Source organism: Pteronotus mesoamericanus, unplaced genomic scaffold (assembly GCF_021234165.1).
Source record: "Pteronotus mesoamericanus isolate MK-2021 breed Mesoamerican mustached bat unplaced genomic scaffold, CSHL_Meso_final scaffold_408, whole genome shotgun sequence".
NCBI lineage: Eukaryota > Metazoa > Chordata > Mammalia > Chiroptera > Mormoopidae > Pteronotus > Pteronotus mesoamericanus.
Window position 1 is genome coordinate 7,021,544 of NW_026555315.1, and position 103,308 is coordinate 7,124,851.

Genomic DNA, 103,308 nt, shown 5'->3' on the forward strand with positions numbered 1-103,308 from the left:
TTATATGTGATAATGAGTGCCGAGAAAAGTATGAGATAGAGGTGAGCATTAAAACAAGCCTAGAGTTCTGAGTACAGAGTCCTGTGCAACATGCCTGTGCCCCTGCCCAGCACCATCTGCCCCAGTTTGTAGCACCCTGCTTGCAGCTCAGATGTCACCTCTTGTAGTGTCACCTGATTGTTGCTGAATTTAAAGTAGCCTCACCAGTTTCTCTTTATCACTTCATTCTCAATCACATCCTCTTTCCAGCACCTGGCCATACCTGAAATCATGCCATTTGTTTACTTGTGTATTGTTTGTTGTCCCCCAGCATCCTCAATGAAGGACCTTTCCTGTCATGCTCACCTCACTATTTCCAGCACTTAGACCAGAGCTGCTTCAAACTAGGCACATGATAAATATTTGATGAATAAAGGAATGAATATGCTGAAGAATGCACTCCAGGAAGCTGGTCTAGCATATTGGCCACCGACCACAGGGGAGTCCTATGGCCAGCAAGGTTTCTCTTGTTCCCTTGTTACCAAACAGGCACCGGCCTGGAGCGAGCCTGCCTCAGGCCGGCCTGTAGTATGTGGGTTCTTGAGTTCGTGTAGGAAAGATGTCACAACACGAGTCCAGGTCATTTTGATAGTATGTTTATTAAAGCTGGGGACAGTGAAACAGGGAGGACTTAGGCCCTGGTTGGTCTGGCTCAGTGGACTGAGTGCTGGCTTGTGGACCAAAGGGTCGCTGGTTTGATTCCCAGTCAGGGCACATGCCTGGGTTGCGGGCCCAGTCCTCAGTGGCGGGCACACGAGAGGCAACCACACATTGATGTTTCTCTCCCTCTCTTTCTCCCTCCCTTCCCCTCTCTCTAAAAATAAATAAATAAAATCTTAAAACAAAAAAAGTTCAAAGGAAGGACTTAGGGTGGAAGAAGGAACAGAAGAGAGTCTAGGCGGGCTGCTTTGGCTCTCTAGAAAAGTTATAGGAAAGGAGTGAGCTAAGGCAGGGCTTCTGTTAGCTCACCTGGGAGTCAGAAAAAAAGGTGGCCTTGGGGACAGCATCACAGGATAAGCCGGGTCAAGCTGCTGCTGCCCACTGCTGCCCTGGCTGCAAGCCTCCCTGAGACTGTTAGCGTTTATGAAGAAATAAAAAGTTCATGCGTGAGAAGGGGCATGGGCATGCTCTAGGGTGAGACTGGGCTCTGTCTTTCTTCTGAGGGCTTTCATCTTCTCTTCTGTGAGTGAGAATCTTAGGGAAGGGTTTTAGCAGAATATTCATTGGCTTCCCAGGTGCATTTGAAGACATGTATGCATCAAAATGAGTGCATTGGGGGGTTTAGGAATATTCTTTGGTTTGCTATGATGTTTTACTTTTATCTTAAATCTGTCTGGCTTTTAGCGGGTTTTTTGTTATTTGTTCTTTTGACTCCATCTGTCCTTGGGTTTAGTTCGCACAAATGACATTAATTGGGTCTCTGTCCTGTGTTTCCCAGACCAGGGAGATGTAAGCTCTGTGTTCTTCCGTTAGGGAGGAGTGGCTAACCATTCACTCTCAGGTGTCCTTCATTAGGAGAGATAAGCTCTTGTGATTCACCAGCTGGCTGTAAGTTACTCAAACTGTTTGGCCTTATTTAATTTCTGGTCTCAGTTTCCCCATTCCACTTGCCCAGGAATTTTCCTAGCTTCTTACTATTCTGCCTCACTCTGAATTGCATTTGCATGACTTTGGGCGTTATGAATACCATAGGCTCCTTTCCTCCCATTCCTTAATTGTGTCCCAATTCACACACTTAAGTTCTTGTCTTTCCTTTGGGTGAGCAGGGATGGACAGATCACGTTTGAATCTTGTTAGCTATGTGACCGTGAACAATTTATTTGACCTCTCTGAGCCTGCTGCATCTGCTCAATGAAGATAATTATTCTACCGGTTATTTGGATTATTTTCAAATTAAATAAAACAATACCCACAAACTGTATGTAAATATGAAGTGTTTAATAAATGCCACTATTACTAGTTTAAGAGAGGCAGTGACGAGATGGGAGGGACACAGGGGTCTGGTTCCAGCTCTTCACTTAGTATCTGTGTGACCTTGGCCAAGTGACCCCACCAGCCTGAGACTCCCTGTTATCTTCCACAAAATGGTTGTGTTAACAGCGGCAGCTATTTCGCAGTATTGTTGGGATTACCAGAGAAAGTTCGAGATGAATTTACGAGGTGTTGTTAACTTTCCCTGCTGGAGCACAGGGAGGGGACTACAGGAGGAGCCCAGGAACAGCCCCCTCAGGTAGCAGGTCGCTACCAGGGGCCTTCTGTCCTTCGCATTGTGCCCTGGACTCCCCAGGAGACAGAGGTGGGTTCACAAGGCCCAAACAGAGACAGCTCTTGGTTTCCCTATCCAAACTGCCTCTCTCCGTAATGATTTCACAGATAAGTAAATTATCTCCCCACCCCTGCCCATGTTCAAAAAAAGCTACCCTTTGTGCCTTCCAAGATGTGCAGGCTCCAGCTGATGAGGGTCAGAATACGTTCCCTCCAAATATGGCACCGTGACATATGGCATATTTCAAGCTGAAGGAATTTTAAAAATGGCATGTGCAGGAAGGACTGTTTGACCTTCCCGTGAAGGAGGTCATAAAACCTTCTTGTGAGGGTGCCTTCCCTAGGTCAGGAAGAAAGGAGCATCTTTATCTCTGAAAACTAAGGAACACAGAAAGGAACACTGAACGAAAAGGTCTTGCCAACTTTCCCTGGTTTACTATCCTTAGCTCACATTCTTTGTCCTGCCATCTCTTTCCACGACTTCCCACTCTATATCCAACCTAGCATAAAACTACTCAGGTTTAATCATTTCTTCAGACCTTCATTGCCTTATGAAGGCTCCCATATCACTTAAAACTTATATTAAGTAAATGTGTATGCTTTTCTCTTGTTAATCTGTTTTTCGTTACAGGGGCCCCAGGCAAGAATGTAAAAGGGTAGAAGAAAAAGATATTTTCCATCTCCTGCACAGCCACCATCCATACCTACTGACCCGACCCTTTTGCAGGCTGAAGATTCAGAGTCAGCCCCGCTCTTGCCATTTGGCCTCCTAGAGTCTGACCTTGGGTGAGGGCGAAGGGTGGGGACGTCTGGGAAACAAAAAATGGCAATTCTGTATTCTGTCCCCAGTTCTTATCACCGCCAATTCTTGTGATTTGGAGCCAACCATTTTCAACATTTTTAGCTCGTTCTTCTTTATTTTTATCATACTTATTTCCAGGTATCTCTTATTTCTAAATGATATTGAATGTGTTCCTATTAATTTTTTTAAAATGTAGACATTATCTATTGAATTCCTATTATGAAAGAAGATTTAGGTCTCTCAAATTATCCTCCATTTCCCACATCCTCACAATACACTTTTATCAAATATTTCTACTAGATCAATATTTGGTCTTTATGATATTGTGATTATAAATATTATTCATAGTTAAACCATGTTATATGTAGGATTACTATAATTGTGTTTTTTGTAGTTTTCCTTCATGAAGTTAATGATTTTTTTCTTTTGCTTAGTTTTCTATATCCTTGTCACTAACTCCTCCCCTGCACCCCTCCCCCGCCCCGCTCCCACATTTTAGGGAAGTGGAAATCTCTTTCAAACCAACTAGATATTCCATCAGATTCCTTTTTGGCTTGCCAACAGCCTTCCTGGGGCCTCTGTCCTCCCGTGTCCTTCTGTTCTCATCTGGACCAGATTATTTTAGGCCTGCTGCACAGTTGTTGTCCTGCAATGTCTCTACCACAGTCACCCTGGGAATTCTCTCTGTCTTTTTGTCAGGTTGTAGCTCTGCTTTCTGGATCTCAAGTCTCCCTTTTTCTTGTCTCACTCCTTTGTTTTGCTGTAGAACATCCTCTAGTGGCTTCCAGAGAACGAGTTCACGGGAAATAATTTTTTTGAGTGCCTGCAGGTCAAAGATATCATTTTCCTCTTTCACAGTTGATGAATGACTGACTGGATATAGATTTCTAGCTTGGAAACCATTCTGTCTTAGAATTTTCAGGGCATTACTTTTCATTCCCTCCCCTCTGGTGTTTTGGAGAAGTCCAACCTCGTTCCAATTCCCTGTTCTTTATTCGTGACCTATTTTTCCTCTTTAGAAGCCTTCAGGACCTTCTCTTTGACTCACGTGTCCTGAAATTTCACAATGCTGTACCTGGCAGCAAGTTATTTTTAATTCATTGTGCTGGGCCCTCTCAATTTGGAAACTCAGGCCCTTAGTAGTAGAAAATATTTCACATTATTTCTTCAACATGCTCTTCCTTCCATTTTTCCCATTCTTTCTGGAAATCCTGCTATTCAGATATTGGATTGATCCTCACATTTTCTTTTTTCTAGTTTATTTTGGTTTTTATATTTATATATTTTTTTAAAAAATTATTTATTTATTTTTAGAGAGAGGAATGGAGGTAGAGAGGGAGAGAAACTTCAATGTGTGGTTGCCTCTTATGCACCCCGTACTGGGAACCTGGCCTGCAACCCAGGCATGTGCCCTGACTAGGAATCGAACTAGTGATCCTTTGGTTCGAAGGCCGGCATTCAGTCCACTGAGCTGCACCACTGAGGGTGGCATTTTCTTATTTGTTATTTCTGCTTTTCTCTTTCGGCCATTCAACAAATTTTTATTTAGTGCCCACTAGGTGCCATTCATTCTAGGTGCTGGGGATATAGAAGGGAATGAAACAGAGAAAAATCCCTACTCTCATGGAGTTTTTTTATTACAGTGTGGAAAGTAATAAGTACTATAAAAGATAAAATTAGGGAAAGAAGCTAGGGAGTTCAGAATGCAGGACTCTGTAATTTTAAGTAGGGTGATCAGGGAAGCTCTTACTTAAAAACTGACGTTTGACACAGGGGGGTAGATAGGGATGTCAGACTTCACGCAGTATTCCTTTTGATACAGCTCTTACTTTTGAATCACATAAATGTTGTAAATATTCAAAAAAGAAAAGTTTTGTTTAATTATAAAAAAAAGAAAAGAAACTATTCACATAATTCAGAAGGCCACAGCTATCAGCAAATGGCGATTGGCAGCTTCATCACAACAATGTGCCCACTGACGCATCATGTTATATGCAAGTTTTTTGGTGAAACATCAAATCACCCAGGTGACTCAGCCCTCTGATAGCCCAGATTTGGCCCCATGTCACTTCTGGCTTTTCCAAAAACAAATCACCTTTGAAAGGGAAGAGACTTCAGACTCTCAATGAGATACAGGAGAATACGATGGGGCAGCTGATGGCAATTGGGAGAACTGTGTGCGGTCCCAAGGTGCCTATTTTGAAGGAGACTGAGGCTTCATTGTCCCATATATAATGTTTTTCATATCTTCTTCAATAAAGATGTTTTCCATTTTTGAAAAACAAAACACAAAACCTGACGTTTGAATAAAGACCAGAAGATGAAGGGGCAACAATCTCGATGAGGCAGGAGATAGTCAGGAAGGAGGAAACTCCAGGGGTGCCCCAGGGCTAAGATAAAGAACATGGATTAAAGGGCCAAGACCCTGTTCTAAGACTGGTAGTTCCTGCATCAGGAAAAGCATTGAATCCTAGTGAATCAGGAGTGCACCTGTGCAGAAGATGCTACCTGATACCTGCTTCATTATAATATTATTATAATAAATTAGCATTGCGGGACCCCTTCCCGGTAGCCAATCGAGGAAATCATGGGAGACCCACCCTAAAAGAATAAAAGCCCTCTAGCCCCGGAGGTCAAGGCTGTTAGGCTGTTAGGCTCTGCTCCGCTCTGCTCCTCTGCTCTGCTCAGAGTTGGCCTGCTTTGTGTTCTGTGTGACTTAATAAATCTGCTTTCTCTTGCTTTTTGCTATAAACCCTGTGTTCGGTTCAATTTTTGGTCTGCGATCACCAAGAACCTGGTTACCTGTGCCCACCTGTGGCATCGATATCTAGGAAAGAATGATACACAGAAAGAATGGATATACATAAGCCTCTAAGTGGGGCAGGCTGATACAGGAATAGGCCCATAAGACAAAAGTAAAGCCAGGAGGTCACTGTGTCCAAAGAGGTGGGAAGCAGGGGGCAGAGAGGAAAATGAGGTCTGAAAAAAAAAAGGAAATAAAATGAGGTCTGAAAGGTGAGAGCATGGTAGGTGGACGTTACACCATGAATGACAGGGAGAGCCACTAAAGGCTTAGAGCAGAGGATGTGATCTGATTGACCTTTTTTTACATGATCACCGTAGCTCCTTTTAGAGTGTAGGGGATCGTGGTGGAAGCAGAACACGTAGTAGCTACTGCAATGATTGAGGAGAAAGTGATGGTGCTTAGACCACATTTTTACTGTTTCCTGGGAGATTTCCACAACTTTATTTTCTAATTTTTCTATTGAATTTTTCATTTCTGCTTGAGAAATGTTAAGTTTCAAAAGTTACTTCCTAATGTCTGAATAGTCTTTTTTTTTTTTTCTTTTTTTTTTTTGGCATCCCATGCCCCCTGATGTGGCTCTTTGTTTCCTCATGTGGTCTTATAGCTTCATGAATACTGATTATACTTTTTTTGATGGTTTCTTTTGCTGCTTCCATTATCTCTGGTTCCTCTGAATTCCTTTTTCTGTTTGTTTTGTTTTGGGGTGGGGGTATCTTTATCTTTCTGGTTACAGGTTTCCTCCAAATGTCTGGTAATCTTCAGCTAGCCATTCCTTCATTATAAACAGCTGAGTGGAAGCTCTGTGTAGATGGGGCTTCCTGAATGACAAACCCTTCTGTGGGCTATTTGGGCAGGAACATGGCCTTTATGTTGGGGAGACCCTACCCTTCACTTTAATTTTTTGGTGCATGTTCTCCCCCTCCCCCCGCAACCCATTTCCCAGACAGCAATCCTAGGGTCTCACTTGAGAAGCCTCACTCTTCGACCATAAAGTTGGTTGTTACCAAACCTTCATTTTCAGCATGGTATCTCCTTCCTTAGCTGTGCCAGATGTGTTAGTCTCTCTGGTTTAGCCTTTCCGAAGGAGAGCCCTCCAGTTTGCTGGGAAAGGGAATTAGAGTCTAATTGCTCTCTAAACTGCCTTGTAACCAGTCCTCCTGTTTTCAGCTCCATCTACACGCTCACCCGATAATTCCAGTTCCTGAGCCTTTCTAGTACACCTCAGCATTATTCAACTTGTTTCCTGTCTTCCCACTCCAGGATTTCACGTTCTCCATTCTACTAAAGCAATTTCCATTTATCTATGTTCTCCAGTTTCCAGAACGTTGATGTCTCTTGTCTGCTATTGTCCCTTCTTCAGGTCTCTTTGTCTATGGGAATTTATGCCCTTATTCTTTGTCATTTTAGTGATGCTGATAGAGGGAGAATGGATAATTGTGTCACATGTAGCCACATCATTCACTCTCCCACATTTACCTTCAAGTCTCCTTACAATGTATAAATTCTGTATTGTGCTTCTCTTTAGGTAGGGAGCTTAGGGAGCTCTTTCTACCACTTAGAACTGTATTCTGCCTGGACTTGGGGCTGGGTGAGGCAGGGGGTAACAAAACAGAACATACACACCCTTCCTCCAAAAAATTACATTGCATTTGACTCTCTCAGGGTAGGTGAGAGCCATTTTTCCATTGTGATTTCTGTCAACTACTCTTTTTGAAAGCAGGGAAGTCCTGCTACCCCTCCTGTGTTTTATGTATTTTGGCTAAGGGAACAAGAGGGCGGGGTGGGGTCCTCAGGAAGGTCATAAAATGGAAAAATTTTGATTCATAACCCATACAAAATTAGTGCTAGGCATTGGCAGTAGAGATTACCGAGTTCAATTTTCTTATTTCATAAGAAGGAAACTGAAGCCCAGACAGTTTTGAATCATTTGGGTCAACTTTGGTCTCTAGAGAAGTAACTTCTCTCGAATGACCGCTTGAAAATGCCAACTTTTTAGCAGTCATTGAGTCTTTGATTTTAATGTTTCCTTTCCCCCAAGGCATGGGCCCCTTGCTGTCCCTCTCATCACTGCATTCATTTTACTTTATGTAGCAGTCGTGTAATTATTTTATTATTTATCTGATATTCCTCATTGGACTATAAACTCTTTGAAAGAAGTTATCTTTCCTGTCTCGTTCACCGTTTAATGCTCAGTGAGAACCGAGATTCGAAACTAAGCAGTCATGCTCCAAAATTCGCTCTTTCGGCACTACATTATGCTGCTAATTTGATGAAGAAAGCAGAGCAGAGACTTCTGCGAATACCGGGAAGCAGGAGGATAATAAAATATATACCCAGGGAAGTGATCAGGTGGAAAACATCCGGACCCGGGCGCAGGGTGCCCACTAGGACTTTTCTCTCCGGAAGCGCTTGCAGCGCTCCCGCGCGAGTGCGCAGGCGCGGGAGCCGGGGTCGCCCTGAGCGCTGCGCGGAGCTGGCCGTCAGGGGGAAGGTTCCGCCTCCGGGGCTGAAAGGCGCGTGCGCCTCCGGGGCTGCGGTCGGGACGCGCCTTCTGGCTTCTTCCCTGCCCCGCCTGCGCGCGCTGGGTGGGCGTGGGAGGAGGCGGGGAACAGGGGAGGGGAGCGAGGAAGCGGGTGTCGCGGGAGGGAAGGAGCGAACCGGGGAGCCTCGTTCTGAGAGGAGTGAAGGCGGCAAAATGGCGGACCGCTTCTCCCGCTTCAACGAGGACCGAGACTTTCAGGTAAACACGGGCCTCGCCGAGGATCCGAGGAAGGCGCTGGCCGAGCCAAAGCCTCCTCCTCCTCCTCTGTTCCGGCTCTCTTTCCGTCCAGGTTCTGCTCCGGCTTACGAACCGGCTCGCTCTTCTCCGCCTCCGATTCCTCCAGGGGCCTCCCGGCTTGAGGCGAGGCCGCCTCTCTTCTCACCCCGTATTCTCTTACGTCTTAAACTCAGGCCGCCAGGTTTGCGGCTTCGGCTGCTTCGGGTTTCGGAACCCCGGCCTGGCCGCCGGTGGGGCTGTGCTCCCCTGGGTCCGCCCGGCCTGTGGAGGCGCAGGGCTGGCTCCCCGGGGAAAAGAGGGTTGGGTCGGGAAGGTTGGGGCGAGTGTTGCTGGACCCGGGCCTCCGAGCCCCTGAGTTTGCTTGCAAGACTCTTTCTGGGCGGAGGGGGCGGCCCTCCCTCTTACCTCCCTGTAATAAATTCCTTTCATTGTCTATTTTTCCAATTCTTCACCCGGAAAAGAATGCTTTAGTTATTAGACGCCGCCTTGGTTAGTCAAACATGGGAATTTCTCGGGGCCTGAAGGTTTTGTTGTTGTTATTAGGCCGTTAATTGGGCTTGAAAAAGAGTAAGTTGCGGGACTGTCTTCGATGTGAGCTTCGCCCCCAATTTTTATCTCGAGAGAAGATTCTTAAGCAGCAGAATGATAATGGACTTTCCAAGCGTGTGATAACGAGTGGCAAAAGCTTGATTTTTTTCTCTTCAGTTGCAAATGAAAAACGCCTTTGTAACTGCAAGCATTATTGAGGGAAAAATCAAGGCAAATCAGAATGCCTCGTCTTTCGGCTGTTCAAAATACCTTCCTGTTGAGCATTGTTTCCGCAGAAATCTCGGCAGTTAAAAGGGATTGAGTGGAGATTGGCTATTTCTAGGATAAAATACACCCTCAGAGCCTCAAAGAAAGCGCCGCATTACTACCGCATATCCTGGCAACGGCAATTTGGGTCAGGGGATGGACCTCAGAACTCCGGTTGCCATCCTGCTGCAGAGCTTCCTCAAAGTAATACGGGAGCGCTCCAGGCAGGTTTCCGAGGGCGGTTGGAAGGTTTGAATTCTCCGAGACGCCTGGGATGGTAAATAAACAGGCTAAACCGACGCTGAGCCGGCAAGTGCACAGGACACTTAGGAGAAGTTTGGCAGCAGGAAGGGATCCTGGGGGCCGTTGGAAAGCCTTGCGATCGGGCGCCTGCCGGGCAGCGAGCCGCAGCACAATACCGGCCCTCGAGGTGTTCAGGCTGTGATGCAGGTCCGGGGGAGTTCGAAGCAGTCGATTCGTATTAGCAGTTTGCCCCCTGAAAACAGTTGTCCTCTAGCGAGCACCGTAAAACATGAGTAGGCTGCAAGATGTATGGGGTTTATTAGTAATTTTTAAAGAGGCATGTTGAAAACAGGATAACTGAAACCCTCAACCGCTTTCAGAGGAGAGAATTTCAAGGTGACCTAGTAAAATTGAAAATAGATAACACGAGCAATTAAGTTTTAAGGGAAAAGGGTTGTCAACCACAGAATCTCAGCAGGCTTAAACGAACAAAAACAGGACTTGGCAGGGTCTTGAAAGAAGATTTTGAAAACTGGGTAGCGGAGTGTGAATGCTGTCACCTGAAAAAATTGAGAAAGCCTCTACCTCTACAAGTGAGACGACTTTCTTTTCTGATGCTATTGTTGGGCTCACGTAAAACCTGTTTTCAGTTGTTTGGTAGTCCTTTGAAGATACTATATACTTAAGTTTATTTTCTCCTTTTATGTTAGAATAACCAATTACTGCTGAATTGAGTCAGCCAGGGAAATGTGTGTGTTTTTTTGTTTGTTTTTTTTAAAAGATAATTCTTGTGTTATGGATGAGTAAGTAGGGAACTGGGAATGAAACCTTTAGACAATTATGAGATGTTAAAACCTTTGTAAATTATTGTGCTAACATTTCTAAAGAAGCATTCATAAAAAAATAAAGTAGTGTTTTTCTGGATGTTTTACTAAAGGGAAAAGTGTAGGTTGATTTTCATTAATGATGTCCTTCGATTTAAGTTATTGGAGAGAAAATGTAATAGGACGCTATTACATATAATATATCAAACATTTTTCAAGGTCAGGTTATGCAAAATGAAATGTGGCCTCCTTTTAAGATTTTAAGTGATAAACAAGGTGAAGTCACTCAGTACACTTGAAAACAAATCCAGAGGAGGTTTCCAAAACACAGTACGTAGATCCTGTTGCTTTAAACAGATCTTAGAGTATTGGAAATTTTTCCATGCATGTTCTCTGATAAGTTCTAGATGGCTATCATTTTCTTCATCAATTTACCATCAAGTGTAAATTTTGGAGACGATATCAAGTTGTCACTTGACCATAGTATGGAGTCAAAAGTGGGTTCACTCTTAGACTTTGTGAATACCTTAGAAAGTTTCAAAGGTGTTTTGTACAGTGTAGTAAGGAGCATAACTGTGGTGTGCCACTTGCACTTATGAATATAAAGAATAATCATTATCAGGGATATATTTTTCAGCTTTTTAAAAAGTTAATCAGATGACATTGGTTAATAAACTTATATAGGTTTTAAAAGTTTTTGGTAACTTTATTATAATAATAAACAGATACTATTCTGCAGGCTTTATGTATATTATCTCAATCTCCACAGTAACTCTATGAGATAGGTACTATTACTCACGTTTTCTCATGAGGGAGCTGAGGCACAGAAAGTTTAATAACTTGACGGAGTGAATACACAAAGCTGGAAAATGGCGGACCATGGATTCAGTCAGACTTTGGCTTTTAAACTCTTGAACCTGTGCTCAGGACCATGATCTCTACTGGCAATTATATATTTTATATAACTGAGTGAGTCATCAACCATGGACCTATAAATTTATAGGTCACAAAGAATAAATAAGCTTTTAGAGTGGTGGTACAATTAGTTTTTACTCTGTTCTGTTTTGTTGAGATCCCTTTCTTGTTGGTCTCTCAGGGGCTTCTGGGGAGGCTTTGACAGTGATAAGTTACACTGTTACAGAGGATATATTGTTAACTGTTGTTATAGTTCAGACATTCTTTTGTGTAGCCTTTTAAAGTGGTATTTTTATCTTTGGAAATCTCTGTGATCTAAGCTGATGTATTTATTTTTTTATATATTTTGAGAGTTTTAACTACTCTAAGAATCTGTCCTCAGTTTCTGAATGAGACATAACTTCTGCTTACATTTACCAGATTAAGGTATATTTATTCACAGATTGAAATGTTAACACAAAGTAATGGAAAATACATACTAAAATTTAAGTTACAGATGTATTCAGCACTTTGGATAATAGATTCACTAAAGAAAGTTTTATTTGTACAGTGATGTACAACTATAAGGTATTAAATACACAGCTTAGCATTTAGTGATTGCGCAGCTATTAATGGTGATGCAGCTGAAATACTGCTGAGGAAATGTTCTTCAGTTTGTGTACCTGCAGCAGACTGGTGATACAAAGGAGCCTCTCATTCCATCTTGTTCTGGATGCATTCTGCATTAGATTCCTAATGAAAAGGAGCTATGATAATAGTGATAAAGTAATGAGAGAAACAAATTATTATCAATAAAGGTCATAATGAAAATATAAAAATTACCCAAGAACTTCCTGTAATCTATATAAGTATACATAATGGTAAATAGCAATAAGCAAGTCATGTATTACTTTTATATAAGATGTTTGTAGGATTCCTCCTTGTGTTTCCTGTATGGTACCAGGACATGACCTTCAGATAAATCTTATTTGAGACCCTTAAATGAGGTGGTTTACAGTTTAAAAATACTTAGGTCACAGAAGCATATTATTATATTTTCTGTGTGGTGCTATGTAATAGAGTTGGCATTCTAATGCAGACGTGCTATAGATGACACACGGGCAAGTGTTCTACTCTCTTCTGGGTCTTCAATCGTCTAGCAGAGAGAGATGCCGCTAACAGTGAAAATCAGTGTCAGCTTTGCTTGGGATAGTGAAACTTAGGCAAAATCATTGCTCTTCTCTTTCACATACATACTAGGGAAGGTGGAAAGTATTGGATCCAAGGGTGTACACATTTCAAAATACTGAAGATGAATCGTGAAGATGATTAATAAATTCAAAATTATTGGTTACTATGATCTCGGGGAATCAAGAGTAACCAAATAAGGTCAGCATAAGGGAAGGCTCCCTGGTGGTTATTTGAAGTGTAAGGTTATATGTTTAAGGTAAAAGGTACTTAAAAATATGGGATATATCAAGGAATAACATCAGAAAGACCTTAACAAATTGCCTTGGAGGGAGAATGGGAATGACAGTAACTGTGTTCATAGGGCTTTATGTGATGGTATGCTTATTTGTTTTCAAAGTAGGCTTGGGAGATTCGGAAGAAACAGATCCAAACAAACATACTTACTATTAGGCTGATTACTACAGGGCTGTTCTAGTGCCATCAACATTGTAGGAAAATAGATGTCCTGTTATATTCTTTCCTTGTAATCTATGCACGTACTGCAGAGAGATTCTTTTATCACATTTTCTTAGGTCTTTAGGATAAGCTACATAACCAGAACTAAAATTTGTGACTTACATTTAAAAAACAACACATACCTAATTATCTATCCTGATTGTGCACCTTCATAGCCGAGATACATTTTCATGTAATTTCTTTTTGGATACATGATAAAATACATAAATAAAAGAACAGTTTTCTTGATGTAGTCAAAATTACCATTTTCTGAAAAGGAAAGCAGAAGTGCATGAGATCTTGAATTATGGATTTAAAATCCATGTAGAGGTTTCATCTTTGTTCTTGTGATTTAATAAGTTTTTAATATTTTATTAATGAAAATGGATTCCAGCTTGAGGTAGACATCCAATTCTTGAATTCTGTTAAAATTCTTTCCCTGAAACAACTTGGTACTTTTGCTTGTTTGTATGTCTGGCATTAATTCTCTTTTCATATTAGCATTGCCTTTTAGTATTAAGTGAAAGCTGACTCATGGTAATTACCAAAGGAATTACAAATGACCACCACAAATACTGAAAGAAGTCATTGATTTGATATTGCAGTGAATACCAGAAGATGTTGTAATGATTTTCCAGTTTTAAAAGTGAATTGTCCATTTAACTGGGGAAGACTAATCAAATGTGCTTAATGCATATTTTATTAGTCAATGCAAAAATTTAAAAATGCTCAAGCTGAAAGACAAAATACTGTATTGTCATGCTTATACTAAATGATTTCTTTGGGATTTAACAAATACATTTAGTATTTTGTACCTAATTTGGGATCGTATTGAAAAATAGCTAAAGGTGCTTTGACATTTTATATAGGTTAGTCACACATAATATTTTAGTAAGTGCTGTTGATAGTAAGAAATTAAAATTAGGTCCAAACATGAGTTTCCTGTTATTTGCCTTAATTCTTATTTTTACTGACAATGTTGAGGTCAGATAAATCTTGCATTGTGTGTCACTCAAGCAACCAGGAATTATCTTTGCAATACATTTGGTCTCATCTCATGAGGTATCAATTATTTATTGTCATCCTTGCTTCTCTCTGGCAATTACGTTGATTTCAAAGAGGAATTTCAGTTTATCTCTGTGTTTTATAGAAGCAAAATATAAAAGAGCTCTACAGATTTAAAGTTGAAATAGAGCCCTGGCCAGTGTGGCTCAGTTGATTGGAGCGTCATCCTGTAGACCAAAAGGCAGTGGGTTCAGTCCCTGCTCAGGGCACACACACACGGGTGTGTGAACTGGAGCCAGCCAATCTCAATCTGTCTGTCTCTCTCCCTCCCTTCCTTCCCTCTTCCGCATTCTATCCCTCCTTCCCTCTCCCTCTCTCTGTACCTTCTCTCTGTTGGAGCAATGAAAAAGATGTCCTCAAGTGAGGATAAAAAAATAAAAATAAAGTTGAAATAGAAAAAAGTCATTGATCATGTTTTGTGGCTGACATTTTAAATGACTTAGGAAAGTCAGTACTTGGATTTCAAGTACTATCTGTGCACTGTTGGTGAGGGAAAAGAAGCTTAATTTTTCACTCTTTTGGTAGACAGTACTGATCAAAAACCGAGAAATGAATTTCATACCCTAGGTCTTGACACCAGAAGAAGCTAAGGTTGATGCTTGTGGGTTATATGCTGTAATGTCAGTAATTTTCCTTGTGGCTATGAGTAATATGAAGAATCTTAAACGATAAAGCAAAAGTGATTGAAAATTTAACTGGTTTAATACTACTTTAGGGTATCATCTGCACAAGAGATACCAAGGGATATATCTACCTTGAGACTATTTTCTAGAATATAAACTAATTTTTAAAAGGTTAATTAAAACTGTTTTAATAGCTGTACTAAGAAGTATGTGTGAATATGTTTGTGGGAGAAGTTGGTTAAGAAGTGTTTTTCAAGGAGTTTTTGTTCTAGATGGAGAGGTAACAAAAAATAACACTAATATTTAGTTTATCACTCATAAGGCCAGCATGATTATCAGATGACTAGTGTAGTCAGTAAATGCAAAACTAAGGAAAGGAGACAACCCTTAAAGTGGGGTGATTAGGCACGCCTTTTTGAAGAAATTAGCAATTAAGCTGATTTCGAAAGATGATGGGAGTGCATCCTTGCAAATAAAAAGAATGGGAGGCATTCAGTTGGAGAAAATAGGCAGGGCAAAAATATATAAGTGGAACAAGCAGAATTGGCTTTTTTAGGACAATGAATAAACTGTAGGTCATAGGGGAAAAGTGAAAGCTAGGGCTACAAAAGTTTTATTTTAATGCTTTAAGCAGGAATGAACTAGCTATTTAAGGTGTTTAAACAGGGATAGGCTTTAAAGCAGTTTTCCTTCAGGGAAGATTAATTCAGATACAGTTGTGTTAGATGTGTTATACATACAAATAAAGCTGTGATAACCAGTCTCCATTAACCAGAGTGGGGACAAGGGAGTAGAAGATATAGACAAGGGAGTGATTATGTGATTTTAAGCTTGGCAGGAAGATAAGTGAGGACATTTGGGGTTGAGAGGTAGCGAGTGGAGTGAAAAGTTGGTTCAGTGGATTGTAGGTTCCATTGGGTTTTGAGAATTGGAAGTATTCGAGGAAACAAACTAGAAAGATAGAAGGTTGTGGTTGGAGAACACAATGTTTGAGATAGAGATTATGAAAAGCTTAAGAATGTTGGTAATGATCATGAGAATGAAATGGCTACGGTATACTGGGCCACAGGATGGTTAAAGAAAAGGAAGTTATGGAACTGAGGCACCAGGATACTGTAAAATCATTTAACCTGAATATTAGAATGGCAATATTGTATAGTTGTGTGCTGTTATGGTTTAATATGAGTCCTTATATATGTTCTTATCTAATTCTTCCACTAATTCAGTGAGGTAAATAGAAGAGGTAGTAACTCTTATTTTATAGATGAGGAAACTGAATCCCAGTAAATTATTTTGCCTATTATAGAGCTGGGTTTTGAACTTTAGTCTTCTAATTTCTTTTGTAGTGTTCTTTCTGCCCTGGTATATATACATTGACTTCTTTTCTAGGAGATGAGTGCTGGTATTACCTATAGCATGTAAAGCATTGTTTCTCTTTAATATCTGGCAGTATTTTTAACCAGTTAACTGGTAGGACATAGTCGGTAATGCTTATCATTAAATATTACATATTTTTTCCCCAGAAACATCTCAGTTTAATCAACTGTTTATGGCTACTTACTAGCTTTTTTACTGTATCTAGGTCTACCAGACAATTCAATTCCATTTCCCAACCATTTGTTGAGTGCCCATTTGTTAGCATTGCATCATAAAAAGATAAGAAAAGAGGATAAAATCAGTCTATTTTGTTACTTTGTAAAAAAAAGTAGCCAGGAGAGGAGAATGGTACTTCCTGGAGACTCTCAAATTAGGGGACTATAAATTTATCCTTGATTAATATCAACATCAAAAGTTGATTGCTGTGATATCTAGTGATGATATTGTCAGCTACTTTTTGTTCAGTATGTATTACATGCCAAGACCCATTCCAAGGCTTTTTGGAGATGTTTAATTGAAGTAACCATCCAAACCAACTGGTGGTCTCTCTCATTTTATACATAAGAAAATAGGGTTAGAGGATGAGGCCACACAGTTAGTGAACTCAGATTTGAACTTTGATCTCTCCTAAAATGTGACTTTTCTTGTGGTTCCTGATGGTCTCAAGATACAAACTCACTAACTTGGCTTATAAGAGACTCTTAAGCATCTAATGCCCTTTTAACAAGTCTGTCTCTTTTCCCCTTGTCCTGTCATCCTGCAGTTTCTCTTATCTGGATCAGTTAGTATCTAATTATTCTTGTTTTCACATAGATTCTTACCTGTCTGGAATTCCTACTACTCATTCTAGAAGACTCAATTGGAAGTTATTGCTGACATCTTCCCTAAGCAGAGTTAGTTGCTTCATTTTCTGTGCTCCCATGGCACTTCGGCCATATCTCAGTAATAGCACTTTACTAGCCAACAATACAGAATGCTTACTCTATTAGGAATTATGTCATGCACTATTATCTCATGTAATCCCACAGTAAGGTAGGTTCCATTATACCCATTTTACAAATAAAAAACTTAATCCTGTTCACATAGCTAGTTGAAAAGATAGTTTTCAAGTAGTTTGGACCGGTCTCAGCCTTTAACCACTGTGCTCTTTTACCTCTCCTACCATGTATACTTTCATATAATTTATCTCATCTAACTGGACTTAAAACTCCTTGAATGAGAGTGAGCCTGCCTGCCTTCCTTCTTTCCTTCTTTCCTTCCTGCCTGCCTTCCTTCTTTACTCCCTCCCTTCCTCCCTTCCTTCCTTCCTTCCTTCCTTCCTTCCTTCCTCAGCACTGAGTCAGGGTGTGGCATCCAGAAATTGCTGAGATATTTGAATTAATGGTTAAGTAAAGGCAAGTATGTAGGCTTAGGAGAGGCTGAGAAGAATGTCCAGACTGGAGGATCAGCTTCCTGCTGTGCTGTGGGTTATCTAGGTTGAGCTATTTCTGTGATATCCTATAAAGCCAATTGAGGAATATTCAAGTATGGAGGTTGTGTTATAGATAGTTATAATCTCATTATGTTATGTATTGTGCATAATTACAGCAGTCATCTTTTAGTTGTGAATGTCCTTTTGTGTGATACAGGTATACATATATACACTTGTTTTTATGTGGACTTATACAGAAGTTTTGCTAAACATCTGCATAGAGATCTATCATACCAGCCAGTGGTATAAGAAATAATATACATTACAGTGGGTCCCAGAGGAATCCTTAACTATTGTCTCCCTGTCATTTTGAATGCCTCAAGAATTGTTTGCTGTATTTGCATATATTTCTGAAAAGTTTATTTTTCCTGTGGGGTTTTTAAAAATTACTAATTTTTCAGTGTGATGCTTTTTTTTTGAAAACCAGTCCTTCTAGTCAAATTATCTAGAAAAATTGATGTGTCAAACAGGTGTACGTGTATTTTTAGACAGGTGTGCACTATACTCATGGCCATGATCCAATGTGTTTTCAAGTTCTTACTTGCTGAGATTGCTAGCCAATTATTTTTCCTACCAATTCACATATAATAATTAAATGTAATAACTGAACTTATTCTGCTGGGTTATTGACTGGCCTCAACAGTGCTTTAAAAAAGTAATTTGCCCTGGCTGGTATGGCTCTGTGGGTTGAGCACCAGCCTGCAAATTGAAAGGTCATCAGTTCAATACCCAGTCAGGGCACATACCTGGGTTGCAGGCCAGGTTCCTGGTTGGAGGCATGGGAGAGGCAACCAACTGGTATTTCTTTCCCTCTCTCCCTCCTTTCTCCTCTCTCTAAAAAATAAATAAAATCTTTAAAATAGTAATTCATTATTTTGTACCTCTTTAAACCTCACAACCTATGCAATAATACTGTACTGTAGTGTAATCATCTAGATTTTACAGCTGGGGAAATGGCTAGGCCTAGAGAGAAGTTTGGTTATTTGCCCAAGGTTATACAGCTGACAGATGATAATGATGATTTCTGGCGTCTGGCTTCAGAGGTCTTTGGTTTTTATAATAATATACTGGAAGTTGTTGTAACTAAGACTGTATGATTGTGAAAACAATAGTGAAGAATTGGGGTTTTTGAGGAATTGACACAACGGTGTTCTTGTCCACTTTTTAAATTGAAATAAATTTTAACTATTCAAATAAAATGACACCAATAATCTCCCAAACTGTCCATTTCTTCTTGGACAGGTTTTTCCTCCAGAGACATTTTTATTAATTGTTTAGAATAATGGTACAATTAGTTTATTTGGAATGAGTAAGGGAGAGGGGGACAGAGATGAAGTCTGTCATTGATTTGGTGATAGGGAAGGACTGGTTTTGTTCATAGATGGAAGCTATCCAGTATAGATCTGCTATACATACCTGCAGTTTTTGGAGGGAGGGGTCCATGGCAGGTGATATCAGCATCGTATGTTTTGAATTTAGAAAGTCCAAATTATAAGCAAGTATGTTACTTGAGTTGTGATGTAGGACTTGATTAATAGATCCACTTAGTAACATTAGACCATCTGTCATCCCTAAAGAAATAATGGTAAATACAGTACAAAAGATAAATATTGGTTGGAGAGATTTGGGGTAGAGAGAGACAGGAACATCTACAACATGCGGTTTAATAGAGCCAGGTGCGAAAAGATAGGGCTAAATTTTAGGAATGCTTTAACATGGAATCTGAATTTTTACTAAGCTGACCATATGTTCCAGTTTATAGTTTTTGTCCTGGCATAGTTACTATTAACACTCCCTTTTACTCTCAAAGTGCCCTGGTTTGTATGATTTATTTATATGATCATCCTAGCTCTAACGGGAGTTGAAAGATGTAAATGAGGTTTTGAAAGAAGGGTAAAGCAGAAAAAAATACTTTTCAAATCCCTTTTGAGGCCTTTAGATAATCAGATGCAGTACCAACTATTTTTGGAAGGAATGATCTCCTTAGGTCTAAGTTCATCAGAATGACTTGAAAAAATTTGGGAGGAGGAGAGAGAGGCAAGAAATAAAATATTTATTACTTACTACCACCACTGCTTCTATACTTTGTGCCCTAGGAGCTTGAAATCACATTTTATATTTATTCCTTCCTTCCTTCCTCTTTTTATTTCTTTTTTTCTTCTTCTACTACAGCATTCAAAAGGGACACATGGATTCAGAGTGAGAAGTAACCCACTTAACCTTCCCAAAAACAACCTCTATTTATAATTCCATGTTTATTCTCTCAGAGATACATAATCAAGCATTCTTTACCTTTCCAAAGGGTAGCATGCAAACACATTTTTTAGCACTTTGATTTTTCTCTTAATGAGTGGAGATTATCCCATAACTAAAAAGTTTTTTTGTTTTTATTTTAAATTAATTTTAGATTTATAGTATAGTTTCAAAAATAGTATAGAGAGTTTTGGTATACCACTCACCTAACTTCCCCTACTACACTATCTATACAATTATCAAAACTAGGAAATAAAGTTTAGTACAATAATATTAACTAAGCCATAGATCTTATTGGAATATTACCGCTTTTTCTTCTAATGCCCTTTTTCTGTTCCAGGATCCCATCTAGGATTCCACATTGGTTGCATTTAGTTATTCTTTGTCTCTAATATGTAATAGTTTCTCTGTCTGTCCGTGTCTTTTGTGATAACCAATGATGTTTGATTCTTTTGGTTATGGAGACGGAGTTTCATGTATCTTCTTTGACCACCTTAATGGCCAACAAATACAGTCCTTAACTTCTCATTCTTTGAGGAACTCTCTGATCTTTAAGGCAGTTTCCTTTAAATTTCCATTGTCTTTGATCTTCTCTGTGAATTTCCCCCTTTGTTTTCTGTATACCCCGCCCCCCAATCCTAATAAACAGTTTTAAAAAACAAATCTTAGGTCAGTCTACATGCTGCACAGAGTGAATGATAGATCAGAGAGTGAACCCTGTGATTTGTAAAGCCAGCCTGTGCCTTTCCACCCACACCTCTCGCCCCCCACCTAGCTAAGGCCCAGCTCACTTCCACTGTGAAGCCTTGCCTGCCACTTCTAGTCTGTGCTCCCCCCAGGTCTTCACTTACACCTCTGTGATAGCACTTATATTGTAATTATTTGTTTACTTGTTTCTTCCTCCATGAGGCATGTTCCTTAAGTCTAGGCAGTCTTTCTTCACCTAAATGTCCTGTGCCAGCAAAGTTCCTAGTAGATGGCAGAAAATTAGTATTATGTGTTAGGTTAGATTAACATGTCCTTCTATGTAAATAAAAAAAAAGAAGAGGCTGGTTCACACAAGATTTTTTTTTTTTGAAGTTAACCACTGTAAAGACTACTTATACACCCTTGCTCTTGCCCCTTAATTTTTTAGTCTTTTTAAAGATGACTTGCACTTTTCACAAATTATGCCTTTTAAGGGTGTTTTTGCACCCTGACTGGTGTGCCTCAGTGGATTGAGTGCCGGCCTGCAAACCAAAGGGTCGCCGTTTCGATTCCCAGTCTAGAGCACATGCCTGGGTTGTGGGCCAGGTCCCTGGTGGGGGACGTGCGAGAGGCAACCACATATTGATGTTTCCCTGTCTTTCTCCCTCTTTTTCCATCTGTCTAAATAAAATCTTTTTTTAAAAAGCTTTAAAAAATAGAAGGAAAACTATGTATTTTTTAATCAATACCGTTTAAAATAAATTTCTGATGAAAGGAAAAATTATTCCTATAAGCAATAACATGGATGAATTTCACATGTATTATGCTAAATGAAAGAAGCTGTACTCAAAAAGTTATTGTATGGTTCCATTTATGGCATTCTGGAAAAGGTAAAACTAGAGAAAACTGATCAATGTTTGCCAGGGACTATACGAGGTCTGTCCAGAAGGTGTCCAGCCATGTAATGTGAAAAATAGAGACATTTATTGACGAAGATACAAGAAACTGTACATAGGACAGTGATACCTCAGTCCCCGTCAAAGTAGGCACCTGGGGGGGACCTCACACAGTTTTCCAAGGCACCATTAGCTGTCCCATATTTTCCTGAATCTTACCAAAGGTCTGAAATCTCTTCCCTTTCAAAGGGGATTTTAGATTTGGGAAAAGCCAGAAGTCACAGGACACCAAATCTGAGCTGTAGGGGGTGCTGAGTCACCCGGGTGATTTAATCTTTTGCCAAAAAACTCGGCCCAAGATGTGATGCATGAGCGGGTGCGTTGTCACGAAGCTGCCAATCACCAGTTGCCCAGAGCTGCGGCCTTCTGAATCATCCAAATAGTTTCTGCAGAGGAATGTTCAGGCTTAAAGCAAAATTTGATGCAGATCTGTTGCTCTACTCACCCAATCATTTTGAATGCTATTGGCCACACAGTACACATGTTCACTCAACGGTGTCTACTGCCTCCACTGACTAGTATGGTTAAGTCGTCATTGGTCACGCATGTGCATTCCAGTCCACTCTCCTTGGCTGCCCGGTTACATTGATGTCATGCAAACTGTTCTTATATTAACAATGGCTGTACTTTTTCCAGACAGATCTCATATATTGACTGTGGTGGTGGCTACCCTATGATATATTTTGTTAAAACTGGAAGAACTGTATACCAGCATGGGTGAATTTCACTTTATCTTAATATTTTATTTATTTTTTAAATGAAAAAGGGAGGGGGAAAGTCCTAATTAGGTTGGTTGTGTTACTAGACTCCTAATAAATCTCCCTTTAAAATATTTTTTAAGTATTAAAAAAGTTTAAGTCCTTTCTGTAAATACAATATGGTGGTTATGTGAATCTATGTATGTGTTAAAATTTATGGATCTGCATATCAAAATAAAATTAAAAACATGCATAAACAGCTCTAGAATACATAAGAAACTGGTGCTAGAGGTTAAATCATCTTAGCTGGTGATAAATTTTGGGACAATTCTTTTTTGATTTCAAGCATGGTTGTCCTAAATTAAATACTTTAAATGCTTAGTTACTTTTAAAATAGTACCCAGTTGTTGGTAGGATGAGATTCTTTTATCATTAAATCATATAGACCCCTGTCAGGGCACATGCCTCCGTTGAGGGCCACGTCTTGTGAGAGGCAACCAGTCGATGTTTCTCTCGCACATTGATTCTCTTCCTCTCTTTCTCCCTTCCTTCCCCTCTCTCTAAAAATAAAAAATAAAATCTTTTAAAAAATCATATAGAGCTGTGGAGTGAAAAAAAGAATTATGAGATTTGGCTGAACATTGGTGTTCTATAATTGTGAGGTTTCAGTTAATGTAATATTGAATGTTTATCATGTAGGAATTTAGAAGTATTTCATAGTTAACACCTTTTAAGTAACTTAATTTTTTAAATGTTGCAATAGAAGTTAAAATGACAAGAGGCAGATGTTATTTTTTAAAAGATCACTTAACAGAATATTGAAGATTAAGACAGATTTTCAGGATTGATAACTATTTTTTTTAGTATTTGTTGATGATTGCTTTTCCTCAGTATTGGAAGACCTGCTCTTAACTGCTGTTTTACTTAGGAGTTGCTTTTTTTGTCTTTGAAAAATCCATTCCTGTCTTGTAATTCCTTTCTTCTTTTGGAAGGATTTACTGCACAATTTTATTTTTATTTTTAGTATTTTTATAGTGGTAAAATACACATAACATTTATCATTTTAACTATTTTAAAGTGAACAGTTCAGTGGCAGTAACTACACTGACAGTGTTTCAGGACCATTATCATTAGCATTATCTAGTTCTAGAACTTTTTCTTCACTACCACACAATTTTAGCACCTAATTATTCTCTAATGTTCAGCCACTATATTAAACCTTGGGGGTTGTAAGAGGTATACAAGACTCAGTTCTTGTCCTAAAGGATTAGGATTTCATAGTCTGATGAGAGAAGCAAGTAAACATGTTTTATGATACAGTGTGGCAAATTATGTTAGAGCTCTCTATGGTTAAAATTTATTTATTCAACTAAAAATTTACCTTGGAAAAATAGGTATCTTTTTGTTAGGTTAACATTGAAACTGTCATACCACTACACACACTGAGTTAGTTTAGGCTAGACTGAAGTCTAGCCTTGATTCATGTCAATTCAGGACTCAAATCCTCACGCCCTTTACTTTGTAGCAAGTAGGTAACCAGAAAATTGATTTTCTGATTTAAAGCCAGATTACTAATTCTTCCTTTTAGTGGAGCAGGGAGATCAGGGGGAAAAAAAAAACCACAGTTAGAACTTCTGGTTGTCTGCACCTATTTTCAATTGAAGTGTTTTTGATTTAGTCTATTTGCAATGATAGCTTGCCTGACTGTGGTCAAATATAGCACTGTACAGGCATGTTTATCTCTCTTGGTAAATTATTTGAGTAATAGCTGCATTGGGAGTACTGTGTCAAGAGATTGTGTATTTGAATTCCTTGAATCTTGGGAGTTAAGTCTTGATGATTTAAAATGGAATGTTTTAGCCGTTTCAGTTAAAAGCAATGTTACCAACATTGAACAGTATTAGGAATTTTATTTGCATTCTTCTATTACTATGACATATTATTCTTTAGTACAAGATTGTTTATGAAAAGTAAAACATAATATGGCCCTTTGGTTTTAAGATTCTGTAGTCTTCCTAATATAGTTACTCTAAGAAAGCTGATATCCCTAATGGTTGGTAGTGTTTTAGTTAGTAATTTCAATGCTTGTCTTAAGAAGAGGTCGCATTAATCGCATTACTAGACTCCTAATAAATTGTTTAGATCTTTTAGAAGTCTGAATGTGTGGTCCAGTTTTGGTTGTTTGTTAAAAGAGTGAAAAGTTAAAAATAGCGCCGCATTTGATTGCTTTTGAAATAATAACTGTAGTCTTATTTTTTCAGGGTAATCACTTTGATCAATATGAAGAAGGACATTTGGAAATTGAACAAGCATCACTTGACAAGCCTATTGAATCGGTAAGATGATCACTGCTTAATTTTGGGTCATAGCTAGCTAGTTAGGTAGTGTTCGTGTGACACTTGATGTGAATGAAGTTAAACTTATAACTTATAGTACAGTCTAGAGCTATTTTCTTGCATGCCTGACAGTAATCAAATAGAGTTTGGGGTATAATCTGATATTTAATATGTTGGGATATCAGCCTGAAAAATCTAGAAATAATTTAGAATTTTGATTAAAAATATCATTTTGGCCCATTCTGTTACATATAGCAGGTTAAAAGTTTAGTGTTTTTCTAAATTGAATAAAGGAGTAAAATGTATTTTGATCCTTTAAAACCTTCACTTTTCCTGGGCAACACATTCATATATTGTTCCATTAGGAATAGTTAAGGACTAACACATTTTATTTACCAGACTCTTGTGAAACATTGTAAATTTGGTTTCTGTAGCTTAAGAGATGTCTGGGTTCTGTCAAAAGTTGATTCTTTCTTTCTGTCTCTTTACACAGATTAGTTTGGGATATTGATGCAAAGCAATACAAAAAGGAGATTTATTTTTATGACTCAAATTTTTTTAAAATCTTCATTTTTGAACATTGTTTTCCTTTTGAGAAGCCCTTTATTTTCTAATTACACAGTCCATTGTTAAAATGTCTAAACTTGTCAGTATTGTCAGTACTTAATATTTGTGCTTAAGTGTACATATTTAATATAAGGGTTTTAGTGAGTTATTTGAGCTTGAGGGAAAAATGATCAAAGAGGGAGTCTCAGTCTTTTCAACAGTCAAGATACCCCTTTTCTCCCTTTAAGAAACACTGGGTCCTTCCCCTCCCTCAGGAAAATAAGGCGATTTAGAGAGCACAGATATTTTTATTTTAGCTTTTATTTTCACAACTGTAATATAGTAAAGGATCAACATATATTTATGTTCCTAATTAGGTTGGTGTTGTGTGTTTGTGTGTGTGTGTTTAGATGTTTACAGAAATTTACACAACTTGGGGTGTTCGACATTTTTCTTCCACAGCAGTTGGCCCATATTAGCTAAGCAGCCATGATCTGGTTTGTATTGCACGGTCTGCCTTTTTTTTTTAATTTCTTCTCTAGGGTTTCTTTCTCCCCCACTTCCCCTTCTTATTTCTGTTCTTCTGGTCCAGTGAACACTGCATATAGTATCTTCTGTCTTAACGTGCTGGCATGATGCTAGACTTAGGCATGGCAGTAATTGATGACGCATGTGATAATGCTGCAGAGGGAGAATTCACATCTGATGTTATACTCAAAGCCCAGTCTTGTTTTGACTTAAGGATAAACGCCAAGCCCATTTTGCTCAGTTAAAAAAACCACTGAAGTTTTTGCCTTGTTCTGTATCATCTTGAGAATTACTGCAAGGCAGAATTTTACAGTGAAATCTGTAGGCTAACTAGCTCAGTATCTTGTACTTGAAAAATCATTTCATTTTTCTATTTTAATTTAAATTTTTGGGGGGTCAAAGTTTAAGAACAGAACTTTCAGAAGCAAGGTCCAAGTACCATATTCTACACTGTACATGGTTGGTTAATACTCTTACACAGGCTAGAATTCTGTGGTACTCTGACTTAACAGTTATAGGAAATTTAATTAGACTAAGTTTGCAACATAGTATTTATTACCACTATACTCAACAAAGATTTTTAAAAAGCACTAAATTAAATGATGTCTAATATTTTACACCACCTTTTAGTGCTAATTTTAAGGGTGGGTTTTTTGTTTGTTTTTTTTTGGAACATTCATTCCTTTGGCATGTGAGGCTAATGCACTTTTTCCTCTCACATTGTCCAGGATTTTTTCCAGCACATGTCATAGGGAGAACACTATCAGAAAACAGTCTGACTGAATAATCATTTTTGAGTAATGTCTGTGAGTAGCAGTGGAATTGCTATATGTCTCATTTACTGAGTAGTATTGCCTTCCCCACTTAAAATATCAAATGATACAGAATTCAGACTGTATATTTAATTTTTAAATAAATAAGCATATATTCAGAGAGATATATGAATAAATTATACTTCTAATATAAGTTTACTCCTGAAATAATATAAATATACGTATTATTTGTGCTGTGGTAGTTTAGGTAGGAGGAGCTTCATAGCCTACATTATGTTAAATAGAGGTGTTAGATAGATAAGATATGAGGGATATTCTGTTATCATATTTGGGGGTAAATTTAGTTTTTAAAGACACTCTTAAAATGATTGGCTTTAAAGTAGGTAATGTGGTATCCCTACTCCGTCCCCACCCCCCCCAAAAAAAGTGTCCTATAACCTAAGGAATACCTACCAAGTAGGTGTATATTAGTTTTATGGCTGGCTGGCTATACTGAGCTGTCTTGTTCTAAGGGGGGAAATAGTTGCTTTAAACACTCAGAGTCTCTGCTGAATTAAAATCTTTCTCTGCAGCAATATCTATGAGAGGTGCTGACTGTTTTGCTACAGCATGCAACTCAAAAGTGGCTGGAAATATGCAGCTTTGGGAGTCTACAGATCATTGCAGGAGCTAAAGGTCTAGTCATTTTTTTTTTATTTAACAAAGGTAATCTGCAGCAGCTGGTAACCGTGGAAGTCTCTGCACAGGTTTGTGCCAAGAATTTGCCTGTTTGAAGGGTTATTGTGAGTATAGGATTAAGGTCTTTTTGTTTTGTAATAGGGTAAATTTGTTGCAAACCAGCACAATGGGAAATGAGATATAAGATGCAATAATGCCTTATGCTTTTAGTAAACTTCTGAAGCTCCATTTGTTAGTGAGATGATACAGGTATTTTAATTTCAATCAGGAAATGTTGAAAGCACTTAAAAATCTCACATTTGTAAAGTATTTCATCATCTTTGTTACACAGTTGTATTTTCACCAACGGTATATCTTTCAGTAAAATTTCTGGTCAAGAATAAAATACTGTTCTCTGAAAATTGTGAAAATCAATAGATAATTTGATGATATGAATTAAAGAACAGGTGGAGAGTGTTAACATTTTACCCTTATTACAAAAAGCTTTATAGAACTTGAATTTAAAGTTATTGCTTTATGAGATTTTTAGGTCCCAGCTATAATAATTATGACCTTCCCATACTTAAAGATAAAATACTTAGAAAACAAAACTTAATCTAAAGGCATAGCTCGCCCAGTCCAGGATTCCACCATAGTTCTAAGAATTGATTGGTGTGATTCAGGATATATGGTTCTGTATGACCTTTACCACAGAAAGAAGACAAGAAATCAGATGGGAAAGTGATTATAAGTTATACATGAAGCAGAATGCTTGCATCATAGACTTAAACTGTATTTTCATTGTTGTAGTAGGGAGTAAAACTACCTATCAACAAATAGTTGATCTTTGTGTTCTACCTGACTGATTAAAATCCTGTATTTATAGTTGTCAGGTTGACAAAGCAGGTTTTAAAAATTAATGTAAGTTTTCAAACTCCAGTTGCTAATATTCACTAGGGATTTAGAAGCCTATGTGTAATTGGGTTTTGTCCTGTTACATATCTGTTTAGATCTGTGGACTCCACTAGTTCCAAACTGTAACTCTGTAAGACTGCTGATTTGACATTTAGCAGTGACCATATGTGGACTGCACTATAAATAATGTGCTTCTTGGAGCTGAATGGTGTAGCATTACTATATGGTTTTCTCTCTAGTCTTCATTGTGTCATCTGTAGTGAGCTATAGATTTTTTTGTTTTGGGAATTTTTACAACTTGTTTGCATGGGTTCACCTTAGTAGCATTTGGTTTTTGCTTATAGAGTCTTTTAATACACAATCAGCAAAGCTTACAATCCACTCAAGAGACTTAATCATTTTTGTCACTGTTGAATATAGACTAAATGATGTAAATTGAATGTGGCTGTCAACTAAAAATTTAATGTGGAATTAATATTATTTCAGTCATTGCCATAACTGTAGTACAGTTCCTCTTGAGACATGATTGCTATTCTAAAACTTTGAGTGAGCCCCATATGGAGTAAAGTAAATTTTTATCTGTTTTTGATAAACTCGCATTGTACAGATTGGTGGTGCTATTGCCAGAAGGATTGTTGTTGCTCTGAATAGTACACGGCTTTATGGAGCAGAGCAAAATCTCCCAGGAAAGTTTTCTGCCTGATATTTAATGAATAGAAATGTTGAGAGATGACTGAAAGAATTAACAATGGTTTTTAATTTTTTTCATTTAAAAATTTTTCACTTTAAAATACTGGTAGCTGTTTAGAATACACTTTTGAAAAAAAATCTTACTTAAAAATTATATTTTCATACATATGTTAGAGGAGAACAAAGGATAAAAATGTAACATTTTAATTTTACATTTAACTTCTGAACTGGGTGGGGGGAACATTTTAAAAACTAACTAAGGTAATCTAGGAAAAAATAGTTTGGGTTTTCAGCTCAGCTTCATAGTTTAACCAAAATTGAGAAGAACTTCATGCTTAACCAAAGAAAATGCCACCCTGCCACCATTTTGGAGTTTTGAGCATAGACAGTAAGTAACAGGTTTTGGAAACCAGCTTTTTGCCTACCACCCTTGGGCAAAATTCAGTTGCTTTATTTATTATTTTACAATTAGTATTTTCCTGTAGTTCTTCCATGTGCATTTAAATTAGGCTCTCATGCCCCTTGGTTAGTCATAAACCAGGCTGTGATTAAAAAGGGAAAAAAAATTTTTTTTGTTCTACAAGATTATAATTAAACACCAAATTTTATATTCTATTTAAAAATTAAAAACTGAAGCCCTTGACTCGTGTGGCTCAGTTGGTTGGGCGTTGTCCCGCAGAGCAAGGGGTTGCTCTTTAAATTCCTGGTCAGGGCACGTCTGGGTTGCAAATTTGGTCTCCATCTCTCTAAAAATAAATAAATAGAATCTTTTAAAGAATAAAAAATAAAAAACAAAGAAAATTTAGTCAACTCTTACAGTGACTGAAATAGTAGTTGGTACTATTTTAGAAGTGAAGTTAATGCTCATTGCTTTTGTTATGTCTAGATTACGTGTTTGGGCTATAAATAACCTTAATGAGAATAATTGGCAAAATCACAACTCTAAACAGAGAGTAGATTAATTATTTTCACAGATTGGCAGTTGAATCCCTTGTTCTTTCACAGTGGAAGTTCAGTGAACACTTTGGTCATTTCAGAGGTAGACAAGTATGCTTTGTTCTACTTTGTGTAAGGTATTTTGGTGTGCCTTCCTTGTGTTATCCATCATCCTTAAACCTATTGGATTTCTGACAAGTGTTTGTAAAGCTTCTTTTCTTTTTTAGTAGGAAAAGGAACCATATTGAACACTAGCCCTTTCCGCAGAATCACAGCACTGCCTTTTTTCTTCCAAAAGCAGGTAGTCTGGAATGATAGGAAGGGTCCAGATTTTCCCTAGTAGTCATTTACTTCATCCAGGAGGTTGGAGAATAAGAGGCTCTGGGATGTATGTCTGTTGTTTCTGTTGCCTTTGTTATAATCACAAGGACATAGAGTGGCATGTGAATAATTTTAATGTAGTTCCTGACAATCCAATCCATACTTTTCCCTTGGAAAAGTAAATTTAATTAAAGAACAGTTTTCACCTAAAGTTTAGAAGAGAAAGGCCACTACCATTTTGTATCCATAGCTTTTTTAAGAAGGTGACAGCCATCTTGAGTGGTTTTGTAAAAGTGGTGCTAATGTGTATAACTCTAAATTTTTCTTTTTTCTCCCTTTCCCTTTAACATTTGCTTTTCCTTTCACTGTTGTCAGTCACAACACGCTGCTCTTGAACCTCTCAGCTGGTCTTGACTCGTGAATTTACTTATGCTTTCACTCTTTAGTAAATACATTAATTGCAAGCAGTGAATTGAAAACAAGACAAAAAAAAAAAAAAAAACGACCATTAGTGAATGGACAGTTTCTTACTTTGTGTTACATTTAACTGTTCTTTTGACAGCCCAGTTTTTAAAGCCAGGTTCGTATGGAAATGCTTTCACTCCACTTGCACTGCTTTTGGAAATAGCATACTGCTTCATCTGTCTGTTTATTTTAGTGCATTCATAATATAACACAGTCAGCATAATGTCTCATCTCCACTTAGCCAAAGATTGAGTTTTCTTAAATAAAAAAGGGGGCAGCAATTTTTGTCAGCATGGTTTAATACCTTAAATCCCTGTGCCAAGTACAGTTATAATATTAGTCTATTAAAAGATTAAACAATAATTTAATCAACCGCATCTTAGAGTCATTCTGCTTTCTTTGTCTTTTCTGTAGTTATTCAGTTGTAGGAGTTATAATATAAAATAAGGATTTTATATACAGGTAAGTTTATTTTCATAGTAGTATAATAAAGGCCTCTTTACCTTTTCATTTTCTGATGACATTGCTTGTATTAAGACTTTTATTTTTTATTTATTTTTTATAATGGGGTTATTTATAAATATTTAAGTACTCAGTACTGGTTAAGAGGATGCTTTTCCTGAAAATTCATTTGGGAGGAGAGAAGGGAGGAAAGAAGGGAGGAAGGGGCAGCAGAGTTAGATTAAGTATTTGTGATGTATAATAACATGGAAGTCATCACCTGGGATTACATATAATCATAGCATTTTTAAATTCAGTTCCTAGCAAAAAAATTTCTGGTGACCTTTTTTGTACCATAATGATTTTGTGTGTGCATGTGTGTATGGATGTCTGTATATATATACTCACGTGCACACATATATGTTTAAAACAGTATAGTATCTTTTGTTTTAGAAACAAGTTTTTCATTATCTTTTGCTTCATTTTTGTTTTTGAAAAAGTCTCCTGATCTCTTTTTCCCCCATCAATGAAGTAATCAGCTACTCAGCCCAGTTTTCCAGTTTGTATGCTATCATAAACTTGTAGAAGAAAATTGTCCTTCTAAAAAAACAAAACAAAAACAGAACATTGAGTAAGGGTTAATCTTCCACTTCTTTCTGTCAGAGAGGGTAACAACAGTAAAATAATTTTTTTTTCTTTCCTCTATAACTCCAAAGAGCATTTTATCATTGGTATGGAGTTAAATAAAAGATAAAAGCAGTTTCTATGAAATGTTTGATTTTTATACAGAGTTTTATGGTTTTGTTAGCTTTATAAATTGATTTTAAGAAATAGGAAATTATTTCCAAATGGTGATACCAGATTAGCACTATAAAATACATTTTAATACATATAGAACACTTTGTGTTTATAATTTTCAAATGCCTTTGGATAAGTAGCATCATTTTATGTGATACAGTTAATGGTTATTTTAGCTTTGTCTCTACTGCACAGTATTTGTTAAAAAAAAAAAAAGCAAAGAATTAGACAAAGGTATGCAGAGGTTTCTAAGATTGTGACTTCTGACACAAAAGCTGACATTTAATTGTTGTTTCTGGTGTCTTTTCATACAGTTTACATTGAAATATCATTTCCAATGTGCTCCTAGGAAGATGAGACATTATGTATATTGGTTTTTTCCTCCCTACATGCACTAATGGTTCTTTACTGTTAACTTATTGCTAGGCCTGTTTCATTCTAACATTTTAGCATTTTTGTTAGATTACATGTTGAAATGCATCACTCAGTCTGTGCTTGAGCTCATTTTATTTTTCTGTTAAATCAATTTAATTTCTTGTTTTACTAACCTCACTGTTTTTTCAGTTTAATATTGGCTGCATGCTAGTTAAATATTTATATTTTATATATATTTAAAAACCAATCAAGTCTAGCCTGGATTTTGCTCTGATTGTGTTTTCATTTCTAGTGGTGGGGCAGTCTTACACTTACAACTTACTTTGTATCATGAAAGCCTGACACATAAACAAAATAACTAAACACAATGTAGATTTTCTTTTTTAAAAAAATATCTTATAAGTGGTGCTGTCTAGGTGGTGGATATGATTGTATAAGTACCTTGATTTTTATGCTTTTTTAATGTTAGTTTAAAACTTCATAAATGTATTCTTCCCTCTTTTCCCCTTGCCCTTTTTCTCCTTTTAAAAATGTTATGTACAAAAGTTGCCCAGCACACCATCAGAAAGGACCCTTACTCTCTATATTCTTTCCATATAAAATACTAGCCAGCATTTCTTTTTACATTAATGTCCCGTTATTGGATACATTTACCCTATTAGCACCTTTTTGCATGCATATATGTAGACTTCTCTCTTGCTCATCACCTGTTTAAATATCACTAGGAAGGGAAGAATATATTATTGGAATATTTTTGGTTTGTCTCTCTGTTCTGTCTGTCAGGATAATATTGGACATCGCTTACTCCAGAAACATGGGTGGAAGCTGGGCCAGGGATTGGGAAAATCTCTTCAGGGTAAGTTTTTTAAATGTGCAAAAAGAAAGAAAGAAAGAAAACAATGTTTCTGATGCAGATCTTGTGCCTGAATATATTTGTCTCCTTTTTAAAAAAGTGTTTGGGTTTTTTTTCCATCTTCCTTCCCCTCTCCTAGAATAGTCTATTTTTCCTATACCTGTATTTTAAGTTACTATTAAGCTAATAATTTGTAAGATTAAGCTTCTATGTCATGAATACTTTCTGTTCAAACATACTGTCTATGGCTCAACCTGTTTTAAAACTTTTTTTGTCGAGTTGATGGGTGGATGGAATAAAAGAAATACATAGTAGCAGGGTATGCCTTGGGTGGAATAAAATAAATACATAGTAGCAGGGCATGCTTTGTATCATTTAGTGATGTTGCATTGTGGCTTCAGCATTATAAAGAGACTCATTCAACAGCAGAGTTTAATTTTTGTGCTAGTGCCCCAACCCAACCCCACCCCTGCCCCCATGCACACGTGTTCTCCCTGAAACTGGTTATTGCTTTAGCGCTTTTTCTCTGCAATCAGAGAAAAATTAACACATTTTATATGAAACAAAATGGAAGCAGAGGTTTCCTATGGCTCTCTAATACAGAAAGGCCATTTCTCAGGTTCAGATCAGGCTATGGAAAATGTATGGCGTAAAGTTTCCATTGCATTTATTTTTTTCTTTTAACTATATTAATCATCTGAATAAAAATAAAATACTAATATTTCTGCTTCCAAGTTCTTGCTGGTTGGAAACTAGCCAACTTTTTTCACTTTTTTTCTCCCTCATATTCAAAAGCTACTGTTTATTCTTTGCAGATGTGAACACTACCTCAGAAATGATGGGAATCATTGTAAAATACTTCTACATCTGGTTCTGAAGGGTCTCCTTGTGTAAAGGAATCTTTGGAGAGAGGCGTGTTACTGTTGACTATTTGTATTTTGGAAATGGATTTTCATAATTTGAATGGGAAGTCTTAACTCAAGTGTGTGTTAAGGGGCTCAGAGGAATGATAACTAAGGAAGACTTCACAGTGTAGTCTTAAGGAGGGAAGAATAATAGGTATTACCAAGTACAAGGTAATTATATTTGGCAGAGAGTCAGCATGGCTGGGTGGATCAGAGAATGCCCATAGGGCAGTGGATTTTATACATTTATTTTTTAGCAGAAGAACCTTCCAAAACATTTTTTAAATGCTGAACTTTAATATATAAAAAGGAGGGGGGAACCATAGTTATTTTGGTTGAAGTAGAGTTCTGCGTCTTCAGGAGTAGTTTGGAAACCATAACTAGAAGCAGTTATGGGAAGTTGGTTTGAATAGGCACAACTCTAATACTCAACTGAGTACTTACTGTGTATTAAACACTTACCAAATATCTCATTTAATTCTTACAACAAATACGTGAGATAATTACTGTTCCCATTTTGCAGAAGAAACAGGTTTAGAGAAGTTTAGTAAGTTGCCCAAGAATAAACAGTAAACAACAGTATCAGAATGCAGATTTTAAGATGGTGGCATAGGCACACATGGCTCACCCCTTTGCACAACCACATCAGAATTACAGCTAAAATATAGAACAATCATCACTCAGAAATGTCAGAAGTCAAGAAGAAACCATAGACACTGGTAGGAGGGGCACAGACGTGGAACAGGCTGGTCTCTCACCCACATGTGGTGGATAAAAATTCTGGAGATATATCTTGGGATCAAGGAGTCCCTGCCCCACACCAGGCTCCCCAGCCAAGGGTTCCAGTGCCAGGAAGACAACTTCTGGCTGCAAAATCCAGCGATGATTAAGTCAGTGGAAGAAACTGCTGGAGCCCCAAGCAGTTCCTTTTAAAAAATCCACACATGGACTCACCTACTGAGACTCACTCCCTCTGAGCTCCAGTGTCAGGGTAGCAATTTAAAGGGCACTAGTGGCATACTAGGAGAATCTGAAGTATTTGACACCAAGGCAAGCAGAAGTCATTGTCCCTTTTCTGAGCCATCCCCCTGCCCAGGCACAGAGCCAGCAGGCTGGTGTCATATTTGAGACTTCATCAACCTGAACGACACTGTTTGATCCATCTTGTAGATCCCCAGAGACTTCACCCCACCCAAGCTTCTTTTCCATATGAATAACTGGTCTTGCTTCACAGCTTCCTAAATCCTCTCAAACAAGCAACAGCTGGCCTCAGTGAGCTCCAGACTGGCACTAGCACTAGCCAGATTAGTTTCACAGCTTGGCTTTGCCTGGGAATCTCTAAGCCCAGCACAAGCAGCAGCCTTCTCAAATTGCTTTATAGCTCAGGAAGGGCAGCCCGGGCAAAACACGTGGGGGCTGCTGACCTTGGCCAGCACAACCTGGGAAACCCCAGGACCAGCGCACCCAGTGGACAGCTACAGACCACTTCATAGCACTGCTACCCTGCTCCTGCACAGCTTATCCTCCCCAGAGGGTGGAGGTTGGTGCTAAGCGGTCACAGCCGATCCTTGAAGCTGACTAGCCTGGGGAAATCTTTTCCATTGATCTGCCAACAGCAACCAAGACAACTACAAGAGGAGGATATACTCAGCACCACACATAAAGGGCACACCTTGAATACCCAGCTTGGGTGACGGAGGCTATGCCCCTGCACCCACCATACAGGACACCTATTACATTAGGGCACACTACCAAAACGGAGTCAGAGCAGCTTTACTACCTAATACATAGAAGTAAACACAGGGAGGAGATAAAGAAACATGGCCCAAATAAAACAACAGAACAGAACTCCAGAAAAAGCTAAAGGAAATGGAGGTAAACAATCTATCAGATACAGAGTTCAAAACACTGATTATAAGGATGCTCAAGGAGCTTATTACTGAGGACCTCAGCAGCATAAAAAAAATTCAGTCAGAAACTAAGGATTCACTAACTGAAATAAAGAACAATTCACAGGGGAACAGTAGTAGAGTGGATGAAGCTGAGAATCAAATCAATGACTTGGAACATAAGGAAGCAAAAAACAGCCAATCAGAACAGCAAGAAGAAAAAAGAATTCAGAAAAATGAGATGGTGTAAGGTGCCTCTGGGACAACTTCAAGCATACCAACATTCACATCGTGGCGGTGCTGGAAGGAGAAGAGAAAGAGCAAGAAATTGGAAGTCTATTTGAAAAAAATAATGAAAGAAAACTTCCCTAATTTGGTGAGGGAAATAGACATGCAAGTCCAGGAAGCACAGAGTCCCAATCAAGTTGGACCCAAAGAGGCCCATACCAAGACACATCATAATTAAAATGCCAAAGGTTAGAGATAGAGAATCTTAAAAGCAGCAAGAGAAAAGCAGAGAGTTACCTACAAAGGAGTTCCCATATGACTGACTGTCAGCTGATTTCTCAAAAGAAACTTCAGGCAAGAAGGGACTGGCAAGTAATCAAAGTGATGAAAAACAAGGACCTACAACCTTGATTACTCTGTCCAGCAAAGCTATTTGAAATGGAAGGGCAGATAAAGTGCTTCCCAGACAAGGTAAAGCTAAAGAAATTCATCATCACCGAGCCCTTCTTATATGAAGTGTTAAAGGGCTTATTTAAGAAAAAGAAGATCAAAGTTATGAACTATGACAACAAACAAAACTATCAACAACTGAATCAAACTAGGCAAACAACTAGAACAGGAACCAAATTATAGGTATGGGTATCATTTGGAGGGTTATCAGCTAGGAGGAGAAAGGGTGAGAAAAGGGGAAATGTTGTAGGGATTAAGAAACATAATCCCTACAAAATAGTACTTTGAGGGCAACTGAAGGTAGGAACAAAATAGCTGGGGGGATGTTAAGAATAGTATAGGAAATGAGAAGCCAAACTTAACATGCATGACCCATGGACATGAACTAAGGTACTGGAGGCATTGCTGGAAGGAAGGGGCACTGGTGGAGGAGGGCAAAAGGGGAAAAAGTTGGGACAACTCTAACAGCATAATCAGTAAAATATACTTCTAAAAAAACCCTCAGATTTTGGTCTTTCTGACTCCCAAAACCCATGCTGTTAACTACCACACAATGTGGAAGGCTTTAATGCTCCTCCAATTTGGAATTTCATTTTTTGTAGGCCAAGGGCAGTTTTTGATCAGAGGATAGTAATAGACTTTAATTTTTAATTTTTCATTTATTGATTTTAGAGAAAGGGAGAGATAGACATTGATTTGTTGTTCCAGTTACTTATGCATTTATTGGTTGATTCTTGTATGTGCCCTGACCAGGGAGCAAACCCACAACCTTGGTGTATAGGGGCGATGCTCTAACCAGCCGAGCTACCCAGCTAGGGCCGGAGAGGTATAGACTTTATAGCAAGAGATATTAAAGATGATTTTATCAAAATTTATTTTACAGATGAAGAAGTTTAGGTTTAAGTTTCCAAAATATACTAGTGACAGTGCTGAAACCAATCCCAAATTCTCTGATTTGTGATCTGTTCTTTTGAGTAAACAAACCAGGACATTTGCGACAGAAGTTAGATAACTAGTCTGGTTAAAATATGTCTGAAAATGAAGATGGAAAACCATTTAGGAAGTTGTTGGAGTATGAGTTGAAGGCCTAGAATAGAGTGATAGCAATGGAAATGGAAAGGAAGGTGTAAATATAAAGGATAATAACACAAATCAACTATGAAGCATAGTATACAAGGGGGAACCCCCAAAAATAATTGATAAAAAGTTGTGTATTCTTACATGTTAAAACTTCGGTTGCCTTCAAAGTACTCTCTGTTTGGTGCAATATGCCTATCAGACGTTTTTTCCACTGCTCAAAACAGTTTTTGAACTGGTCAATTTTGATGCCTTTTAGTGCCTGTGTCGTTTTTTGTTTCACCTCTTCCACATTGGTGAAATGTTTCCCTTTGAGGACTTTTATCTCATCTGGGGAAACAAAAAAAGACACTCGGGGTGAAATCGGATAAATAGGAAGGGAGGGGCACAGGGGTCATGCCACTTCTTGGTCAGAAACTGCTGAAGACTCAGCGCAGTGTGAGCAGGTGTGCTGGTAAATCACCCAATATGAAACAGGCAAATGCATTGGAAGAGTCTTCCAAAGAATTCACTGAAGCCTAATGCAGCCTCTCACAACAACCCCAGCAGGTATACTGATACAGATGGGATCCTAGAGCACGAACCTATTGGGGGAAGCCTGTACTACAAGCAGCCCACTCTCCACAAGATAATTATGGTTTTTGGGGGGGGGGTCCCCTTTGTACAGTCAATGCATCTAACTAGGAAGCCCTTGTTTTCCTTGTTTAGCATTAATCCTTTGTAATAAGTTATTGTTTACTGAGTGTTTGCACATGGATTATCTAATTTAAGTCCTCTTTGTGGTGGGTATCATTCCCATTTTACAGATGAGGAAATTGACATTCTGAGCAATACTCTAGTACTTAAAATAAATAAGCGGTAGAATAATGGTGCCAAAACCTACGCTATAATTAATAATTTTATAATGGATGTAAACTCTGTCTTCTAGAGAAGGATGTGATGGTGGTGAGAAATGCAGGTAATACAGAATTGAAATATACAGTAGTTATTTTGGCCCAAAAGATTGGAGATAACTTTGAATGTGATATTTTTACCTTAGGACACTTGAAGTGATCATATATATTTGTGATTGATACAGGTTTATATATATTTACTAGAAACTTGAGACTAGGTTGAGTGGAAAGAACCTTGGCCTCATTTTTAGGGTTGGTTGGTAATTGGTCTCTGGAGAAAAAGAAGATACTGTAATTCCCTCCCTTATTTTTTTCTTATGCTGTAGGTTTTTCTCTTATGGCATTTTTAATTTTCTGCCTTGTATAATTTGTGTTCATGTGTCTCTCAACGTTCATTAGACTATAAACTCTTAAATGATAATAATTGCTATTCATTTACTTGCATCTCTGTTGTTGCTTTTCATGTTTTTTTAAATTCTGCATACATTTACTGAATCCTTAGAATGTGCCAGATCTGTATTAAGTCTTAAGAGTTCGAGGACACTCTGAATGGCGTGGCTCAGTTGGTTAGGTGTCATACAGCAAAGTGAAAGGTCACTGGTTCGACTCCTGGTCAGGGTACATGCCTGGGTTGCAGGTTTGGTTCCCAGTTGGGGCACATGTGAGAGGCTACCAATTGATGTTTCTCTCCCTCTTTTTCCCTCCCTTCCCGAGTCTCTAAAGAATAAATAAATATTTCTTTAAAAAGAGTTCAAGGACGTATGTATATAGCCTCTGCCCTCCAGAGGCTCATGTCTAATAGGGAGACAAATGTAACGAATAAATATAATGTAGTATAATGATACCATAATTGTGAAGTTAAAAGTACAGTGGAGAGCTTCATAGAGCATTGAACACATAGAATTTCAATGTATTTCTTGAGTAATTTAAGGAGCGAAAAAATCTCAGACTGTTACAATAAGGAAGCAAGCAACTACATCACAACTTTGTTAGTAGATGTATAGAATCTCCTCATTTTTCCATATAGAAACACTTGTATTTTAAAGTAGGGCCAAATGTAAACATGAAAAGAACACAAAGTAAAAAATGTGTCTTATAAGAAATCTTTTTTTTAAGCTAAAGAAAATTTTCATTAAAATGGCTAACAAAATGTGAAAAACAAGTTATACATTTAGAAAAGAGAACAAGAGGATGGGGCATGAAGCAGGATGTTTTAGTCTTTAAAACCCTTTGCTTTTTAAGGTGAAAGATTTATACGATCTGAAGAGAAACCAGAGTATAACCTTTGCTTTTTAAGTTATATTTCTACAAATTCCATTCAGTAGTGACACAAAGGAGATGTTTAATAAAATATATTTCAAATTAATATTAATAAATATTAACCTACTCTTTTGGGGATATAAAAAGATTTGATTACCATTGAATTTGTTTTCCCAGTGACATAAGAACTCATTGCAAACAATATAAAAAATACAATGAAGAGTAGTTTGTATAGCATAAACCATAGATTTTGTAATAGTCCAAAAGGGAGGTAAGGTAATCAGAACTGAAACAGAAATAAGTTGGTAGAATTTGTCCCTGTGGTTTGTATAGTTGTCAGTGTTGGGTTGAACTGAATGGAGATGATTGCTCAGAAGAAAGTCTGAAGACTGGAATCTTTCCCTGCTATTTGAAACATCTTTTTCCTATTCATAGATGCCTGGGATCATTGTTAATGTTACTCTCTTCAGGCACACAGGAAGTAGAATTTTGGGATATTTCTTAGGGGCTAGCCAATCTGTTTGAATCCCAGAATTTTTCATTGTAAGCATCAGAGACTTTAAAATACGTCTAGAACCTGCAGAAAGACAGCAAATTTAAGAGAATTAGGTTTTATCCATAGTTTATCTTCATCACCATGGTAACAGATATAGAATAAGCACTCAGTAACCCAAATTCATTATTAATTTAAAGTACAAGAGGAATTTGAAGCCCATCTTTTATTTTCTTTTTAGTTGTGGTGAAAAACAATGTAAAATTTCCATCTTAATAATTACTTTTAAGTGTACATTTCACTAGTGTTAAATTCGCATTGTTGTAGCCATCTGTTTTGAATGGTTAGTACAGTGCCTTCACCTTTCAAAATGAATGGATCCCTTATTCTGTTGCAACTTTAAGGGCCAAATTTAACTGTCTTATAAATGGTTCTTTGTATTTTAGTGTCATATTCAACAGTGTACAGACTCTTTGCTGGTTTCTTTTACGTAACTTTCTGTGATAACCACATGATTTGACCTAGAATACAGCCACATTTACAGCATATTGAGATAACTCCTGACAGATTTTTTTAATTGTATTGAGCCTTTGTTATAAATAACCACTGAGCCCTGGCTGGTGTGGCTCAGTGGACTGAGTGCCGGCCTGTGAACCAAAAGGTCATCAGTTCAACTCCCAGTCAGGGCATATGCCTGGGTTGCAGGCCAGGGGTGTGCAAGGGCCAGCCAACTCATGTTTCCCTTGCACATTGATGTTTCTCTGCCTCCCTACCCCTCACCCTGAAAATAAAAAAATAAATAAATAACCACTGAAGAAAGCCCTGTTGCTCTAGTGAAAATGATAATGTCTCCTTAGTCACCACATAGAATTTCTAGGCTGATGACTTTGTAAGTTCTTTGTGTTTACTAGTTTACTGCTAACTTTTACGTCTTTATTTGGTTTTAGGGCTCTGACACCTTTTAACATTTAAACCAGATCTCTTCAGGATATTTTTATTAACATTTAAAATTATTTTGACCCATGCAAGGTTTTTACAAAGAATGCCAGTTCTTGGAGCTGCAGTGCGGATACCTTGTCACTAGATAGATTGGGAAATAGGGCATGCTCACTCAGGAACAAAATTATCTGTGGCTGGATAGAAAATTGTGCTTTGTAAGGTGGGTTTTTGTACCTGAATTTCCCTTATTATTCAGCTTTTCTTCTCCCTTAGTGTTTATTAAAATATTTCAAAAGTTAGCCCTGGCTGGTGTGGCTCAGTGGATTGAGTACCAGCCTGTGAACCAGGGGGTCACCGGTTGATTCCCAGTCAGGGCACATGCCTAGGTTGCAGGCCAGGTCCCCAGTTGGGGGCCACATGAGAGGTAACCACACACTGATGTTTCTCTCCCTCCCTCCTTTTCCCCCCTCTCTAAAACTAAATAAAATCTTTTTTTAAAAATAAGAATGGGGTCTTATATTGTTTTTTATCTCATCCTGTCTGTAAGGTTCAGTCAGTAAGATGACCAACAAATATTTATTGAGCTGATAATACATTTTAGCTGTATCAGCTGTAAATAAATATCATAAGCCATGAACAGAATAGATAAGACATCATTCCTGCCCTTCAGGATTACTTTCTAATCCCCGAGTCTTGCTTTTTTAACTACTATAGAACTTTGAAGTTTCTTGAGGCTAGAGACCATGTTTTATACTCATATGTGTTCCTTCCATGCTTAAAATTATGTAATCAATCTGAATATTTATTTGTGTATTTAAAATTTTATTTACTGATTTTTAGAGAGAGGGGAAGGGAGGGAGAGAAGGAGAGAAACATTAATGTGAGAGAGAAACATTGATTGGTTTTCTTGTATGCTCCCTGGCTGGCTGGGGCCTTGAATCTACAAATCAGGCATGTGCCCTAACTGGGCATGGAACCAGCGACCTTTTGCTTTGCAGGACGATGCCCAGCCGAGCCACGCTGGTCAGAGCCAAGCTGAATATTTAATTGACAAGTTGCTTTAAGTTCCCTGAGAGTAGGGAATCTCACTTATTTTTGTATAAAGTACTTGGTGTGTGGGGTATGATGGCATTGTGAGCAGTGTTTGGAAACAAAACCTGCCTACCAAATGCCTGCAGAGAAAATCGAGTGGAGCTCAGAAGGAAGGAGCAAAGAACATAGACTTTGGAATAGGAGTTGCAAATCCGATACCTGTTGGGGGCAGGTGGTAATATACGCAGTTGAAGCTCACTGAGTATGAGACAGTGGGAAGGAGTGTGAGCTAGCTCCAGCTCATTGCTGCCCTGTAAGAAGATGCATATAGCCTCACATGTTGTCAAAGCTTCTCAACTTTAAAAAAGGAACCAGAAATCAGATTTTTTTCTTTTTTCTTTTTTTGGTAAAAATTTATAATTGATAACTATTGGCTCAAAGTTTAAGGTATTCTGGGATAAACAAAACAGAACAAAACATGTATTTGATCCATAGGTTATCACTTTGTAATCTCATTAGAAATGTGATCTGGGTTTAAATTTGAGCTCTGCAGCTAGTAAGCAGTGTGACCTTGCTATACCCTCAGGTATACCCATATTTTTAAAAAGATCTAGGGCTTGTTTTGGGAATTAAACATGATTTGGGGGGGGTGCTATCTGTATACTCCCCTACTTTCCTCTCCAATATGTAGAGTGGGAGATGATGCCACTTAATAAATTGAGAAACTTAAGTGTTTATTCATAATCAAACCCCTAAGGATAGGAGCTGTGTTTATAGCACAGGTTTTTCGACCTCTGCTCCAATGTTTTTTTCTATTAGTGAAGCGGCAGAATCACCTTGGGTGCTTGTTAAAAATGTAGATTTGCCCTGGCTAGTGTGGCTCAGTGGATTGAGTGCCGGCCCATGAACCAAAAGGTCACCAGTTTGACTCCCAGTCAGGGTACATGCCTGGGTTGCAGGCCAGGTCCCCAGTTGGGGGGACTCGAGAGGCAACCACACATTGATGTTTCTCTCTCTCTCTCTACCTCCGTTTCCTTCTCTCTAAAAATAAATAAATAAAACCTTTTTGTAAAAAAAATGTAGATTCTCAGCCAGCACAACTCAGCAGGTCTAGAGTGGGATTCAGGAAATTAACATTTTAAGCAAGCTTCCCACATAATTTGCTTCGACTATATGAATAAAACAGGCTCTAAAAAAATTACCTTTATTATAGCAAGTAGGAGTGACAGTGGTTCTTTTATTCATCCAAAATGTATTAGCAATTTTTGGTCTGAATTAGTTTAATACTTTTTTTTTATAGTCTTATCCTTAGCTGGATTTACATTTTTCCTACCTTGTTACATATGGACTTTTTGCCCTAGGTTAATTTGCATGATTAAAATGAAACTGGTTTATACAGAAACTATTTCTTAGGCATGAGAGTAGAGTGTTCAATAAACTTTAAAAAACGAGCAATATAGAGTATATGGTGTTACCGATCTCTTTTTATAAGTAAAGTAGTCTAACCGGGTGGAAATAATTGAAAATATAAAAACTTACTAACTGATATTTGATAAATTGGAAGTAAGAGGAGACAAGTGCTTTCAAAGCTGTTTGGAATCATGGAGTATAGAAGTGAAAAAGAAAATTTCTAGGGATGACTAAGATCTCTGGGCTCTTAGCAGAGACTTGAAAGGAAATAAGGGGATTTTCGAGATTTCAGTCTACTTGACTTTCTGAATTTACTGTGATTTTCCACATGGACCAATACAAAGTTGACATACCACACTTAATACTTCCTATTTATGTGCATAAGTGCTATGGTCCTCCTCCCAGTGATGGTAATAGTAAAATAGCAAGCATTTTGACAATGTTTATTTTGTTTTGCTTAGGTTTATTTTTTTTCTTAGATGACGTGTACTATATATTTAATTTGGAGAAGTTCTTAATAAAATTATGCCTTTTTAAGTTCATTCTCTTGGCTTGGATTTAATATTTGTGAAACATTGTTATTCAAACTCACTAGTTACTCATTTTGTTAATGGAATGATATACGGGAAGGATTTTTGGATAGTACTTAGGTTATTGATCCTGGATAATAATTCCCTCCAGCTGTCCATGGGGTTGTTTCATTATCACCAGATATTACATAAAACATTAGAAATTATCACAGCTTCTGTTTTAGAGTATCTTTCATTTTAAGGTATTTTCAAAATGTCAAATCTGGAAATGAAAGGGAAACGAATTAATTTTTAATTTTCTGAAATCTTAAGGAAATGACTGGGTTAGAATTTAACAACCTCCTATATAGTAATTTATGGTTTACAAAGCATCTTCTGTGTATTATCTCTTTTGATCTGCATGACAATCCTGAAAGGGAGGATAACACCTCCAATTTTTCAGGGAAGCTGCCAAGACTGGCTCTGATTGTTGAAAGTCACACAAGTGTTTAGAGATTATCTCTTACTAGAAAACTAAGATTTTGTATCCCAGCTTTTTTAGGGGCCTCCTAGAAATACAAGTATATAGAAGGAAAATAATTAAAAATGAATTGAGAAGAGGATTATTGTAGAAAGTAAAGGAGTAACAGTTTAAATGAAGCTGGAAAGTCTTTTTTGAGTTATAGAGTGGTCATGGAATAGTAAAAAATTCTCTGTTATGATGGAAAGCTAATAGTAAGAGAACACAACTGTAAGAAGGCATTGGATTGTTCTGTTATTACAATACCACAGAACTGACTACTGTATACATAACTCCCCCAAATTTTTTTATTGTTTAAAAAATACTTATTTATTTTTAGAGAGAGGGGATGGAGAAAAAGAGGGAGAGAAACATCTACTAGTTGCCTCTCACACCCCCCTCCCCAACTGGGGGCCTGGCTCACAACCCAGGCATGTGCCTTGGCTGGGAATTGAACCGGCAACCTTTCCACACCATCTAGGGCTCCCTCAGATGTTTTCTACTCAAATATTTTTCACTCTTCAAACTTAAGAATTGAAGTGAACCTTAGAAACCGTTAATTCTAATTCCTTAGGCATTTGATGCCTGCTTCTCCTTGACTGCTAATTAGTGACAATAGATAAAACAAATTAAACAAGCCTCTGATGAACAGCAATGTAAAACTCAAAATATTTCTTTATAATAGCCTGCATATTTTTTGAGATATGGAGACCTGTATGATATAACCATATGTTGTATTTGATAAAATAATTCCTTAATACAAGACAGTTATAAATCATCAGTATCTTACGGCACCATGAAACACATTTATTCTTGTACTATTATTTATTAATTAGTATTATTTTCCATACGAACAACTGCATACCTACTTTTTTCCCCATCCTGTACTTACACCTGAATGAGTTTGAGACCCATTATGAACATGTTCATTCTCTTGAGTGAATAAATACTTTTAAAATAAATGGCCACTCTATGCTAGATACTGTGTCAGTAAGTTAGGATACAAACAGAAGTAAAGCCAAGCGCATAAAAGCGTTTTCCTATCCGTTTGTTTGTTGTTGTTGTTTTTGAGATTTTATTTATTTATTTTTAGAGAGAAGAAGGGAGGGAGAAAGAAAGGGAGAGAAACATTGACATATGAGAGAAACATCAATTTATTGCCTCTTGCATGCCACGCCCCCCACTGGGGACCTGGTCTGCAACCCAAGCATGTGCCCTGACTGGGAACCAAACTGGCAACCTTTCCTTTTGCAAACTGGTGCTCAATCCACGAGCCACATCAGCCAGGGACGTATCTTTTTTTTTTTTCTTTTTTTTTTTTTAAACCAGACCTAACATTGTTTTTCCTTTTTCCTAAGTCTCATGGTTTGGATTACTTACCCTGAAATTGTATATATTAAAGTAGTTTTTCCATTTAAAAAATAAATTTATTTTAACATAATGGTTAGCATGAGACAGGCTTCAGTGAGTTGATAAAATTTTAAACCAAAGCAGTCTTATCTGGAGTAAGAGTATAACTTCCTGTTGAGCTTCCTTATTCTAGAAAGCCAGCTCTGATACTTTGGAAAGATGAAAGGATGGAGATTCCTTTTAGGTTACAGTTGAACTGTGCCCTTAGAAAACATCTGTATTTGGAAATCAAATTAATCTGGTTGTTGTTTAGATGACTAAATAGGCTATGGCAAGAATATAGTTAGTTTCTGTAATACTAGAGAATTTGAATTCTGTTTTGAGTTGCAAGTCTTTTTATTTTTTCCTTAAGTAGAAACTATAGGGAATAATTAATATGTTTGATATTTCCAGCTGGTGTTTCCTGAGAGATAGCATATATTTTGTTACAGTTATTAAGGAAAAAAACCCCTCAATGATGCTTAAAGTAATCATTGTTTTTATGCTGTGAAGACTATCAGTTTCAGGAAAAGTTTGCAAAAGTGAAGCTTTGATTTGGAAATAGATGTACACTTTTTTTACTCAGTAACTTTCTCAAAATTGTATGTAATCACCATTTAAAAAAATTTTTTTTTTAATCCTCACCCAGGGACATTTTTTCATTGTATTTTAGACAGAGAGGAAGGGAGAGAGAGAAACATCTATGCAAGAGAGAAGCATCAACCGGCTGCCTCCTGCACTTGTCCAGACTGGGGGGTCAAACCGTCAACCTAGGCTTGTGCCCTAACTGGGAATCAAATCCACAAGCTTTCAGTTATAGGACAGTGCTCCAACTAACTGAGCCACACTGGCCAGGGCTGTAATCATCATTTTAATAAATTAAATTATATTAAGTGCGCTAACATATAGCCTACTTTGTATTCTTAATTTTCACGTATGTATTTGTGTTTCTTAAAATAAGAAATAGATTTAATGATGTTATGTCAGGTTCTTGGCCTTTTATCAGTTTAATTCGCTTTATTAGGGTGAGTCTCTAAAAACAATTTTAGGCATCTTTAAAAGGCAACTTCAGAAATTTTTAAGCTTTGGCTCCACAAATATTTTGTTTTTCCCCTCTCGTGTCAGAACTTTAAAGTGGTAAGATTATTTTCCCTAATTATTGATAATTCGTGGGGTATAGGACTTTGTTTTGATCACTGCCATATGCCCATTGCCTTCCAAAAGTGCCTGATAAGTAGTAGCAACTAAGTAAATATTTGTAATAAGTATTTATTGTTGAATGAATCTCAGTATGCGGAAAGGCAGTAGAGATAAATTATGTTCTCACATCTGTCGATCACCTTGGAAGCTTCTTCATTTCTGATTTATTTCCATGAGAAGTCATGTGCCTTCTGTTTCTGAAGTGTAGGTGATTACCAGATTTTGGTGGTTCTTTAATATGTTTCTCCCAATTGTTCTATTCCCTGGATTTTGTCTCTTTAACATGGTGCTTCTCAAGAAAAGATATTTCTCTTCTGTCTAGTTCTTTAGACCAAGTCTGTAGATTGGTATATCCTGAACTTATTTAAAATCAAAACTAATTCATGAGGGATTGTTCTCAGAAACGGGGTGGCTGTAGACAATCAAAGGATTTTTATATTTGGCCTTATTCTCCAGTTTTGATGTCATAATACCTTTACATTCAAGCAAGAGATACATATATGAACATTTTCGCATTTTTGTCACTGTAGAAGTAAAACTGCCTTTTAAAAGATAGAAAGTACAATTCTTGTTGGTCAGTGAAACAGCACTTAAAAGTTTCTCTTCAAAAATTTTTTATTGAGTTATAATTAACATGCATTATATTAGTTTCAGGTGTATGACATAGTTTGATATATGTATATGTACTTAAAGTTTTGATTTTAAAATATGAATATCAGGTTTTTCCCCTCATCACATGAATTCACTATTGGCACATTCTAGATTTGGTATTTCTTTTTTCTTTCCCTTCTTTAGTTGGCCCAATCATAGTCATAGTATCTACTGTATTTTGTTACGTATAATGTGTGCTTTTTTGCCCAAATTTTTGAGGGAAAAATAAGGATGCATATCATACATGGGTATAATAAAGGGTTCAATAATCCTCTGTATAATGTGCACAAAACCATGGGTGTGCATTATACACAGGATTGCATTATGCATGGGAAAGTATAGTAGTTCTTTGGCTCAGGAGGACAGTTTCTTTTTAGGAAAGTAGTTAGTGTTTTGGTTGAAGTTGCGTCTCGAGTGAAATAAAAGTTTCTTAATTTAAATGAATATTAAGAAATATTTGCCACCTTTAAAAGAAACCAAGAAATAAGGAACCTGGATAGAGTTCAATTCATTTTAAAAAGAAATTGAGTTTTCTAGAGAGTATTAGCAAACATTCCGTTGCTACCTACCTTTTGGAAATTCATCACTGTAAGTTGTTACTCAGATGTTTCACAGTGGTATTTTTTGTGATAGGATTATCATTGATCCCAAATGAATAAATTGAAGGGATTTTTTTATTTTTTTAATGCTCCAACTTCTTCCTGTATGTATGGTCTCATGTCTTTTCCCTCTGAGATTATTCCTTGATCTGGAACCTCTGTAATAATGGAAAGAAATTACTACTTGCCCTGGGCAGTAATGTCACTTGCAAATTGTTTTTAAAGCCAAGCTGTTTATTTTTTGTGAGTTACCTATGAATGGACTAATTTAATTGTGGCAGCCCTTTTGATGACACTTTCCGTGGAGTTCTGGTCTGGTTCAAAGCTTGGCTTTGTTGTATGCAAGCCTTGAAAGAAGGCTTCATTAAAAGACAACAGAGTTCTAAGAAAAGCTAATTCAAGTGTTTGATTCATCCGTAACAGAACTCTAATGCACGTAGTTTCCCAGGCACTGAAGATCTGTGGTTATTTTCCATACCTTCTACTTACTATATATATTTTATACTTTTAGGAAGGTCTTGATAAGTCCCCTCCAGCCCCTCAACTTGATCACTGTCTGGTTGATCTGTCTTTGATGTTATTTCGTTAAGGAAAAGTCCCACCTTGGGCCCTGAATACTGATTTAGCAGAATGAGTAGTAAATGGGAGATTGGAGGCTAGAGCTAATTCTCTCCCTTTGAACTAACACCTCCTCCCATCCTCTGCATTATTAAAGAGGGGGTGGTCTATATTCTCAAGTAGCAGTACAGAAATCTCACACACTGGTCCAACCAGTAGGAAAACAAATGCTGTAGCCAGAAGTGCCCTTCCTCTGTCCCCAGCTGAAATTGGGGGAGGGACAAAGTCCAATTGTTACTTTACCCCATCCTGTCTGCCTGCTAGAAGGCCTGTTTCCTACCCTAATGGTTTCTGCCTAACAAATGGTGTTTCTTTTTTACAGCATTATGATCCTGGACTTGTTGTGGTGATGGTAAACTTAGCAGTGGTAATTTTTTATTTTCAGACTGAATTACTTCTTTTGTCATCAGTGCACCAATATGTTAGGCTTACTTTCTCTGTTGTAGCCTTCATCCTTCTGCTTGGTCTTTTTTCATTTTCCTTTCCTTTCCTTATGCAACTTGTCTGATCCTCGTTCATTAAAGGGTGATGTTAAGGAGGGATATATCTGTTTATGTTAGAACTACAAAAAAAAATCAGTTAAAACATTAAATTCTAATACTGTCAAAAACTTGATTTCCCCACAATGTAATGGGCACTAGCACTTGCTACTGCAATTTGTAAATAAATTAAAACAAACTTTGACTGCCTTAGAAGGCAAAAGTACTAATGCAGAGTTTATAAACAGGGGTTTACAGAGGTAATGGATTTGTACCAAAACTTTCTCGATTCTTGCATAACAAATTCTGATAGACCAAAAAAAGATACCAAATGACAAAAATAAATAAATTCCTATGTCATTGTTTTTCAATTCTTTCATTGGACCATTTGTTTTTACCAGTAAATCCCTGATTGAGACGTTATGAAAGTGATATTGCACCTAGGAAGTCATTTTTATAACCTGTCTTAATTTGGTCCTTTTGCTAAAGATTGCAGTCACTGCTTATTTATTATACCATTGGGCAGAAGGTAGTAATGCATTTTCATTTTGTTTAACTGGCAGTCTTTGATAGTATGTAAAAGAAGGCTGTATTTTTTTTTTCTGACATGAGATGTTCTTTACTTACTTAAACTTTTTTTCACTATAATAATTATCCCTAATTATATCCGTACTTATTGTTTGTAAAATAATGGGATATTGGTGATAAGTAAACTTCTGAATAAGTTTTTCATATTTTTTTTAAAGATAAAAAATAATCCCACAAATACAGAGCAACTATATGCAAGTGGTTGCCAGTCACTTTGAAAACACTTCTTTTTCCTCCAGGACCAAACCTAGTCATGATCATGGCATTTGTTATTATTACTTTTAATTTGGTTTTGGTGCTACCTCAGATTTATCCTGACAAAGCTTAACTTTTAGCCCAAAGGTATAATATATATGTGTGTGTATAACAAAAAAAAAAACAAACAAAAACCAAAAAAAAACAATTGTTTACACCAGCCTGAGTGAAATGATGAGGGAAGTAAACATTGTGTTTTTTCACTAAAGGTGTACAACGGACAAGGTAAGTCCTCTTACCAGTGGGCTTACATCACAATAAACAGCGCAAGTTGTGATGTAAAACAGCTGTGGTAGTAAAGTGCTTGTCTGCCCCATTTTGCTTTGTTTGGCTGGTTATGAGTGGATTAAGTATACATTTTTTAAAATCTCCAGCATAGATCGATTAGTTTAAAGTCAATTTTCTTCGCAACTAGTCCTTTTCACAGCTTACCGATTACTACAGCCAGTGTTAAATCCACACTCTGGAAATGGGACCTCAGAGCACCAGTTCAAAAGAAACACTATTCTTTGTTTCTAAGGGCAACTAACTGTTGCTTTTTATTTAAGTTTTTCATAGGCTCGCTTAACTGTAAAGCATCTTTTGAAAACAAAATATATAAGACATAACTGAATTGCAGTCACAGAGTTTTCCTTTATCGTGTTTGAAACTATGCTTTTTTGATTTAAGTATGTCAGTTGAGATATTTGTTACCTGTTTTAAAAGTGTGTATGGGAGGCTGTCAGTGGACAGTAAGAATGAAGTGATTTCTTGATGAAAAGTTATTTTAAACCACCTGGTGCCATAGTTTAGAAATGCTTTGCATTACTTATTTAATTTTGCCATAGAATCTGGAATTATCCTCACTGGAAAGACAGTCAAGGTGGGCAGTTGGGCTTAAACTGGGAGTGGTAGGTTTGGTTGTAAGCTGTGAGAATGGCTTGTGTTTGGTTCACTGTAGCTTTCTGGTCTCTGCACTCCAAGGCAAGATCTCTAACCACCCAAACCTAATGTGTAAAGTGAGCTGTCGCTTAGCTTTGCATCTTACCCTGATTATGTGTTCCTGTTACAGGGAGAACTGATCCCATTCCGATTGTTGTCAAGTATGACGTCATGGGCATGGGTCGCATGGAAATGGAGGTAAATTGATCTCATTATCTCACTTGTTTTATGGGATATTTAAAATAGATATTAATTCCAAATTCAGATGCCAATGCAAAAATACATTTATTAGACAGAATGTAGTTTTAATATTTTCCTTTGGATATGTAAAAATATATTTTATTTAGTGCTCTGTTTGAGGCAGGTAGGTGGCAAATAATAACTGTTTTAACTGAGGCATAAAGAAATTGAGTGGTTTGCCCAAGGTTATGCCACAAGGCAAGACAAGGCTTAAACCCTGACCCAACAGGCAGTGTTGCTTAACTCTTAAAACATTTGCTGTGGTAGAAGCTTTATCGCTATAGAGATATGCACAGCTGTCATCTGTGTTATCTTCTTTTCATTGCCTAAAATATTTTCTCCATTTACTACTAATTCTTTGGCATTGAACATTGAATTTAAGTCTGTTATCATCAAAAAATGTGCCTGTTGGGAGCCACCAGCATGAAAGAATTAATGAATTTTTCTTCATGCTGTTTTCTCTGTGGGGTGACGATAAAGTAAGAGGTTGCTGAGCAAATACAGAGTGTTTGATTTTCATACAGTACTGTAGTTGTGCAGATGACTTTTTAAATAGCTAATTGGGGGTACTTTAGGAATTAAGACTAATTATATCTGTTTTTGTTAAGCTTGATTATGCCGAAGATGCTACCGAACGGCGCCGTGTCCTAGAAGTGGAAAAAGAAGACACGGAAGAATTGAGGCAGAAGTACAAGGTATGAAATGAAATTTTTCTTGTATTTGGGATGCTTACACTGAGATATTTTCAGTGAAAGAGACCTCTTTCAACAGCATTTGTTTGACATTTGGTTGTGATTAGTAGTAGATCTCAAGTTTCTCAACTTTCCTATTTATTGCCTCTGTAAAAATTATAGAGATAATAATACCCACTTTGTGTGTCTGTTGGGAAGATTGCATTAGTGTTTGAAAACACAATGCCAAGTACACAGTAGGTAGTAATAGTAGTAAAAATTATTAACTTGAGAGTCTTTTAAGAGCTTGATACCTATTGATAAGCCTTTTCTTTTTTAATGGATGAGGTGTTTTAAGAATAGCAAACATTGGGAACTTCATTCAGTGTTTTCCTTTTTAAGGGGCAGAGTTATAGAAAACTGCAGCTTAGAATATGTTATAATTTAGCTTTCAAAAAGACTGACCAGGGAATGTATTTTTCAAGATGTTGTGGTATGCCCAGCCTTAAATAGGTAAGAAACAGGCTTAGCTAAGATTATCATATAGAATCTTATTTTGTCATGATACTTAAGGTGGGAAGAGAGAAAGGGATTTATTTTTTTAATGTGTTCTACCATAAAAAATATATAAAGCAAAAACTGACAGAACTATAAGAACTACAAGGAGAAATGTTTATTGCCACCACAGTAGTGAGAGATTTTAATATACACATCTTAGTAACTGAGAGAAGTAGTAGATGAAAAATATCAGCAAGGGTATTTGGAAGACTTGAACAACAGAATGAACAAACCTCACATAAAGGAGACTGTGTACCTAACCACTTTGAGAATAAAAACCTTCAAATATGTATGGAGCATTTAATTTATTTAAACAAGCTTTTTTCCTTTCTTTTTTTTTTTTTTACCATAGTCTGTGCCAGAGTATCAACAAATTTCAAAGAACTGAAGTCAAGTTATCAACCATAAAGCAGTCAAAAGAAAATATAATAGGAAAATACCTGTTTGGAAATTAAGAAACAACCTTTTATATAACCTATCTGTAAAAGAACAAATCACAGTGGTAATTGGAAAATATTTTAACTGAAAAGTAATAACACCACCTATCAAAACTTATGATAAGCTAAAGAGCTGTATGATGTTTGATAGCAAATACATATCCTTATTGCTTATGTTAGGAAAAGAGAATAGCAGGAGACAAATGAAGTAAACATTCCTCTCAGGAAATAAGAAAGAATAACAAAATAAATCTCAAGAATGTAAAAGGAAAGAGATAATAAAGATAAGAATAGAAATTAATGAAACAGAAAACAAACATAGAGCAAAGTCAAAACTTAATTTTTTAATATACTTGTGATACTAAGAAAAGAACATAGTGGGTGTTGCTGTGGGAGATGCCTGGGGTTAGGGGGAAAAAAAGGAAGGGAGGGAGAAAGGAAAGAAGAGAGGGAGGAAGGAAGGGAAGAAAAGGAAAACCAATATTGAGAGTAAAGAAAGAGGCTATTATTTCATATTAAGCAGGCACTAAAAGATAATTTCATGCCACTGAATGTAAAATTGGTTTTAAGTGGAACAATTTCTTTAAAAATATAAATTGTTAAAATAGAAACAATTTCAATAATTTTATAACATATAAATTGAATCTGTAGTTAAAATTTTTTTTCATAAAGTTCAATGACTTCATTAGTAAGGTCTGTTAAAATTCATAAAAGAAATAACTTCAGTCCTAACTAGCAATTTCTAATCTCTCAGAGTATTGAACAGGAAGAAAAACTCCCAGCTTACTTAATAAGAGACTAATACCACCTTGATGCTAAATCCTGATCAGGGTCGTATAAGAAGGATAATTATGTGACAACTCTGATTTCTAACACAAATGTACATTTTAAAACATTAACAAACACAGGACAATTTGGAATATATTATAACCAAGTAGTTATACTTCAGAACACATGTAGGAGACATCGTACTTAATATTAAAAAGTTGAAAGCTCTCCTTTTGTGATGAAGAGACATAACAAGGATGCCTGCTGTCATTGTTTCTATTAAATATTGTGCTGGGGGTCCTAAGCACAGAAAGGTGGGCAGGCAGAAACAAACAAATAGAGATATAAGAGGTGAAAGTAAGAAACAAACTGTTTGTATTTGTAGGTATGATTATGTATATAGATACCTAAAACATTATACAGATAAATTATACAAATAACAGTTTAGCAGGATGCTAGATGCAAAATAATAAATTTAAATTTGTGTGTCTGTAGATCAACAAGAGTTACAAAATGAAGATTACATGATGTGGAAGACTTAATCGAAAACATTATTGAGAGATATTAAAGAACAGTGAATAAAAAGTGAGATTTTTAATAATTTGTTAATGAATTAGAAGACTTAATATTGCAAAGAAATCTGTTTTCCCCCAAATTTTCTACATATTTAATGCAATTAAGTCAAGATCCCAACAGGATTTTTTATGGAAATTGACAAGCTTATTCCAAAATTTATATGGAAGAGTAAAAGGCCAAGCACAGTCAAAGCAGTCTCAAAGTATGAGATAGAAAGACTTGCTTTACCAAATATCAAAATTTATTATAAAGCTATGGTGGGTAAGGCAGTGTGATACTGACACAAGGGTAGATCACTGGAACAAAAAAGGGAGCCCAGATGCAGACCCCTTATATGTTTGACCACTTGATAAGACAAAGATGGTATTTCAGATAAGTGAGAAAAAGAATGAACTTTTCAATAAAAGATTTTGACAGTTGTTTGCCCATGTGGGAAATAATAGATTTGTACTCCCTACCTCGTATTGTACAATAATCAGTTGCAGATGGATTAAAGATTTAAATGTAAAAGGAAAAAAACAAAGCTTTTAGAAGATAGTATAGAAGATTCTCTCTGTATTTACTGTTGTCTTAGTTTTCATGTTAGTAATATTTTCCCCCAACATTTTATCATGAAAATTGTTGAGCATACAGAAAAAGTGAAAGAACTGTACAATGAATACCCATATACCAACCACCTCTATTCTACAATGAACACTTATAAATAATGTTTTATTACATATTAGTGACTTTTTTTAAAAACAGATTTATTGACAGTGAATGCCTTTTTAAAACTCTTAAAATAGCTCTTTGATTCTTTTTCCAATTTGCTTTGTTTGCTTTTTGTTTTTTAATAATGCTTTGCTTTTTACCTTTTCATTACTATTTTTGCCTTTTTTTAAACATTCTAAATTTTCTTATTTTATAATTCTTTTCAAATTTTCTATTATCTGTAATACTTGTTATACAAGACCTGGCACAAATAATGCCCCTTTTTTATTATAAAATCTTTTATTGCAGAATCATAAGCATGTAATTCTGTAACATGAGAATATCACACTCAAGCCCACTATATGACACTTTAGGTGAAATGTTCAAATTAAATCTCTAAATTATTATACTCATATTATTACCCTACGAACCACACTCAGGCAGGCATTACTTCTGCTGCACCTTGTATGTTTTTATCTTTTGTTTCTTCTCCTGACCTCTCAAAGTAATTTATTTCCTTGTGTGCTTTGCAGTTTTGATTGTTATGTCATTATCTGTGGAAATTTGTCATATCCAGTAAAGATAACCACCAAAATGTTCAAATATGGAGTATAAGAGAGGAATTGGTGTCAGCAAGACATAAAAGTTTGGGAAGTGTCTGCATACTGATGGCTTTTTTTATTATTATTTTTTTTAATCCATTTATTAAGCACTTACTGGGTCTTAAATACTTGCTAAGTACTTTACACACACATTATCACAATAGCTCTAGGAAATCATGACAGATGTATTTTTAAATTTTGGATCAATGATTTGCTGAGTAGAAACCTTTTTTCTACCTTACAAAAGCTTGACATTAAAGACTGACATTCCAATTAATGTAATTAACTCTAGATTTCTAGAACTGTTTTCTTATAGTGCATATATAATGCTAAATGACTGGTCCTTTGAAATAGAAAAAGCTGTTTTCTTTTTCATGTTAAAAAATAAAATTAATTTTGCTTCCCTTTCATTTTCACAGTAGAATACTCTTTAGTGCTACTATAGAATCTATTAAGAACTTCAGAATGGAAATGTACTTAAGCCCCATTTTAAATCAGGGCTTTTGTTCTCACTGAGCCACTTTGCAGGAGAAAAAGAGCATAGATACACAGAACAATATTCTCCTCAAACACATAACACTGACTGACTCCAACAAAAACTGATTACTGTCTGTCTGTCAAACACTGTGTTATACAGCATGTCATTACGTAGTACCAATGTTAGATTTACCAGGTGCATACTGATGATTTTAAGTCGCAGGAATGGATTAAATTGCCCATGGAGAAAGGAAAAATACATTAGAAGCAAATTTAATGTATTTAAAGAAATAAAAAAGGTTGAGATTATGAATAAAGGGCAAGAGACCATATAAAAACTCTGAGAGGCTCTAATAGCAGGTTTTGCCAGGCAGAATATTAAATTATAACACATCTGAAGAAGTATCCACAATGCAGCAAAAAGTGGAGGAGGGGCAAGAAAGAAACAAGATATGTGAGAGTGGTTAAGAGTTAGATAATAAAGACCTGGCTGGTGTGGCTCAGTGGATTGAGTGCCTGCCTGCAAATCAAAGGGTCACTGTTTTGATTCCCAGTCTAGGGCACATACCTGGGTTGTGGGCCAGGTCCCCAGTAGGAGGCACACAAGAGGCAGTCACACATTGATGTTTCTCTCCCTACCTTCCTTCCTCTCTCTAAAAATTAAATAAAAACCTTTTTTAAAAAAGAATTAGAAAATAAAGAATGGGCAGAGGCTGTGTTCAAAGGGAAGAGGCCAGAATTGATGAAAGGTGCAACTCACAGATTCAGGAAGCCTAATTACACACAAGATTAAAAAAAAAAAATTCTACACATAGATACATTCTAGTAAAATTGTAAAATATTAAAGTAAAAAGACTTCTGGACGCTAATGGAATCTTGAATGTGCTCAGAGAAAACTACCATCAACCTAGAATTGTACACCCAGCAAAAATATCTTAAGTATAAAGATAAAAATGGGTAAATTTTTACATAAAAACATTAGTTTGGCCCTGGCTGGTGTGGCTCAATGGACTGAGTGTTGGCCTGTGAACCAAAGGGTCGCCAGTTTGATTCCAGTCAGGGCACATGCCTGGCTTTCAGGCCAGGTCCCCAGTGAGGGGCACACAAGAGGCAACCACAGCTTGATGTTTGTCTCCTGCCTTTCTCCCACCCTTCCCCTCTCTCTAAAAATAAGTAAAATCTTTTTAAAAAATTAGTTTACCTCTAAAAGACCCTTAAAAGAAATTTCTGTGAGACTTGGGGCCAAGATGGCGGTATAAGTAAACACAGCTCTCCTCCTCATACAACCACATCAAAATTAAAACTAAACTATAGGACAGTCATTCAGAACCATGAGAAATTGAGCTGAATGGAAGTCCTACAACTACAGAATTAAAGAAGAAACCACATTGAGACTGGTAGAATGGGTAGAGACATGGAATGGGCAGGTCCCACACCCATGTATGGCAGATAAAAATCAGGATATCTCAGGAGTGAGGGGTCCCAGCCCAGAGTTCCAGTGCCAGGAAGATAAATCTCCATAACTTCTGGCTATCGTAACCAGCAGGGATTGAGGCTGTGGAAAACAGAAACTGATGGAATTCCAGGCAGTTCTTATAAAAGGGCCTGTGCACAGACCTACTAGGACTCCCTTCTGAGCTCCAGTGCTGAGCTCCGGGGCAGCAGATTGAAAGGCATCAGAGACCAGATGGGGAGGAACTAAATTGTCCTGTGTCAGGGTGAGAGCTGAGGGGGAGCTTTCTCCAGACAGAAGTGCTAGCAGAGGCCATTGTTCCTTGCTGAACCCTCCCCACACAGAGCCTCAAAGTCTGCAGGTGGGCAACATACTCTCATCAACCTGGCTCACACTGTTTGCCCCACCCTGGTGATTCACTTAGGCTTTGCCCCACCCAACTTTCAGGCCTGCCCAGCTGTTTCCAGTGGTTTTTCCATACAACTGTCTTGTCTTGACCCATACTCCAGGCTTTCTTAATTCTCTCAAACAAGCAGCACCTGGCTTCAGCAAGCCCTGCACCTCTCGCTAAGTTGCCCCAGGCCTAGAACTAGCAGAAGCTGGCCATAGTACACAGTTTGGCCTTTCCTGCGTACCTCCAGGCCCAGCACGAGTAGCAGCCACCTGCAATCACTTTGTAGCTTATGCTGTATGACCCTGAACAAAACACTGGTGGTGGCTGAACTTGGACTTGCCAACAGCAATTAAAGCTCAACTACAAAAGGAGGGTGTACTCAGCCCACAGCACCTTGAGGACCCAGCTTGGATAATAGGGGAGGTGGTGCCACTGGACTGTACAGGACAGCTACTACATTAGGCCACTCTTATCAACCCTGGGAGACAGCGGCTCTAACTAATACGTAGGAACAAACGCAGAAAGGCTGCCAAAATGAGGAGACAAAGAAATGTGGCCCAAATGAAAGAACTGAACAGAACTCCAGAAAAAGAACTAAACAAAACGGAGACAAGCAAAGTACCAGATGCAGAGTTCAAAACACTGGTTATAATGATGCCCAAGGAACTTAGGACCTCAACAGCATAAAAAAGATTCAGTCAGAAACAAAGGATGCACTAATTGAAATAAAGAACAACTTACATGGAAGCAACAGTAGAGTGGATAAAGCTGAGAATCAAATCAATGACTTGGAACATATTCAAAAAACAACCAATCAGAATAGCAAGAAGAATAAAGAATTCAGGAAAATGAGATAGTGTAAGGTGCCTCTGGGACAACTTCAAGCATACCAACATTCACATCATGGGGGCGGGGTGGAAAGAGAAGCAAAAGAGAGAAATTGGAAAGCTATTTGAAAAAAATAATGAAATAAAACTTGCCTAATTTGGTGAAGGAAATAGACGTGCAAGTCCAGGAAGCACAGAGAGTCCCAATCACTTTGGACCCAAAGAGGCCCACAGCCAAGACACATCATAATTAAAATACCAAAGGTTAAAGATAATCTTAAAAGCAGCAGGAGGAAAGTAGAGAGTTACCTACAAAGGAGTTCCCATACGACTGACTGTCAGCTGATTTCTCAAAAGAAACTGCAAGCTGGAAGGGATTGGCAGAAAATATTCAAAGTGATGAAAAACAAAGACCTACAACCTTGATTACTCTGTTCAGCAAAGCTATCATTTAGAATCGAAGTGTAGATAAAGTGCTTCCCAGACAAGTAAAAGCCAAAGGAATTCATCACCGCCAAACCAGTATTACATGAAATGTTAAAGAGTCTTTAGAAGATCAAAACTGAGAAAAAAATGGCAATAAGTACACACCTATCAACAGTTGAATCTAAAAACCAAATAAACAAGCAGAACAGAAACAAGCATAGATACAAAGAATATTGATGGTTGCTAGATTGGAGAGCAGTCACGGGGATGGGTAAGAAAGGGGAAGGGATTAAGTATAAACTGGTAGTTACAGAATAGTCATGGGGATGTAAAGTATAGCATAGGGAATAGAACAGCCAAAGAACATCTATGCATGACCTATGGTCATGGACAATGGTGTGGGGATGGCCTGAGGGAGTGGGGGGAACTGGGAGGAAGGGACAAGGGGGGGGGGGAATTGGGACGACTGTAATAGCATAAACAAAATATAATTTTTTTAAATTTTAAAGAAATTTCTGGAAAAGTACTTTAGGAACAAATGTGATTTTCATTAAAAGGCCTAAGATGTAATGAGGAATCTTTTTTTTTTTTTTTAACCTTCACCTGGAGGTATGTTTATTGATATTAGAGAAAGGAGGAAGAGGGAGAGAGAGAAAGAGACATCAGTGTGACAAACATCGATCAGTTGCCTCCTGTTCATGCCTTGACCAGGGATCAAACCCACAACCTTTTGATGTACAGGACGATGCTCCAGCTGACAGAGCCACCCATCCAGGGCTAAGGAACCTCTTATCATCAAAATTTAATTAGGTTGCATGTGTTTTTTATTTTTAAATCCAGTGTTCTTATCTTTTTGGAAGAGCAAGTCTTCTAAATCTATAAAACACTATAAAAAAGAATATCTTACAGAATTAAGTAAAGCCAAGATAGAATTAAGATACGCTTCTGCAAGGCATCATTACTAGAAGATGGATTCTGCTTGGTACCTGCTACTTCATACTGCTCACTTTGGAATCAAAGTCTCACGTAGATGCCTCTATCAGGAAGAGGGTAGATCACATGCCTGCATCCTAGTTTTAATGGAGGTTGGGAAAGTGAGCTTTCTGATTTCTATCTTGGGGGGATACCAGTGCTAATAAGGGAGAATATCAACAAGTTGCTTAACAGCCAAACATGAAACGTCCCAGGATATTTAAAGGAAATTATTATAAGGATTGAATAGGGTAAAAATCATAATGTGCTGTTAACTCACTTTTTAGTTTTAATAAATTTATCCAAAATAGTTCTTTACTGGAATTCCACAAAATATAGCAACCTTTTCTTGCTCATAGAGTAGCTCATGTGAGAAATGGTAGAGGGATGGTAAAACTGCTTTGAAAGTGTATCCAAAACTTACAATATTGAATAGAAGAAAGGCCATTTTTAGAAGCCTTTGAAATGGGACTTCTTTTTAGATTTGTTTACTTAAAGGGAGCTACTCATTGTGAGAATTGTTTATCTACACTGCTGTAAAAGGCTACCAAATATGCAAATCATTTATCATTTCTTTCTCCTTATTCTTCTGTTCTCCTTAAAGCAAATGAATATACTCAACTTGTTTTAAGATGTCTTTTGATGCCTAGTTTTTAAGTGGAACTGCTGAGGCACATTGGACCATCTCTTGGGTCAGCCCCATAGTTTTGCACCAGAACCTCATTAAAACCAATGAATAACCAACATATCTGTGTTGGCATTTTTTGTTAAGATTTTATTTATTATTTTTAGAGAGATGAGAAAGTAGGGAGGAGAGGGAGAGAAACATCAATGTGTGGGCACCTCTTGTGCACCCCCTACTGGGAACCTGGCCTACACCTCAGGCATGTGCCATGACTGGGAATCAAACTGGTGACCCTTTGGTTTGCAGGCCAACACTCAGTCCACTGAGCCATACCTGGCAGGGCAACATTTTGAAATTAGCAGCGCAGGTAATTTGGAGAATAATCTCATATTTAACTCCATAACTGGCCACAGTAATGTCTAAAAAGTCAAATACTGTCTTTATCTTTTAACTTTCAACTTCCTCAGTCCTCATGCGATAGGGGAATCTTTTGTAATCAGCATGTAGTTGGACTTTTTGTCTTTTTCTTACATTTTTTTTGTCTTTTTAAGATTTTATTTTTAGAGAGGGGAAGGGATAGAGAAAGAACGGGAGAAAAACTAATGAATCTGTTGGTGAAAAAAATCTAACTTTTCTAATAGGGAAATGCTTTCATTTAATCATTTCTGAAAAATATTTTTATTTGGTATACAAATGAAAATGTATCTTAGCACACTGAAGCACACTGTCTTCCACCTTCTGTTGCTTTTCAATCTGCTGTCAATCTGATTGTGGGTGATTTTTTTTTTTCTGGGTAGTTTTATGATTTCACTGTCTTTGGTCCCTTGTAGTTTCACTAAAGTGTGTTTAGGTGCACATTTTTATTTAGCCCCTCTTCAGGTGAGTCTCCTTTTTTACAACATTCACTTAAAATTCTACCAAGTTCATTTTTTTGTTTTTTTGTGTGTTTGGTTCTTTACAGGATTATGTTGATAAAGAGAAGGCAATTGCCAAAGCATTGGAAGACCTCAGAGCCAACTTCTACTGTGAACTCTGTGATAAGCAGTATCAGAAACATCAGGAATTTGACAACCATATCAACTCCTATGATCATGCACACAAGCAGGTGAGGAACAGTTATTTGCTAACAAACAAGAAGGTATTTTATTTGTTGTTAAAACTATAGAATTTTGAGTGGATCCGAAAAACTTGATGACTATAGTTTCTTGATCTGCAGGTCTTTATATGAAGTCATCTGACTGACTTGACTTTTTTTCAGTGACAGAAGTCCTGACATAGACCACCCCTGCCACCTGCACTTCAACATTTTATGTAGAGTGAAGAATTGTGAGCTTCATAAATCTTGCATAAAATTTTTGGTTTGAGTGGTTTCTCAATTTGTATTTGATTTGGTAATGCAACTGAGGATCACCAGGAGCTTTGTTTTTCTTTCTTCCCCTTTCTGAACCTGTTACACTTTTGACAATTACCCCAGATTGATCCTTTCATCTTCTGTATAGAAGAATTCATGCTTTATGAGCTGTTCTTTCCTATTCCTAAGCCATCTTATTATACCCTTGGATGGTAGATAAATCTTGAGAAGAAAAATACAGTTATATGTTATCTTAACTTTAACAAAAAACTCTGATGCCAAATGTTGAAGAGCTTGCTGAAAAATGAATTACACATTCTTTGCAGTCTTTTTTTTTTTTTCCTTCATTAATTTGGAGGGGGGATGGGGGACTTGTACCTAACTAGTTACTGGCATAAAGAAGGTAGGAATAATTCCTCTGAGGGATTTTAGAAGGAGGAAATTAATCTTTAAATCTATTGTGCAATTCTGGCTTATTAAAGAATTTTGAGCCATTTGATCTTGGGTGACTTTAGCAGAGCCTGTTAGATCTTTGAGGGGTACATAGTTGTGTTTGTTAGACTTACAAGATTTATGGGCATTGCTGGAATGCTGTCTTAAGCTGGTCCTGTTAAACCAACTTTTTTTTTTTAACCTTTACTTTGTTTTATTTTTCAACCAACCAGAAATTTCAGAGCACAGGAAAAAAAGGCAGGCTTTGACTAAGCTTTACTTTTACTACAACAAGGATAATTTTCAAGCTGGTCGTAGTATAATACTTAACGCAATAATACTTTTGCATTCAACCACACCTAACCAGTTTTAGATTCTTTCACTGATAAAGTTTTATTTAAGACAGCTTTTCGCCTTTTTGTACATTATTTTAATATATTGTCAGTTCTACCTGATTTGAAAAAGGGAAATTGAGAGATCATACATATGGACAAGATATATTGGCAATTACCTTACTCCTTCAAAGAACCATCTGCCAAGAAAGAAGAATACAACAGTGAATAATACTTATGCAGTAACTTTTTCAGCTTTTCAGTGTATATATAATTCAAATTTTGGGGTGGGTTGTTTTTTGTTTGTTTGTTTGTTTGTTTGTTTTTTGGGGTTGTTTTTTTTTTTTTTTGGAATTAACAAAGACATTTTACATTTAAGTACATATTCACCTTTTTGGATCCTTGAAAATTTCTCCAGTTAAGCTCTGTGATTAGTGTAGGACTCCAGAAGAAATTTTAGGGACCAAAAGGACATTTAGAAAGGTTATATTTTTAGTTGATGAGAAGTCTCTTGAGTGAAGTTTTAAGTAGAAAAGTATAAACCAGGAAAAGTGTAATTCCAATTTGAATAATGTGTACAGTTGCTTTTTAAGGCAGAAAAAAATCTGTCAAAGCCAAACAGATTCACAATTAAATACAGAACTAATAAAATTCACGTTAACACCATTAATGTAATGGATGACAAGTTTTAGTGATCTTTCTTTCAACTTGAGAGCAATAGAAATTGTTATAGCTCTGGTTCATTTGAATTTAACGTTTATTTTCCTGTGCACTTAGGTTTGACTCAATTCTCTCACCACTTTTCCTGTTGAAGTGGTTCTCTACCTGGGGAGATTTTGTCCCCCAGAAGGTACTTGGCAATGTCTGGAGACATTTTCGATTATCACAACTACAGGAGAATAGAGCTACTGGCATCTAGTGGGTGAAGGCCAGGGGTGCTGTTAAACAATTTACAGTGCACGGAAAGCTCCTTAAGAACAAGTTACTTGGCCCAAAACGTCAGTCAGCAGTGCTGAGGTTGAGAAACCTTGCACTATTAAGACTGCTGAAAACTTTCAAATACATATGATACTGTGACATCATTTGGCCTTTGCTTGGTACAAATAAATCATGAGTTTTAACTCCCCAGTTATGTTGTAAACATTTATAAAGTGTTCATCTAGATGATCTTAAGTATTTGTTTATTATTATTTTTTAGATGATTATTTTTTAGAAAATGAAAACACAAAATTAGGATTTCCTATAGAGGATTCTTGGGACTACCTTATTCATTAATAAAGCATATATCTGTGATCCCTGGTGTGGGAAAAGAACCTTTAGCTGATGTAGTTAATGTGAATGCATGTTAGTTTATTTTTCCACCTTGATCAAAAGCCCTTCTTAGGTATTAGAACCAGTACAGTATGAGTTTGTTACTTTGTTTTTGGTGGCATATTCTTTATATGGTTTCATTGTAGGCTTTTCCATCTTCCTTTATACTCTCTCTTAATGCAAGTGGTAGAATCTTGAAACAGAATATTATAAATATGTAAACAGAAAAATAGCACAGCACCAAATTTTTGTATAGTTACACTCTTTCCTTCACTTAGAATTTCTAAAGAGCCTTTAATTGACATGGTACAATACAGCTAAATAACCCCTAAGAGGAGGTAGGTCCCACTTTTTATTCCTCTTTGATGGACGTGAACTTGCCATACAAATGGACCTACCATTTTCCAAATTTATGCTTTAAAATCATAAAGACACCCTGTCTTGTCTTCCAGGAAGGCACACAGGATTATTATGAATCTGAGATAATAGGTAAGTACATTCAACCCTATGTTAGTAATCCCTAGTTTGCATCTTCCATCAAATTTTCACCACTAAAATTTTCCAGAGAAATAACCTATTAAATTTGGTAAACTACTAGTATAGGCAGGATTCTGAACATGGTGCTTATCTTCATGAAACACAAATAATCTCTCAAAAGGGGACTACGGAGTCACCTTCATTTGTGGTGCGGTTTTTTTCCTCAAATTTTCTAAGATATTTTGAGAAGCAAGTCATTAATACACAAGTATCAAGACCCAGTTTGATCTTCAAAGATGAAAAAGATAATTAGACATTTTGGTTCTTTTCAGCAGTTTAACCCTTTTTTTAAGTAATCACTTCAGTATGTTTTGAGAACTTCAAAGGTATGCCTTACCATTCCTCAAGAGATAACCCAGAGATTCCTTTTTATATGTAAGTTGGTTCTGATATGCCTGAGGGCTCCATAAGTGTTAAGTGTCCATCTTCTACCTTTGTTGACTTAGTTATAACTTAAAGTTGACTTTGAAACTAGACATTTTTCCACCTTACCTCCCTGTTTCTTTATTTTGCATACCTTTTAAAATATGTCTGCTGTCCCAGCCAGGTGGCTCAGTTGGTTGGAGTGTCGTCCTGTGCACCAAAAGCTTGTGGATTCGATCCCGGGTCAGGGTGCATACAGGAGGCAACTGATCGATGTTTCTCTCTCACATTGGTGTTTCTCTCTCTCTCTCTGTCCCTCTCTCCCCCTCCCTTCCTCCTTCCTTCTCCCTCTCCCACTTCCTCTCTTTCTAAAACTGATAAATATATTCTTGGATGTGGATTTTTTTTTTTAAGTTCTACTTAAAAAACCTGTCTGCTAATGGATACGACAATGGAAACCTTTTTTGTTTTTGTTTTTGTTTTTTAGCTTCTTGGAGGTCCTAAATTTCAAACTCCAAAAAAGAATTTTTTCCCAGAGGTAAATTTGTAGCAGTCCAGTGTCAGTGCCTTAATTTTATTGTTGTTTTGCTTTTCTTTCTTAGTCCCTTGTTACCTACTCAGGATTTTTCCAGTCTTACTCTCTTTTATTTGTGCCACTAAGGGACTTCTCACCCACGAGCCTCTGGTACATAAGCCGGAGACCAAAAATTGTCCCACAGCTGTATTTTGTCTGGCCTTTGTGAGTTTTTTCCTCTTTAATTTCAGTTCCCAGTTTTTAAAAAATAAGATTTTATATAATTCAGGCTTTTGCTCATCTTAAAGAGTTAAAATATCTGAGAACATTAGTTACACATTTCAGCGTAACAGTTGGCTAAAGCTAAATAGTTGCCATCTCTTAAAAGGCATGCTTATGCACTAACTCCAATTAGCTGTTGTTTCCACTTATTGTTTCTCTTACATCAACCTATGTTGATTCATTATATTGCCTGCCAAAACAAACTCCTCTAGACATTTGAGTTTGTGACCCAGTTTTATACCTTTCCCTCCTCTCATCACAGACTCCCACAGGTTCTAATTGATACTGGGGAAGTAGCACATTGAAAAGTTGCCTTATTGGGTCCAACTTCCTTGCAATTTCAAAACCATCTGTGGTTGTTGGATTCAGTATCAAAATCTGGTACTGTAAAGCAGCTGTGAGAAATTCCTTTAACTTGTAAAATTGATACCTTGGTCAGAGGAAAGAACGCTTTCAGGCTGCCTCTTCTTTCTTCAAATAGCCTCAGTATGAAAACTCCTGACTTTTTTACACTTTTGGAAAAAACTGAAGATTCATTTAATACCAAGGTCTCTTTTAGCTGTAAAAGCAGTGGTTTCCAGAGCTTTAAATAGCTGAACTAAAACAGATTAAACCTGTAGCAACCATCAGTAACTTGTCTATTCTAAATTGTTCAGAGTAGAATCTATTCTTTTTAAAGATTGTATTTATTTTTAGAGAGGGGCAGGGAGGGGGAAAGAGGAGGAGAGAAACATCAGTGTGTGGTTGCATTTCACACGCCCCCTGCTGGGGACCTGCAGGTGTCCTATACTGGGAATCAAACCAGTGACCCTTTGGTTCGCAGGCCAGCGCTCAACCAGCTAGGGCTAGAATCTATTATTATATGATTTAGTTAACTTTGTCTAAACTGTTACAATTACTTTCTGATAGCATTGCTTACTTTTAGTTGACTGTTTCAGTACACAGTAATGTATATTCCCAAGAAACAGAAATTTTAGAGTTTTTCCTGTTACTCGCAAATGAAGTCTGTTCTGACTTTAAATGTCTTCGGAGAAATTCCACGGTGATGGAAGGAATGATCATTTATGAATTTCATTCAAGTGTGGAGAGGTTAATTTCCATTTGAAGTTTCATGTCTACTGGTTGGATTTTTGCCTCCCAAGATAATTTACTGCATTTGATCCTCTGTATGCTTGGCACATCAAAACCAACTGAACCTCTGGCAAGCCATTGCAGATTTAAAGAAATGTGAACTGGGTTCCTCCTTAAGTGCCACTTTGATATTCATTGGAGGGTGGGGGGAGGACACAGGACTCAATAAATTAAAAAACCAAGGGAACAAAAGATAATTTTAGGGCTAAAATAAAAAGAAAGTGACCTTTCTGAAAAGCAGAACCACTTATGATCATATACTTGAAGATATTCCATAGGAGCACTATATTTTGGGTCTTTATGTAATGTTTATACTTAGAAAACCATAAATTATTTTAAAGATGTGAAATAAGTTAAAATTTTAAAGTACATTCAAACCCGGAAGCTTCATAAATGTTAACATAAACAACACAATTCACCTCTGAAGAGGTTATGCTTTGAAAAGTAAAGCAGTTGTGAAGAGAGATATACATCTTCTAACTTGAACACCTTGCAGCTTTATTTTAATAACCTGTGTCAGAGAGGTGAAAGTTTTAGGTTCGGTGATACCTTGTACCACTATGGATGCCATTTTCTTTGAGACTGTTTTGCTTAATTAAGGGAATTGACATCCTCTGTCCAGTCTTCTAAAAACTGAGCATGTTTTAAGGTTTTTCACCTGTTAAAACTTACCACCACCTCTGCTTTTTTTGGGAATAGATTTCTTACACCCAGCTTTCATAACCTAGATAACCTTGGAAAACTGCATTTTTTTAGGTAAGCCGTCTTGCTTGTGAGCAGAGGTAACCTAAACAGACCTTTTGTGAGCTAAGGTTGCTGGTAAACCCTGTATTCTCTTACTCTGTATTTCTAGCTCTTCATCTGGGCACACAATCCAAATTTGAGTAAAAATGATTTTACCTTTTGTTCTGCAGTTTTCGAGCCCTTTTCTGCCCCTGTAAAGTAAATCCTCACTTAACATTGTCAATAGGCTCTTGGAAACTGCAACTGTAAGCAAAACAACATGTAACAAAACCAATTTTACCATAGGCAAATTGATATAAACAAGCTAAGTTCCTAGGGCATATTTCTGGTCACAGAAATATCACCAAACTGCTAAATAAAGCCCCAAAACATTTCTAATATTAAACATTGAAATAAATGTGAACTAAACAAACATTTAAGGAAGATTAATAAAAACAACTAAGATAATTGTTTTCCAACCTGGGTTGAAGGTGGTCAGAGCCTCTCCTGGCAGTTCAGGGAGCAAGGCCGGCACCCACTCTGGGCATGATGCCCTCCATCACAGGGTGCCCCCCCACACCCTTACACACTCAGACTGGGACAGTGCGGAGAAGCACCAGTTCATCTTAGGGATGTGCGGGGAAACCAGAGTTCCTAGAGAAAAGCCCACATGCATGGGGAGCATGTGAGACGGTGGCCCTAGCCAGGAATCGGTTTTTCTTTCTTTTTTTTCTTAACATTATAATGAAACATTATTCAAGGACCTGCTCTCTACTCATATTTATCACAGTACTGCACTGTGATGGTGATTTGAAAAGTTAAAGCAACTAGGCAATTGTTAAGTTTGTGAATGGCAGTGCTAGAAAGAGCTCTGAGCTGGGATGTTTTGTTGCAATTGCTTTGGGCCCAAGCAGCTTTTACGGTCCACCAAATGTTACAGCAAGGGCACATCTTTGCCTCCAGATGTGATCTAGAAGGCTAACTTAAAACACTATTATCCACAGAACCGTAATGGCATACCATTTCATACGTATTGTACTAGGATGGCTAAAATTAAAAAGACACATTAACAGGTGTTGGAGAGGATATGAGGAAATTAAAGCTCTCCCACATTGCTGATGGGGTTGTAAATGATATATCTCTTCTGGAAAACAGTTTGGTAGTTCCTCAGAATGTTAAATGTAGAGTTGCCATGTGACCAGTTTATACCCAATAGAAATGAAAATATGTCCACACAAAAACTGGTACAAGATTGTACATAGCTGCATTATTCATAATAAAAGTGAAGCAACCTAGATATCCATGAACTAATGAATGCATAAAGTGATATATCCCTATAATGGTATTTTATTCAGCAATAAAAAAAGAATGGCTTACTGATAAATATACCATGCACAGACCTCAAAAAGATTATGCTGTGTGAAAGCAGCCAGTCACAAAGACCCCCATATTGTATGTTTTAATTTATATGAAAAGTCCAGAACAAGCAAATGTATAGAGAACATAGGTTAGGTTTCTGTGGACTGCGTGGAAAGGGGCAATGGGGAGTGACTGCTAATGGCTGTGGCATTTCTTTTGGGGAAATGGAAATGTTATAAAATTAGATAGTGATGATGGTTTTATACCTCTGTGAATGTACTGTGCCCACCAAATTTTATACTTTAAATGTGTGAATTTTATGATATATGCATTATATTTCAATAAAATTATTTTTTTAAATCTCATTTTCCACCTTAAATTTTAGTGGTGATGGTGACTGTGTGTGTGTGTGTGTGTGTGTGTGTGTGTAAAATACCTTAAAGCAGGCACATCTGGTATTAAAGAATATACCATACTTTTAAGGCCTTTTGCTGAATTTTTGAACATAACAAAGCAAGCATTACACAGTGATTTTATGACATTAATTTGATATTTACCAAATGATACTAATAGTTATTGTGTTACAAAATAATTGGGCATAAAAGGTTAAGTATTGTTATAAATGACTAATCAGTACTAGTCCTACCCAGCAAAAAGAATGTATATGTCTCTCTTTCCCTCTGATTTTTTTCCAGTATTTATAATCAGCTTTAGTGTTTAGTGTTTTGTTACCAGACATTTGTTTTTTTGTGTTACAGAATAAAACTCATTTTCATTATTTACTGATATGCATGTGCTAAAAGAATTTATATCTACCATCCTGTAACTTGGCCTTTCTTAATCATTTAACTATAATCTTCGTTCTGCGAGTACTTTTTAATGCTGAGACTCTGTGTTCTCTCCTGGTCTTTTCCCTCCCTCATCAAACATGGTGATGTCCTGGATGGTCTATCTCATCCAGAAGCATCAAACAGACTTGAATCAGAGTAACAACTACAGTATGATTGCTCCAGTTTGGGAGAGGAAATCCACATTAATGTTACAAGAGCAAAGTAGAAAACAGTGGGGAGATGTGGCCATGGATTTGGGGTGTGCAGGATTGTAAACGTAGAAGAAAGGGAGTGGCTGAGGTTCTCAAAAGGTCAGGTTATACTTAGCCAGAAGAAGAGATTGAGATACATACAACCACCCCTTCTTCACTTATTGTTTCTCATCTCTGTTCATAGCCAAGAAATAATACATGAAAGTATATGTGTGTGTTTGCTCTCCCAACCACTCATTTTAAACCTGAAACCAGTCTCATAAATTTTTTTATGGATTTTATTATTATTATTATTATTGTTCAATTACAGTTGTCCCCATTTTATCGCCATTACTCTCCCCCTGCCCTGCCTACCCACCTCCCACATTCTATCCCCCCTCCAGCTGTCTTTGTCCATGGGTCCTTTATACATGTTCCTTGATGACTCTTCCCCTTCTTTCCCTTGAAACCTTTGATAAATGTTTATTGAGCATCTCTCGTGCCATAGACAATGGTGTGTGTATTGCAAGGTTAGTTACAAAGGAAGTCCTTGTTCTGGGAAAGTGGGGTTGCTATCTAAGAAAAGAGACCATGGATAATCTTTTGACCCTAAAGAGACAAAATTAGGTTTTCTCTTTAGAGTTAAGTAAATATTAGAATACAAGATTTTTAGTGGCAATAGGAAATACTGTCTGCCTATATTCTGCCTATTTTTTTCACATGGAAACAATAGTTTTTATTTCTTAAGTTGAGATAATAGATATAAAATACTTGAGAAAGATTTATTCCTAGTAAAGTATACTCAACAAACTTGTAGCATCAAATTTTGTATTGATAGAGAAGAGTAGCACCAAAAGATACCAATATATTAGACTTACACACTTAGGATTTTATTAGGGAAAGCTGTACAGAAGTATCTTTATCTCATTCATGTTCTGCTTAAACACGGTACCATTCTTCGCTATTGACATTTCACAGTGTTGATGATGTGGGCAAATATATCAGCCACATTAAAAACCTGGGGAACATTTACCAGATTCATTTTCCAGATTTAATTTGCTTACAATTGCATAGTAGAGCAGGAGTTTGTTTCAGGAGTAGATATTTTTTTCTGCCAACACAGTGCTATAGTTCTGTGTTTTAAGAACAGGAATGTCATTTACATTTGAAGTGGTCTTTAGCCCAAGTAGCCATAGTTTGTGTGGATGGCACTAGAAGCACCGACTTGTTTGTTAAGGCCTTCCGTCTACTGGTCTTCTGAGAAATTTAATGGAAACTCCAGCTACCATGTGATTCAGAATCAGTGAGAAATGTTTCTTCCCTCATGTTCTACGTCACAAATGTATATCTTTTTGGAAACATGCTATTGGTTTGTCAGGAAAACAGGATCTTGAAACCTTTTTATTTGAGTGCAAGGGTTCAATCTCCTTTTTAGTGAATCAGGTATTTTCCAGCTAAAAATGTGTTATTTGGCTTAACTTTTTATTAGTATACATTAATAGTTCAATAAATAAGCAAATTTATTAACATACTTTATAATTTTCAGAAATAAGGGCATATATTGGCTTTGGAATAAGCTTAAAGGGTTAATTATACCATTCAGATTAGACCATGTACCAGTTTGAAGTCTAACTTGAATTTTTGTGTATGACATGGAATTTGCTCAGCCTTTGAAAAGAGTTTTGGATTGATGGTACATCTATCATTTTGTTCTCCTTGCATGAGCTCTGTCTCTTATAGACAGGTACGTTGCTTCTGTAGTCTCACCTAGAAGAAGTTGTCTAAATTTGTGTTTCTCTTTAGAACTTAAGAGGAAAGTGAAAGTAAAAATCACAGAATTTCATATGCATATTCAGTGGCGAATGAGCCAGGTTTGGTAGCCTCTTGGAATAAAATGGGCAACTTTAGAAAACCTAACTCTGAATTAGGGTCTGGTACCTTTTTATAAAAATTACTTTTTAGATAGGAAATTGAGAAGTTTCTGGTCAGGATCTTTTCAGGCATTTGGCCCAATTCTGTCCAGAAGTAAGGAGCTTTTTAGACTTTTTTGATTATCTAAAGAATAAGACTCCTTACTATTTGAGAGTAATAGCTAGGAAAACCATATTATTATGTAACTTGAACATGTCCCTAGTAGAGATATGAAAATGTTTCCTAATCAAATTGCTCTATAAATGATAAAAATATGGGAAAAGTCAAGGATCTAATGTTTAGGCCAAATTATTCACCAACGATTTACACATTTTGTAGTCTTAGTATCGTTCCATGCATTGCAGGGTTTATTATAAAGATAAGCCTCATCCTTTCCTCAAGTAAAGTTGTGGGGGAGGCAGTGTCACACAGTTTTGGCATTCTGAGTGCTTCACATTTATTTTGACACTTATACATCTATTGCTAGATAGCCCTCTTTTTCTGATGAGGGAACTGGAGCTCAAAGAGGTGAAACCACTTAGCTAGTAAGTAATGGATTTGAACCCAAGTTTTCTGTCCTGAAACTTTATACATAAGTATAGTCAGCAAAATACGACGGTTGCTAGCTGAGTTTTGTCACAAAGCGCTAGTAAGACAGTTCAAAAAGGAGAGAAATCCTACCTTCGAGAAATCAAGAGACATTGTGAGGGGAATTTAGTTTGACCTTGAGTAGAGGCTTTGAGTTAGGAATTCATTTTTATCATCAGAATGCCCTTATCTGGAAGAGACCTCAAATAAGGTTAGTAAAGGTGCTACACCTACCTATATAGAACCAGGATAACTTTGCATAGAAGGGGCTGCTATTTGGATTTGTTTTATTGACAACATCTAATTTTCTTCACTCCTTACCTCTGGTTATGTTGTAGAAATTTGACATAAATTGTCTTCAGGATGATGTGGACATAGTCCTGTCTCCTTCAACTTGAAGGTTGCACCAGGTGGAAAGCTTAATCTCTGACTTATCCTGGAAACTCCAGACTTTGATAAAATGTTCATTCTTTAGACAGTGTCTTGTAGTCTAGGAAATAACTCCTAAAAGGGATGAAATATTTGTAAGAAGGAAGGAAATGACTGGACTCAGGGAGATTTTCCAGGCTTATTGGGTGGCTGAGAGAAGACAGCAGATGTGAAAAAAAACATACATTCTATTTAAATCTTGGCTAGAGAGCCTGTTAGGTGTTCGGGGCGGAACTAAAAAAAAAAAGAGGAAGAAGACTAGGTTTGTGGCCTACAGTAATCATAATAGTCTTGGCAGGCTCTTTATCTCTTTCATTTTTTTCAGAAGGAGGAAATTAGAATTCATATTTATTTAAAATAGTTGATCCTCCATCTTATAGTGGTTTTTACAAGAATTATAATTCTGGCCCTTCCTGGAGAGAGAACTGATTAATTTTTCTCTCTCATATCGGTACTTCCCTCCCTCTCTTTCTCCCTCCCTCCCTCTCTCTCTAAAAATAAATAAAATCTTTTTTTTTTTTTTATTATAATTCTGGGCAGCAAGCCTCAGTAAAACAATTTTGCCAGCTGTTGGTTACTTGAGCATCCCCAAAATAAAGGTAAATGTAAATAAGACTCATGGCTTTTAGGCAGCAGTGGTTTTCACTAAAGTTCTATAACTATTTTTCCTGGAAAAAAATGCAGTACTTCCATTCATCGAGGAGAGAGTAGTATTGTGTTGGTCTGTGTGTGTGTTCACATATATGTGTTGCACAGGTGCTTCCCTTCTCCCAACCCTTTTAGAGTTGGTGGCTTTGTCCCTGATTGTTGAGTATACTAGTTTGCAGATTCACTAAGAGAGCTTGTGTAGTAATGCTTGCTTTATTTTTTTTTCTCTTCCACTCTTGTTTTATTTTTACTTTTTTTTCTTTGTGATGTGACATTTTCAGCTGATGTATTGAAAGCAAATCCTTCTAATTTGGGAGCCCAGATCACAAGAGTGAGTTTTTCTACTGGTGTCTTTAGCTGTATATGTTTTTTTGTGTGTGTCTTTCCACCCTTTCCGCCCAATTCAAAAATGTTCAAAACACATTTCATGAATATTAGATAAGAAAATTCCTCTGTCTGTTGAACATCATGCCTGCCCACAAAGCAATGTCCACTTTATATTGGGTCAAATTCTTTTTTCCAATGCTATTGTAAAAGCATAGGATAATGTATGTGTTTGGTTTGGTTTGGTTTGTTTGTTTTTTATATTACATAGTGTGTTGAAAATAATTTTAGTTCTGTCTTCATTGCAGATAGATATGTCTGGATTCTGTCACTAGTGTGTCATAGCATTGTTCTTTTTTGGTTATTTTTCTTTTGTTTTAAGGAAATTTATATAATAGCTTCTGACAAAAAAAAAAAACATTCTTTTATTAGGATTTTAAGTAATAAATTCTTTGACTTATCTCTCTTCTCCCTCCTCATCCCCTGACTGTTCCTCTCAGGGCCATGAAGCAATGAAAAGCTACGCATAGTACTGTCTAACTTCAGCAGACTGACCAGATGAACTGTGGTCAGACTGGTGAGCTCTGGACATGCTAGCATTGGAAGATAGTTTGTTGGATAGTTACAGGAAAGCTGTTCATGCTGAAAAGAAATAATAGCACTTTTTATGGCAAAATAAAAGTATGCTTTCTCTTTGTTAGCTCTGATTCAAATAACATCCCCATGTAAGCTGTACATTGCTTTTTAAGGTCTTACACCTGGGTAATTTTCTGTTCTAGCTTAATCCCTATCTGTTCTTTGGCTTGTGTTATTACAATTTAGCTCATGTTCTGTTTGTCTAGTTTTGCATCCTGGAAGAGCAGGTGATTAAATACTCCCTTTTCTTTCCTCCTAGTATTTGCTTGTTGCTTCTGACATCATTAAGTTTGCCCAATAAAGCAAGTGGTATGCTATCCTAATTAGAAAGGCAGATACTCCAAGGGTTTACCCAAAGTGATCAGCTATTGTGTTTTCAATTATCAGAAGAGAGCATAACGATGTATTCTTCACTAGCATTATTCTAACCATTGATTGAGGATAAATTTTAAAGGCCTTGCTTTCAGGATATCCAAGTTATTCTAAACCACCCACCCTCTCTTCCCTTCTTTTGTTACCCCAGAGATTGAAAGATCTCAAGCAGAGAGAGTTTGCTCGAAATGTTTCTTCAAGATCCCGCAAGGATGAGAAGAAACAGGAAAAAGCCCTTCGGCGCCTCCATGAGTTGGCAGAGCAAAGAAAACAAGCTGAATGGTGAGGATTATTTTCTCTCAGAGGGCCTGCAGATAATTACGATCTTTAAGTTTTTAATAGATCCTTCTTTCATCCTAAAAGTATATCTCCACTTGGAGTACAGTACTGATTAAGAATATGCTCTTCTGAGGCCATATCCTACAATCTGTGTGACCCTAAATTATCTAACCTCTCTGCCATCTTACTGTAAGATAGAGATGGTAAAAAAAATCTACTACTTATAGTTGTGAGGAGTGATTAAGTTACTACATAAAAAGTGCTTGTAGAGATGCTTACTAGCACATAGAAGATGCTCAATAAATTATGGAGCTGTTAATTGTTCCTATCTCCAATGTTCTTATATAGAAAAGCACATATATTACAGTACTGGATTTTATAGGTAAAAAGTACTGGGACACAGATTCAAGTGTTGTAACTGCCTTGTAAGGACTATACAGTTAGTACTAACCGCTCTGAAACCTAGGAAATTCCCTAAGGTTGCTGCCTCCTTAAATGTTCTTTTTAATGTCCCTTCATGGTTCTCGATTAACAATTTGGGGCCGATATTTCCTTAGGTGGAATTTATTCCACCTAGGGCTGAATTTCTAAGCAACTAGACATTGGGGACCCAGTCTTTGAGCATCTGAGGATTCATGCGGTATATACTCCAATCAGAAGGACTAGGCCCACCCTGGTTGGGTGGTTCGGGTGGGTGGAGCTTCATCCTGTACACCAAAAGGTTGTGGGTTCGATCCCCAGTCAGGATGTGTACAGGAGGCAACCAGCTGATGTTTTTCTCTCACATCAATGTCTCTCTCTTTCTGTCTACCTTCCTCTCCCTCTAAAATCAATAAACGTATCCTTGGGTAAGGATTTTAAAAAAAAGAGGAGGACTAGGTCCCCATGTTTGTTTTTAATGGCTGGCCAGGACCAAAGGAAGGAATAGGTCGCAGTCAGAAGAGAAACTGATTGTGTTTATTTAAAATTTACAACCCAGTTGGGGTGAAGGTTTCCAGGTTCCTGGACTTTAGGTTTATTTTTGCCTCTTGATCCTTTAATACCCATTAACTTTTCTTGTGTTTTTGGAGGCAGAAGGAAGGGAGAGAACACATAGAGTGTAAGTTTTGAAACAAAATTAACCTATCAGCTCAAATGTTCGGTTAACTATCTATAGACTCCTTCTTTGGAAGCTCTTTGTGTAGTAAGCACATTCCTCTTGGGCATGTTGCAAGGGTGCCTCCTTAAAAAGTATATAAAAGGCCACTATCTGGTTCAGGACATGTTTTAATACATGTTTTTCTTCAGAGATGACCTTTAGTTCTGTTTTATAAACAAACAGTTAAAAGATGACCAAGTAATCTCTTGGGAGATTGAAAGGTTTTGAACCCTCATCAGGTCTTTCATTGTCCTACATGTAATGCATGATCCCATAGTAAGTATTACTGAAGTAACATGGCAAAAACTAAGCAGAAGATCAAAATAAGTCCTCTTTTTATTCAATTTGATGGTTTCTTTGCTGTGGGGTAGGTTTCATGTCACAGTGTAAGTATCTTGCTATCTGATTCTGTTGGGTTCCTGTCTTCCAATACAAGGAGTTCAGATAGCAAGGGATACCACATTATCCAAATACATTTGATTTCTGAGTTTAAGACAGCTAGTAGCTAGGGTTCAGGTAATGAGGACTTCAACCAAATAGGTACTTAATTCTCTTTGTCCTTCAATTTGCCTTGACATACACCTTGATTGTTCACACACTGTATAAATTTCAGACATAATAAGAGTTTAAAACACTGGCTTTAAGGTTCCTCAGTGTTCCTGTTTTCAAAGCTGAGAAAGTCCTTGGTAGTATCATGATTGTCGAATGGAATGCCTAGAGAGAATCACAAACCCAAAATAAATGCTTGGATATGGTGCCCAGGAGATAGACATGCTAAGCACAGACTGCCATAGAGTAGCACAGTGGAGATCTCTGACCATGTTAAACTCAGAGAGCATGTACATTTTTTAAAGTTAAATTTGAGGAAAAATTGGGACAACTGTAATAGAATAACAGTTTTTAACAGTGAAATTTTTTAAGTAAAAATATGAAATTTGAAAGCAGGGGAAATGGGGGGGTTGTTTTTTTTCTTTGTTTTTTTAGCTGAATAGAACTTTTGTGAGTCGATGTTCAGCCATACATTTGATAGCATACTGATGGTTAGGATGATACAATAAGAAATAAGCATGGATACAGGATGGATAAGACTGTACCAAATGATAATGATAAGTATTTTAATTTAGACACCTTAGGAAAAAATAGTAGTAACTGTCTAGTTTTGAAAATGTAGCTTGATAGATTAATAGTGTGAAACTTTGCCTGACCTCACTGAGGGCATTCCCTTCATTAGCTCAAGGCTAAGGAACGACTACCACAGGGTGTCTCTCAGACCTACCTGTGAAGGATGATAGAATATGAGGTAAGTATTTAATAAGAAGTATGAAATGTACCCCTAAACCTGTTTTTTGTTTTTGTTTTTTTATTTTTCTAAACCATTGCGCAGTGCACCTGGAAGTGGTCCTATGTTCAGACCAACTACAGTGGCTGTAGATGAGGAAGGTGGAGATGATGATAAAGATGAATCAGTAACAAACAGTGGCATCAGTACCACTGCCACTTGTGGCCTGGGATCTGAATTCTCCACAGATAAAGGAGGCCCTTTCACTGCAGTACAAATCACTAACACCACTGGACTGGCACAGGCTCCTGGGATAGTCTCCCAAGGTGTCAGCTTTGGCATTAAGAATAATCTGGGTACACCATTGCAAAAATTGGGAGTGTCATTTTCTTTTGCCAAGAAGGCTCCTGTCAAACTTGAATCAATAGCATCAGTCTTCAAAGACCTCGCAGAGGAAGGGACCTCTGAAGATGGAACAAAAGCTGATGAGAAGGGTTCCGACCAAGTACTACAGAAGGTGGGAGACTCGGATGGTGGTAGTAATCTTGACGGTAAAAAAGAGGACGAAGACCCTCAGGATGGAGGGTCCCTTGCCTCCACATTATCTAAGTTAAAAAAAATGAAGCGAGAAGAAGGAGCTGGGGCTACAGAGCCAGAGTATTATCACTACATCCCCCCAGCACACTGCAAAGTAAAACCTAATTTTCCTTTCCTGCTTTTTATGAGAGCCAGTGAACAAATGGAAGGTGATAATAGTACACAAAAGAATGCCCTGGAGAGCAAAAAAAGCAATTCTCCCAAGCCTAAAAGCTTCATCAAGGTGGCAGCAAGCCAAGGAGCAGAAAAGACAGTTAGCGAAGTCTCCCAGCAGCAGACAGAAACTGGTGTGGCTGAGCCCTCAGAACCTGGAAGCAAAGCTGAAACAAAGAAGACCTCAGGAGGGGATATCAGTGAGCAGAGTTTAGAGAGTCAGAGTCAGAAGTCTTCAGAGATCCAAATGTGTGAATCTGACCCTTGTAAAGAAACCTCTCAGGCCACCCCAGCAGGAAAAGAAAGCCATGAGGGACCCAAACATCCTACTGGTCCCTTCTTTCCAGTTTTGAGCAAAGATGAAAGCACTGCCCTCCAGTGGCCATCAGAACTATTAATTTTCACCAAGGCAGAACCCTCCATTTCATACAGTTGTAACCCTTTATACTTTGACTTTAAACTTTCAAGGAACAAAGATGCCAGAGCTAAAGGGACAGAAAAGCCAAAAGACGTAGGAGGGTCCTCAAAGGACCCTCTCCAAGGCCTTGACCCTGATGAGCCAAATCAAAGCAAGGAAGGAGGAGAGAACATAGAACATTCCTCAGGAGATAGGGTGGATGCACCTGCTTCAGGGTCTGCCTGTCTCAGCGTGAATAAGCAGGAGCCTGGCGGTAGCCATGGATCAGAAACAGAAGACACAGGGAGAAGCCTTCCTAGCAAGAAAGAACGATCTGGCAAGTCCCACCGACACAAAAAGAAAAAGAAGCATAAAAAATCCAGCAAACACAAACGGAAACACAAGGCTGACCCAGAAGAGAAAAGCTCTAAGGTTGAGTCTGGGGAGAAGTCTAAGAAGCGCAAGAAACGAAAACGAAAGAAGAATAAGTCAGCCCAGGCAGATTCTGAACGGGGACCCAAACCAGAACCCCCAGGGAGTGGTAGCCCTGCTCCACCTAGAAGACGGCGGCGAGCTCAAGATGATTCCCAGCGGAGATCGCTCCCAGGTGAAGAAGGAAGCAGTGGCAAGAAAGATGAAGGTGGGGGTGGTGGCAGCTCCCAAGATCATGGTGGGAGGAAGCACAAAGGTGAACCTCCAACTTCATCCTGCCAGCGAAGAACTAGCACCAAACGGAATAGCCGTTCTAGCCATCGGAGTCGACCCAGTAGTGGAGATGAGGATAGTGATGATGGTTCATCACGCCGGCTACACCAGAAGTCTCCATCCCAGTACAGTGAGGAGGAAGAGGAGGAGGAAGACTCAGGCAGCGAGCATTCCCATAGCCGCTCACGATCTGACCGGCATCATTCCTCGCACCGTTCCTCTCGGCGTTCTTACTCAAGTAGCTCAGATGCATCTTCAGACCAGAGCTGCTATAGTAGACAGCACAGTTATTCTGATGACAGCTATAGTGACTATAGTGATCGATCACGAAGGCACTCAAAGCGCTCCCATGACTCTGACGACTCCGACTACACCAACTCCAAGCACCGGTCCAAACGGCACAAATATTCGTCTTCTGATGATGATTATAGCCTCAGTTGCAGCCAGTCCCGAAGCCGGTCTCGGAGTCACACCAGAGAGCGCTCAAGGTCCCGGGGCCGCAGCCGCAGCAGTAGTTGTAGCCGCAGCCGGAGCAAACGGAGAAGCCGTAGTACCACAGCCCACAGCTGGCAACGGAGCCGGAGCTATAGCCGGGACCGCAGCCGCAGCACCAGAAGTCCTTCCCAGAGATCAGGCTCCAGGAAAGGATCGTGGGGTCACGAGAGCCCTGAGGAGAGGCGTTCTGGTCGTCGAGACTTCATCCGCTCAAAAATCTACCGCTCCCAGTCTCCTCATTACTTTCGATCGGGCCGGGGAGAAGGTCCTGAGAAGAAGGAAGATGGTAGAGGAGGTGATGGTAAAGGGTCAGGCCCACCATCTCAAAACAGCAGTGTTGGTGCAGGAAGGGGGTCAGAGGGTGACTGCAGCCCTGAAGATAAGAACTCCCTCACTGCCAAGCTGCTACTGGAGAAGATCCAGTCAAGGAAAGTGGAGAGGAAACCCAGTGTGAGTGAGGAGGTGCTGGTCACCCCTAATAAAGCTGGGCTCAAGCTTAAGGACCCCCCACAAGGTTACTTTGGGCCCAAGCTCCCTCCCTCTCTTGGTAATAAGCCTGTCCTTCCACTGATAGGGAAACTCCCAGCCACTCGAAAGCCCAACACTAAGAAATGTGAAGACACTGGCTTAGAAAGGGGAGAAGAACAAGAACAGTCAGAGACAGAAGAAGGGCCACCAGGGAACAGCGATGCCCCGTTTGGACATCAGTACCCCCCAGAGGAGACAGCTGCCCCCTTATCAGAACCACCTCCAGAAGAGCCAAAGTCTGAAGAAGCTACTGCTGATCACCCTGTGGCTCCACTAGGCACTCCAGTGCACTCTGATTGCTATCCTGGGGACCCGACCATGTCCCATAACTACCTCCCTGACCCCAGTGATGGGGACACCCTAGAGTCCTTGGATAGTGGCAGTCAACCAGGCCCTGTGGAATCTAGCTTGCTGCCTATAGTGCCAGAACTTGAGCACTTCCCCAGTTATGCACCTCCCAGTGGGGAGCCTAGTATTGAGTCAGCTGATGGGGCTGAGGATGCTTCCCTGGCTCCACTGGAGAGCCAGCCCATCACCTTCACCCCCGAGGAGATGGAGAAGTACAGCAAGCTCCAGCAGGCTGCACAACAACACATCCAGCAACAGCTTCTGGCCAAGCAAGTAAAGGCCTTTCCAGCTTCTGCTGCCCTGGCCCCAGCCACTCCAGCCCTGCAGCCCATCCATATTCAGCAGCCGGCCACAGCCTCTGCCACCTCCATCACAACTGTTCAGCATGCAATCTTACAGCATCATGCCGCAGCAGCTGCCGCCGCCATTGGCATTCACCCCCACCCTCATCCCCAGCCACTTGCCCAAGTACATCATATTCCCCAGCCCCACTTGACCCCCATTTCTTTGTCCCACCTCACTCACTCAATCATCCCTGGCCACCCTGCCACCTTTCTCGCTAGCCATCCCATCCACATCATTCCCGCCTCAGCCATCCATCCTGGACCCTTCACCTTCCACCCTGTCCCACATGCTGCCCTCTACCCTACCCTCCTTGCCCCACGGCCTGCTGCAGCAGCTGCCACTGCTCTCCACCTTCACCCACTACTTCACCCCATCTTCTCAGGTCAGGACCTGCAGCACCCTCCCAGCCATGGCACATGAGTTGGTGGGAGCCCAGGTAGGACCAGGGAAAGTGGCCCATAAGTCTTCCCTTGGAAGTGTTGAGCCATTAATACCAGCAAGTAGAAGCTGGGGTGGACAGTGTCTGATAGCCAAAGAATCGAGTTTTGGCTTGAGGGCTGGTTCTAGATTGGAGGTTTGCTTTGGGTTCACTATCAGGGATTTGTTTTTCCCTTTTGTTCCTCCCTCTCCTGTGTTTTGAAGCTAGGAAACACCAGTTAGTGCTGCCCACCCCTTTGCAGCAGCATCTCCAGACCATCAGGTTTAGGTACTCCCCTTCTCCCTGTACTTCTTAACCTCTGCTCTTCCCTTCTATAAATTTTAAACCATTTTCCTCCTCTCTGGCCAGCGGGTTGTCCATCTGGTCCTGCCTTCCCATTGTCTTTGTCCATCCCTTGCTGACCTTACATTATCCAGCTGAGTTGAAAAGAGAGTCTGACCTAGAATCAGATGCTACTTGGGCTGTTTTTCAATCCTCTTCCCACATAGAGAGCCGCACATTTGGCACTGTTGTCCTCATGTCCCTCATCCCAGGAGAGACATCGGCATATTCCAGAAAAGAAGATCCTATCGTGATTACAAGCTATACGGGACATAAAGTTGCTCATGTGCTTCCCCAGAGAGGAGCTCGTGTGTCTGAAGGGTATATTTTCTCCTGTCATGTTGATGTTTCCTTCTTAATTTATAGGATTTTTTTAATGTAAAAAAAAAAAATTGCACTGAACTCTATAAATGTAAATGCTGCTTTTTGTAGCTCATAAAAAAGGTTCCATATTTGTAGTATACTGCAATAATATTTTTTACATCCAGCTCTTTAAGTGATCCTTGTTCTGGTGGCTTTGTGTAAATATGTTTGCCCTAGTTGGATTAAGAAACTAAAGGTTATAAAATGAAAACAAAAAATAAAGTATTTGTTTTCTGCTAGATGCAAAAATGACTAAGCATGTATATTTTATCAAGCTCATGTATTTTTTCGAAGTTATGAACTATAAAAATGTTAAAACAGAAAAGGAACATGGTTTAACATTTTTGCTGGGACAAAATGTTCAGTAATTTGCATTAAATGGTGCCCCAGCACTGGGATTTTTTAACTGATGGGCATCAGTCAGCTGGGAATGTTGAGAGGATACTCAGATATGACAGTCTCCCTCACGTGCTTTGCCGTTTTATACAGAGAAACGGGCGGGCCCCACAGAGGAGGGAGACATTCAAGAGCTTTATTTGAAAGCGGCACGATTCAGAGTGATGAGGGGTTTCCTGGGTGCCTTGTTCTAGGCAGTCCATTTGCCTTCCTAGTACTTAGCCTCCTCTGACAACTTTTTTTTTTGATGTGCCTTTTGGGTTGGCTAGAAACAAATAGAAGTGGACTGGGGGATGATAGAGTTGAGACAGTTTTCTTTTTTGTTGGGAGGTGAGCACATTTGTAGATATTGCAAATTCTTTTGCTTCATAGTTTTCTATGCTTTCAGCCCAACTTAATTTAAGCAGTAAAGATTCCTTTTTTTCTCTTCTGTGACATCATGATACCTACCAGAGGAAGTACCATCTCAATTCCTCTTCCTCCTCTTGCCTTTCACCCAGGCTCAGACCTAACTCACGCACTGACCCAAAAGCGTTTATATTGCAGGTCTCATCTTCGGTGTAGTTAGCAGTTCCCTGTTTGGCAATTCCCTACCTATTCCTGTGGCTAGAATGGTTGGGTTGTCACTTACAGGGAAATCAAACCCTGCTGTTTTGTTTCTCAAATTCCCAAAAAGAAAAAGGTTTTGAGTTTATGAGAAGTAAGTGCTGGGCAAACAGGGGTCTTAACTGACCCTCCTACCTTTTCAGTGCTTCTCGTATGATTCAGAAGCATCACTCGTTTTGATAACTAGCACTGGAAAAGTGAAATCATGTGTTTGAAGTGAAGGAACTCATTTTTCTTTGCTCTCAGCCCATGTAAATAATTTAAATAATACAGTATTAACATTTGTGCTGCTTCCCATTAGTTTGTAGATTGAGCCATACTCTGGCTGCCTCTACCTTCCTGGGGGCAGTTTTCTTTAACTTCCAGAATAGCGATTTTAAAACTTAAAAAAAGAAAAACGAAGTAGCCTATCCTTCCTTACAAGCATAAAAGATTGTATTTAACTTTATCACATATGATAGAGATATATAAGCTGTAAAATTAGGGAAAGGAACTTTCTAATAAACCAATGATTTGTGGAAACTTAGCAGAGTCTCTTGTGATTGTTGCCCCATCCATTCAAGTTGGGAAGGGATGGAGTTACGGGTTACAAATAACATCATGTTTGAAGCGATCAAGGAAGAGACTCTTGTGAACCAGTTGGTGATGACGTTTGGAATTGTGCTTCTCAGAGCTCAGGCTGCCCGAGCAGAGGACAAAGATGATGTTGTGGAAAGAAGCATAGTAAAGTTTCTCATCCTTGGAATGTACACCTTCTTTCTACTCTTTCCCACAAGAATTTTCTATTTCTACCTTTACCTCATTTTTAGATATGTAATCTGTGTATAGTAGAACGTAAGTGCTCACTAAAATGGGTTTGGAATTTCTGGCTTTGACTTTTCAGGATTTTGGATAAACTTAAGGGCAATGGGATTACAGGAGTTACCTGCCTGATTTTTGCCCTCCAGATGTAGTTCTGTATACCAGAAGCAGTTTTGAATTGTTCTCCTCAAGCTTTTAATAATAATACAGTGCTTGAGGGCTACTTGGCAAAAGGAAATATTCCTTCTTACCTGATATAAGCTGCTATCTACTGTATCAAAAAAAGAAATCACAAAAGGGAAAGTTTAGCATCCAGAGCTAACCATAGATTTGTCGTGATAAATTAGTTTCTCTTCCTCAGCCTTCAGGGAGGAGTAGTGCAATGTCTGTTTCTTAACTACTCTCATAATGGCTGTCTGCCCCTTAACTGAAGAGAAGCTATTCAACTTGAACCTTGGGTTGGATGCTGAGATCTGCCTATTTTTCTAAAATAGCAAAATTCCTGCCAAGAAAGAAAAGATGTTAATTTTCTGTGCAGGCAAGGTGCCAGCGAAAGAAGCAGACAGGCCTGCGGAGCCTGTGCCTTGTGAGGATCCGTGCAGCTGCCCGCCTCGGCCATCTGGGCTTGCAACATGGACATACTCCCTCTCCTACACTCTCCGTGTCTAACCTAGCCCTTGTCAAGCATTTCCATTATTCGCCAGAGACACCTTCACCCTCCCCTTATCAACTATTGTCTGAATTTTTGCAGCGTTTCCCGCCCACCCTCCCTGACTCGGGATATAATTCACTGTCCCATACCTTACTGGCTTCTCAGAATCTGCAGTTCATTTTGTATTCACTGCTTCCCAATAAAATTGTAAGTTCTGAGAGGACAGGAACTGACTCTTAAACTTTCCCTCCCTTTTTTATTTTTATTTTTCTTCAGTCCCTAAGAGTGTTTTATGGAGTTGAACACAATAGTAAACATTTTGATTACATGTTCAAGAAAAATAGGAACAAAGTGAAGTACCACTTCGAAGTGAAAGTGAAGTGAGGATTATGCATCAGGATTTAGAAAGGAAACCAAAGACGATAAAAGATTTTTCTTCGTATCTACATCACCTAGCTCAGTGCCAAGCACACAGTGTAAGTTCAGTAATTGTTGACTTAATGAAGCCTTAACAGAACTGAGTTTACTGAAGGATTCCAGTCCTCAGGCGGCTGATGGGATGGAAAAGTGGCAGCAGCGTGTCAGCAGCACCCCTCTGCCTACCATCTCAGACGGGAGATTAACCCACCTCTAACCCCAAAGGGACACGCAGAGGAACAAAATGCTTACTGAATGCCAACCTCCTTTCACTTCCCAATTCTGACGCTCCACCTGTTTCTAATTTTAGTTACTTGTACCACTATCCTACCAACCAACAGGGCACCAAAGCTTCAAATTACTGGACACCTCCCCACCGCCTCCAGCTACTGATAGTGTAATCTGTTTCACGTTCCTGCCCCATCACCTTTAACCAAGAGAATTGCAGTTTCTGATCTTCCCACTGAGTCCTGCCTTTCGGGTTCCTTCTATGCACAGGCAGGCAGTGTAATTGTCCAAATAGGAGCACAATTCGTCAGTATCTTTTAGAACCTCCAGTTACTTGACCCCAGCTTTCCATTCCACCCTAATGCCCCAGTCCTGCCCTGTCCTGAGTCAGCTACTTGCCCCTCCCCATACTTGACCTCTATGTTCTGCCACTCTGCCTAAAGAGACTGCCTAAAACCCCTCCATTCTCTGACAAAAGGTAACAGTATAATGGTTAAGAACATAAATTCAAGCACAAGCATGTTTGAATCTACCCGCTGGCAGTGTAAACTTGAGCAATTTACCTAAAACTCTGCCACAGTTTCAGCATTTATGAAATGGGTGTGTTAGTACCTATTTCATAGGGTTGTTAAGAGGAGCACATGATATAAAGGATTTCAGCTAGACACAATCTCTACCCTTTGCAAGGCATGCTTTACTGTTCTGCTGCTACAGGTATATGTTCATGTCATAACTCCCTCCGGACTAAGTTCTTTAAATATCTTGATAAGGCATCTTATCAGTGCCTTGAACAGAGTAAGTACTTATTAAAAATACTAGTGAAGTGTGAGTTAATTTGGGACTATACAGTATACCCCAGTAATGACAATACCACTCAGCTGAGGCAGTGGGAAGTTGGAAGATAAGTGTAAGACTGACTTAAGTACTCCTTCCAATAGATGCATTACATGCCTGCCATGATCCTGGCACTGAAATCAGCAGGGAAGGAGGCCTGGACTAAAGTTTAAGGAACGTCAGCCTAGTAAGGGGTAGGACCTTGAGCTGTGCGCTGAGGTGGGGAATAAGAGGAAGGGAGGAGCTGAAGGGATTCCGGGGTGGCACAGGGTTTGGGCAGGTTAAGCTTGATGAGAAAACAGCAAAAGGAGGATGTGGCCATGTTTCTGTGCCCCTAGCAGATCTCAAGTCTCCTTTCTGAGAATCTGCTTTTGGGGGAAGACCCTTCCAATAACACTTGGCATTCCTCTTCTCACCCCTAGGAAATGACCTTGCCTTTCTGCTCGAAACTTCCTTCTCTTTCTGCTATGGGGCCCCATGTTTGCATTCCATGCTGAGTATACACTTCCATTCAGTGTGTCCCTCAGCACTGCTGGGCTCTTGGCTAGGCCCCAGGCTGCAGAAAGGACCTTGCTGTCTGCGGGGTCCTTTCTGCAGCCTGGGCACACAAATCCAGTGGACAGGCCATGACTAAACCATGTTAAATCCAGGGTGCCAGCCCGAAGAGACAGGGGAGGCTTCCCCTTGGCAATGACCCCACTAGAATCAGTTCTTGATGATTGGATAAGAGCTGTCACCAGAAAGAGGTCTGTAATTGCAAAGCCTGTGAGCCAGAATACCCTGGGCTGACTCCACTTTATCCCCATCTCTCCTCCCCTTGGACCACGATCCATCCACCACCCCTCTCCCAGCCCTGGCTGCACAGCTGTGACCACAGTAAGACTTGGCCCAAGGTGGAGGAAGAGTAAGGAAGCTGCTGGACCAGTATGACTGACTGAAGCTGCCCAAGGCCGTAAAAGGAGGAAGTGGATAGGTGCCTTATCCAAATGATACACAGCTCAGGTTTTATCAGAAGGCAGCAGCTTCCTTTCTCCTTCCCCCACCTCTGACCAAGTCACAGTGTGCCACATAGCCCCAGCAGCTCTGTGGGAGGAAGAGGAGGAACTACGGAACTGTGGGCTGGAATGGAGGGATACAGGCCAGTTAATTCATGGTTGTAACTATCCCAGGCAGAAAGAATGGATGGCTTAGACTAGCATGGTGATAGTGGAAATGATGTGAAGATTCCAGAGACATAGCTGAGAGGCAGAACCAACAAGACTTGGTGATAAACTACTCCCAGGAAAAGGGAAGAGTCATGGCTTTCAGCCATCAGCATCCACCCCCAGGGTGGCCTCCCCCACTTGCCTTCCTGCCAGTCCTAGAAACCATAGGGGTCTGGGGCCTATAGCCCTTTGCTCTGCCTACTGCTCAGCAAGTGGGTTCAAGTTTGATAAGAAAGGACTTCCTGTGGTAGAAGCTGAAAGAAAGAGGAAGGGGTTAGCCCATTCCTGCTGAGGAGGCTGTGGGAGAAGGAAGATGGCCCGAGCTTTGTGTCCACTTCGTGCCCTCTGGCTTATGGGGTGGGTACAGGTGCTCTTGGGGCCCGGTGCTGCCCCTCCAGCCTCAGCCTTGAACTTGGACCCAGTGCGGGTCACCTTCTACACAGGACCCAATGGCAGCCACTTTGGGTTTTCACTGGACTTCTACAAGGACAGCTATAGGAGGTAAGGCCTGGGGGAAGTTTGGGTGTTGGAAGAGAGGATTCCCCCACCATTACTACTTCTGTGAGCCTCAAGTTCCCCATTTGTGATAAAGGTTGAGTGAAGTGACTTCTAGGGTCTACTGGGGTTAAGTTCTTGTTAAGACTACTGGGGAGAGACCTGCTCAGGTTAAGGGTATCAGAGAAGGGCACCATTAGGGAGATGCGCACTGAAATTAGAGCAAGAACAAAGGCAAAGCAAAAGTTAATACCTTATTTTTTCCTCCATGGGTCAGTTGTATGACCCATCCCACCCTCATCCCCGCCAAATACAGCAAGGAGCGCACATGTCTTAAATGGACTTACAAAACTAAAATTTTCTACCCACCTTGCTTTTCTACTCCGTTTCCTTCATGCCCATCAAAATTATAGATACGTGAAAAGAAGCGATAGAGCATTAGTGGTTAGGAAAAATCAGGCTGTGACATCAGACTGCCAAGATTAGAGTTCTGACTCCTCTTTATACTAACTACGCTGAGCTAGTTACCGATAGAGGTGGACAGTGTGCACCCAGCTTTGGGGAGTGGCAGTGGCAGATGGCATGCATGTATCAGCCCCTTGGTGAATTTCCTTGGCTGAAGAGAGCCACCTCCCCCAAAGTCAAGTCCCCTTCCCAGTGTGACCTAGGACTAATGACTCATCAATGAGGAGTGTGGAGGGAGGAGAGGAGGGCAAGGGTCCCACCCTCTCACCTCAACACTGAAGAGTTCTGAAGGGTCCTTCCAGTTCCAGGGCTCCCCAGGGGGTTTGTGTGGCCCATGGCTGTCATTGGGCTTGAAGCTAAATTTGACTCCTTCCCCTAACCTGTTGCTTCTTTCCCCTCCTTTCCACAGATATTGGTCTCATGAGCACTATTTAACAGACATCCTGCATGCCAAATATATATATGTATTTATATATGTAATCATATATATTATATAATATATAATCATATATTATAATATATAAAATCTCGTGCTTTCTGAGCACTTGCTATGAGTTATATGCTGAATATCCCTCATATACTTCCTTATCCTGACATCATTGATTGATTGGTATTGTCCCCAATTTACAAATGGCAGAGCTGTGCTTCAAACCTAGATCTACTGGGGTCCTCAGCAGTATCAGCACCCTACCTTCCACTTCAGAGTTGCCCACTAGCTTCTCTAAGTCTTCATTAGAGCCTAGCTCTCAAGAAGGCATCTGGTAACAGTTTAACTTTCTAGGGATCATGTAAACCCCTGGCTTTTGGGGGTGAGGGCAATGGGAAGTGTAGGCGGGTACAGAGCTTAGGAAGTCTTTTTTAGCAAGGATATAAACCCGTGGCATTCATATCAAACCGAACGGTTATAGTTCCAGCTTTTCCCTAACTCGCTGGGTTTCTTTGGGCATGTGATTTATCCTCACTGGGAGTCAGTTTCATGGGCCGTAAAATGGAAAGGTTGGCCTACATGGTCTGTGAAGTCTCTTTGAGGAAATATGATCCAGTGTCACCCAAGGCACGCTGCCCTTCAGGGTAATGCTCCCAGCACTGGCACTGGGGGATGGGGTATCCCGGAATCCGCACTGCGCTCACGCAGCTTTCCTACGCAGCGTGACCATCGTGGTAGGCGCCCCGCGGACCCTGGGTCGCAGCCAAGAGGAGACAGGAGGCGTGTTCCTGTGCCCCTGGAAGGCCGAGGGTGGCCAGTGTTCCCCTCTGTCCTTCGACCTTAGTGAGTCCCAGGCAAGGAGGGAAAAGGAGGGGTTAGAGGGAGCGTGGAGAGCCGGGCTTCAACACCCCGCCCCTTCTTGTGCCCTCCAGATGATGAGACCCGAAAAGTAGGCTCCCAAACTTTCCTAACCTTCAAGGCCCGGCAAGGATTGGGGGCGTCGGTCGTCAGCTGGAACGACAGCATTGTGGTGGGCACCGCGGGACGGGGACACAGGGAGCAGTAGGGGGCAGAGACTCATTGCGGGAGGGAGGTGGAAACCCGAGTCCCGCCTCTTCCGCACTCTTCTGTGGCCCTGCCCCAGGCCTGCGCCCCCTGGCAGCACTGGAACGCCCTAGAAGAGACGGAGGAGGCAGAGAAGACACCCGTAGGTAGCTGCTTCTTGGCTCAGCTCCAGACTGCCCGCCGAGCGGAGTTCTCGCCTTGTCGGGACAACACCATGAGCCGGGTTTACGTGACAACCTCAAACTGTGAGCTCCGCTTTCCGTTGTGGCTCCGCCCACTCGCGGCACAGAGCCCCGCCTTCTTTCTGAGCCGTCTCCCTTTGCTCGCCGACCCCGCTTTCCTATCCTGCCGCTCCGCTCCCCCGCTACTAGTCACTCCGCCGCTACCCTGCGGGTTCCAGGCCACGCCTCTGTCACTCTGTGGCCCCGCCCCGCCCCGCCCCAGGCTCAGCGCACGCTTCTGGATCCGCCTTTCTCTGACCCGCCTACCTGCCTGCTCCAGGGGAAGACAAGCGCTACTGTGAAGTGGGCTTCAGCTCCGCAGTCACCGAGGCAAGTAGCGAGCCGAAACGTCCTGAGGGCGGCTCCCAAACAGGGCCCCCGCTCACCTCCGGCGCTTCCTTTTCAGGCTGGAGAGCTGGTGCTTGGGGCCCCTGGCGGCTATTTTTTCTTAGGTACATGCCCATCCCTAGCCCTCCCTCCCCTCTCTCGAGGCCCGGGGAGACCGCGGAGCCTGGGCCTCCACACCCACTGCCCCTCGCACCCTAGGTCTCCTGGCGCGGGCTCCAATAGCACACATCTTCTCGAGTTACCGCCCGGGCACCCTCTTGTGGCATGTGAACACCCAGCGCCTCACCTTCGACTCCGGCGATCCAGTGTACTACGACGGCTACCGGGGTAACCGCGGGCCCTCCCTCAGAGGCTTCCCAGCACTCGGTCACACCGCGCACGCCCGGCCCGTGCGGGGGCGCCCCCATGCCAGCCCCGGCACCCAAGGCGTCCCCATCCTCTGCTCCCGCAGCTTCCCCTGCAGATCTTGGCCCCTCGATGGCCTTCGCTTTGCTGTCTACATAATGCAGGGTTTAAACGGGGTGATGTCCGAGTCTCCTCCTTCTTCGCCCTCCGCCCCCTCCCTGCTTCGCTCTCGCAGAAAAACTAACACGCGCTGTGTTTTCAGGATATTCGGTGGCCGTTGGCGAGTTCGACGGGAAGCTCGGCACTACAGGCAAGAAATCCACTTAGGGGCAGAGGTTGGGGAGGCCAGCTCTGGGGGAGCACCTCCGAGCCTCGCACCAAAATCCCCCCGGGTGCGAAATCGTGGGCGGGAGGCAGGAAGGTTCGAAGAACCTCATTCCGCTCTCCTCAGAGTATGTCTTCGGTGCCCCCACCTGGAGTTGGACCCTGGGAGCCGTGAGTGCTACCTGCCCATTTGGCATCCCGCAGCCCCTGACCCTACTCTTAAGTCTGACGACCCACCCCCTACACCTCTGCCCTTTTCACCCGGAGCGGGAGGCTGCCCTGGGAGACAAGAATGACGCGCTCACGTGCAGCGTTGTCCGCACAGGTGGAAATTTTGAACTCGAACTTCAGGCCGCTGCACCAGCTGCAGGGAGAGCAGGTGGGGGCCGGTTCCTGATGGGGTGGCCGAGGCTGAGGGATTGGGGCCCTATCATATACCACGGGGGTGTGGGGTCGATGTCTAAGCCAAGGTGGCGGGTCTGGGAGCGGAAATTATGGTGCGCCTTGTCGTTCTGCAGGTGGCTTCGTATTTCGGGCACTCGGTGGCCGTCACTGACGTCAACGGGGACGGGTGAGAAGGAGGCGCCCCATCCCTACCCAGCTGAGTCTCTGTCTCTCCTACAGGCGACCACCGCGGGGAGTGGGGAGGGCGAGGGTGGCCCGGATGCGGCCCTGGCCCTCAGCACCCCCCAGCCCACCGCACTAACCACGCTTCTGGCCTGCAGGAGGCACGATCTGCTGGTGGGGGCGCCGCTGTACATGGACAGACGCTCTGACCTCAAGCTGGCCGAGGTGGGGCGTGTGTACTTGTTCCTGCAGCCTCGGGGCTCCCAAGCGCTGGGCGCCCCCAGCCTCCTGCTGACTGGCACGCAGGTCTATGGGCGATTTGGCTCAGCCATCGCGCCTCTGGGCGACCTCAACCGGGACGGCTACAATGGTAAGGGAAGGGAAGAATGCCACCTGCCCCGGAGGGGCTAACAGCTGCCATAAAGACCATGGATTTGACCTGAGAGCAGCAGGAGCCAAGAAGAGCTTTAAGCAGAGAGAGTTAAAGGAGACCAATTAGAAGTTGCTTGTGTTAGTCCAGGCAGAGGAGTTGGTGGACGGCGGAGCAGCGGGCTGGGTGGTGGTGCCCTTTACTGCCTGGAACTCAGGCTAGGCGGCAGGTCTGGGGAAGTGACATCAGCAGTCCTGTTCTGGGCCTATCTGATCTTGAAGGACTTGCCCACATCAGGCAGACGCATCCAGAGAGCAGGTGGGTGTAGCTTCCCCTACTTCCACCCGAGAGGCCTCAGTGGAATGATAAGGGCCGGGGGAGGTGGCGGAGCTCCTGGGAGCCTGTGAAGTGAGGAGAGGCCCAGGACACAGCCCCGTGGAGCAAGAGCATTTAGGGGGCTCACAGAGGAAGTGAGTCTGGAAGGAGGACAGAGGAGCACCCAGAGGGGTAGGAAAGACAACGGGAGATTTGATGGCCCAAAACTCAAAGGAAGAGAGTGCTCTAAGCAGAAGGAAGGGGTTTAATGGCTCTAGATAGTTCTGAAAGGTATAATTAGATGGGACTGGAGAAATATCCATGGGCTTTAACAACAAGGAGGTCACCGGTGGCAGCAACAAGAACTGAATCATGGCTGTGTAGGGTCAAAAGCCAGAACGCATGGGGCAAGATAAGAATGGAAGTGGAGAATTGGAGGCAGCTCATGTAGACAGCTCTTTACACTGGTCTGTGAAAGAGCAAAGATGATTAGTGAAAGGAAATGAGAGTCAAGGGAAAGTTATTTTAATTTTGCAGAATATAAAGTAGGTTGAATGTGAAGGAAAATGGTCTCGTGGGAAAATGGGGGGTGGAGGGATGAGTTGGAGGAGGGTCCCTTCGAGGCCTAAGGGAGGCTGGGCATGGGGTGCTAAGCCCCGGGGCAGGGTCAAGGACAGACCCCTCTTCCAAGGTCAGGCGAAGAAAGGGGGAAAAAGAAAGTGAAATTATAGCACAAGAGTTGGGTTGCTTTTCTTTGTAAAAGAAGTACAGGGCAGAGGCCGGGAGCTTGACAGAATGGAGAATGTTTGAAATAGGTGCTGAGCAGACCCCCACCCCACCCCAAAGGACTGCCGGGCAGTCCCTAGTGAAGGCTGGAGGTCAGGAATTCATGGTGCCCGCTCTGGTGGGGTCTGGCCAGGCCTGCCCAAAACTGGCAGTGGGGCAAGATGGCTGGAGATACGGCAAGGGTGATCAACTGATCGGGAAATAAGTGGAGATGAGGAAGCCGGCCCTGACTGGTGGGACTCAGTGGGTTGGCTGTTGTCCCACAAACGGAAAGTTTGCCAGTTCCATTCCCGGTCAGGGCGTATGCCTGGGTTTCAGGCCAGGTCCCCAGCTGGGTACATGCAAGGGGCAAATGATGTTTCTCTCTCACATCAGTGTTTCTCTTCCTCTATTTCTCCCTCCCTTCCCCTCACTCTCTCTCTAAAAAAAAAAAAAAAAAAAAAAAAATGAGGCAGCCGAAGATCAAAAGAGAGTGGAGGCCCAGGGCCTGGGGGTGCAACTCTAGTCAGGTTGGTTGTTGGGGTAAATTCTGGGTAGCTTGATCAGAAAAATGAATAAATATTTTTAAAGAAAAAACTATATAGAAGACAAAGGAAAGACAGTTACAAAATATGCATCAAAGGTCTTGATTCTTGTCACATGCAGAAAACTCTTCCAAATTAAAGACTGTGATGAATAACAAATAAATTTTCAAGAGGGACCTTAAAAGTTATTAGTGATGACAAGCCCATGATGTGGCTCTAAGCATGCATGCGTAAGCAGAAGCGGGTGAAGGTCCCTAAGGAAGAGGGGATCGGTATTTAATAGGTCTCTGTTACTTAGTCTTCTGGGACTCGGTTTTCTCGTCTAAAATGGGAATAATAATGCTTAATATTCAGGATCAAATGAAATCACATCAGTATATTTTTCCCAATAGATCATGATGGCTGTTACTCTTTTTATAATAATCCTACTTGATGGATCTCTGTCTGACCCAACTGTAAACTCCTGCAAGGCAGGACAGCTGCTTGCTTGACCCAGACCTTGGCATCCCTCTCCTGGTCCCCTGGGGTCTGCCCAGAGTAGGAACTCCTGAAAGTTTTACAGGGCCACCTGGAGAGATTGCAAAACAGTCTCTCTCTTTTTGTCCTTCCTTCCAGATGTTGCAGTGGCTGCCCCCTACGGAGGTCCCAGCGGTCGGGGCCAAGTGCAGGTGTTCCTGGGTCAGAGTGAGGGGCTTAACTCACGCCCCTCCCAGGTCCTGGACAGCCCCTTCCCCGCAGGCTCTGCCTTCGGCTTCTCCCTGCGAGGTGCCACAGACATCGATGACAATGGATATCCAGGTGCCCTGGACTGCCCCCAGCTAAATAAGAAGGGCCCTTGAACATTAGCTGGAGATGCTAGGAGATACGGTCAGGGCCTGTGCCGTGCCTGGCCTGGTGCTCCACTGGGAGCTCCGGCCTGTCTATGGGGCTGAAATGCCAGGCAGGGCCAACTCAAACCTCCAGCGGGGGAAGTGGCCGAGGGACCCCCGGGAAGATGACAACCCCGTGCCCTCTCTAATTGCTGCTTCTGACCCCCTTCCCATATCTGTAGACCTATTGGTGGGAGCATATGGGGCTGACAAGGTGGCTGTGTACAGGTGAGCACTGGCTCCAGGGGTGGAGGGTGGAGGACAAGCGAGAAGCGGCCCCAATGGCAACCCCCCGTCCCACCAGAGCTCAGCCAGTGGTCATGGCCACTGTCCAGCTGTCGGTACAAGATTCGCTGAATCCTGCTGTGAAGAAATGTGTTCTGCCCCAGACCAAGACACCAGTGAGCTGGTGAGGAGACAGAGGGCGTGGGCCAGGCAGGACCTGGGGCCTCGGGGACCCTGAGCCCTGAGCCCCACTTGCATCTTTGCAGCTTTAACATCCAGATGTGTGTAGAAGCCAGTGGGCACAATATTCCTCAGAAGCTAAGTGAGTGGCACGGTGGGCACAGGAGGGAGGTGGGCCTGGGCTCCCTTGGAGGCTGGCCAGGGAGGCCCTGACGCTCCCTGCTTGCCCCGTCAGGCCTAAATGCCGAGCTGCAGCTGGACCGGCAGAAGCCCCGCCAGAGCCGGCGGGTGCTACTGCTGAACTCTCAACAGGCGGGCACCACCCTGCGCCTGGACCTGGGCGGGAGGCACAGCCGCATCTGCCACAACACCACAGCCTTCCTCCGCGTACGCCCAGGCTGGGGGGCGGGGGTGGCAGGGCTGGGTGTGCAAACTCGTTCACTCAGCCCTGGGGTATGGTCTGGGCGCTGCGGGTCTGTGGGCGGTCAGTGTTAGGGTGCATGATAGCAAGATAGCCTGATTCTCGTCCCCTCCTTAGGATGAGGCCGACTTCCGGGACAAGCTGAGCCCCATCGTGCTTAGCGTCAATGTGTCCCTGCCACCTGAGAAGGACGGACTAGCCCCTGCTCTTGTGCTGCACGGAGACACCCACGTGCAGGAGCAGGTGAGGGTGGGTCGGAACAGGCGAGGGGGGTGAAGGACCCTTGCCACAATGGCAGGGTTAGGGTTAGTGTCCAAGTTGTAACGTGAACCCCACAACCTTCATGTCACCTCTAATCTCTGCTGTCACTCTAAACCCTAATGAAAACCTCAAAACCTCTGTGTCCCCTAAACCCCAAGTGTTGATGTCACCTCTAAACTCTGATATAAACCCATAAACCCTGATGTCACCACCTAAACCATGACACTGTCCCAAACCCTGCTGTCATCTCTACACTCCTTTCGTTCTCAGATCTTCTAATTCCCGAACCTCACATGCCCCAACCTTCCCCACACACCTTCATGTGCCCTCTGCAGACCCGCATCATCCTGGACTGTGGGGAAGATGACCTGTGTGTGCCCCAGCTTCAGCTCACGGCCAGCACGTGAGGAGACCTCCCACCCCGCCCTCCCCTGGCCCAGTGGACTCTGATGGCCCCTCCTCCCGACCTGGGATGTCCTGCACCAATACGTTGTCCTCAGCCCCTGTCTTCCTCCCAGACCCAGGGCCTGGATCAGGTCTCTTACTCCTTTTTTCCCACAGGGCAGGGTCTCCCCTTCTAATCGGAGCCGATAACGTGCTGGAGCTAAACGTGGACGCAGCTAACGAGGGGGAGGGGGCCTATGAGGCTGAGCTGGCTGTGCACCTGCCACCAGGTGCCCATTTCATGAGGGCCGTCAGCGGTGTGGAGGTGAGGCCCCCCCAGGGGGGCATTACTGGGGATGTGAGGGGCATGGGAGCCTTCTCCCACCCTGAGAGCCCCCACTTTTCTTATGCTTTGTTGTAAAAGCTGCATTTTTAAAAAAATTTGGAAGAGGAGTACTTGCTAATGGCCCCAAATTTAAGAAATTTATTATTATTAAACCCAAGTCCAAAATGGCTCAGGAACTAAATGTTTGGACCTGTTAACATTTTGGTGGGTTCTTCTTTCCACCTTTTTTCTCAGCATCCACAGATACTTATGTAGGTATTGTACATATTTATTTATTTATTTATGTAGTTTATAACAGTGTGGTTAGAGGCTACGTAATGTTTTGTGTTTTTTACTTCCAAAAAGCATTAAAAAAATAATGAAGTGCTGGAGTAATACATAAATTAGAATGTGACAATGCCTTCAATTTCCACCCCCAAGAAACTCTCCTCCCAGCCTGGCACACAAGTCTTTTCCAGACCTCCCAAGAAGTTTAAATCAACCATCTTCTTTCTTGAAACTACCTCCTCAAAGGGCTTCGAGAGGCTCATCTGTAACCAGAAGAAGGAGAATGAGACCAAGGTTGTGCTGTGTGAGCTGGGCAACCCCATGAAGAACGTCCGGGTGAGGCTGCCAGGTCCTGGGTGCCGGATCTCCTCCTCCAGGGTCTCATAGACAGCCAGGTTTTAGGGGCTGGGTTTGGAGTTAGCCCTGGGCCGGAATCCCAGTCCTCACTCTCCCTCACTGTGTGTTCTTGGATGAGGATGCTTCCGTCTCTGAGTGGGCTTCTGAGTAAAATGGAGATCATAATGGCGGCCTGGGAGGACGAGGACTGTAGGCCACATTCGATGTTCAAAGTAAGCACCTGGGCAGTGACTTTGGCTTTCCGGTTTCTCAGGTAGGAATCACCATGCTGGTCAGTGTGGAGAACCTGGAAGGGGCTGGGGAGCAAGTGCTCTTCCGGCTGCAGATCAGGAGGTACTGGACCGGGGCGTGCCTGATGCGGAGGTGCTTGGGTGCCCTCCATACAGAAGATCCCTGCTCTTCAGACTTTCCTGCTCCCTTTCTTCCTGTCTCTGAGGCTTGGAGCCCAAGTTCCTCCCCAGGCCAGACTTTTGTCTGGCACTCTACCTGTGGAGTTAGCTCTTCCTGAGCCCTCTGAAATCCTGGCTGCGTCCCGAGAGTCCCGATGCTCCCTGGGCTGGAGTCCCTGACCTGCCTCTCCCTTCCCCACCCCTCTAGCAAGAACAGCCAGAATCCAAACAGTGAGGCTGTGCAGCTGGAGGTGCCAGTCCGAGCGGAGGCCCAGGTGGAGCTTCGAGGGTGAGAGGCCTGGGAGGGACAAGGGAGAGGGCAGGCAGAGACCTTAGGTCAAGGGGTCCTGGGGGAACCCCCGTGGGTGAGTCAGTGGATCAAGCTTACTTTGGGGGCTCGGACCCCTGCAGGAGCTCCTTTCCAGCCTCCTTGGTGATGGCGGCAGAAGAAGACAACAGGGAGGACAGCTCAGACAACTGGGGCCCCAAAGTGGAACACACCTATGAGGTAGGGAGGAGACCCCCAGCCCCAGGCCGGGGAGGGAGGGTGTCAGGACCTACAGTCTAGGCACTGAGCCACCTGATATCCTGCCACCACCAACTCTACCAGCTCTACAACAATGGCCCCGGTACTGTAAGTGGCCTCCACCTCACCCTCCACCTCCCCGGCCAGTCCCAGCCCTCCGACCTGCTCTACATCCTGGATATACAGCTTCAGGGGGGTCTTCAGTGCTCCCCACAGCCCTCTCCCAACCCCCTCAAGGTGAGAGCATGGGGGGAAGAAAGAGCTGGGGGTGCGTCCCTCGCCCATCAACTGGGGCCCCTCTGGGAAGGCAGGGTGATGGGCAGAGCATGGGACCTGACAGCTTCTTTGACTCCCCAGCTGGACCAGGGACTGCCCACCCCCGCTCCCTCCCCCATCTACCCCGGCCACCACAAGCGTGAGCGCAGGCAGGCTCCCCAGCTGGGGCCCAAGCAGCCAGGGAAGCTTCAGGATCCAGTTCTCGTGGTGAGCAGGCTCTGTGCTCTCTAGGTGGGGTCTCTTCTTTCCTCCCTGGGGCCCAGGGGGCAGAGGGGCTGGGAGGCAGGGAGGGGGCAGGAAAGTGATGCGGGTCTCTGGTTAGCCACTTTGGTCCAAGTGAATATGAAGGATTGTGCCAGTCTTGTGTCTGGCGCGGGGTGGGAGGCATTTGCATTTTTAAAGGTTCCCAATACATTAAAGATAATAAAGACAGCCCTGGCTGGTGTGGCTCAGTGGATTGAGTGCCAGCCTGGGAACCAAGGGGTCACAGGTTTGGTTCCGAGTCAGGGCGCATGCCTGGGTTGCAGGCGGGTCCCCAGTAGGAGGCGCCAGAGAGGCAACCACACATTGATGTTTCTCTCCCTCTCTTTCTCCTCCCTTCCCCTCTGTCTAAAAATAAATAAATAAAATCTTAAAAATAAATAAATTAATAAGAAAGGAGGAGACCTCTTAAAAGAGAGAGAGAGAATGAATACCAGAAAAAAAGGGGGAGGGGCTTCTGCTGTGAGTGGCACATGTAGGGCAGCTTGATTGCTCTATGTGTGGAATCGACATCAAGAGATTCCAGAAGCATAATTTTTGGATACCTGGGCTGCTAGTGATCTTAGGTCCTGGTGCCCGCTAAAAAAACAAAAGAGAGGGAAAGAAAAAAAAGATAATGACTACAAGTCAAAGCAGGGTTACAGAAATGTTGGGCATTGAACGCTGTACGAGGGCTCACTTCTTCCGGCCCTCTCCCTGTACCCCTGGGACTGTGTGAACACCCCCATTTCGAAGGAACGTCTGGAGCCTGTGTCTGAGGCCCTTCAGGAGGAGAAGGCCCAAGCTCCCACATGCTCCCCTCCCCGGCCTTCCCCCTCTCCGTCTGTGTGAGGTCCTTGGCGAGAGAGGGTGACAGGTCTGCAGGGGCTGGGGACTAATCACGCATCCCCTCAGAGCTGCGACTCGGCGCCCTGTACTGTGGTGCAATGCGAGCTGCAGGAGATGGCGCGCGGGCAGCGGGCCATGGTCACGGTGCAGGCCTTCCTGTGGCTGCCCAGCCTCCGCCAGGTGGGACGGGCCGCGCCGGGCGGGGCCCGGGGGCGGGGCCTCCTGGGGCGGGGCCTGAGTGCGCTCCCGGGAGAGGCGGGGCTTCGGGGAGCCGGGAGAGAAAGCTAGGTCACTTTGCTTTCTATTTTTTTGTGTGTATTTTTAAATTAATTAACTGTTTCTGGGCGGGCGGAGTTTGCTTTGGAAGGGGCAGGTTTAGGCCAGGGTCAGGGCTCCCCAGGGGTAAGTCTGGGGCTGGGACTCCCGCAACCAATAGGCTTGTATGAATGGCTTTCCCCTGTACCCCATCCAGAGGCCACTGGATCAATTTGTACTGCAGTCGGACGCCTGGTTCAATGTCACTTCCCTTCCATACTCTGTGCCTGCCCTCAGCCTGCCCAGCGGGGAAGCTCTGGTGAGTATGGAAGAATGTTGTCAAGGACAGGAGTCCCATTGCTCATCCTGTGCGCCCGTGTCCAGAAGGATGGGGGCGGGGACTCCCTGAATCTAAAGGGTGAGTCAGGTAGGTGGCATGGCTTGGCTTGGTGCCCCCACCCCACAGGTTTGAGTTTTGGGGAACGGGAAATAAGAAGGTGACGGAGGGCATCCGTGGGACTGTCCTCAGGTGCAGACGCAGCTGCTTCGGGCCTTGGAGGAGAGGGACATTCCCACCTGGTGGGTGCTGGTAGGCGTGCTGGGTGGCCTGCTGTTGCTCACATTCCTGATCCTGGCCATGTGGAAGGTAAGGCGTGAAGGGGGATGCGGTCCCTAGGTGTGCACAGATTTGGCCTGGCCACCCTCACACAGAGGCACAGAGAGGCAGTGGCCCCAGTGGGTGACCCAGAGCCCATCCGGTCTACATCTCCACTGTTAGACTGTCGTTCTCCAGAGGACCTCTTCCAGGCACAGAACCCTAGGAGAAGCGGCGCCTGGAATTCTAAGTTCTTTAGACCCATCAGCCCTGAGAGGAACAGCCACAGGGCACGCGTGCTGCCTTCAGGGCCTCCCTGGCTGCTGTGGAGGACAGGGCTCACCTCCCCCTGCTCTTCTTTGCCCCAGCTGAGGTGGGAGGCCCAGGTCTAATCCAGACCCTGCTTCCTGCTCCTTCTGAGCCCCTGATGGCCCTCTCCCGCCTCTGTGCCCAGAGGACAAGCTCTCTCAGGTGCCCAAGCGCTGTGGAAGCACGGTGCTTTTAGGGAAAACCACACATTAGACTTAAGATAGTAAAATATATGTCATCATACACTTAAGTCATAGAGAGATATAATCATCAGTATTTAAGAAAAATTTGGGGGAGAAAAGCAAAACATTTTTGTTAAACTGTTACATGCATTATCTCTCAATGGGGAATGGCCTTCATTTGTGCAAGCAGTAGGGGCCACGGTTTGTGCTGGTCTGAGAGAGGACATCGCGGCTGGCTGCTTTCCAGCTCGCTTGCTTCTTCCAGTGCTGCTCTGGGGCCTAAGGACCATTTGTATAACCTGTCCCCGGCCCCTGTGCACCCTCAGGTCGGCTTCTTCAAGCGGAATCGGCCACCCCTGGAAGAGGATGAGGAAGAGGAGTGATGGCACAGCCATGACCTGTCCTAACAGGAAGGCTGGGTGTGATGCCTGTGTGGCCCTTCTCCATGTGTCCCTCGCTCTGGTTACCCATGCGCAGGAGCTGTTCCATGGAGGCCTCCTGACGTTCGCCCCTGTGTCCCACCAGAGCTGGGCCACCCGCTTTCCTGCTGTCTAATAAAGAGACAGCCCCAGCCCCCAATGTGCTGCTTCCTCCCCGCCACCCCGTCCCACCAGACGTCTCCCCCCTCCCACCAGAGCTGGGCCACCCGCTTTCCTGCTGTCTAATAAAGAGACAGCCCCAGCCCCCAGTGTGCTGCTTCCTCTCAGGGTCAGAAGAGGAGAGGGGACCAAGGTGATATTTGGAGAGGGGATCTGGGGCCAGTAGAAATATGAGCAGAGATCACTTCTGCCAGGGCAAAGGTTGCACATTACTGTCTTTGGGGAGTGTCAGGGAGTAGAAAGTGGGGGCGGAGCAAGGGAGAAAGGGCGGCAGAGCCTCCAGGTGAGACTGGGGGGAGGGATAGAGGTGTCTGAGGACAGCAATGAGGGGTGGCAGAGGAGGCAGGCAGGATCCCTGGTGGGCAGCTCTAAACAGTATTTTTTTAAATGATTGCGAAGAGATAAACATCAAGAGAAGAACACAATCTCCTCACTCCTATTAAAAAAAAGAAATAGGTGTTTAAAGCTGTGTTCAGAGTGAGGAGCGGCAGAGGGAGGCTGACTCAGCGCCCATCCGGAGGGAGACGGTGTCAGGGAGCTGTTACCATTCCTTCTATCCCTTCTTCCCCACCGAGAAGGGCCCTTCAGTGAGGAAAGGGAGCACTGGGCAGGGAGCTCCCAGGAGGACGAGGGGTGAAGACAATTCTCCCCCCACTGAGATTGGAGTCGGTGCGGGGGGACTCAGGGGGCCCACCCAGAGTCCGGAGAGATTTATTGATGCATGAGTTTAATAAACATTGAGCACCTACCGTGTGCCTGGTACCATTCCAGTGCTGGGATGAAGTAGTGAACAACAACAACAAAAAAGTCCCTGCCCTCATGGAATTTACATCCAGCCAGGAGTAAAGAGTAAAAAAAATAAATAAATGTATAGTCAGTGGTGGTTAGTGATGGGAATAAAAAAGAAGGTAGGAAGCTAGTGATAGAATTATGTGGGCCTTGGGAGCGGGCTGACATTTTCGGCAGAGTGGTCAGGAAAGGCCTGTCTAATGAGGTGAGCAGAGGAAGGAATGAATGAGCCAGGTGGCTGCAGGGAACTAGTGTTCTGGACAGAAAGAGCAGCCAGTGAAGAGGCCCTGAAGTGGGAGCAGGCTTGATGTGTTCACATAAAAGCAAGAAGGCCCACAGGCTGGAGACAGGTGAGGAGTCCAGGAGAGGAGGTTGGGGGTCAGGGCGGGCAGGCAGTGCCTGTGGCCAAGGACTTTGGACTGGATGCTAAGGGTTGGGGAAGCCATTAATGGACAGTCTGGCCTCACAGGAGCTTCCACCCAAAGGGGAAAGAGGTAAATTCTGAACAGAACAGAACAATTTGACATCCATGCATGGTAAGTTCCAGAAGAGGTTCCTAGTTGGGTGACTGAACATTTAGGAAAAGATTAAGCTGTGATCCTTGAACACCAGCCAAATCTGCCCCTCCGTGGCCATCGCAGTTGGATAGCCCCAGACAATTTATAATAATCTGGCAAAGCATTTGGCATCTGTCCTTATACACAAGACAGAAATGTGAGCTGGGTGAAAGAGACTTGGATTGAAAACTGAACAATTTTGATAAAGCTGAAGGATATCTCTTTGGGGGTGTCCCAAAGCTCCATCCTAACCCTGGGTTGCCTGGTGTTGTCATGAGTCCCTTCACCCTGCAGATGGCTGCCGGCAGAGAGGGAGCTCCAATACAATGGTGACTGAAGCAGATTCAAGGCAGCCTTGACAGATTGCAAAGTTGGGTTGTAACCAACAAGATGAAATTCACCAAGGATGAGTGCTAAATCCTGTGATGAGGTTCCAAAATTTTGGTTACATAAGAACAGGACTGGGAAATCT

At 40.8% G+C, this 103,308-nt stretch overlaps 2 protein-coding genes and 1 non-coding gene across 9 annotated transcripts; all 3 read left to right on the forward strand.

Moving 5' to 3' along the window:
- Positions 1-8,541: 8,541 nt before the first annotated feature.
- Positions 8,542-84,095, forward strand: GPATCH8 (G-patch domain containing 8). 7 transcript variants are annotated; one of them, XM_054593008.1, is made up of 10 exons: positions 24,525-24,599; positions 25,608-25,642; positions 30,528-30,545; positions 32,828-32,900; positions 49,282-49,326; positions 51,333-51,400; positions 52,051-52,137; positions 61,880-62,023; positions 75,334-75,464; positions 77,984-84,095. In XM_054593008.1, the coding sequence occupies exons 6-10, from the start codon at positions 51,374-51,376 to the stop codon at positions 81,864-81,866; spliced, it is 4,272 nt and encodes a 1,423-aa protein (XP_054448983.1). In that variant the 5' UTR covers positions 24,525-24,599; positions 25,608-25,642; positions 30,528-30,545; positions 32,828-32,900; positions 49,282-49,326; positions 51,333-51,373; the 3' UTR covers positions 81,867-84,095. The 7 variants fall into 7 exon arrangements, with proteins under 7 accessions (XP_054448977.1, XP_054448983.1, XP_054448978.1 ...); XM_054593003.1 differs by lacking the exon at positions 49,282-49,326; XM_054593009.1 differs by lacking the exon at positions 30,528-30,545.
- Positions 84,096-88,004: 3,909 nt separating this feature from the next.
- On the forward strand, positions 88,005-101,648 carry ITGA2B (integrin subunit alpha 2b). Its single transcript, XM_054593223.1, has 30 exons — positions 88,005-88,209; positions 89,817-89,938; positions 90,028-90,125; positions 90,240-90,405; positions 90,662-90,711; positions 90,788-90,833; positions 90,928-91,056; positions 91,337-91,384; positions 91,526-91,569; positions 91,724-91,777; positions 91,917-91,969; positions 92,124-92,335; positions 94,576-94,758; positions 95,012-95,057; positions 95,134-95,238; positions 95,321-95,376; positions 95,470-95,621; positions 95,773-95,898; positions 96,252-96,319; positions 96,478-96,625; positions 97,160-97,249; positions 97,524-97,603; positions 97,868-97,948; positions 98,071-98,167; positions 98,270-98,422; positions 98,543-98,668; positions 99,617-99,730; positions 100,023-100,124; positions 100,335-100,451; positions 101,218-101,648. The coding sequence occupies exons 1-30, from the start codon at positions 88,022-88,024 to the stop codon at positions 101,272-101,274; spliced, it is 3,111 nt and encodes a 1,036-aa protein (XP_054449198.1). The 5' UTR covers positions 88,005-88,021; the 3' UTR covers positions 101,275-101,648.
- On the forward strand, positions 99,169-99,302 carry LOC129086723 (U11 spliceosomal RNA). Its single transcript, XR_008530844.1, has one exon. It is a non-coding gene; the product is annotated as a U11 spliceosomal RNA (small nuclear RNA).
- Positions 101,649-103,308: the final 1,660 nt, after the last annotated feature.

Bases quoted from the DNA above. Each gene is read 5' to 3' on its own strand.
- GPATCH8 (XM_054593002.1), top strand. From the start codon at position 8,608: ATGGCGGACCGCTTCTCCCGCTTCAACGAGGACCGAGACTTTCAG. The intron at 51,401-52,050 runs GTAAATTGATCT...GTTTTTGTTAAG, and splicing joins TGGGTCGCATGGAAATGGAG to CTTGATTATGCCGAAGATGC. The intron at 62,024-75,333 runs GTGAGGAACAGT...TTGTTACCCCAG, and splicing joins ATGATCATGCACACAAGCAG to AGATTGAAAGATCTCAAGCA.
- ITGA2B (XM_054593223.1), top strand. From the start codon at position 88,022: ATGGCCCGAGCTTTGTGTCCACTTCGTGCCCTCTGGCTTATGGGGTGG. The intron at 90,406-90,661 runs GTGAGCTCCGCT...TGCCTGCTCCAG, and splicing joins TTACGTGACAACCTCAAACT to GGGAAGACAAGCGCTACTGT. The intron at 99,731-100,022 runs GTGGGACGGGCC...TACCCCATCCAG, and splicing joins GGCTGCCCAGCCTCCGCCAG to AGGCCACTGGATCAATTTGT.